The sequence below is a fragment of the Hippocampus bargibanti genome, linkage group LG02 (assembly GCF_051943395.1).
Source record: "Hippocampus bargibanti isolate YZ-2025 linkage group LG02, ASM5194339v1, whole genome shotgun sequence".
NCBI lineage: Eukaryota > Metazoa > Chordata > Actinopteri > Syngnathiformes > Syngnathidae > Hippocampus > Hippocampus bargibanti.
In genome coordinates this window covers 23,861,372-24,005,550 of record NC_142735.1, presented here as the reverse complement: position 1 = coordinate 24,005,550, position 144,179 = coordinate 23,861,372, and the positions used below count along the sequence as shown (strand labels likewise).

The window sequence follows — 144,179 nt, the reverse complement described above, 5'->3', positions numbered from 1 at the left end:
TATGACGGAGGCTGCGGGCCGGATAAAAATTGACCACGGATCGCATTTGGCCTGTGGGCCGGATTTTGGACACATCTATCCAACAGCTAAGTTCTGGTTCTTCATTCTGATTCTTGAGTTGCTCTCCCTCTCAATGTCAGTAGTCTAGTTTTGGTGGCATCGTCCCGGGTTTTCGTTAACCCTGCCGGCAAAATAAGATTTTTGGACGATATTTGTCACTCGGAGTAAAATCTGCGAAAATAAACCCAATCTGACGGCCATTCCGATCTTCCCACGCCGATGGCTTTTATTTTGCGCAATGGAGGAGAGAGCCCGTTGTCAATGAAAGATGAGGGCGATTGCGCTACATTAGTGTGAGGTTCCCTTCACGGCTTAAGCTGATTTGCGAGCCATGTTTTCCACCGCGCCGCCCCTTCGTAATGGATGCATTGGGGCCTTGAATTGTTGCGCGGCAGAAGCCGTTCAATTAATAGAGCGGCGCTATAAAATAACGCTTCGAGTGACAAATGGGGGGAATGAATAAGCGTTTGTCGGAGGGAGGGAAATTTACGCCGGCAAATTGTACGCTTTTAAGGAGTGCGTCACAGGTGGCGTCACAACAACGGCCTTCTATCTTGCATATCATTAACTAATTGACTTCCGTATTTTCTGTGCAGGGAGGGTGGGAGTGTGCGTAGGGGGACTCCGTCAATATGTGTCTTCAAAAGACACAGACGCAACTGCGGCGATAAATATGCATGAAGGATGAGATGGTGGTGAGCAAGAGTAAGAGCTGCTGTTTTAGAGCCCACTGTGCTCACTGCGTGCTGTTTAAACACTTGAGTGAATAAGTCGCATATTTTTTGCTTTTGTTTTAATTTACACGTGGCCACATCCAGCAGGTTGGTTCCCGAGTCTTCGCCGAGGCTGCAGTTTTCAAATTAGCCGCGGGTGAGACGCATTGCTTGACCGGGGGCCAAAGATCAGGCCAAAGATCTGGTCGGATTTTCCAGAGCGAGTAAATTCCCTCCAAACAAAGTTCCAACCTTGCAAGACAATGAGCTGTGTCCGGAGTGTAGTTCACCCCGGTTTCAATTATAAGGCACTAAATGAATTAAGAGTTTTTAAAGACATTGCGGTTCCAGTGGCGGTATTAACTCGCTACTTCTCATTAGCCACCCCCGGCTGATAAAGAGGTGGGGGAGGCAGTCTTGCAGACAGACTCCTCCCCCCCTCCCTCCCCCATTCATCAACGGGTGACAGAGTGGATGACACCGCCTCATGAATAGTAATGGGCGCCAACACGTCCCGTGTGAGGAGTGACGGATTCCTGTGTCAACAGGGCCCGTGGCTAGGGAAAAGGGACTGTGACAAGTGACGGAGACGTTCTGCAGGATGGAAGAAAGGAAAGGAGACAGAGGAAAGGGCGAAGGGTAGCGGAGGAGGAGAAGGGGGGGGATCCGGCCCTGACATGAAGACTGCATCATAAGATGGTTTGTCAGCACCGCCGTCTTTGCCTCCCAGAGAGTGAATAAATAAAACTTGTTTGCAGGGGGGGGAGGTGTATTTATTTTGTTCTGTTGTTTAAATCGGTGACCATTTTTTGATGTGCTGACCTAAACTATCAGGAAAGAGACGAGTGCTGTTTTATTTTACGATATATTTCGGTTCAGTACACCCACCTACTCTTGCCTTTATGTATTTTTTGGGTCCCCTAGCATTCCGCACACGTGACAGAAGCATCGTCCCTGTTCCTGCGGCTACCACTGGGTGACTTTTTGACATCTTGAGGGAGGGGAACTGACACATTTTTGTTCAGATTATTTGGTTTAGATTCATAGTTTTGCTTCCTCATGCGGTTTTGTTTCGCTCGCACATGCGCCATCCAAGTCCCTTGTGGCAAGCAATCGGTTCCCTCAGCCTTTTGTGTATTGTCCAAGTGTCTCATTTTGTCTTGTCAGTTTGTTTGTATTTCGGTCAATGGGTTTTGTCAGTCTTGATCGAATCACTGTTTTGTTCTTCCGTCATGGATTTTTGTTCGTTTGTTACTTTCTTAGCGGTTTATGGACTGTGTTTTACAATACAACACCTGTACATCCTAATTAATATAGTACTTTCACGACAGCTGCAGCTGTAACAAAGCACTTCACATCACATAATAGTCAACACAAAGCAAAATAATAAACACAACAGGACCATAAAAACATGGACAGTTGTGCAATCTTAACGACTTTCCCCATGGACTCTATGATGTTTGAGTAGAGGACAAACACTTATTACATGATGCAGTTCTAGATGAAAGAAGAGAAGATGAAGGCCTCCTTTTCACCAGTGGATCAGAGACGTCATGGTGGTTTCTGCACGCCTGCTTCAAGCTAAGTTTTCAAAGCAAACACGAAGCTGTAGCAACCACTGACAAAAAGAGATTTCATCACATCACCTCTTTCGGGTATTGCTTCGCCATTCTTCTCCCCGGAGGGATTTTGTTCAGTAAACCCTGATCCACTATCAATGCTCAGATGAGCCATATTATGAGTTCATGTTGGAGTAAAATTGTATATCATGCAGTCACATTATATTCATAAATTAGTTGCTCAGTATTATCCAAGTTACTTGCACACGCACATAGCTTTTTATCTTTATTTCTAGCCATACTGACTCTCAATAACAGAATGTGCAGACACAATAACAGAATGTCTCCTTGAACAGTCTCCTGCTTATCTCAAAATATGCTTGTGTTTTGCGCCAGTCTCAACCGGTGTGCTCCCCCTCCCTTTAGACGGTTGAGACCTTGTAACCAGGCACTCCCAAACTTTCAATAAAAGCAAGGGGACCAGAGATTGTTTTCAGAGTGGGTCGGATGAATGTTACGGAACAGTCTCTGAACACTCTCCTTGCAAGTCCATTTCTCACGTCTTTGTGTTTTTCTTTCACAATTGGTGAAAAGGTTTGGGTTTAACCCTAACATTATTATTTTTTTTTTTGACTAACGGTTTTGAATTTTCTTTTAACTCATTCACTGCCATTCGGGAATTTATTTGGGAATTGAATATATGACTAGCTTTTGTTAAAGCGCTATATAAATCTGGTAATATGTAGGTATTGTATTGTATTTAGTACAGCTGCCCCCATTTCAAGGTCAGATAACTCAATACCCATCTAACTTAGGAATTAACTCTTTTTTTCGATGAAAGAAGAGAGTCTAAGGTTTCTCACACTGAATTGAATGTTTACGTAGTCCTAAAACTTAATATTCTGTGAGTCCTGGAATTTGAGTGACAATGACAAAAACCCTGGCAATGGAGTGGACACGTTTGCACCTCGTCTGGCAGTGAATGAGTTAAGATTTGCCAAAGCAGGTGAGTTGGATGATCTTACAAAAAAAATAAAAATGAAATAACAATTAAACTTATCAACTGATCTCTCCCACTTGGCTCTGCTACTGCCAAATCGCATCTCAGCCAAAAAAGAGACCTCTGTACAAAGCGAACACTCTTCTAATGGAACTCACTCCCTCTAGATTTGTCTTAACACATGCACAAAATGTGCAGCCGGGCTGACACGTCGCATCGCTGTTTGTCAGCGAGTCCTCGGAATGGGGTTCCCCCGTACAACTGCCTCCGGAATACATGTGCTGATCAAATTGAAATGAACTCTACGCCCCCCCACCCTCCCAGCGGCTGTGTGTTGTCACAAACCTTGTGCCACCTATCAAAGTGTTAGCGGCGAGCGTAATTTTTTTCCCGACTTTAATTGAATAGTGAAACACGCTATAAAATAATGGATGAATGAAGGTTCATATTGGATAGATCAGAATACCTTTATTCGTCCCGCAATGGGGACATTTGCAGTCCACAGCAGCAATTGAAAAGGGATGGGGTTGGGGTAGGGGTGAAAGGATAGAAAACAAGATATTCTAAGCATAACAAAATAAAAATGTCAACTGTATACTGTGCAAATGTAGATGTGCAAAAACCGTAGATGTGCAAAAACCGTTCCATAAACAAAACTGTACATAGTGCAGAATCAAGAAATGCATTTGATATATTGCAACAACCCATATTTACAAGTGTCCAGTTTTTTTGTTTTTTTTTTCACATGTGATCATTGAGCTGAATGATGAAGCTTCATATATTTCTTGTAGCTGTCATTTTGAGAAGATGGTGGCGAAAGCATCCAACCACCACCTCGGGTGAGGAGCGCAAACGTGTAGGTGAGGCATTCTGGTCACATCCAACCACAAAAAAGCTTGGTGGCGTCCAGACATGGCCACTTCAAATGAAATGTGTTTTTCCAGACTGAGGAGTCATCAAATGCTAACGTCGTATTTACGATGCGGGTGCGACCAACTATTCGTTTTGTCCGCAAATAAAACATTTTGGTGGGCCTCTTAAAAAGGTAGAATATCGGCTCTGTGGTTGCCACGGTAACCGTGGATCACCAAGCCATAACAATTTACAACTGCGAGGCGAGCATGTTTTGGTGGCATGAAGAATGGAGGACAATCTCAACACCATTGATAACAGTGTTCCATTAAATCCCATTTAATCAATCATTCTTGCGATCACTGTTCATCTTGTTGTTTGTCACCCTTCGTTTTTTTACTTTATTCATTTTTGTCCATTGTCGGGGCGCGCTGACAGGCAGCAGTGGTATCATTTATTGTCTTGTTTACGGCAAACACGGGAGGTTAATGTTCTTTTTTTGGGGGGGGGCGGACGGCTTTCGCTTAAGGAATCAATTTGACTGGACAGCCTTACAAATTGCATAAAGAGACAAAGTTGTCCTTGGAGTGCGTCACCATTGATTGATGGCTGGACGGACTCCCGCTGTAAATCCTGTGAGGTGCCAGGGAGACAAATCAGCTACGCTATTTGCTTATACCGCCCTTATCTGCGCCGCTAAACGCCGTGCCGGTCCAATCCGTTCAAAAACAAAAAAGCAAACTCTTTCGCAGACAATTAGGATGATTGAACACTTTATATGTAAATTTGACGGGAGATTTGAATGGTGGTATTTTGTGGAATTAAAAAAACCTGCGCGTCAATCTTTTATTCGCTTTCTCTTCGCACTTCTGCTGACATTCTCCTTGTCAGGAGAAAGGGTGCTAGTGCTAAGAAAAAGGCCAGTATTCCCTGGGGGAGGCCACATCACTGTTTTGCTCCGGGAGAAGAAAAAGCACTCGCGGTGTATTTTTAATAACAAACGGCTACCAAACAACGCTTCACCATCATCATGGCTGAAAGGATAAGACAACTCCCTGCATGTTTGTATCCTCCATAAAGCCACGAGGCATGTCATCGCACATGCATGCATTCGGACATTTGCATCATTGTAATCAGTATCTGCGTGTTTGTTAGCTTTTCTGAAATATTCATAATTGACATTTTTCACTCATTCACTGCCAGACGATGTGCAGGACTCACAGAATATTGAGTTTTAGGACTATGCAAACATTTAATTCGATGTTAGAAACCATAGACTCTCTTCTTTCATCAGAAAAAAATAGTTAATTCCTAAATTGTAAGGGTCTGGAGTTATCTGTGCTTAAAATGGGGGCTGCTGTACGAAATACAATACTAATACTACATATTCATTTATATAGCGCTTTAACAACAGCTGAAACTGTAACAAAGCACTAACATAGAGTAAATGCTGCCCCCTCATGGAAGGGAAAAAAACATTGCCAGAGGTCTGACCAGTGCTTTATCGGCACCTCCCGCAAGAACAACAAAAACCCGAACAAATTCAGGAATGGCGCTCCACGGTATGCTTTTCAATTCCCGAATAAATCCGGCAATGGCAGTGAATGAGTTAATAGTTTCATCTTCATATTTATTCTCTGATACATTATATATAAATACTATAAACACATGAAGCTTAAGTCGTATTTGGACGGGTACTAGTCACCCATGAGGGTGCCAATGCCCATGGAGAGCATTTTTCGCCATTATTTACAATATGAAAGTCAATGAAAAAAAAATGGGATTATTTAAAAAAATATTGCGGGCATAACAGTGAGCGACTAGTCGGCACAGAGCTCCGGGGTTCGATTCTGGGCCTCTTTCTTCCTTGTATGGAGTTTTAATATTTTCCCCCGTGCCTGCGTGGGTTTTCTCCAGGTTTCTTTCTACATTCCCAAAATGTACTTGGCATGTTCATGAAAATTGTCCCAATGTGAGATTATGAGCACAAATGATTGTTTTTTTGTTTGTGTGTGCCCCACGATTGGTTGGCAAACGGTTGAGGCTGTCCCTCGCCGACTGCCTGAAAATGGATGAGCTCAGGTCCTGCACTCCCGGATGTATGGTTAAAAAAGATTATATCATGTATAGGGCTAATAAAAATATTCCCCAAAAAAGGTTTGAGAACAATTTGAAATTTGAAAAAAAATGTGACAGTCTTTGAAAGATAATTCAGAATGCTCGGTCATGTGAAGACATGTAACAACCAAAATAACGAAGGAAAAGCTCATGTCGTATGAATCGAAAAGCTCATTCAATCGACGGTAGGAATGATTTGTGAAGTATTTTCATCATTTAAAAACAGTTTTCTGTGGAAAATCATTCACAAAAGTGGTCATTTACCTGAACTGAAACCTTATTCCAATCGTGTCAACAAACAATGAGAACCGAAAGAAGGAAGTGAATCAAAGTCAGGCCGTCCTGGCTGACGATGCAACAGCGCCCGGCGCTAACAAGAAGCTTTTTTTTTGCCTCCGTCCCCCAACAATTAAATAGCAAAGAGAGGGAGGGCACTTATTGATTTCCAATGGCATTCTCTCAAGTGAGTCCTGGGGTAAGGTGACCATGTCTGGTGTGCCACGTGATAAAAACCTCGCCGGTCATCAGGTAGGGAGGACGGCGTGACCCCCCTCAACTCAAAGTGACTGGGGGAGGAAAATACCTTATTGATTACAATTGGCTGACTGTCAATCTCCGAAGCAACAGGTATGCTTCCGTTTTGTGCATTGGCCAATCGGTAGCCTGAACGACACATTGATCTGAATTTTGCCTTTACAGTCCAAACAGTCAAATTCCAATATTTGAAATGAATGATGGTCACTTCACAGATGCCATCCATTTATCTTACAAGTCACAGCTTATTTTTGTTCTAATGTCAACAAATTTGGCATGGTGGCCAACAGTACGTATTAACATTGGCAGTCACATGCAGAAAAAAAACTGAAGTACGTAATTAAAATAATTTCCTGTGTTGCAATCAATCAATCAATCAATCAATCAATCAATCAATCAATCAATCAATCAATCAATCAATACATAAATACACAAATACATAAATACATCCATACATACACAGAAATACATAAATACAGGTGGGTAGATAAGTAAACAAAAAATAAGCACATAAAAAGTACAGAACTAAGTAAACAAGTATACAAACAAAAAATAAATAATTAAACTAATAACTAAGTAAACAAGTAAAGGATACATAAATAATAGAAAGGTGATTAAATAAATAAACAGATTGTTAGGGTCATTACAATATAACTACATCAAGAGATAAATAAGTACACAAGTAGGTAAATAAATAAATAAATAAATAAATAAATAAATAAATAAATAAATAAAGTGGGTAAATACATTAAACAAACTGACAACTCAATAAATGAAGAAATAAAAACAAATAAATAAATAGACAGACAACTAAATAAACAAATAAGTACATAACTAAGTAAACAACTAAATCATAAATAAATAAATGTGTGAGTCCATATTTGGGCTCCATCACACAACACAGCAATCGCCTCCACTGAAATGGAAGAAGAGCAAATGCCAAATTGCACGCGTGTTAAGCAGCCACTCGCCCGTTTCAGGATGGGCGGGGGTTTCGTGCATCTTTTAATTATTCTCAGGCCAAGAGCGCGGGGCCTTTGGCTTGTTTACCAAAAACAGCTTATGATTGCTTTGTAATTATCATGCACAATATTTAGAATTTCCCAGCGACCCCCAGACCGCTTCTCTGCTCGTTCCTTTTTTGGTACTTTCAAAAAGCGTCACAGACACATCCCAGAGCGCCCGTGTATGGCTTCTATTTCGGCGAGGTGGATATAACGCGACGAGATGACGGGTTAATGACGCTCGCCCACATTTTGGCCTTGTTGTGGCACGGCGATTATCAGGCGAGCTTTTGGGAGTGTAACCTTCACCCAAAGAGCACAACGATTCCCCTCTGCGAGGCTTAATGAGACATTAGCCACACTAACAAATGGCGAACCAGGACGTGAAAGTGACTTTCCAGGTAAAGGCCCTTAGCCACTCCGTAATCTGTCCCCGAGTGCAGTTAAAAGACGGAAAACGGCGCACAGTCTCCATCTCAGCAGCTTGCCGGCGGCATTTACGGCGGGCCGCGCCGGGCCCATCCGGCGGCGTGTTACATCTTAATATGCCTCAAATAGAACACATAATCTGCTTTTGTTGTCAGCTAGTGGGCCGTGATGCACACAACGGAGCCCGTTTTAGCCGTTGCGTGGAGCGCCGCCATACTGACGCTGCGCCGCGCGGGCGTCACGCTTTGAATTTACACGAGGAAAGATGGAAAAATCGGGTTCCGGGGCCCCCCCTGCAGCCATCAAATAGAATTGAATGCTCAGCCAAATCGGGAAGGCGAAGCAACTTCATTAGTATCGCACACTTGATACTGAAGGCAAATATATCTGAAGACAAATACCTGTGTGTCACAAAAACAAGGCAACACCTCAAAACATTTCCAAACTGAACAGTTCAAGACAGTCGCAAAGCGGGACAAAAGTAGCATAGTAAAGAATTTTCATACACAAAACAAAACATTTTGTGAGAATGATATTTTCCAAATGCTTGGAGGAACCTTAAAGGTCAAAAAGTATGAGTGAGAAAGAAATGAACCTGGATGTTGTCCAGCGTAACAGAAAATGCTGCTTCACCATGTTTGCTTTGAAAACCTGGACACTTCTTGACGGGAAGACAATTGACAATAGAGCAAAATATGAAAAGATTCTATAATAAATAATATATATCTATATCTGTATATCGATATCTATGTGTATACATCAATATCTCTATCTAGATCTATATCTATAGGTAGATAGATAGCTATCTAGGTAGCTAGCTAGCTTTATAGCTAGATATAGATAGATAAGCAATATAGATATAGATAGATAAGCAATATATATATACAGTAAAGTCTCGTTATATCGATATATCAATAGTCCCGGTTATATCGATACTATTTCTATGCACGCAAGGAGAAAATTACATGCAAACATGGTCGGATATATCGATAATCCCGGTTATATCAATATTTCTTCGGACTCCCTTGAATATCGATATAACGAGACTTTTCTGTATATATATATATATATATATATATATATATATATATATATATATATATATATAAAATCGAGAGAGAGAGTCTTTCTAATTATTAATGTATGTTATATTATTATTTATTAACATTTATTGACATTATTGTTTTTATTTTGTATTTGAGGAGCTTATTCACCATTTTGATTGGCAACAGTTAACGTGTTTTGTTTAAAATGTCATATGAGCATTCTTATACAAACTGTAGCATAGAAAATTTTTTTTAAAAAAAACGTTATTATCATGTTAAGTTTACTTCTAAATGAAGTCCATGTGCCGCTCCTTCTGACGAAAGGCAGCAATAACTTCTTTGTAGAAGCCTTCCTTATCTTTCTTCAGTTTTAAAAGTCTCTCTGTTTCAATGGAGATCACTGCCAGCGAAGAAAGTCGTCCTTGATCAGTCCTTTTCTGACTGTATGTTTTCAGTCTTTTGTGCTGAGAATGACCTCTCCACTAATGCTGTAGTAGCTGGAAACGTGAGCACGAGCTGGAGCAACTTTGTCACTTAAGGAATAGTTTCAATGAGATCCTTCTTGGCCAAAAAGCTGAGAGGCTGTCCAGGAGCTTTACATCCATCCCTCACCGTTTGTGAGCTATACAGTCCGGTGTTGGTCTTCCTTTAAAGGACAACCGACGTCACCGGACAAGTTGTGTCCATAATTTGTAAAATGGCTTCAAATGACTTCTACTGAGCCTATTTTAATAAGATTCCACCGCATAATTTTACGTTTTAAGACTCACGCTGAACATTCAGGAAGTCTTGTTTTTGAGTTGCACCCAAAAGCCGCCAGAAGAGGGAGTCCAAGCTCCATGGGAGGAATTTATCAGCCAGTGGAAACGGGCTGATTCATTCCTCACAACAGCGGTGGCCATTTTTGGGTGCAACATTCCCCCAGCCCGTTTGCCTCAAAATGACAGGGAATAACTTCTTTAATCGATTGCAAACATGTATGCTTTCCTCTTCAGAACTATTTGAATCATATTCATAACTGGATGTGTAACAAGAAAGCTTATTCTCCGAATCTGAAGCCATTGTTTTTATTCTCCAGCAATGGAAGACGTCTTGGCTTGACGTCACAAACTGGGGGCGGGACTCTCTGAAAATGCCCAATTCGCAGCTCAATTTTTTGCAGATTTTGGACACTTTCAGTCATTTTTATTGGTGTTTTGCATTTGAATAAAAGTATCATACTGCGTGTTTTGGGTATTTTAGATGCTATAAAACGTTTTTCTGATGTCAGTTAAGAAACCAAAAAGTGACACCGGTTGTCCTTTAAGTATTATCTCCTGCTTTGATTGAAAGTCCAGTTTAGAAAATTCTTTCAATTTAGATATGTAATCCTCCATTATGAAAATAAGGCCAAGCAACACGAAAAAAATGACTGCATGGTTGCACTTAACTTGCTAAATGTTTACTGTAGCTTGCTGTCACCAATTCTATTATTCTGCAGCCGAGGAGTCGCAAGAAGAATCTCTGGAATCGCCAGCGCCCCCTGTCATGAGGCAGGAGAACTGTGTGCTTTACCTACGCACACAGTTTTGATCAAAATAAAATAAAATAAAATAAAATAAAATAAAATAAACACTGTAGTACAGTGTTTATAATGTACACTGACTGTACATTATATAAATCAGCTAAACCAGGCATGGGCAAACTACGGCCCGCGGGCCACATACTTTTCAATCCGGCCCGCCGATTTGCCCAAATTATAGTACAAACAGTGACTAAAACTCATGACAAAAAGCTAGCGAACAACAGGGCAGATAACTGAAAAGTTGCCTGCCGCATTTTTCCCAGCTTGAAGCAAAATGAGACCAATCCCAATAAGAAACATTGTCACAAAGTATAAAGTTTTTTTTTTAATCAAGAATGCACCAACTTCAAATGCTACCTTGCTTAATTTACATCAAATGCGCATGGCTGTAAATTTTGCTACAGTAGTCGATTGTCATTGTGGTGCACAATGCAACGTTTGCATTGATTCCTACGAGCCACTAAGCCCCTTTCATAAGTCTCACGTACACTTTACAGTCAGGGTTTAATGTAAATTTACGTTTTGTAGCGTCACATATGTTGTTAGCTTCTTTTGAATCTTTCTTCTAGTTTGAGGTTCTGTGCATCTATTTTGGAAAATGACATGCAATTGCACGACTTTGTAACGCTTGCGAAAGTCCGGAAGAAAGAAGCAGGCTTCTGATTGGCTGCCGAGCCGAGTATGCAAATTTCAACTGCAGGTAGTCTGTGTTTGTGTGCTCGGCGACGGTACACGTGTATTGTTTGCGCGTGAAGGCGAGAGCGTCAGTGAGGAGTTTGTTGAGCGCGCGGTCAGGACAAACCATCTATGATTTGGCGGAATTTAACACAAGTAGGTATTATTGAGCTTGAATATTTCGTTGTGTAATAATATGTTTTGAATGTTGAAAGTGATTCCATTTTTCAATAAATGTTGATTTCTTTGCCCCTTCGATGGAAACTTAAAAACAGACGCAATCTTGATAAATCACAGTGCATATGTTATTTTAATCTATTTCCATTTCCTCCTCCAAGTATCTGCGAAATAGTCTGTAAACGCCATATCTTGCATATTCCTTGAGACAAATTTATTAACTGATCAGGGATATTTTTCACATTTGAAAGACAGTTAATAAATTGGGTTGTAGTGTTCGTACTGTGCTTGTACACACTACATTTAAAGGACAACCGGCACCATTTTTTGTTTTTGTTTGCCCACCCCTGAGCTAAACTGTAGAAATGTAGTTCATATACTAAAAGCTTTTGAACACTTTAATAGCGCTATACAGAGGGACAGCAATGCGGTCTCACTGCAGAGCAAGTCAGCACTTAGCAGGGTAATTGCGCAATCCATGGTGAGGCTCAGCCGGCTGCTGCCTCACCGCTCGTCTCTACTTAGTATTTGAACGGTAAATGTGAAAATTTAGCGATTTGGAAAAATAATCCAAAAATGGTGAAGTTAAACGGAAAATAACTTTAAAGTACAAATCACGAAATAAACATAACTGTTTAATTTATTTTTTCATTTGATATGTCCATGATGACAGGTGAGGCATGGCCTCACCTGCCTCCCCTGACTGCACGTCAATGTATATAGACATATATAGACTTCATCCATCCATCCATGTATTTTGCGTACTGCTTATTCCTCATTAGGGTCGTGGGGGGTGCTGGGGCCTATCCCAGCTGTCTTCGGGCACGAAGCGGGGGACACCCTGAATTGGTTGCCAGCCAATCGCAGGGCACAACAGTCACTCTCACACTCATACTTAGGGGCAATTTGGAGTGGTCAATCTGCCTGTCATGCATGTTTTTGGAGTGTGGGAGGAAACCGGAGGATCTGGAAAAAACCAACGTGTGCCCGGGGACAACAGATTTATGATTCACGACCTACATCAGTGATTCGCAAAGTGTGATACTCAGGCTCCCTTTAGTGGTAGGCGAAAGAATCACTGAATTAAAATGTCCAGGTGTGCATTGTGCACTTTTTGGTGAAAACTTGGGCCCAACACAAAAAGCTATTTTCATGTTGCGAGGGAACATCGAGAGACACGTACATTTTGAGGACGTTTGGTTCCAAACAAAATCTGCTAAGTAGCTCACTGTGTATGTTAAATCTGGAACTCATAAAAAATGCTTCTTTGTTCTCTTGAAAAACAATTGAAGAGCAATAACACATCCAGACACAACAGTGGATAAAAAGAAAGGTCACGCCGAGTGAGCCAGGGTCTTCAGGAAAGCTCTCAGCGCAATTAGCTCAACTCTTTTCCATTGTTGCTTTATTTTTCTTTTCTTGTTTGTTTCTGGGGGCGAGAATCATCAGCAGCACACTGTCTGCACTCTTGGCGAGCCGGCGGATGAGTCAGTGCGCTCATCACATGCTGATTTGCACTTGACGTGGGTGGGCCGTCTGTAGGAGAGGAGCCCCGCGGCGCTCTTTGCGGAACCTGAACCAATTAAGCGGCCTAAACTTCACTTTGACTCGAGTTGGGTAAGAAACTCCACAAAGTTAAAGAAGATTTTAAAATGGATGGAAGTCAAGTTTGACACATTCAATGGCTTTTGTGTTTTGTTCGTGTGGCAAGGATCGCCGTTCCTACTTAGGGGGTAGTTGAGGAGGCTTCCATTTCCAGAAAAGGCTAACTTACTGTTCGGTTTCATGTCAGTGAGTTAATATAATGACGTTACATTGTATTTCTTTTAACCTTCTTTACTAATTAGTGGCAAGAAGTGAAATGGTTGAACATAAATGGACGCCAAGCGTCCATTTTGGCTCAGTCACCAAATATGGTTCCTTGCATTTGAGCTCCCTTTTACATATCGTTTCCCTGAGTACTTCAACAACCCAAATCCAAAATATATGCACTTTTCCGATCTTTCACAAGCCAGTCTTGAGCATTTGGAAGAACTCTTTGCCCCCCTCCCGGGAACATTGAAGCAAGCCGCTTCGGCTTCAGTTGATCGTCGAGAGCATTTGAGCCCAAATGGCGGCTGTTGGTGGACCGCTCGCAAAATGGAGAGCATAAATCATTGACACCCCCCCTTTTCCTCTGCCGCCTCACTGCAACCCCCTAGGACGCGCTTTCAGGATGTCCTGAAAGCAGAAAAAGGGGAATAGATGCACACGTGCGTCTCAAAGGCAAGCAGAAAAAAAAGAAACCTGGGCAAAATAAAGTGAAATTGCTTTACCAGCAACAACTCACGACCAAGATTGTTCTGCTACCGTGGCGATTTTTTTCATTTCATCAAATCTTTTTTCCGAATTGTTTGATTTTTTTCCAGCTAATATTTTGCGAAATTGTTTGTATTGTTGCGAGATATTTTTGGTTTACTTTAAGATTTTTTTTGTTGGTTGATGACATTTTTTCCAGAATATTTTTGTCTGATCTTTTCTTATGCGTATTTTTTTCTCCAATGATAATTTTTTTCTACCCTCAAACATAATTCCTTTGTTTTAATAGCATTAATCTCTTCAAATGTTTTCCAATTTAGGCACGGTATTAAATTTCCAGGAGAACTTGATCAACGCATTGGCAAAAATTGACAAGGAGATTTATCACAGCAAAGGAACTGAATAGCAACTGAGCATTCGCGACCAAACTGGAATTGATAAGATGAAGCTCCTTATCGGCCGCTCATCGTCCCCCCAAAAGCAAAGAGAACATCGCCGATGGTGCTAATCTTGATGACGGAGGCAAAAAAAGAAAGGAAGGTCAGGAATGGAGATTTGTTTTATTTTGGGTACGTGAGGGTGGGGGGGTAGCTGCAATAAAATGGAAGGCATCCATTTGGTGCAGCCAGCAGACATCAGGTGGACGGGGGAAGCAGGGGGGTTCAGAAAAGCAATTAATCTGCTACGGAGGTAATCAAAAGGAACACCTTGGCAGGGGGTGGGGGAGTCAAAGGCCCGGGTTCAGCGAATGTGATAGTTTCCGAGCCGCCATCAAAATAAAACGCCCGCCGCTGATAACGCTTCATTGTGCCAGTCAAAGTTTTTGCCGAAATACTTTCTACCTCCTGGTGAGAAAAGCGAGGATGCTTCACGCCGCCGCCGCCTTTCATCTCAAGATGCTGCCAGGGATCAACAGATTGTTGAGTGACGAGAAAGCAGGAGGCTTTTTTTGCTTCCTCACACATAATCACAGAAAAACGGGGAAGCGGATGCGGTAAAAAAGCCTCTGCATTATTTTCATCGGGCATCACAGCTTGAGCGACCTCTTCAGTCTTCTCAAGTGCCACCAAAAAAAAAAACACTTCGAAACTGATTTGACCTTTTTTCAGGATACTTCCATTCTATGTTATTAGCCCCTTAGCTTAATACTATAAAACAATGCAAAACGCCCCTTGCAGGTAAACAGCAGTATTTGAGCAATTTACATGAAAAATAACACATTTAGATATAACAATGCTCACAGACATATACAGTAAAGTCTCGTTATATCGATATCGGTTATATCGATAGTACCGCTTATTACGATACTATTTTCATTTCCCTTGCACATTTCTAGTCTTTTTATGAATAATTACTACCGTTTAGTACGATACCCGGTTATTACGATAATCCGGTTATTACGGTGCTCCTTTTCATCCCCCGCCGGCCATTTTTGTTGTTTATATCGATATATCCGTCGCGCCATTGGTCAACTTGGTCACGTGTCTTGTTACGTGAGCCGCCATCGGTCGCGCTATTGGTCGACTTGGCCGTGTGACTTTGTCACGTGACACGCCATCGGTCGCGCCATTGGTCAACTTGGTCACGTGTCTTGGTTACGTGTCACGCCATCAGTCGCGCCATTGGTCGACTTGGTCAGGTGACTTGGTTACGTGCCCAGCACCCGTGTAGCAGAGCCATTTTCATTTTCAGACGCTAGCTCGTGTGTAGCAGACGAGATTGAAGTGTTTGTGTTAAAAGGTAAAAATGGGAAGCAGAAGAAGATTGATGACTTTTTTAAATTGTATACATAATACAGTAAGATGTAAGCGTTGCAGTTTCCCTGTTGTGTTATGTACATGCCCACTGTACTGTATATGAATGCAATCGTTTTTTGCAACAATGTTTCTTGTTTTGTCTGCTGAAGCGCGATGATTTTGAAAATTAACATTCCATACTGTGTATTAAAGGACAGCCGATGTCACTTTTTATTCAAATGCAAATAAAAATGACTTCACGCCAAGACGTCTTGCATTGCTTGTGAATCCAAACAATGGCTTCAGATTCGGATAATATGCTTTCTTGTTACACATCCAGTTATGAATATGTTTCAAATACACTGTAGTTCTGAAGATTAAAGCATATATGTTTACAATCATTAAAGAATTATATGTGCCATTTTGAGGCAACATTGGGGGAACATCTCACCCAAAAAAAAGGGAGCTAATGGCCAGCTCCGTTTCTTATATGGCGCTTGGCTGCCCTCTTTTGGCGGCTTTTGTTTAATGCAGTTCGGCGCAGGATCGGATATATCGATAGTCCCGGTTATATCGATATTTTTTCGGACTCCCTTGAATATCGATATAACGAGACTTTACTGTATTGATACTGATTTGTCTAAAAGCTGCTATTCCACTGTTGACCAGCAGATGGCTGTGCTTTATTTTCTTTGACATTCATGACGTTGGTTTGTTGTCACTTCCGGTGCAGGTTTCACTTACTACCCCTCTTTTCTTTTGTTTTTTTGTTTTACTGAGAAGAAGGTGAGAATGGACATGCTCTGTTGCTGTAATGTTTAGAAATGAAAAGATAAAAAAGTCGAAGATCAAGCCTTACATTTTGGAGCGGCAAGCGGGCAAAGTGGTTTGTAGGAGTTTATTGTACATGTATAAGATTTATTTCACTGATTTAAGGTCCAAGTGTTTATGTGTAATTAATAGTTATATTTTCATGCTTGTTTGTAGTTCTACGGTGTGTTATTGGTGATTCATGATATAAGTGAAATCAAATTAAAGGATTAACCATCTGTATAAAGGACCGGAGTCCTTGCATGTTTCGAATGGAAGCACAATCACATTTATTTTGTAGTTACTGTAAAAAAATGGACAAAAAAGAAGAATACTTTTTCGGTTGTGGCTTTGTGACTGCATTACAATCCACCAAGTGGCCAAAGTTGGAACAGCAGGAGGAGTAGCCCACTCAATTGGATTGCAGCATGAAATCAATGCGCACAAATTGTTAAATTTTAATTCTACTGACTGATATACTGACACTTTTGTGTAATTGTAATAAAAGAAGTCCAAGATGGTGCCCAAGTTGGCAGTCTGCAAGTGCTCTCGCGAGCATTGCTTGTTTTGTTGTTTTTGTGTTTTCTTTTGTCACTTTGACGAGACTTAAATCATTTTGTGCATCATTTGTGCATTTTTGGCCACGACGTTCATCAAGGAGGAGACTGCTTAGCCAGTGCCAGCACTGTTTTTGATTTGGGAGTAATGTCTGTGCCATTTGACTCTCATCGCTGAACAGCTCCGGGGTGATTGTGCTTTTTTTTGCGCTTGTAATGGGCAGCATTTTCACAGCCCCGCTTTGTTCAGCGGAAAGGTAGGTGCTGTTGGACAGTCTGCGGCTGGGTGGATGCATGGCTTGAGGAGCCCGCGATGACAAGAAAGGACCGTCAATGCGTATGTGGAACTGTTGCGGCTTGGAAGTGAAACGGATTTACCTGGGACAGGTGATATGAGATAGTCTCTATTTGTCAATGGATGCTACAGCTTCGTGATTGCTTTCAATATTTAGCTTGTAGCAGACGTGCACATTAATGGGTTTATTTTGATCGTTCGTCCCTGATTCATTGCTTCTACGGGTGTTAATGGCAGAGGATGGTTAAATCATCAGGAAGCCAGATGTTGAACAGAAAGTTGGTTTAATCTTGAAGAGAGCGGAGACATCGCGGTGTCGGCTAAGGAAGAAGCATGGAGAGAGAGAGAGAGAAGAACTGGGAGAGCATTTATATGGCGACAGGGTGTAACGCGATAGGATGTGACGTAATGTAGATGCGACATCATGTAAGGGAATGCAAGGATATGACGTATCAGGAGGTCCAAAACGTAAACAAAGATTAGAAAGCGATGTTTAAACATGTTCGTATGGCGAATTACCCCAACACACATTTTACCATGATGTCATTGATCCACTGCTGAAAAGGATGCTTTGATCCTCTCCTCTTTCATCTAGAACTGCTTCATAAAACAAAGAGAGTGCAGAAATGGCTTACAATTGAATTACTGTCTTTTCTGTTGTGTCACATTATTTGTTATTTAGTTTTTTTTTTACTTTGGCGTCGCAAGAGAATCTGCCTTTACAGCAAGTCCTGTATTTTGTTTTTCGACTTCTTCCTTTCCTTTCCTCTTACGTTCATCAATTTGCTGCTGTGAAATGTAAATTTCTCCACTGTGAGACTAATAAAGGCTAATCCAATCCAGTATTTTTTTCCATATTTCAAAAACATAAATGTTTGTTTCCTGGTGGGAGGCTGGATTTTACATTATTCTTAGCAGGGTAAGTTATTTGTGATTCACATGTTGTCACTTTCAGAAATAAACTTGAATCACAAGGTTGTATTTTTGTTCTTGCTGGTGTTCAATTTTTCAGTCATTAAAGCTCTAACATATCTTTTTTTTCTTCCATTGATAGGGAGTAACATTGCTGCTGACATGTTACAAGCCAGAGAGCAAGCAGGTTAACAACGGCAAAGTATCAGGACTCCCTCAAAATCTCAATTACATAATTATCCACCTATACTTTCAGTATGTCCCTGGATGGTGTTTATTATAGTGTGGCGAAACTTTCCACTTGTTGATGAGCAAGGAAAAAAGTAAAGCAGAAAAAAAGCATTCTCCTCGGGGGCGAACGTGGACATGAACCAAAAGTTGCCGATGGCGCAGTAGATAATGCGGCTTCCCAAATGTCGTTCTTCTTATCTGTGCTGCCAGCCATCTTGAAGGTAGTCAACACTGGTGCACGTGCACACACACACGCTAACGCGCGCGCGCGCACACACACACACACACACACACACACACACACACACACACACACACACGCACACACAAATCGATGCCTGCTTCACTAAGTGCCAATGCAGGCCGACCTAATTAATACAAAAGATGCAGAGAGTGAGCCAAGCAAAAGTAACATCATCCTGCTAGGTACCATCCAGCTACAATTAGCGACAATTATTTGAGTTTTCCAGTACATTCCAATGGATAATTTAGCTCGTTGTATTTTTTTTTTACATCTTTTGGATGAAAAAAAAAATATTCTTATAATAATAATAACGCATTTCATTTCTAAGCGTCTTTCACATTTCTCAAGAACACTTTACAGTCTTGTATTTTTTTACATAGTTGTTTTTTCACGTTTTTTTTCTAACTTATGTCCCTCCTATGACCAAATTGTTGAGAGCCATATCGGGTAATAACGTGTCTATTTTTGTGACCACAATGGCAAATATAATCCAAATTTCATCTGTGGTCTTGCTCTATCTTGAGGGAATCTTATAGCGACAGTAAATGGTGTTGTCTAACCAAAACAAGCCAAAAAAGTATCCACTGAAACTTTCAGCACCATGGACAGCAGCCCTCAAGAAAGAAAGAGACTGATGCTAATTAGGTGCAGTCACGCTATGCCCATAAAGTGTAGGCATGTGCCCCAAAAAGTGTTCATCGTTCGTGTGTGTGTGGGTGTGTGAGTGTGTGCGTGCGCGTTTCTGTGTGCGTGTGTGTGTTTGTGACTGAATAATGCAACGGTTTTTTTAGTCTGCGCTCAAGCATGAGTGGCTAATGTGGCCACAAGGACGGCCTATGTCAACATTTGCCTTACTTCTGTGTTATTTATTTATTTACCCACCCAGCTGAATTTGGGGAAGGGTGCGCGTGGATGCGTTGAGGCGTGTATGGTGGGGTCTCTAACAACGATGTTGGACAGAATGGGATGACCAACTTTGACAAGAAGGCAGCTGGACAGAATACTTCAATGTCAACGCATTCATTCAAATACATGGAGATGTATGAATGATACATCTCCAAAATGAAAAAAAAAAATCCATATTTTTCCAAATTCTGCCTGTATCTATCGGTCAAGGATGACACCACGTACTGATGTCCAAAAATGTTTATTGTGGAACACGGTGAAAACTAAAAGACATTTAATGGACAACCGACGCCTCCGGACAAGTTGTGTCCATAATTTGTAAAATCACTTCAAATGACTTCTACTGAGCGTATTTTACAAAAAAGATTCGACGGCATATAGCTATATTTTACGTTTTACGACTCATGCTGAATATTCAGGAAGTCTTGTTTTCGAGGTGATGACGATGCCTGACGTGACGACACGTCTGGAACGCCCCTGACCGAGAAAGTGACACACAATGCATCTTGGGTACTTTGTTTGGTCTGAAGACTTCGTGTTGATGGCGAAATTAGAAGGAAAACACAAATAACGCGATGGTGAATCTGTGTTGTGTGTTGCACCAAGACTACAATATATTAATACTAGTTCACACAAATTCCCAGCAGACAAATCAGCCCTTTTCCAACGGAGCTTGGGCGCCATCTTGTGCATTTTCCGGGACACTACATTGGAGTCCAGACGCATCAAAATGATCCGGAAGGACTTCGTTAATCGATTGCAAATATTTATGCTTTCCTCTTCAGAACTATTTGAATCATATTCATATTCATGGTGAGTAACAAGAAAGCCTCTTCTCCGAATTTGAAGCCATTGTTTTTATTCTAGAGCAGGGCAAAGACATCTTGGTGTGACGTCACAAACAAGGGGGTGGGACCTTCTGAAACTCGCCATCCCGAGGTCATTTTGAAGTAGTTTTGGGACAACTCATTTTTATTGGTGTTTTGCATTTGACTAAAAATATCAGCCTGCGTGTTTTGGGTATATTAGATGCTATAAAACGTTCTTCTGATGTCAGTTCTGTCTGTCACGATTTCTCTCGCACATCGAAACACGTGACACGGAACAGAAATTGATCATGACACAATATCGGAAATAAAGTACTGAAGACGATTTTAATAAAAATAAAAATACAAAGATTCACATTCATAAACATTAAGCGACTTTACAAAACAACAAGCCCAAATAAATTATATTTTGTTGTCATGGCAACCAATGACTAAATATTGGCGCCTCAGACAATGACAATTATTTTGCGGTTTTGTAGCATTCTCAATTCGCGACTGAACATGAGTGCAGGATGGCATTGTGCAACAATGCAATGCATAAAAAAACCTGTGATGAGACAGGCCACAATTTCGAAAAGACATGTCAAGCTAGCCGTCATGCACTGTGCTGGGCAATTTCAAATTAAAAGAATGCTAATGTATCTATATCAGCGGTCCAGGAGTCGAGTGGTTAACACGCCGACTTCACAGTGCAGAGGTCATGAGTTCTAGTACCTGCCACCCACTCAATGAATGAATGAATGAATTATGCATGTAATGTATTCATTGATTTATGTTTGTTCAGCTTGTATTTGAAGTTAGCCTTTGTATTGGTGGTGTTACATTATGAAGATATTTTCTGCTTGATATGTGTCAATGAATGTGCACACAGAGAGTTGTGCGACAACGTGAAAGGCAAAAATAGAAAAAGACAGCTTATGTGAAGTCCCTGTATGACATAAAAAGTTTCAAAACACTGGAGCCTAACATTGAGAAGTGTATTAGCCCACCTACCTACATGTATATTTAAACAAACACGCACACATCCTCACACACACGTCTTAGTTTCTCTCCATGAGTCGTCACCTTACCATGGTGGAGGGGTTTGTGTGTCACAATGATCCTAGGAGCTAGGTTGTCTGGGGCTTTATGCCCCTGGCAATGTCACCCATGGCAAACAGGTCCTGGGTGAGGGACCAGACAAAGTATGACTCAGAAGACCCCATATGAAGAAAAACATAAATGGACTTGGTTTTCCATTGCGCGGACGCGGGTCACTGGAGCCCCTCTCTGGAGCCAGGCCTGGAGATGGGGCTCGTTGGCGAGCGCCTGGTGGCCGGGCCTACACCCATGGGGCCCGGTCGGGCTCAGCCCGAAGAGGAAACGTGGGTCCCCCTTCTCAAGGGCTCACCACCCATGGGAGGGGCCAGATGGGTCGGGTGTATTGTGAGCTGGGCGGCAGCCAAAGGCGGAGACCTTGGCGGTCCAACCCTCGACTGCAGAAGCTAGCTCTTGGGACGTGGAACGTCACCTCTCTTACAGGGAAGGAGCCGGAGTTGGTGCACGAGGTTGAAAAGTTCAGACTAGACATAGTTGGGCTTGCCTCCACACACAGCCTGGGTTCCGGTACCAGCCCTCTCGAGAGGGGTTGGACTCTTCCACTCTGGAGTTGCCCACGGTGAGCGGCGTAGAGCAGGTGTCGGCATACTTATTTCCCCCCGGCTCGCCGCCTGTACGTTGGGATTCACCCCCGTAGACGAAAGGGTTGCTTCCCTCCACCTTCGGGTGGGGGGACGGGTTCTGACTGTTGTATGTGCATATGCACCAAACAGCAGTTCAGTGTACCCATCCTTTTTGGAGACCTTAGGGGGTGTGCTGGAGAGCACTCCCCCTGGGGACTCCCTTGTTCTGCTGGGCGATTTCAATGCTCATGTGGGCAATGACAGTGAGACCTGGAGGGGCGTGATTGGGAGGAACGCCTCCCCCCGATCAGAACAGGAGTGGTGTTTTGTTATTGGACTTCTGTGCTCGACACGGTTTGTCTATAACAAACACTTTATTCAAACATAAGGGTATTCATATGTGTACGTGGCACCAGGTCGCAGTTCGGTGATTGACTTTATAGTTGTATCATTGTATCATGGATTTGCGGCTTCATGTTTTGGACACTCAAGTGAAAAGAGGGGCGGAGCTGTCAACTGATCACCACTTGGTGGTGAGTAGGCTCCATTGCTGCCAGTCTGACCTGGCAGACCCAAACGTGTTGTGAGGGTTTGTTGGGAACGTCTGGCAGAATCCCCTGTCAGAAGGAGTTTCAACTCCCACCTCCGGCAGAACTTTACACATGTCCTGGGGGAGGTGGGGGACATTGAGTCCGAATGGATCATGCTCCGTACCTCCCTTGCTGAGGCGGCAAATCGGAGTTGTATGGTGCTTGGTGCCTGTCGTGGCGGCAACCCCCAATAAGGGATGCCGTAAAGCCGAAGAAGGAGTCCCATCGGGCCTCTATAGACTGTGGGACCCTTGAGACAGCTGACAGGTATCGATTAGTCAAGCAGAATGCAGCCTTGGTGGTCGCGGAGGCAAAACACGGACATGGGAGGAGTTCGGTGAGGCCATGGAAGCCAAATTCCGGACCGCTTCAAGGAAATTCTGGTCCACCATCCGGCGTCTCAGAAGGGGAAAGCAGTGCACCACTAACACTGTGTACAGTGAGGATGGGGCACTGCTGACCTCGACTCGAGACGTCGTGAACCGGTGGGTAGTACTTCAAAGACCTCCTCAACTCCACCAACACGCCTTCCTTGGAGGAAGCAGTGTCTGGGGACTCCGAGGTTGGCTCTCCGATCTCTATAGCTGAAGTCACCGAGGTGGTTAAAAAATTCCTCGGTGGCAAGGCCTCGTGGGTGGATCAGATCAAGTGGAGCTCTCCAACTCTCTCTCGAGCGTTTCGCAGCCGAATGTGAAGTGGCTGGGATGATAATCGGCACCTCCAAATCTTAGACAATGGTTTTCAGTCGGAAAAGGGTGGAGTGCCCTCTCCGGCTCGGGGAGGAGATTTTGCCTCAAGTGGAGGAGTTTAAGTACCTGGGAGTCTACTTCACGAATGAGAGTGTGAGGAAGCGAGAGGTCGACAGGCAGATCGGTGCGGCGTCTGCTGTGATGCAGACTTTGTACCGATCTGTCATGGTGAAGAAGGAGCTGAGCCAAAAAGCAAAGACCTCAATCTACCGGTCGATCTACATCCCAACCCTCATCTATGGTCACGAGCTATGGGTTGTGTCCGAAAGAACGAGATCCCGAATGCAAGCGGCCGAAATGAGCTTTCTCAGTAGGGTGTCCCGGCTCTCCCTTAGAGATAAAGTGAGAAGCTCGGTCATCCGGGAGGAGCTCAAAGTCGAGCTGCTTCTCCTCCACATAGACAGGAGCCAGATGAGGTGGCTCGGGCATCTGATAAGGATCCCACCAGGACGCCTCCCTGGTAAGGTGTTCCGAGCATGCCCCACTGGCAGGAGACCCCGGGGAATGTTAAATTTAATATATACAGAGGATGCCGAGACACAGTAAACATGATGTTTGAAGTTGCTTTTTTGTAGACAATAGCAACTCAATTGCACTTCAATAATAAAAAAAACAGAATGGTTATCAACAAGTATTTCAATAATCAGACATTTACACGCTTTTGTTTACTAAATAGTTGCGACATTATACCAAGACACCCACAAAGTGCCTCTTTAATCCTCTTTCATGTTGTAATTACACAGTGAGAGCAACCTTCCCCTTTCAAACCACGTGAGATTTGCTCGACCAACAAACAACATTTAACGCTCCAAGATAATAACTCATTCACTGCCATTCCCGAATGTATTCGGGAATTGAAAATATGACATGGAGCGCCATCCTAAAAGTGTTTGGGTTTTGGTTTTTCTTGCAAGGGGCTGTGGATAAAGCGCTGGTCAGACCTCTAGCAATATTTTTCCCTCCCACGAGCTGGCAGCATTTGCAATTGTACAGCCGCCCCCATTTCAAGCTCAGATAACTCCCGACCCATTTAACTTAGGAATTACATCTTTTTTCTGATTAAAGAAGAAATTTCTAATGTTTCTTACACTAAATTGAATGTTTATGTAGTCCTAAAACTCAATATTCTGTGGGTCCTCGATTTGGAGTGAAAGTGACAAAAACCCTGGCACTGGAGTGGACACATTTTTGCACATCGTCTGTCAGTGAATGAGTTAAACAGACATTTTGTCGTACAATCATGACAAAAAAACAAACAGCATGACCCACTTTGTCCAAAAGAGATTTTGACAATCTAAGGAGGGTTAACATTGTAACCTGGCAACCAAGAAGTTACTCTCACACATGCTAACTGGGGAACCGGCACAAAGGTTCATGTTACTCAAACAAATTTCACATTTCTCTTTTCACCTCTGAACTGACCAGTACATATTGATTATATTTTTCAAACGTGTCAATAGTTATAAAGAGAACTAAAGATAAATGCTTATACTTAGGGGCAATGCTTATACTTAGGGGCAATTTGGAGTGGTCAATCTGCCTGTCATGCATGTTTTTGGAGTGTGGGAGGAAACCGGAGGATCTGGAAAAAACCAACGTGTGCCCGGGGACAACAGATTTATGATTCACGACCTACATCAGTGATTCGCAAAGTGTGATACTCAGGCTCCCTTTAGTGGTAGGCGAAAGAATCACTGAATTAAAATGTCCAGGTGTGCATTGTGCACTTTTTGGTGAAAACTTGGGCCCAACACAAAAAGCTATTTTCATGTTGCGAGGGAACATCGAGAGACACGTACATTTTGAGGACGTTTGGTTCCAAACAAAATCTGCTAAGTAGCTCACTGTGTATGTTAAATCTGGAACTCATAAAAAATGCTTCTTTGTTCTCTTGAAAAACAATTGAAGAGCAATAACACATCCAGACACAACAGTGGATAAAAAGAAAGGTCACGCCGAGTGAGCCAGGGTCTTCAGGAAAGCTCTCAGCGCAATTAGCTCAACTCTTTTCCATTGTTGCTTTATTTTTCTTTTCTTGTTTGTTTCTGGGGGCGAGAATCATCAGCAGCACACTGTCTGCACTCTTGGCGAGCCGGCGGATGAGTCAGTGCGCTCATCACATGCTGATTTGCACTTGACGTGGGTGGGCCGTCTGTAGGAGAGGAGCCCCGCGGCGCTCTTTGCGGAACCTGAACCAATTAAGCGGCCTAAACTTCACTTTGACTCGAGTTGGGTAAGAAACTCCACAAAGTTAAAGAAGATTTTAAAATGGATGGAAGTCAAGTTTGACACATTCAATGGCTTTTGTGTTTTGTTCGTGTGGCAAGGATCGCCGTTCCTACTTAGGGGGTAGTTGAGGAGGCTTCCATTTCCAGAAAAGGCTAACTTACTGTTCGGTTTCATGTCAGTGAGTTAATATAATGACGTTACATTGTATTTCTTTTAACCTTCTTTACTAATTAGTGGCAAGAAGTGAAATGGTTGAACATAAATGGACGCCAAGCGTCCATTTTGGCTCAGTCACCAAATATGGTTCCTTGCATTTGAGCTCCCTTTTACATATCGTTTCCCTGAGTACTTCAACAACCCAAATCCAAAATATATGCACTTTTCCGATCTTTCACAAGCCAGTCTTGAGCATTTGGAAGAACTCTTTGCCCCCCTCCCGGGAACATTGAAGCAAGCCGCTTCGGCTTCAGTTGATCGTCGAGAGCATTTGAGCCCAAATGGCGGCTGTTGGTGGACCGCTCGCAAAATGGAGAGCATAAATCATTGACACCCCCCCTTTTCCTCTGCCGCCTCACTGCAACCCCCTAGGACGCGCTTTCAGGATGTCCTGAAAGCAGAAAAAGGGGAATAGATGCACACGTGCGTCTCAAAGGCAAGCAGAAAAAAAAGAAACCTGGGCAAAATAAAGTGAAATTGCTTTACCAGCAACAACTCACGACCAAGATTGTTCTGCTACCGTGGCGATTTTTTTCATTTCATCAAATCTTTTTTCCGAATTGTTTGATTTTTTTCCAGCTAATATTTTGCGAAATTGTTTGTATTGTTGCGAGATATTTTTGGTTTACTTTAAGATTTTTTTTGTTGGTTGATGACATTTTTTCCAGAATATTTTTGTCTGATCTTTTCTTATGCGTATTTTTTTCTCCAATGATAATTTTTTTCTACCCTCAAACATAATTCCTTTGTTTTAATAGCATTAATCTCTTCAAATGTTTTCCAATTTAGGCACGGTATTAAATTTCCAGGAGAACTTGATCAACGCATTGGCAAAAATTGACAAGGAGATTTATCACAGCAAAGGAACTGAATAGCAACTGAGCATTCGCGACCAAACTGGAATTGATAAGATGAAGCTCCTTATCGGCCGCTCATCGTCCCCCCAAAAGCAAAGAGAACATCGCCGATGGTGCTAATCTTGATGACGGAGGCAAAAAAAGAAAGGAAGGTCAGGAATGGAGATTTGTTTTATTTTGGGTACGTGAGGGTGGGGGGGTAGCTGCAATAAAATGGAAGGCATCCATTTGGTGCAGCCAGCAGACATCAGGTGGACGGGGGAAGCAGGGGGGTTCAGAAAAGCAATTAATCTGCTACGGAGGTAATCAAAAGGAACACCTTGGCAGGGGGTGGGGGAGTCAAAGGCCCGGGTTCAGCGAATGTGATAGTTTCCGAGCCGCCATCAAAATAAAACGCCCGCCGCTGATAACGCTTCATTGTGCCAGTCAAAGTTTTTGCCGAAATACTTTCTACCTCCTGGTGAGAAAAGCGAGGATGCTTCACGCCGCCGCCGCCTTTCATCTCAAGATGCTGCCAGGGATCAACAGATTGTTGAGTGACGAGAAAGCAGGAGGCTTTTTTTGCTTCCTCACACATAATCACAGAAAAACGGGGAAGCGGATGCGGTAAAAAAGCCTCTGCATTATTTTCATCGGGCATCACAGCTTGAGCGACCTCTTCAGTCTTCTCAAGTGCCACCAAAAAAAAAAACACTTCGAAACTGATTTGACCTTTTTTCAGGATACTTCCATTCTATGTTATTAGCCCCTTAGCTTAATACTATAAAACAATGCAAAACGCCCCTTGCAGGTAAACAGCAGTATTTGAGCAATTTACATGAAAAATAACACATTTAGATATAACAATGCTCACAGACATATACAGTAAAGTCTCGTTATATCGATATCGGTTATATCGATAGTACCGCTTATTACGATACTATTTTCATTTCCCTTGCACATTTCTAGTCTTTTTATGAATAATTACTACCGTTTAGTACGATACCCGGTTATTACGATAATCCGGTTATTACGGTGCTCCTTTTCATCCCCCGCCGGCCATTTTTGTTGTTTATATCGATATATCCGTCGCGCCATTGGTCAACTTGGTCACGTGTCTTGTTACGTGAGCCGCCATCGGTCGCGCTATTGGTCGACTTGGCCGTGTGACTTTGTCACGTGACACGCCATCGGTCGCGCCATTGGTCAACTTGGTCACGTGTCTTGGTTACGTGTCACGCCATCAGTCGCGCCATTGGTCGACTTGGTCAGGTGACTTGGTTACGTGCCCAGCACCCGTGTAGCAGAGCCATTTTCATTTTCAGACGCTAGCTCGTGTGTAGCAGACGAGATTGAAGTGTTTGTGTTAAAAGGTAAAAATGGGAAGCAGAAGAAGATTGATGACTTTTTTAAATTGTATACATAATACAGTAAGATGTAAGCGTTGCAGTTTCCCTGTTGTGTTATGTACATGCCCACTGTACTGTATATGAATGCAATCGTTTTTTGCAACAATGTTTCTTGTTTTGTCTGCTGAAGCGCGATGATTTTGAAAATTAACATTCCATACTGTGTATTAAAGGACAGCCGATGTCACTTTTTATTCAAATGCAAATAAAAATGACTTCACGCCAAGACGTCTTGCATTGCTTGTGAATCCAAACAATGGCTTCAGATTCGGATAATATGCTTTCTTGTTACACATCCAGTTATGAATATGTTTCAAATACACTGTAGTTCTGAAGATTAAAGCATATATGTTTACAATCATTAAAGAATTATATGTGCCATTTTGAGGCAACATTGGGGGAACATCTCACCCAAAAAAAAGGGAGCTAATGGCCAGCTCCGTTTCTTATATGGCGCTTGGCTGCCCTCTTTTGGCGGCTTTTGTTTAATGCAGTTCGGCGCAGGATCGGATATATCGATAGTCCCGGTTATATCGATATTTTTTCGGACTCCCTTGAATATCGATATAACGAGACTTTACTGTATTGATACTGATTTGTCTAAAAGCTGCTATTCCACTGTTGACCAGCAGATGGCTGTGCTTTATTTTCTTTGACATTCATGACGTTGGTTTGTTGTCACTTCCGGTGCAGGTTTCACTTACTACCCCTCTTTTCTTTTGTTTTTTTGTTTTACTGAGAAGAAGGTGAGAATGGACATGCTCTGTTGCTGTAATGTTTAGAAATGAAAAGATAAAAAAGTCGAAGATCAAGCCTTACATTTTGGAGCGGCAAGCGGGCAAAGTGGTTTGTAGGAGTTTATTGTACATGTATAAGATTTATTTCACTGATTTAAGGTCCAAGTGTTTATGTGTAATTAATAGTTATATTTTCATGCTTGTTTGTAGTTCTACGGTGTGTTATTGGTGATTCATGATATAAGTGAAATCAAATTAAAGGATTAACCATCTGTATAAAGGACCGGAGTCCTTGCATGTTTCGAATGGAAGCACAATCACATTTATTTTGTAGTTACTGTAAAAAAATGGACAAAAAAGAAGAATACTTTTTCGGTTGTGGCTTTGTGACTGCATTACAATCCACCAAGTGGCCAAAGTTGGAACAGCAGGAGGAGTAGCCCACTCAATTGGATTGCAGCATGAAATCAATGCGCACAAATTGTTAAATTTTAATTCTACTGACTGATATACTGACACTTTTGTGTAATTGTAATAAAAGAAGTCCAAGATGGTGCCCAAGTTGGCAGTCTGCAAGTGCTCTCGCGAGCATTGCTTGTTTTGTTGTTTTTGTGTTTTCTTTTGTCACTTTGACGAGACTTAAATCATTTTGTGCATCATTTGTGCATTTTTGGCCACGACGTTCATCAAGGAGGAGACTGCTTAGCCAGTGCCAGCACTGTTTTTGATTTGGGAGTAATGTCTGTGCCATTTGACTCTCATCGCTGAACAGCTCCGGGGTGATTGTGCTTTTTTTTGCGCTTGTAATGGGCAGCATTTTCACAGCCCCGCTTTGTTCAGCGGAAAGGTAGGTGCTGTTGGACAGTCTGCGGCTGGGTGGATGCATGGCTTGAGGAGCCCGCGATGACAAGAAAGGACCGTCAATGCGTATGTGGAACTGTTGCGGCTTGGAAGTGAAACGGATTTACCTGGGACAGGTGATATGAGATAGTCTCTATTTGTCAATGGATGCTACAGCTTCGTGATTGCTTTCAATATTTAGCTTGTAGCAGACGTGCACATTAATGGGTTTATTTTGATCGTTCGTCCCTGATTCATTGCTTCTACGGGTGTTAATGGCAGAGGATGGTTAAATCATCAGGAAGCCAGATGTTGAACAGAAAGTTGGTTTAATCTTGAAGAGAGCGGAGACATCGCGGTGTCGGCTAAGGAAGAAGCATGGAGAGAGAGAGAGAGAAGAACTGGGAGAGCATTTATATGGCGACAGGGTGTAACGCGATAGGATGTGACGTAATGTAGATGCGACATCATGTAAGGGAATGCAAGGATATGACGTATCAGGAGGTCCAAAACGTAAACAAAGATTAGAAAGCGATGTTTAAACATGTTCGTATGGCGAATTACCCCAACACACATTTTACCATGATGTCATTGATCCACTGCTGAAAAGGATGCTTTGATCCTCTCCTCTTTCATCTAGAACTGCTTCATAAAACAAAGAGAGTGCAGAAATGGCTTACAATTGAATTACTGTCTTTTCTGTTGTGTCACATTATTTGTTATTTAGTTTTTTTTTTACTTTGGCGTCGCAAGAGAATCTGCCTTTACAGCAAGTCCTGTATTTTGTTTTTCGACTTCTTCCTTTCCTTTCCTCTTACGTTCATCAATTTGCTGCTGTGAAATGTAAATTTCTCCACTGTGAGACTAATAAAGGCTAATCCAATCCAGTATTTTTTTCCATATTTCAAAAACATAAATGTTTGTTTCCTGGTGGGAGGCTGGATTTTACATTATTCTTAGCAGGGTAAGTTATTTGTGATTCACATGTTGTCACTTTCAGAAATAAACTTGAATCACAAGGTTGTATTTTTGTTCTTGCTGGTGTTCAATTTTTCAGTCATTAAAGCTCTAACATATCTTTTTTTTCTTCCATTGATAGGGAGTAACATTGCTGCTGACATGTTACAAGCCAGAGAGCAAGCAGGTTAACAACGGCAAAGTATCAGGACTCCCTCAAAATCTCAATTACATAATTATCCACCTATACTTTCACTATGTCCCTGGATGGTGTTTATTATAGTGTGGCGAAACTTTCCACTTGTTGATGAGCAAGGAAAAAAGTAAAGCAGAAAAAAAGCATTCTCCTCGGGGGCGAACGTGGACATGAACCAAAAGTTGCCGATGGCGCAGTAGATAATGCGGCTTCCCAAATGTCGTTCTTCTTATCTGTGCTGCCAGCCATCTTGAAGGTAGTCAACACTGGTGCACGTGCACGCACACACGCTAACGCGCGCGCGCACACACACACACACACACACACACACACACACACGCACACACAAATCGATGCCTGCTTCACTAAGTGCCAATGCAGGCCGACCTAATTAATACAAAAGATGCAGAGAGTGAGCCAAGCAAAAGTAACATCATCCTGCTAGGTACCATCTAGCTACAATTAGCGACAATTATTTGAGTTTTCCAGTACATTCCAATGGATAATTTAGCTCGTTGTATTTTTTTTTTACATCTTTTGGATGAAAAAAAAAATATTCTTATAATAATAATAACGCATTTCATTTCTAAGCGTCTTTCACATTTCTCAAGAACACTTTACAGTCTTGTATTTTTTTACATAGTTGTTTTTTCACGTTTTTTTTCTAACTTATGTCCCTCCTATGACCAAATTGTTGAGAGCCATATCGGGTAATAACGTGTCTATTTTTGTGACCACAATGGCAAATATAATCCAAATTTCATCTGTGGTCTTGCTCTATCTTGAGGGAATCTTATAGCGACAGTAAATGGTGTTGTCTAACCAAAACAAGCCAAAAAAGTATCCACTGAAACTTTCAGCACCATGGACAGCAGCCCTCAAGAAAGAAAGAGACTGATGCTAATTAGGTGCAGTCACGCTATGCCCATAAAGTGTAGGCATGTGCCCCAAAAAGTGTTCATCGTTCGTGTGTGTGTGGGTGTGTGAGTGTGTGCGTGCGCGTTTCTGTGTGCGTGTGTGTGTTTGTGACTGAATAATGCAACGGTTTTTTTAGTCTGCGCTCAAGCATGAGTGGCTAATGTGGCCACAAGGACGGCCTATGTCAACATTTGCCTTACTTCTGTGTTATTTATTTATTTACCCACCCAGCTGAATTTGGGGAAGGGTGCGCGTGGATGCGTTGAGGCGTGTATGGTGGGGTCTCTAACAACGATGTTGGACAGAATGGGATGACCAACTTTGACAAGAAGGCAGCTGGACAGAATACTTCAATGTCAACGCATTCATTCAAATACATGGAGATGTATGAATGATACATCTCCAAAATGAAAAAAAAAAATCCATATTTTTCCAAATTCTGCCTGTATCTATCGGTCAAGGATGACACCACGTACTGATGTCCAAAAATGTTTATTGTGGAACACGGTGAAAACTAAAAGACATTTAATGGACAACCGACGCCTCCGGACAAGTTGTGTCCATAATTTGTAAAATCACTTCAAATGACTTCTACTGAGCGTATTTTACAAAAAAGATTCGACGGCATATAGCTATATTTTACGTTTTACGACTCATGCTGAATATTCAGGAAGTCTTGTTTTCGAGGTGATGACGATGCCTGACGTGACGACACGTCTGGAACGCCCCTGACCGAGAAAGTGACACACAATGCATCTTGGGTACTTTGTTTGGTCTGAAGACTTCGTGTTGATGGCGAAATTAGAAGGAAAACACAAATAACGCGATGGTGAATCTGTGTTGTGTGTTGCACCAAGACTACAATATATTAATACTAGTTCACACAAATTCCCAGCAGACAAATCAGCCCTTTTCCAACGGAGCTTGGGCGCCATCTTGTGCATTTTCCGGGACACTACATTGGAGTCCAGACGCATCAAAATGATCCGGAAGGACTTCGTTAATCGATTGCAAATATTTATGCTTTCCTCTTCAGAACTATTTGAATCATATTCATATTCATGGTGAGTAACAAGAAAGCCTCTTCTCCGAATTTGAAGCCATTGTTTTTATTCTAGAGCAGGGCAAAGACATCTTGGTGTGACGTCACAAACAAGGGGGTGGGACCTTCTGAAACTCGCCATCCCGAGGTCATTTTGAAGTAGTTTTGGGACAACTCATTTTTATTGGTGTTTTGCATTTGACTAAAAATATCAGCCTGCGTGTTTTGGGTATATTAGATGCTATAAAACGTTCTTCTGATGTCAGTTCTGTCTGTCACGATTTCTCTCGCACATCGAAACACGTGACACGGAACAGAAATTGATCATGACACAATATCGGAAATAAAGTACTGAAGACGATTTTAATAAAAATAAAAATACAAAGATTCACATTCATAAACATTAAGCGACTTTACAAAACAACAAGCCCAAATAAATTATATTTTGTTGTCATGGCAACCAATGACTAAATATTGGCGCCTCAGACAATGACAATTATTTTGCGGTTTTGTAGCATTCTCAATTCGCGACTGAACATGAGTGCAGGATGGCATTGTGCAACAATGCAATGCATAAAAAAACCTGTGATGAGACAGGCCACAATTTCGAAAAGACATGTCAAGCTAGCCGTCATGCACTGTGCTGGGCAATTTCAAATTAAAAGAATGCTAATGTATCTATATCAGCGGTCCAGGAGTCGAGTGGTTAACACGCCGACTTCACAGTGCAGAGGTCATGAGTTCTAGTACCTGCCACCCACTCAATGAATGAATGAATGAATTATGCATGTAATGTATTCATTGATTTATGTTTGTTCAGCTTGTATTTGAAGTTAGCCTTTGTATTGGTGGTGTTACATTATGAAGATATTTTCTGCTTGATATGTGTCAATGAATGTGCACACAGAGAGTTGTGCGACAACGTGAAAGGCAAAAATAGAAAAAGACAGCTTATGTGAAGTCCCTGTATGACATAAAAAGTTTCAAAACACTGGAGCCTAACATTGAGAAGTGTATTAGCCCACCTACCTACATGTATATTTAAACAAACACGCACACATCCTCACACACACGTCTTAGTTTCTCTCCATGAGTCGTCACCTTACCATGGTGGAGGGGTTTGTGTGTCACAATGATCCTAGGAGCTAGGTTGTCTGGGGCTTTATGCCCCTGGCAATGTCACCCATGGCAAACAGGTCCTGGGTGAGGGACCAGACAAAGTATGACTCAGAAGACCCCATATGAAGAAAAACATAAATGGACTTGGTTTTCCATTGCGCGGACGCGGGTCACTGGAGCCCCTCTCTGGAGCCAGGCCTGGAGATGGGGCTCGTTGGCGAGCGCCTGGTGGCCGGGCCTACACCCATGGGGCCCGGTCGGGCTCAGCCCGAAGAGGAAACGTGGGTCCCCCTTCTCAAGGGCTCACCACCCATGGGAGGGGCCAGATGGGTCGGGTGTATTGTGAGCTGGGCGGCAGCCAAAGGCGGAGACCTTGGCGGTCCAACCCTCGACTGCAGAAGCTAGCTCTTGGGACGTGGAACGTCACCTCTCTTACAGGGAAGGAGCCGGAGTTGGTGCACGAGGTTGAAAAGTTCAGACTAGACATAGTTGGGCTTGCCTCCACACACAGCCTGGGTTCCGGTACCAGCCCTCTCGAGAGGGGTTGGACTCTTCCACTCTGGAGTTGCCCACGGTGAGCGGCGTAGAGCAGGTGTCGGCATACTTATTTCCCCCCGGCTCGCCGCCTGTACGTTGGGATTCACCCCCGTAGACGAAAGGGTTGCTTCCCTCCACCTTCGGGTGGGGGGACGGGTTCTGACTGTTGTATGTGCATATGCACCAAACAGCAGTTCAGTGTACCCATCCTTTTTGGAGACCTTAGGGGGTGTGCTGGAGAGCACTCCCCCTGGGGACTCCCTTGTTCTGCTGGGCGATTTCAATGCTCATGTGGGCAATGACAGTGAGACCTGGAGGGGCGTGATTGGGAGGAACGCCTCCCCCCGATCAGAACAGGAGTGGTGTTTTGTTATTGGACTTCTGTGCTCGACACGGTTTGTCTATAACAAACACTTTATTCAAACATAAGGGTATTCATATGTGTACGTGGCACCAGGTCGCAGTTCGGTGATTGACTTTATAGTTGTATCATTGTATCATGGATTTGCGGCTTCATGTTTTGGACACTCAAGTGAAAAGAGGGGCGGAGCTGTCAACTGATCACCACTTGGTGGTGAGTAGGCTCCATTGCTGCCAGTCTGACCTGGCAGACCCAAACGTGTTGTGAGGGTTTGTTGGGAACGTCTGGCAGAATCCCCTGTCAGAAGGAGTTTCAACTCCCACCTCCGGCAGAACTTTACACATGTCCTGGGGGAGGTGGGGGACATTGAGTCCGAATGGATCATGCTCCGTACCTCCCTTGCTGAGGCGGCAAATCGGAGTTGTATGGTGCTTGGTGCCTGTCGTGGCGGCAACCCCCAATAAGGGATGCCGTAAAGCCGAAGAAGGAGTCCCATCGGGCCTCTATAGACTGTGGGACCCTTGAGACAGCTGACAGGTATCGATTAGTCAAGCAGAATGCAGCCTTGGTGGTCGCGGAGGCAAAACACGGACATGGGAGGAGTTCGGTGAGGCCATGGAAGCCAAATTCCGGACCGCTTCAAGGAAATTCTGGTCCACCATCCGGCGTCTCAGAAGGGGAAAGCAGTGCACCACTAACACTGTGTACAGTGAGGATGGGGCACTGCTGACCTCGACTCGAGACGTCGTGAACCGGTGGGTAGTACTTCAAAGACCTCCTCAACTCCACCAACACGCCTTCCTTGGAGGAAGCAGTGTCTGGGGACTCCGAGGTTGGCTCTCCGATCTCTATAGCTGAAGTCACCGAGGTGGTTAAAAAATTCCTCGGTGGCAAGGCCTCGTGGGTGGATCAGATCAAGTGGAGCTCTCCAACTCTCTCTCGAGCGTTTCGCAGCCGAATGTGAAGTGGCTGGGATGATAATCGGCACCTCCAAATCTTAGACAATGGTTTTCAGTCGGAAAAGGGTGGAGTGCCCTCTCCGGCTCGGGGAGGAGATTTTGCCTCAAGTGGAGGAGTTTAAGTACCTGGGAGTCTACTTCACGAATGAGAGTGTGAGGAAGCGAGAGGTCGACAGGCAGATCGGTGCGGCGTCTGCTGTGATGCAGACTTTGTACCGATCTGTCATGGTGAAGAAGGAGCTGAGCCAAAAAGCAAAGACCTCAATCTACCGGTCGATCTACATCCCAACCCTCATCTATGGTCACGAGCTATGGGTTGTGTCCGAAAGAACGAGATCCCGAATGCAAGCGGCCGAAATGAGCTTTCTCAGTAGGGTGTCCCGGCTCTCCCTTAGAGATAAAGTGAGAAGCTCGGTCATCCGGGAGGAGCTCAAAGTCGAGCTGCTTCTCCTCCACATAGACAGGAGCCAGATGAGGTGGCTCGGGCATCTGATAAGGATCCCACCAGGACGCCTCCCTGGTAAGGTGTTCCGAGCATGCCCCACTGGCAGGAGACCCCGGGGAATGTTAAATTTAATATATACAGAGGATGCCGAGACACAGTAAACATGATGTTTGAAGTTGCTTTTTTGTAGACAATAGCAACTCAATTGCACTTCAATAATAAAAAAAACAGAATGGTTATCAACAAGTATTTCAATAATCAGACATTTACACGCTTTTGTTTACTAAATAGTTGCGACATTATACCAAGACACCCACAAAGTGCCTCTTTAATCCTCTTTCATGTTGTAATTACACAGTGAGAGCAACCTTCCCCTTTCAAACCACGTGAGATTTGCTCGACCAACAAACAACATTTAACGCTCCAAGATAATAACTCATTCACTGCCATTCCCGAATGTATTCGGGAATTGAAAATATGACATGGAGCGCCATCCTAAAAGTGTTTGGGTTTTGGTTTTTCTTGCAAGGGGCTGTGGATAAAGCGCTGGTCAGACCTCTAGCAATATTTTTCCCTCCCACGAGCTGGCAGCATTTGCAATTGTACAGCCGCCCCCATTTCAAGCTCAGATAACTCCCGACCCATTTAACTTAGGAATTACATCTTTTTTCTGATTAAAGAAGAAATTTCTAATGTTTCTTACACTAAATTGAATGTTTATGTAGTCCTAAAACTCAATATTCTGTGGGTCCTCGATTTGGAGTGAAAGTGACAAAAACCCTGGCACTGGAGTGGACACATTTTTGCACATCGTCTGTCAGTGAATGAGTTAAACAGACATTTTGTCGTACAATCATGACAAAAAAACAAACAGCATGACCCACTTTGTCCAAAAGAGATTTTGACAATCTAAGGAGGGTTAACATTGTAACCTGGCAACCAAGAAGTTACTCTCACACATGCTAACTGGGGAACCGGCACAAAGGTTCATGTTACTCAAACAAATTTCACATTTCTCTTTTCACCTCTGAACTGACCAGTACATATTGATTATATTTTTCAAACGTGTCAATAGTTATAAAGAGAACTAAAGATAAATGCTTATAGATCGAGAAATTTAAAGGTAGCAGTTCAAGTGCCAATTGGAGCACAAGTTACATGTCCCTTTAAAACAGGTTATGTGCAGCTTTGCCTTTAAGAGCGTCAGTGACATCATCTCCTTCTTGCGCAACACAACGTGCGCTCCTCCATCTTCAAAGCTGCTTCTATTTTTCGTCATGGATCAAATATCACGTATGTATATGTTGTGACGATTTTATGAGCTATTCAGAAGAGGTTTACCTTGATACTGAAATGCATAAACTAACGCTAACTTGTTTATTTACCAAGAAATATTAAAAATAAGTAGTGTCTCGAATTTGGAACATTCGGCGTGCTAACGCTATTTTCATGATGATTTTGTTGATCCTGACTTGGTACCCGATGCGAATAATTGTAAGTGAATGGTGCGTTTTACACTAATAGCTGTACCTCATAGCTTTGCATTCTCAATATAATCATTGAAACGAAGGTCCATATGTTTTTTTACAAGTTTCTGTGAAAAAAATTATAGGAAAAGCTAAAAGTCTATATTTTATTTGGGGCAAATCAAAGACAGCAGAATTACTTCTGAAGCCCTTGAGGACATTAGATTGGCATGTCAACTAAAATCATCTGAGAGAAAGAATTTGTAATCAGAAAATGTAGAAATGATTGTTTTGAAGAACGTAATAGGTTGCATTTCCACATTGCCACCTAGTGGACAAAATAGTCATCACTACCGTATGTGCATTTCACATTCTCAAATACAGTACAGTGACTAGATGATAAAGCACCTGAAAGGACTGAAGTTCTATTTGTGATGTAATGTAAGGAAAGAGATGCCCATTTTACGGTAAGATAAGAGCATTGACATCAAATGGTCGGTATAGTTTTTGCTTTTTTTAATGTTGCTGTGCCCATATGTTTTTTTCTAAAATAGCCATGTACTGTATATCTTTCGAGATCCTGATGAGAATGAAATAGATGACCATGTTGATGAAGACATTTTGGCATCGGACACAGTTTCAAAGTTTCAAGAATTACCCAAATCACAGCGTTTGTCAATTGATGAACAAATTGTACTCTATGAAGTAAAGTAAACAGTAAACTCTCGTTATATCAATATTCTCGGGAGTTAGAAAAAATGTTGATATAATCGTACTGTCGATATATCCATCCTGCGCCGAACTGCATTAAGGGGGGGGGGGCGTAAACGGGGGACCTTTGATATGGCATGTCATTTTATCATTGGGTTCATGGATTGCGTAGCTAACATATAATAAAATAAGAAATAAACGTCTTTACACTTTTTTAATGACTATTTCCTTTCAAAAATGCCACCAATGCAAAATCCTCACGTTCTAGTCACACAAAACCACGAAAAAACAGTGATTGTTGCAAGCGATAAAGATATCTGAATGCTACACAATTAAATACAGTACATGCATGAAAAACCAAAACTGCAACGTTTACATTACTTACGTTGATGAAGTATGTTTGGTTGAGAACCGTGTCGCGCCCAAAAGCCGCCATTAGTGGGCATCCAAGCGCCATATAAGAAACGGAGGTGGCCTTTGTGCCTCTTTTTTTGGGTGAGAGATGTTCCCACAATGTTGCCTCAAAATGGCACATGTAATTCTTTAATCGATTGCAAACATGTATGCCATTGTTGTCGCCATTGTTGAAGACGGTAGAAAATGTCGTCTGCTACACAAGAGCTGGCGTCTGAAAATGAATATAGCGTCTGCTACCCGGGGGCTGTTCATGTAACAAACTCACGTGACCAAGTCACGTGACCAAGTCGACCAATGGCGCGACCGATACAGCTCCCGATACAGATTTCGATAATGGTGGTTCTGTGTAGAAACCCCTAAGAAAATATCGATTCACCTTAAATATCTTTTGTATGGATATAAACATAGCAAAATGGCCGGCTGGAGATGAAAAAGAGCACCGTAGTAACCGGATTATCGTAAAAACCACGAATCGTACTAAACGGAACTAATTATACATAAAAAGACTAGAAATGTGCACGGGAAATGAAAAGTGTCGTAATAAGCAGTATTATCAATATAAACGATATCGATATAACGAGACTTTACTATGTTATGTTTTTACATTTTCGAGCTTCCATTCAATCACAAGATATGTCCACGTGTGCGCAAGACGAGGTGGCAACATGACTGATTGTCCTACCTGCTCGCAGCTGCTCTCCCACGTGATACCGACTGGCTCGTCATTGCTCCGGCGGCCACAGGCGGCGTCCATTTGCTCCTCGTCCACACCGCAGCAACGTGTCGGGTTCCTGCAGCCGGCTTGCCTCGCTTCCAACGAGCGCGTGATTACCATGCAGAAGCAAGCGACGAGGTTCCCCTGCTTCCTCTGTCACATGGTGTGCACCCACCCTCCTCCTTCCCTCCAAAGCATTTATATCTTCGTATATAATATGAAATAAAATAACTAAAACGAAATAAAATATTAAAAGCATATAGAATGAATGAAAATGCTTCAAAAGGGTGATTATTTTTAAATATCTGTGTTTTTAGGCCGTTTCGATTTTTTTTTTTTTTTTTAATAACAAATGTAAAATTGAAACTAATCGAATGAAAGAGGACAGAGCGCTAAAAACAGAAGTCTTTAGGAAGGCAACGCACACTGACCAATACTTACTTTTCGATTTTAACCACCCTCTACAACACAAACTAAGAGTTATCAGAACCCTCCGGCATTGGGCTAAACTAATACCAACAAGCGTTGAAGGTAGAGAAAAGGAGTCAAAACATATCAGGAGAGCACTCACTAACTGTGGGTACCCTCCGTGGTCATTTAACAAATGTCAGAAAGAAAGAATAGGGAATGAAACCTAAAATTCTGAAGACACAAAAAGGAGAGGAGTAGCAGTACCTTACATTGCAGGAGTTTCTGAAAAACGTTTGGAGTCTTTTGGCAACACAAAATTCCTACTTATTTCAAACCGATAAACACTTTAAGGCAGAAATTAGTGCATCCAAAAGATAGGCTGCCAAATGAAAAGTCATGTAGTTTATTCAATACATTGTAAAAATGAAAATTGTAAAAAAAAAATACTTTATCAACATCGCAGGGATAATACTAGTGGGCCTCAACCACTCATTTGACGACAATGAGGTTAAAATCTTAGCGAAAGAACATAGATGGTTTGAAAGGGGAGTAAAAGAAGCAATTTTCATAAAACAACTAAATCCTTCATTAAACCGGTTTGGTGGGGTGAGGTTCAATTTAAATCGTTCATACAATAGCCTGCTTAGGCAACATAGTATTAGTAATATTGATGAGGTGATACCGGTTGAAGTGGGGCAATCAGGCCAGTTGTTAGTCAGAACGACAGGACATCAGTGGAGCAGCTGCAGGGAGTAGTCCTCCCCCCCCCTCAACCTGAGTGCAAGTATAAAAAAAAAATATATATATATATATATATATATATATCCATCCATCCATCCATCCATCTTCTGCCGCTTATCCGGGGTCGGGTCGCGGGGGCAGCAGCTTCAGTAGGGAAGCCCAGACTTCCAGATGCCCGAGCCACCTATATATATATATATATATATATATATATATATATATATATATATATATATATATATATATATATATATATATATATATATATATAGGGCCTAAACTACCAGTAAGACTAGTTTCTTGGATATGAAGCGAAACGTCCGTCAAAGAAGTCCAGATGACGGCTGAAGAAACCTTCTCATCGATGGACCACTCCTGTACGACTGAGAGCTTACACAAACGTAATCGAATAAAACTTTGACATAGTCAAAAACAAGTGAATTATTATTATTATTATTATTATTATTATTATTATTATTATTATTATTATTATTATTACCACTCTAGTCTCCCTATAGTAAATGCTACCGATTGACTAAAATGGTTGCTCTGTTCTGTATTTTCAAAACTTCATGCCAATGTTTTGGCCTGGAGATTTCATTCAATGTTATTTATTTATTTACTTATTTGTTTGTTTGTTGGTTTATTTATCTATTTATTTGTCTAATTAGTTATGTTTTTGTATTTTTGTTGCTTTACTTCTTTGTTTATTTGTTGATTTATGTGTTTGTTTATTTATTTATTTGTCAAATTATGTATTTGTTATTTATTTATTTATTTATTTTGCAGCACAAGCTCACAATGCTTTGTGATTCGCATCAAAATTTAAATTGTCAATAAAAATGAAATCAGGTAAGGTGAAGTGTGTGGAAAAAAAGGAGAGCTGAGGCATTTTTTGGTCTGTTTATTGAACACGGTGGTCAAAAACACACAAATGCAAAATGAACACAGCGAGCTGGCTGCAACCTGTAACTGCTGATGTCATTAAGTTGGCCACACCTTTTATATAACACCTACACTGGATATCCATGCGTGTGTGTGTGTGTGTGTGTGTGTGTGTGTGTGTGTGTGTGTGTGCGTGCATGTAATTGTGTGTATTGCCATAGATATATAAAACCTACTCATAACAATCGCGTAATCGTTGTACTAAATTCATCCTGTCTACTTGATAACTAATGTTAAGCAGATTCCTTACTTACAGACAGTGTATTGTCGGTGTTCAAATACCTGACATGTTTCGGCGACTACTTCCGCCTTCCAAAGAAGGCGGAAGTAGTCGCCGAAACATGTCTAGGTGAGTATGAGTATCTTTCTAGTATAGAATATTGGCTATACTATAAACTATATATGGTCTGCCTAGCTAGTCTTGCTGTGGCAGTGGAAGAAAAGTAAACATCTCCTTATCCGCCGTTATCTTTCCTGCGCCATAGAGATTAATTTAAAGATAGCAGAGTGGTGTCATGTCAAGGTGGCTGGCGTACGACACGGCTCAGCTCATTTGATCCATGCATCTTGTGTTTCCTCTCTCTCCGAGCCATCTCGTTTTCTGCCCGGCCACGCGTGAAAGCTTCTCTCTGAATCAAATCAGAAGCCCCAGACACTTTGGTTACAATACGCAGTGCATTGGTGAGGCTATGCTGCTCGTGTGATGCGGCAAAAGGGTGAAAGTTCATTGCGGGCTGCATGGGAATAAATAAGGGCGAATCACTCAGGCACCAAGCCAGGGCGTCATTCCTGAATGCCACCTCGCCGTCTATCGAGGCTAACCTGGGCTTCATGCCCGCCTATGTCATGTGGCAGGGGCTGAGATGCGGATGTTGTACATGCCGTGATGGAATTGTTCCTTCGCATCCTCACCGAAGGGGCCATTACTTCAAATTAGCATACAAATTCAAACCGGGACAGATGGATTTGTTACATTCCCGCCGCCATCTTCCCCAAAAGATTGGCTATGCTGCGCACGGCAAGATGGCAGATAAGACACCTGGCCTGGTCTACGATGCAGAAAAAAAACAAAAGAAAAGCACAAGTAGGCAGAGGAGCGATAGAGGGTGGGTGGATGGACTTCCCAGAACGCTGAGGTGTGCTGCAATAAAAATTTCCTGCCCGCAGTCATCAAATGATGATGAGGCACTGACTCCGGGGTGGTTGGAGAGCGGTGGGCGCTCATTCACGCTGTTCGGAAATACCACCTGCCCGCTTTGGGTTTGTGTATTGATGCTAATGCAGGCAAAGTCCAATGTTGGCTTGTGACACAAAGCAAAGTTAAAATACAGCAATTATGATTTTGTAACTTGACAAAAAATCCATTCTCACTGTAAGGTGGTGGTGGACCTAAAAAAAAAGCAGGCAATGAGGAGGAGCAGGCTGTATTTGACAAATTGTATTAAATAAAGTCGGTAGGAGCAAAACCTCAAACAACAAGTCAGCAAAACAAAAAGGTCCAAAGTAGCAAACAAAACCATGAGTAGCACATGCCAAGACAAAACAAACCTGACAGGGTTAGACAAACAATGGCCTGACACTGTATGGTCATGCCGGGAGTCCCTTTAACTACCACTGATTAAAACGATCAACACCTATGCAGCTGCAGGCGGGGCCCGACAGTGCTACCCGCTGGTCGCAAATCGAAATGTGACAAAAAGCATTAATAAGTAGATAAGTATGCAAAATGGATACATGATACATGAAGAATTATTGGTTGCTAGTTGGGTGTTATCAAATGGGGACATGTGTACCTAATGATGTGGCTGTTAAAGAACTTTAAACCACACACATCTCACATGCTTTCCATTACAAGGAGAGGAAATCGCTTTTGTGTGTTTGTGTGTGTGTGAGACTCAGTTCAAAACACAAGTTGGCTCCGTAACGATTTTCATTTATAATTATAGCAGCCAGAATCAATGGGAAGTATCGAGCCTGAAAAAGTGTTCTTACCCCAGGATCAATTCCATAGAATTTCCAGATCAGCGCCGACTAATGGCCTTTCTATTGGCTTCACTTGGGGAGGGATGACTCCAACCCTTTTTCACTTTGTTGATGGCAAATCAACACCCACTTTTTTCCGTGCAATGCAAAAACAAAAAAACCACATGCTAACCTCCTCGTTGAGCGTGTTCAAAAGGCTCTTTTTACATTCTTACACAGGTAGAGCCCCCCCCCCCCCCAGGCCACACACAATAGTATATTGTGTCATGCATTTTAGCGATCGACCAATTTTTGACTCAGAGTGCCACTAAGAACATGTGAAAAACAAAGGCTTGATTGTTCTTTAACTTATTCACTGCCAGACGCTGTGCATAAATGTGTCCACTCCAGTGCCAGGACCCACCAAATATTGTATTTTACAACTACATAAACATTCAATGCAGCGTAAGAAATATTAGACTATCTCCTTTCATTAGAAAAAAAGAGGTAATTCCTTATATGGTCTGTTGTATGGGTCTGAAATTATCTGAGCTTGAAATGGGGACGGCTGTAAAAAATACAATACAATACAATACATATTGATGTATATAGTGCTTTAACAACAGCTGAAGTTGTAACAAAGCGCTAACATGGCCAAAGGCAAATGCTGCCCCCTTGTGAAAGGGAAAAACATTGCCGGAGATCTGACCAGCGCTTTAATGGCACCTCCAGCAAGAAAAAACAAAATACCAAAGTCGGGAATGACGCTCCACGTCACACTTTTCAATTCTCGAATAAATTCAGAAAAATCAGTCAATGAGTAAAAAAATAAATAAATAAAATTGAAAAAAAGCTAAATGGTCGACATTTTTCCTTCAGTTTCAACATTAATCTGGCATCTAATTATAAAACAAAAATGCTTAATCATTTAATTTAAAAGCATTACACATGTAGATCAAACTGGATCTTAATTTGAACCATTGAATTTAAAAGTGAAAGACAACTGAAAGGTCTGAGTTATTCTCTCACGTACCACCAGAGGGAGCCAACATTGAAAAGATGAGGGTGGTCTTTTTGCTGTTTGCCTCACCGGCATGCATGTTTACCTTACATATATTTGAAAAGTACACATTAGACCAATATACCGACACTTGGGGTTTATTTTGTAGCCAAAAATTATGTTTATTACTTGTGAGAGGAATACATGTGATAACAATCCAGCTCCCTCAACAAAAAGAAGAATGTGTGAATGAAGAAAAAAATGAGAGGCAGACGCGTGATAGTCCGACCTGATGAGATGGGAACCGTTGTGGATAAAAGCCAATCTCGATGATCCCTTCCCTTGACTCGCAACAAATGGACTGCATTTCTTTTCTTCACAATTGCTTGAATGAGCGCTCGCCATTGATACGCTGCAACTCTCTCTTGGCTTCGCACGGCGGGAAGTTCCTCATCTCGTAGTAGCGCGGGGCGATTTCCAGCAACCTTGTAAAGAGCATCAGTGTTAGTCTTCAAACTTTTTGATATAAGCTACTTGGGCAGGTACCCGAAAACAGTATTTGGCAACAATTTCTGGAGCCAAAGAATATACTTTGTATACAATGTGAAGAAATGCTAATAAATGTCGCTGGCTGTGATGATTGTGACACAATCGACATTAATCCAAAATTTGTGTGTTTCTCACTAAATTACAGCAGTGAGAATTAATTGACAAGCCTTACTTAAATCAACGACACAATATGGAAATCGAACCTTGTACTTCTGTACAGTGAGGCTAACATGCTAACCAGTCGACCACAAAAATAATAGTTGTTAAATAATAAAATACATCTATCCATCCATTTTCCAGACCGTTTTATCCTCACTAGGGTCGCGGGGGACACCAATCGCAGGACACACTAGACTTAAAACATCATATCTTTGTCAGTCATGGCACTCAATAAAAATCCTTTGAAGGTGGAAATATAGTAACTTTTTTTGAGTTTGTCCCTTTTTCCTTTCAGCTTTTCCCTTCAGGGGACGCCACGGCGAATCAGTGTCCACCATCTTCAGAGGTTTGATGGAGAACGCTAGAGAACCGAAACATAACTAGTTTATGACTTTTTATCCGTTTTAAAAATACACAACACTTTAGGTACAAATGCCTTCTATCATCCTTTTCAATTTATGCCTGGATACGAATGAAAATATTTGGGCTTGTTGCGCATTTTGTTGTGTTTAGGGAGTGTTTTTTTAGCGTCAATAGCAAAAAACAGAGGTTGCAGCACAGAGTGGATTCCAAATTAATGCATTCACTGCCAGACGATATGGAAAATTGTCTACACTCCAGTGCCAGGGTGTTTTTGTTGTCATTTTCATTCAAATTGCAGAAACCGCAGAATATTGAGTTTTAGAAGAAATCACAATAAAAGAGTTAATTCCTTATATAGTATGTTATATGGGTCAATACATTTTGATTTATATTGCTCTTTAACAACAGCTGAAGTTGTAACAAAGCACTAACATTGACAAAAGGCAAATGCTGCCCCCTTGTGAAAGGGAAAAACATTGCCAGAGGTCTGACCAGCGCTTTATCGGCCCCTCCCCGTAAGAAAAAGCAAAACCCAAATTCACAAATGACACTCACACTTTTCAATTCCCAAATAAATTCGGGAAAATCATTGAATGAGTTAAAAAAAATTAAATAAAATTTAATAAAAGCTAAAAGGTCTACTTTTTTTCAGTTTCAACATTAACGTGCCCCCTTGTGGAAAGGAAAAACATTGCCAGGGGTCTGAACAGCACTTTATCGGAACCCCCCGCAAGAAAAAACAAAACCCGAACAAATTCAGGAATGGCGCTCCATGTCATCCTTTTCAATTCAGGAATGGCAATGAATGACTTAAGTATAATTGCTTGTGTTCACAGTTTCGCACCAGTAGTAGTAGTATTTATTAGTGTGCGTGCGTGGATAAATGCCTGTGTACATGACATCATGAGTTAAAGTGAAATGAACCCAGAGAGTGTGATACTTTTTACTGGGCAACTGTGCCGAGATGAATACATACATGAAAAAAAGGCATTATTTGGAGCGATAAAATCATCATTGCGACAATTGAATGAAAGTAGCTAATTTCCATACTGGTTGAGAATCACGTGCGAGTGGGCAAAACTCACCACTGCGGGTGGATGCGGGTGCACGTGCGGATGTAGTTCTTGGCCGTGAGCACATACTCGCCGTAGAGGAGCCACTGGGGCTCGCGGCCCAGCACGCTGGATGGGTGCAGTTGGACCACCTGCTCATCTTTCACTGTCAAATAATGTCCGGTGCGTTCAAGGTGAGCCACCTGATCAAATTGAGAATGTTATTGCCGTTTGGTTCTGCTTTATTTCGAGTTTCAAAAAATCCCTCATACAGTACATCACAATATATTTTCAACAATCCGAAAAAATACAATTCCAACGATAATGTCAAATAATCCCGACCTGCATGAAGAAACCAGTGAGCAGCATGCGGCGGATGTTGACATCGTCCCCGTCGCAGGTCCGCCGGGGGAAGCCTGATTGTTCCAAGAGGCGGCTTAGCTGCAGGCGCACGCTGTCCGCCGCCATCAGCGAGCGGTAACTGACAAAGTTGTCGTAGCACCATTGCGATGACCGGTGACCTGAGTGACAAATTGAAGAGGTGTCAAAATCAAGAAGAGGGGATGCCGCGCAGTGACTTACTTTGTTGGAAAGCGTGGTAGACGTTGAGAAGAGTCAGGTGGTCTCCGTCCGGGTGGGCTAGTCTCATTTTGGCCTCGTCGGCCGCCTTTCTGGCCTCAAGGGGTCGCATGAAGCACTGTGGGACTAAACAAGATTGGTATGGGCCCATAGGGAGATTTCAAGGGTGGGCAAAGTACGGTCTCCACTACCCATTTACATTATTTATTATTTGGACTACTGGGATGTTTGTGCTATTCGCGTTTATTTATTTTTTCTCATTTAACTCATTCACTGCCATTCCCAAATTCATTCGGGATTTGAAAAGCATGACGTGGAACGCCATTCCAGAATTTGTTCGGGTTTTGTTTTTTCTTGCAGAAGGGTGCCAATAAAGCGTTGGTCTGACCTCTGGAAATGTTTTTCCTACCCACGAGGGGGCAGCATTTGCCTTTTGTAAAGCCACCCTCATTTCTAGCTGAGATAACTCCAAACCCATATAACTTAGGAATTAAGTCTTTTTTTTTGATGAAAGAAAAGAGTCTGAAGTTTCTTACGCTGCATTGAACGTTTATGTCGTGCTATAACTTAATATGATGAGGGTCCTGCAATTTGAGTGAAAATGACAAATACCTTGGCACTAGAGTGGACACATTTTTGCACATTGTCTGGCAGTGAATTAGTTAATATTTGACGTCTTGTGATGTCATCAGAAGATTAGAGAGATACAGAGAGAACGTAGGGGTCACAAAGTACCAACCTGAAAGCATGGCGGTGATGGAGAGCGCCTCGTCGGAGCACCCCAACTCGCAGCTGGTGACGACCATCTTGGCCAGCTGCGGATCCAGTGGGAACTCGGCCATCACGGCGCCCAGACCCGTCAATTCGCCGTCGTCATCCAGGGCCTCCAGGTGGTTGAGCAGCTCTAAAGCCCGCATCAAGGTCTCGGGAGCTGCCAAGGAATGATGAGCCAGATTTTGGCGAGAAAAAAAAAAACGGAAATAAAGGTGGGGAACTCAATGTGTTGTATGCAGGCTTTCTCTAGTGGTACGCGAAAGATCAGCTGCCTAACTATGGTTCCGTTGCACTGCTGTCAACTTTTAACGACAGTAAATTTGCATTTCATCTTTCAGGAGGTGTTATTGTTAAAATTATGCTTGAGGAAAAAAAATATATTTCTTTTTTTTATGTGCGATGCATTAGTGTGAAAAAATATTGTTGGTACAGTATTGAATTAGGGTTTGACTTGATGTAAAAGGTGTGGGAAACACAGCTTTGATTGGAAACGAACAACTGCCAGCTCAGTTTGGACTATTTTTTGTCATCTGTGATTTGCACCATTTGTTTCATCCAGATGGAATTACTGATCCCAATGACCAGCGGCATAAAAATGAACGTCCTCTCGATTTCCTCCTTGGACCACGCGGTAGTTTGTTCAAAATCAGAGAAGAAAAACAGGGTCACAACCACCCTCTGAGTGACCCCCTTTAGCGTTTAAGTTGCTCAGGTCTAGGGCTAAATGACAGACATGTCCATTCCATTAACCCCCCCACCCATGTCCCCCCATCCACCATGCCAAGCGCCATTTTGCAAATGAAATTGGTTACATCAATTGCGGCGCTATCGCCCGGGCTGCCTCCTCATTTATATTCCACCGGTGACTGACCTCCACCAGCATACCCTCCAAAGTGCGGCCCAGGGGCCAAATCAGAATCAGAATCAGAATCAGAATCATCTTTATTGCCAAGTATGTAGGACACACAAGGAATTTGTTTCCGGTAGAACACGCTGCACTAGTATCGTTGTCAAAAAAACTGCTAAGTGGCACTATACAGTTCCATTTTGGCTACTGTTGAAAGAGTTCAAAGAGTTAATGGCTTGGGGGAAGAAGCTGTTTAAATGTCTGCTGGATTTGGTGCGCATGGATCGGTAGCGCCTGCCTGAGGGGAGTAGCTGTAAAAGGTGGTGGGCAGGGTGCGGAGGGTCCAGTAGGATTTTCCGCGCCCTAGTTTGGATTCTTGCAGTGTGCAAGTCCTCGAGAGTGGGTAGGGCGGTGCCAATGATTTTTTCCGCCGTCCTAACTGTCCGTTGAAGTCGGATTTTGTCCATTTTTGTGGCGGCCCCGAACCAAACGGTGATGGAAGAACACAGGATGGATTCGATGACAGCCGTGTAGAAATGTTGCAGCACCTCCTGTGGCAGGCCATGCTTCTTTAGCAGCCTCAGGAAGTACATTCTCTGTTGGGCCTTTTTCAGGATAGAGTTGGTGTTGACCTCCCACTTCATGTCCTGGGAGACTGTGATTCCCAGGAACTTGAAGGTCTCAACGGTTGACACCAGGCAGTTGGATAGTGTGAGGGGTAGCTGTGGTGATGGATGTTTCCTGAAGTCCACCATCATCAAATGCGGCCAGTGGTCAATTTTCATGTGGCCCGCAGCCTCCGTCATAAAATCAATAAAGTCTAGCCCGTATATAGATTTAGATATATACATCTATATAGCGTATATAGCGCTATATACATGTTTTCCTCTTCAGAATTATTTGAATCATGTTCATACCTGGATGAGTAACAAGAAAGCATCTTTTCCGAATGTGAAGCCATTGTTTTGATTCTCGAGCAATGCAAGACGTCTTGGTGTGACGTCACGAACTGGGGGCGGGACTTTCTGAAAATGCCCAATTCACAGCTAATTTTTTTTTGCAGATTTTGTACACTGTAAGTCATTTTTGTTGGTGTTTTGCATTTGACTAAAACATCAGCTTTGGGTATTTTAGATGCTATAAAATGTTTTTCTGATGTCAGTCAACAAAAAAGTGATGTCGGTTGTCTTTTAATGCATTGGGCAGTAACGCCGTTACTTGCATGGGGTAAGTGTTGCCATCGAGATGCTCAATTAAGAACAAGAAATTAGTATACAAGTATCGTATTTTTCGGTGTATAAGCCGCACCAGAGTATAAGGTGCATCCCCAATGAATGAAAAAGGTTTTCCATATGATATACATATATATTTGTTCGGTTCTAATTCCTGTTTCTCATTTGGTTCGGAGTTCAACGAAGTTTTGTGATGAAATACCAGCGGGGACGATAGATGGTGAGCAGAAAAAAAACTACTTTATTCTCGTAAAACAAAAGGAGAACATCTCTCGTCTGAAGCGGGAAGCCAAGAAGCACACAGCCCGCCGCCTCAAACTAGTTTAAAAGTTCAGAGCAGCGATCTGTTGTCCAATCAGCTACGGACAAGTATTGGAAGTCACACAGCAGCGATCTGTTGTCCAATCAGCTACGGACAAGTATTTGAAAGAACATTAGACTGAGAGTTGGTGCTTGTTACATTCTGCTTTTGCAACTATTCAACTAATAAGCTTCTATAAATCCATGTAGTCTAAATTAAACATGCAATAACATAATATGTACTGATCTAAACATGAAATAACATAAAATGTACTAAGCTAAACATGAAATAAGATAATGTTTACGAATGTGCATAAAAACACTCTATCAATATTTATAAAAGATTTCCAAATACAGTGGTACCTCGGTTCTCGACCATAATTCGTTCCAGGACCCTGTTCGAAAAGCGATTTTTTTCGAACACCAAAACCATCTCTTTGCTCCTGTCACTTGCGAGTTAACAGCGCGTGTGTGGGGGGGGGGGGGGTTGCCTCTCCTGGCCGTTCTCCACCTGCTGTCAATTCTCTAATCACGGACACGGGGCATTTATGCGGTTCGCGATCACCTCGTCAATGCCGGATGATTGACTCACCTCGCCACCGTACCTGGACTCGATGGACTTCGATGCGCGAGTGTATCCGGTCCGAGGTATTTTCCCTGCGTCCCGTAAATTTATGTCATCTTCCGGGATTGCGTAATTTTGCACCCTCATGTGCCATTTGCTTTTTGGCGTAGTAAGCGGGTCGGATCACCCCGTGCCTTCTTACTCGCTGTGTTTTCTTTGATTTGTGAATAAACATCCTGCTTGGGTAGTACGTCTCTGCCGCCTGCTTTGCGATCCCAAACATTCCACTACGTTCCGACGAGTCATCTGCCGTCACTCTCGCTCGGAACATGACAGCTACGGATGACTCGGCTACAGGATGTTCTTTTCTCTTCAAATATCTATCCAATGACACTTGCTCTCACTCCCACGGTCACATCACTAGATTTCACAGCCTCCTTATTCTTTAATATCATACTGATCGTAGATTTCGCCATGCTGTATTCCCTCACCAGATCAGACACTCGCATACCTCCTTCATATTCATATTTTGCGATTATTTCTTTCTTAAATGCAATAGTTGTACGCACTACTTTTTTTGTCACTTTAAGCAGCACTTACTTTCTTTGGAGGCATGATTAGGGGCTAAAGCTCTTCGTACACCTATATTAAACGCTAGAGCAAAACGCAGCACATCCGCTAGCGACAACAGTTAGTCACGGAGAGAGCGATACACCCATGCGCCGCTAACCTCCCCACCCTCGCGTACGCACTCACGCGTTGTATTGGCGTTCGAACACCGATTGATGTTCGAACGCCGAAGCAAAAATATCTCGAATATTTTGTTCCAACACCGATTTGTTCGAACTGTGAGGCGTTTGAGAACCGAGGTACCACTGTACAGTATAAGGCAAACCATATTATAAGGCGCTACAGTAGAGGTTGGGGTTACGCATGACTTCTTTTACAAGGGGAAATGGAGTTTGTGGCTGCTGACTGTAGTTGCAAGTATCTAAGTATGGCGCCGCGTGAGTGACTGCCTTTGTAAGCAGCTCCTGTATTTTGTTTTTGCTGCTGTGAAATGTCCATTTATCCATTGTATGACTAATAAAGGCTCATCTAATCTAATTTAAGACCCGTTGAGGCTTAATACTACTTCACATAGAAGGCATACCTGCATGTAAGGCGCAGGGTCATATTTTGAAGAAAATTAAGGCTTTTGGTCGCACCCTATACACCGGAAAATACGGTAATTGACTGAAAGATCCCCCCCAATGTTCTAAAATTGCAACAATCAACAAAAGGAGGAAAGTTGACTGTGAGGGCCGACGGTTCAAGGATGGGTGGAAATTGGATGATTTCTTGACTGAAATACGTAACAACAAAATGACTAGCTGAAATGTATCGAAATTAATTGCAGTTTTAAGTAAAGAACGTACGCCAAGATTTCCCCCACCTCCTATATTTTAACACACCAAATCTGGCCCCCTTTGCAAAACGTTTGTGTATCATAGAAGTTTTTCCTGAATGTTTAACTTGCCGCGCAACAATAGTAAAAAACTAAAGTAGCTTTAGGGAGTGCGTGAGCTGGCAGGTACAGGGAAGAAATATTAAACCTTTGTGCGGCTCAAAGGAACTTCTTTTGAAAATGTCACGAGGCAAATGAAACCTTCGTCCAGTAAGCCATGGCGTTTGGGGCTGATTAGCTAGATAGCAACTCAGAAGGAAAAAAACTACCAAACAAACACGCACAGACCACACACAGTGGCAGGAACAGACAAACTAAACACGTTGTTAAGTCTTTATATCACAGCACTCCTCCTCTGGAGACACATCCCAGGCTGGCCCATTCACTCGGAGGCGGGCGCATAAAAATCGATCGGAAGCGATGAGAAATTATAAAGAGTCTGTCCAGGACTCAAAGTGTGTGGCGGCGTCCAGGAACTGGTTTGCAGGCGTCAATGCCACCGGTGCATCAAAGGAATAAAAAATCTTCCTTCCTCCCCACTTCAGGCGTCCCCGCTTGGCCAACAGGCGAGGCCGATCCGATATGTTGACGCTTCCATTTTGTGAGGAATGCGGGGGTGGCGGTCGAGGTCAGTCATCGGAGGAATATAAAGGAGGAGGCAATAGCCCGGCTGATAGCAGCACTATTGATGTAACCAATTTCGTTCGCAAAATGGCGCTCGGCATGGTGAATGGGGGGGGATAGGTGGAGGGGGGTTTAATCTCAGAGGTGAGATGAAAACTATATTATGGTGAGGAGGAAAGGGAGCGGCGGGGGTTTGGGCGGTCTCTTCGGGAAGATGTAGTAACGCACGCTCTGGGGGGGAATCTGGTTGGCCTAATTCCAGCGTGATTCACAACAACCGCCATCGCCGCCACGCTTTCAAGTAAAAGTGCTCATCAAAACTGCAAGCGCTCCGAAAAGCTCCAAATATGCACTGTTTGATATGTGCCGGGATCATTTGATCTCGTCGTCTTTCGTCAACTCCCGAGTGGCGTGGCGGACCCCGATTTGATACCGCGCATCAAACGGACGCAAGGTTCCAAAGCGCCTTGTAACCGCGTTTGTATCGATGAAGACGACATTGATCCCAATCAAGACGCCGGCGTCGTCTGATATGAAATCAAATATGAGAGGACAAGGATCCCCCCGCCATTTTGGGCTTCATGTTTCGCAGAGTCGATATTATAACAGATCATTTTGAAATGGGGCTTTTACAGTTGAGTCTTCAGGAAAATGCGAATTTAGAGTTGTCCATTTTTAGCATGGTACTACATTGGGTTGTATTATATTGGGCAGCACCAAATTGGGATTGATGGAAAGGCAGCAGGTCTCCAATGACATTATGTGCGTGCCGCGGCATCGTACAGAAGAAAGGAAGGAAGGAAGGGAGGTGGGAGATATAACCAAATATTTGGTCTACAACGAATGAAAGAATCTGTTTTGTCGTTTGGTTTGTGCTGTTGACAATGTGTTGTCTGGCTTTAAAATAGAAGTGCAGTATCGACTGGAGGAGGTCCCCAAATGTAATATACTTTATCCAAATTGAGTTTTGGAAAAGCAACATTGAGATTTCTATGCAAATAAAGAGCTCGAAAGAAGCACGGGCGTGGGAACTCTTAAATATTTTATAAAGTACTCCTCATAGTGTTACTAATACCACAGAATCCTTTAAAATGTGTTTTAATGTATTTAAAGTGTGTTGAATGGATCATAAAACAGATCATGTTTATTTTCATGGTCTCAGGCGTCAGTTTCCAAGTTTGTAAAACAAAGGTGAACTCATTGGAATGCGCGCGCATCGGTAGTGAGTGGCAAGGCTTGAAAAGGCCGACGCGAGCGGACTAACTGTAAATCTACTTAAAAAAAGCCCACACAATCAAATGGAAAGCAACCTTCTGATTCTGATGTGATTATTGGCATGGTACATTTAACCCCCCCCCCCCCCGCTCCTGATGTCCAATGGTCATATATTCATCGGGCTAATGTAGAAGATAAACATCGCAAACAATAATGCGAACAAATTAAGAGCAGGAGTTACTTGGCATGACAGTGCATGGAGGCTCATCGCTAAATGCGTTAGCTAACAGCTACTAGCAGAAGCAGCTTTCACACCTTACTTTTTATTCTACAATTCCTAAACACTTGCTCAATATTTCAACACATACACTATAAATTAAAGCAAGTGGCTAATTTTCTAAGTTATAACACCACCACCACCAAAAAAAAACAAAAAACAAAACCTAAAAAGAAAACAGATCTTGCTAGCCAAGCCACATTGATGTCCGCCATTGTTTTCCAACTACCGTATTTTAGGTGTAGATGCTGCACCCAAAAGCCTTCATTTACTTCAAAAGATGACACTGCGCCTTATAAAGCAGATGTGCCTTATATGTGAAGTAATATCGAGCCACAACAGGTCTCGCAACTACTGTCAGCAGCCACTGACTCCATTTCCCCCTGTCGAAGAAGTCGTGCGTAAACCCAGCCTCTACTGTAGCACCTTATAATGTGATTTGCCATTATATTTGGAAAACTCTTATATCTTTAGATAATATTTTTTTCATTAATTGAAGGTGCGTTGTATACTCCGGTGTGCCTTATACAGTAAAGTCTCGTTATATCGATATTCTCGGGAGTCGGAAAAACTATCGATATAACCGGACTATCAATATATCCGATCCTGCGGGCATGTAATTTTCTCCTTGAGTTCATAGAAATAGTATCGTAATAAGCAGTACTATTGATATAACCGATATTGATATAACGAGACTTTACTGTATATGGAAAACATTTGAAAATACACCATTCATTGAGGGTGCGCCTTATACACCGGAAAATATGATATTTAATTATGTAAAATGGGAACGAAGGGGTCGGGACTTTTACACTTACCCGGCGGATCCATGAAGTCAAAATGTACCAGGTCGTCAATTCCCAATTTCTTCAGCTGCAGCACCGTAGAGCCCAGATTGGACACGAGGATCTCTGGATAAGTGTTGTCCTGTACAACAAGAATAAGTAAGTGAGGCTCAGGGTGTTTTTGTTTTTTTAGCATTAACCGCTTCCAACCTGCATCTCTCTCCTGTAGGTCTTTTCCGTGTACAGTCGGAAGCACTTCCCAGGGCGCGTGCGTCCGGCTCGCCCCATTCTTTGTTGTGCCGATGATTTGCTGATGGCGGATACCAGAAGGGACTCTACTCGGATGCGAGGGTTGTACACCTGTTCGGGCAGGAAATCGGCACTACTACTGCATACAAACCGCACCAATGCTGAGCTACATAAAATATTGAAGAAATATAATGCCTAAAGAGTTCCTCCAACCTTTTGCTTGGCAAATCCAGGATCAACCACAAAAACAATGCCATCGATAGTGAGGGATGTCTCAGCGATGTTGGTTGACACGACAATCTGTGTGAAAAAGTAGGTCAGTAGGTTGAGAGCTAGGACATCCGGCACAGTCATGGGGTGAAGTATTAATGGGCGTTTGTCTTGACCAGTGGCGAGCCGTGCTTTTTACACCTAGCCTTTCAGTAGTGCGACATATGAATTAACCCTTAATAACTCTATCATGATGATACAACCTTTACTGCAGCTCCAGCTGTGAATGTGACTCATATAAAAAGTGTATGGTACCATTAGCCAGGAAATAAGGCCTGCCAACTAGAAAGCTGATTGGTTAGACCAACGGTTTTATCTACACTTATTTTATGTGACAGGGCCCGCACAAATGATTGTGAAGGTGTCCAGGTAGATTTCTGACCCTGGTAATAAATAATGACTAAAATGTGATTGGTTAAATACTTAAATACGAAAACACACACCTGGAAGCAGCACAACAGGGGAAAAGCAATGAAAGGAAGCTGAAAGACAGTCTGGAATTATTTAATAATAATTGATGGACAAAGTACAATTAACCTCAGTCTGTGATTCAAATATTTTAGGCCAGCAGAGAAGGCTCTGATGGTCCACCAAATGTCTTGACCAAAACTCAAATTTATCATAATCTAGTCATTTACTAGCAAATGCCCCCATTTAGCAAATGGATGAAATATCAATGAAAAAAAAAACACCAAAAAATGTCAAATCTATTTATAACCATGTGTATTCCTTTTAGATTTACTAACCAAATTGCATCTTTCTTTGTCAACTCTTGCACACACCAATAATGATTAACTTGTAACCTGATTGGATTTGCCTTTATTAGTCTTGCAGTGGAGAAATCTACATTTCACAGCAGCAAAGTTATGGAAGGAATGAAAGTAGAAAAACAAAATACAGGAGCTGCTGGAAAGGCAGCCACTCTCGCGGCGTCGTCTTGAAGTCAAAAGAACAAAACAAACTAAATAACAAATAACATGACAATACAAAGACACAGATAACATTATAGGCTGTCCATTGTCGTAACCATTGCCCCTTAAAGTGTTAAACTGGCTTTGGTGGCTGAATTTGAAAAACAATCTGTCAATTTTAGGGAGTCACTTTAAGTTTTTGAGGATTATTGATGGTTTACTCTCATAAACCTGAGGCACCAGTATGTACCTCAGAAAAACCTTACTGGGGCAATGAAAAGTAATATTTGCAAATAGAAAGGGAGACAGAACCTCCAGCATGTTCTGGTCCCAGATCAGTTTTGATTACAATTATCCCGACAGCAAGACTGCCGATGAGAAATGACAGTCAAATGAGTCATCGCACCCGATGGGTCCGAGGCTGTCAGCATATACACAAACAGCACATCACGCAAACCGCCCGCCGCTGGGGCGAGATCTCCTTATATAACGATGGCCCTTTTAGATTCATCACAGCACTCAGGACTGTGACGGCTGACTAATGGCTCACTCCAACTGGCAACTGCCTCTCTAGTGTCATCACTTAATATGCGGGTTGGCGTCGATGATAAAATAAGGGCTTCTTTCCGTGTACATCGGCAACTCATGTTTACTTACCTCAGTCAAGATGAGGCAACTGTGATTAGCATCATGAATGTGGAAAACCTTCCAGAATTATTATGCTCTGTATTATATGTACGTTTATACTCGTCACATTGCTCAGTGAAACTCTGTTTTGCATTGTAGACCTGAATTCATTTGAGTTGAGAATTTTACGGCGAGTAAATTTGCCTCTGTGTTTTATTTGAAAAACATAAATGTTTTAAAACTACATAACACATCTGTCTCGTGAACTTGGTTCGAATTTGAATGGCAATCGCAAAAGTGTGAGTTCTTGAGACTTTTTTTTCTTGTTCATCTGCTCCCACTAAATTTCATGTTGCTAAGTAACATTTTCACATTTAACATTTAATAGCCAGTCAACAAACCTTAAAGGACAACCGACATCATTTTTTTGTTTCCTAACTCACAGCAGAAAAACATTTTATAGCATCTAAAATACCCAAAACAAGCAGTATGATATTTTTAGTCAAATGCAAAACACCAATAAAAATGACTTAAAGTGTCCAAAAACTAATTCAAATTGAACCCGGAAGTGGCCAGTTTCAGAAGGTCCCGCCCCGTTGTTCGTTGTGTAACGCCAAGACGTCTTGCCTTGCGCGAGAATCAAAACAATGGCTTCAGATTCGGAAAAGATGTTTTCTTGTTACTCATCTAGTTTTGAATATGATTCAAATAGTTCTGAAGAGGAAAGCATACATGTTTGCAATCGATTAAAGAATGTATTATGGTCATTTTGATGCATCTGGAGAGAAATGTAGTGACAAACTCTTTAGTACTCACAGTATCCAAAAAAAGGCAGAATAGGGCGACAAAGCTCCGTGGAAATTGTTTCCTGGGACATTTTGTAAGCGAACATCAAATACACTGTAAAGGTCATGGCGCAACACAAAACGATTCACCATCGCGTTATTTATGTGTTTTCCTTCTAATTTCGGCATCATCACGGATCAACATGAAGTTTTCAGACCAAAGAAAGTACCGCAAAATGCATTGAGGTGATGCAAGGTATGTCCTTTCTTGGTGAGGGGCAACACGAGGTTTTCAGACCAAACAAGCATTGACGTGATGGAAGGACTGCTACAATGTGTCCTTTTTTTCGGTCAGGAGCGTTCCTTCAGTGACGTCACATACGAACTCGTCACCAACTCAAAAACAAGACTTCCAGAATATTCAGTGTGAGTCTTAAAACGTAAAATATAGCTATATGCGGTGGAATCTTTGTAAAATACGCTCAGTAGAAGTCATTTGAAGTGATTTTACAAATTATGGACAGAACTTGTCAGAAGACGTCGGTTGTCCTTTAAATGGCCATAAAACAGAAGCTTCTAAACAAAATGGCATCCTCACTATACTTTTTTTGGGCATGAGTTCTTTAGACTTCTTTTCTGTATCTACTCATGATAGACACGTACAGCAATTTCTTTTTGTAACTGTGTGAAATTTTCAAACCAAATATACAGATTTTTTTTTACTTTTAATGGCCAATTAGCAAACCTGATGTCAGCATAAAATGGTCGCTACAAACTTTAACGGGAGACCTTTTGGGCATGGTTTCATAACACTTTTTTTGTTTACCTACTCATTATAAACATGTCCACCAAATTTCACGTTCCGAAGTGACATAGTCAACCCCATTTTATCTGATTGTTAACGGTTAGTGGTCAGTCAGCAAACTTTAGATGAGCATACTATAGTGGCTTCAAACCTAAATGGCAGGCTTGCTGGTCTTTTTTGACATGGCTTCTTGAGACTTTTTTGCGTCTCTAGTCATGATAGACATATCCACCAAATTTGATGTTCCTCAGACATTTTCAGACCAAATGTCTGATCTTTTTTAAATTTCATGGCTCGTTAGCAAACCTGAAATGAGCATTAAAATGGCTGACTTCCTGTGTCTTTTTTCGTGTGGATTTTGGAGACTTTTTTTGTTTATATATTTATGATGGACATATTTTCAAACTTTCAGGTGGCTAAATTTTATTGTTTTAAGAGAGTCTTGAAGAACTGAATTTCTGATCTTTTGTGAACAAAATGGCCAATGGGAAAGGCTGTCTGTGGGACAGAAGCAGCTGCTGCACATGACACCCTCTCCCATTTCCCCATCATATCGTCGGCGTCATTGACTGCATTGATTGTGAAGGATTATCTCGGCCGGGGCCATTACACCCCATGCCTGCTGGCTCTTTCCAGTCTGTTGGCACGCTAGATAATCCGGGCCTTGATTCATCAGTAATATCATTAAAGCTTCGTTTCTGCGTGTTATTTCCGGGTTATTACCTGCAGAGGGAGCGAGCGCAACGGCTAACGCGGGCCATCGCTCACAGTTTAACGCTCGCGACCCCAGCGAGTTTTGTTGACAAATAAAGCTTGGGTTTAAACTGAAAACAGTCAAACCGACGTTTCTGCATTCAAAAGGGTCGAGAGATTTGACGTAACAATCCAGATAAACTCATCGTAACGCATTTGTCCAAGAGAGATTACAGTCTGGGGGAAAAAAAGGCAAGACAATCAACGGCTCTCCCGGACAAATGGCGAATAAATGACGAGCCGGTGCTTTATGTTAATTGAGGGCTGCCTAATGCAGTCGTTAGCATGCGCAGCGGCGGGCGTGACAAGCCTTAATTCTTTTTCACGACTTCCTCTCAGGGAGGCTCCGATGACATCTCGGCATTTTTCACTCGACGTGAGGCCACCCAGGAGGAGTGCGTATTGCCTCCTCCTTCCATTTGTGATCAGGATTGGTGGCTCATGGTGTTGCACTTTCCTTGACTTTCTGTTTTCCGTCAACAATTCAAGAATGGCGGGTCCAAAAGTAGGAGCAATGTTCAATTCCATACCAGGTTTAGTTTAGTTTTGTCACAAAGCGTGTGCAGAGATAGAACATATAAATGCATAGAAACTCATTGCAGGAGTTGAAAGTTTTTGTGCAAATATAAAACCAGCAAACCAATTAAGGAACTGTAAGGGAGGACAGAGATGTCAATGCACTTTCTGCCACTTAATTAATGTCACGATCTGGTTGGCGACCAACGGGTGGCGCTGTCGGCTCCGCCTGCACCTGCACAGGTGTTGGTCGTTCAGATCAGTGGCAGACTGTCACGTTCTGGTTGGCGACCAACGGGTAGTGCTGTCCCCGCCTTCAGTTGCACAGATGTTGGACGTCTTCATCAGTGGCAGTTAAAAGGACTCCCGGCATGACCATTCGGTGTCGGGTCATTGTACTGTGTATGTGTTTGCTGCATCCTGTCAAGTTTGTTTCATCTTGGCAGACTTTTACTCTTGGTTTTCTTTGATACTTTGTACTTTTCTGTTCATATGACTTTGATGTTTTAGATTTTGTTTCTGCAGACTTTATTTTAATACAATTTGTCAAATACAACCCGCTGCGGGCGGCCCGGTAGTTGAGTGGTTAGTACAACGGCTTCACAGTGCAGAGGTCGCCGGGTCACGTCCCGGTCCAGCCTCCCTGTGTGGAGTTTGCATGTTCTCCCCGGACCCGCGTGGGTTTTCTCCGGGTCCTCCGGTTTCCTCCCACACTCCAAAAACATGCATGGCAGGCAGATTGACCCAGAGGTGTGACAGACAGACCCTAGGTGTGAGTGTGAGAGTGACTGTTGTTCGTCTTTGTGTGCCCTGCGATTGGCTGGCAACCAATTCAGGGTGTCCCCCGCCTCGTGCCCGAAAACAGATGAGATAGGACCCCGCGACCCTAATGAGGAATAAGCGGTACGGAAAATGGATGGATGGACAACCCGCTGCTCCCTCATGCCTGCTTTTGGTATCCACCACCTTGCAAACCGTGACATTTAACATCACAACACACAAATGCAAAATGAAAACACTCACAAGGAGTGACGTCACTCACTGGGCCACACCCCTTAAAGGCCCATTTCATACAGGTTCATCATCCTCAGTGTGACTGGCCTTGATCAACGATTTTTAACTGATTATACAGTACGTCCTAATTCTGTTAATACCGAATTGTGCATAGTGCAAATGAACACTTTGAATTTTTGTTTACCTTCCTTCCGATGGCGCCGTTTGGTTTATTGGGCGGAGGCGACTCGAAGATCCTCTGCTGCTGCTGTGGCGGCAGCGTGGAGTACAGCGGGATGATTTTCACTTCACCGGCGTCAGGTCCCAAGTCGTTGACCTCCGCCTTGATGCGTTTGCAGGCTTCCTCGATTTCCTGTAAAAAATAAACCGAGTATGAATCAAATAAACTGCAGCCTGCGATGCAGGGAGACACAAACTGGCTTCATGACTTTACAGTGCAACGTTGTAAAGCAGAATATGCCTCGCCGCCGGAAAATCAGTTTAGTCTGGCTCTAGTTTCTGGAGCCATACTAATGGAAGGCCTGAGTGGCGGCATGAGTTAGACTACATGACAAGGCCAGCGTGAGGCAAACGGTGCACTTGGAATCGACAGGCTGGGTATTTTAATTTATTACACCCACATAAACATCGTAACATTTTAAAACTGCACGTAAATGTTTCGTTTTTATTTTTCGTCTTTTAATCTTTCAACTGTAAACATCTCAGCATGGCTACAAGTGATTACAAGGCTGAGCTGTAGCACCACCTGCAGGCTAGTGAAGGTATTGCATGAGCAGCCAGCCAGAAAGCATAAAAAATGCAACAAAAAAATGGAGAGCAACGAATGATCAGCAATGTGAAAAATAAATACCGAGATAAAAGATGACAATCTCCCAATCACCCCCCCCCCACACACACACACATACAAAGACAGGTAAAAAAGACTGATACAGACAAAGAGAAAATGACATATAGCCTAACAGACAGATAGACAGATGTACGTATGTATTTATGGACCGCAATCTTTTTAGAGCCACACAGGAGACACAAAAACAACTCTTGACACAGGTCACAACTTTATTGGGTAGTGAAAAGTGGATTTCTACACTCCTTCCCCCTATAGTGACTGCCAGGAACAAATTGGCTTCTTCGAATTTCGAGTTAGAATTTATTTGCATCGAAAATATCATCAAGATTTGTGTTTATAATTAATACGATTTTTTTTCCTTCCGTCTGTGTCAAGGCTTGTGAATATATCACACGAATAATTGATGTGAGTGGACTGTGTCTACGTTTTTTTTTTCTCCACAGTGAATGAGAGAGTTCACCGGTTGTCCCTTTGTACATCACACAGAGTCAAAGCCTTCCGATGGCCGCATGTCTCCTAATCAACGCTCTGACAAGTGGGGAAATGGTAAATCGGAATAGATCGGTCGAATTAGCCAGCGTATTAAGAGCCAATCAAGCCTTGGGATGCTGCAGCTGCTGTGGAGGGCGGTAGGTGGGGTGGGGGTAGTGTGGCGGGGTCTTTGACAAAGCGCTGCAAGCAAGCTGAGCTGGTGTTCCCAGAGGAATACGTGTTGGGTCGTGTCCAGCAGCCAATACCCACACGCTTTCCTCCACAAGGTTACCCTCTCTGGATTTGCCCCACTCACTGCACTGCTGTGCGGTGTTTTGACGCACGCAGCTGGGGAGTCTTTAACATGAGGATTTATTTTTGTTTGAAAGTTGGGATGGGTTTGGTGTTGGAAGCGGAGTGCACCAACCCCAGAAAAAAAAACATGGGCCCGGATTGCCTCCCCATCATCATTAGTCCACTTCAAAGTTGCTGCCAGGCCGTCGAGGTGAAGAAGACTAGAAGGAGGCTGCAACGGCACCCTTTGAACATTACATTCCTTTGAATTACGATTTTCAATCATGAACACACCACCCAAAAAAATAAACTTGGAGAGTACGAGCCAAAAAACATCACAGATGATGTGCGAGACAGGAGGCCCTGATTTGAAATTAAAACAAGGTTTGCAAATACTTTTTTTCAATACAGTTAAACATTGGTTTTCAAATGTCTCGGTTCTCGACCAATTCGTTTTTAAACTCAGTGTTGTGTTTTTATGCCTCGCTTTACAACCGAAATTCAGTTCTCTGAGCATACCTGAATGCACCACTCAACTCCCTTATGCTTATTTAAACATCACTTCCTTGTGTTGTTGCGTTTCAATGTGACCGACACATTATTCTCATGTAGCGTTCCACTGTTAGCCGGCAGTTTGCATTGTTCAATCAAAATTAAAAAAAGCAGATATTGATTAATTTGATTATATTGGGAAACATTTCGGTTTTCGACCAAATCGGTTTTCGAGCAGGTTTCTGAAATGGATTATGATTAAAAACTGAGGTTTGAATGTAATATGCAGTGGTACATTGACATAAATTCCCTGCCTTGGGATTTTCCCCAATTTGTTTTTCATTTTTGTCAGATTCAAGCAAAACTTAACTCATTCGCTGCCATTCCCAAATTTATTCGGGAATTGAAAAGTGTGACGTGGAGCACCATTCGGGTTTTGGTTTTTCTTGCTGGGGGTGCTGATAAAGCGCTGGTCAGACCTCTGGCCATGTTTTTCTTTTCCACGAGGGGGTAGCATTTGCCTTTAGTCCATGTTAGCGCGTTGTTCCAGCTTCAGCTGTTGTTAAATTGCAATATAAATTAATATGTAGGTATTGTATTGTATTTTGTACATCTGCCCCCATTTCAAGCTCAGATAACTCCAGACCCATATAACTTGGGAATTAATGCTCTTTTTCTAATGGAAGAAGATAGCCTAAGGTTTCTTAGGCTGAATTGAATATTTATGTCGTCCTAAAACTCAATATTCTGTGGGTCCTGCAATTTGAGTGAAAATTACAAAAACCGTGGCAACTGGAGTGGACACATTTTTGAACATTGTCTGGCAGTGAACGAGTTAACAAATTAGCGTGAGTGAGACAGTGGCAGCACATCTGAGAACACCCTGGCAACATCACTTCACATTGGTTTCTATGCACTGGAAGTACTTGATCAGTTCGTCATATTTTCTGCGTCCATAATTTAGATTTTGTCGGGTAAATTCAGCGCAAACGAAAGAATAAAAACTGTTGTGTGTGTGCTTTGCCGTCATACAAAAGAAACCCTTTGTCCACATATCTTTATTTCTTGCAATGGTTATTGCAAGTAAACAAAAAAATTAACAAACACCCAATGCTTGTTTATCAGGTTTGGGCTGGAAATCTAGAGACTTGTGGAGCTTTTTCTGCGTGTGTGTGTTCACCCAGCTGTAACCAAATTCATCATTCCGAAAGTGAACTCTGCCCTCTATTACACATCAATGGGCAAGCGTACGCAAGGGGAAAGAAATGACTTAATTTCAGGAGATGCTGCACAGGAAGGAACGACAGGTTGGTCACTCATTCTCCTTCTCACTGAGGTATGCTATTTGCATGAGCATTTGGCCTTAAAATCTTTGAAACTTAAATAATAATAATAATAATAATAATAATAATAATAATAATAATAATAATAATAATAATAATAATAATAATAATAATACATTTCATTTATAAGCGCCTTTCAAAACTCTGAATGGCAGTCAAACAACGCAAAAGGTGACCCCAAAATTTCAAGTCACAGTCGGAAATAAACAGGAAGTCAGAATCGTTGACTGTGTGGTGGACAATAGATAGGCAAGCATTGTACCGGTTTTACGGATTGCAAAACACTAGTTTGACACATTTGCTGTGCTGCTGATAGCAGATTATAAAGTTCGCTTGTCAGAGGCTGAGCTGGAGTGTGTTTGTTCAACGCATAAGAGTTTGGGTCGAGAAATGTTTTGGCAAACTCACGTTTAACATCGATCTGGAAAAGGGATACATAAATAAAATAAACAAATAAATAAATGAATAACGAAATAAACCAAAGCCACCAGTATTGCCAGCAGATGGGAGCATTTGAACTCCCATGGTTGGCTTCGCAATAATGTCTAACATCCTAAAAGATGGCGAACCCACGGAAATGCAACCGTAACAAACAGCCCGGGATTGATCAAAGCATTTGTCACGTTAAATCTATTCGCAAACTGTTACAAGAGAGAAAAAAAGACAACACAGATTCTTAAATTTAGAGGCAGAAGCGTTGATGTAATGTACACAGGCGACTACTACCGGTGCAAAACTGTGAACACAAGCAATTATAATTAACTCATTCAATGCCATTCCCGAATTTATTCGGGAATTGAAAAGCATGACGAGGAGCGCCATTCCCGAATTTGATAGGGTTTTGTTTTTTCTTGCGGCGGTGTGCCGATAAAGCGCTGGTCGGACCTCTGGCAATGTTTTTCTATTCCATGATGGGGCAGTGTTCGCCTTTTGTGCAGCTGTCCTCATTTCAAGCTCAGATAACTCCAGACCTATATAACTTGGGAATTAACTATTTTTTCTGATGAAAGAAGGGAGTCTAAGGTTGCTTACGCTGCATTGAATGTTTATGTAGTCCTAAAACTCAATATTCGGTGGTTCCTGGAATTTCTGTGAAAATGACAAAAAAACCTGGTACTGGAGTGGACACATTTTTGCACATCTCCCGGTAGTGAATGAGTTCATCATCATTGGCTCATAATTTGTCACTCAGACCCTAAGCACTGAATCAGATTAATGCAGTCATACCTCTTGCCCAGTGAGGAACAGCAAAATATCCCCTTGGTCCTCCTCGCACATATGGATCTGGACAACGGTGCGGATGGCCGCCACCATGTAGTCATGCTCAGGTTTGGGCGTGTAGAAGACCTCCACCGGGTGCATGCGTCCAGGGATGGACATCAGCGGGCAGTTGTCAAAGAATGCTTGGAACTTGCCTGCGTCCAACGTAGCGCTCATGATGATTACCTGCAACACAGGAAAGCAATCAACGATAGAGCGGACACTCGAGCAGAGAATGAGTTCACAATACATGATGATGATGATGATGACACAAGTTGGTAAGTTTTTGGATGGTCCCGCAAGATGACCTACACGAGGACACCGCAGTCCTTGTAGACCCATGTTGGGGACATCAGACGAAGCGCATTAGGATTCTGAGGAAAAGCGTGTCACTCCCTTTTCAATCTCCGCTATTTTCCGGGGCCGGCGTCTTGGCGTTTTTCGCTTTACGCACGGCGGAGCATTATAATTGCTCTTAATCAAGGCAAATTAAACGTCCCGGATTCACCAGCCGATGGAGATGGAGGAGGTGAGAAGGGCGTGCGTGAGGGAGGAGGATCGTTCGCAATAACCTCGGATTCCACAATGACAAACAACCATGGCGTTATCTATCTGCTTGATGAGCACTGCGGTTAACAGCAAAGTCAGGTTCAGTGGTAATGGATGAACTATCACCTGTGAAAAAAGAAACATGTTTTGAAGTAAATAAAGAATGTTTTTCAGACGACCGGGGACTTCTTACCCTCAAAACTGCTCAGTGTAAGAACGTATGACACACTTATATGTTCAATGTGGGCTTGTCATTAACTCATTCCCTGCCAAAAAAGTTAAGTGAATATTCAACTTCAATGTTCAATGTCAATTCAATTTTGATGTTTCAAATGAACCACATGCTTAAGATAGCTCAAAATAAACACATTCACTCCCACACGATGTGCAAAAATGTGTCCATTGCAGTGGCAGGGTTTTTGTCATTGTCACTTGAATTCCAGGACCACAGAATCCCACAGAATATTGAGTTTTAGGACTAAATAAACATTCAATACAGCGTTAGAAATCTTCTTTCATGAGAAAAAAATACTTATTTCCTAAATTACATGGGTCAAGAGTTATATGAGCTTGAAATGAGGGTGGCTCTCCAAAATACAATCCAACACACACATTGATTTATGTAGCGCTTTCACAACAGCTGAAGCTGGAACAATGGCTAACATGGAAAAAAGGGAAATGCTGCCCCCTTGTGGAAAAAAAAACAAACATTTCCAGAGGCCATGGCCAGCGCTTTATCGGCACCCAAGCATGTAAAACCAAAACCCAAACTAATTCAAGAATGGCGCTTTACGTCATATTTTCAATTCCCGAATAAATGTGTGAATGGCAGTGAATGAGTTGAACATTCGGCATTGAGTCATGTAAACAGTTTGGGGGACGGAATAAAATAGCTTCCATCAGTGCTTAGTCCATCAATGGCCGACCCACAGACCCACCGATAGACTGACTGTTGACAACAAAACGTTGCTGCCCACCCCTGGAGTCAATTTCCTATCAAATGCATCACATTTACCTTGAGGTCCGATCTTTGGCGGAGCACCCGTTTGAGGACACCGATAAGAATATCTGTGGAGAGAGTGCGTTCGTGAGATTCATCCAGAACAATGACGGCATAGTGCTCCAGCCACGGGTCATTCATGGCCTCCCGGAGTAGCATCCCGTCTGTCAAGTACCTATGGAAATAAATAGTGGTTTTAGTAATATATCTGTTCATGTTAGGATATTGTGAAGTTGTAATGGAAATTAATATGTTTGTAGTGTCACTGCAATGACATCTTAGTTAGGCCTTGGTAGAGCTGTGCTTTTCGATGTGTGTCCTTACTTGAGCACGGTCTTGCTGGAACTGCAATCTTCAAATCGGATAGAGTAACCCACTTCTTGGCCCAGCGTGACTTCCATCTCATCGGCCACCCTCTGAGCGACACTCATGGCCGCCACCCGCCTTGGTTGGGTACAGGCTACCGCCCGCTTGTCTCCATCCCTAGATTGAACCATTTCCATACACCACTGGGGGATCTGATGGACAAATAGAGTGGAGAGGAATAAGAAGATGAAATGTTTAATTGGTCACTCCAGAATTTAAAGGACAGTTTAATGTGGAACGATTTTTAATTTATGAATTTATTTATTTAATCCAGATGCTTCTCCTACTTGTGTGGTCTTTCCAGAACCGGTCTCTCCTACAACAAGAAAACACTGGTGCTGCTTCAGGAGGTGTGTGAATTTCTCTCTGTAGTCCCACACGGGGAGCTCCTGCCGTTTCTTTAGAAGATGGTAGTATCGAGCCGTGTAGGACAGCTGAGTGAACGGGTTGATGTGCTCCTGCATGGGGGTTTTCCTTCGGTCATTCTCCATTTTTCCACGCTGAACACAGGAGCCAGCTGTTGGCCGCTCATCACGACTTTGGCATATATCCTTGTGACGCCTGGAGGGGACGAGATAGAAAGATGAAACGGCTATCATTATTTTGCAGGGGTTCGATATTGCAAACAAGCTTCACGTTGGTGCAACGAGCTGAATTGGATGCACAAACTATGTAGATGGACGCGTTAGGTCTGGTTTCCCCAACCCCCGGGCCGCGGACTGGTACCAGTCCGTGGGTCATTTGGTACCGGGCCGTGCAGAAAGAATGAATAATTTACATAATTTCCGTTTCATTTATTATCTGAGTCCGAACTATGTTTTCTTTTGAAAAATGAAAAGTCACCGCTTGCAGCGCATTTCCGTGAAGAGAAATGGGTCGCAAAGCTCGCTTACTTGTGCGACATATTCAACCTGCTCAATGAACTCAATCTGTCACTTCAAGGGAAAATGACAACTGTCTTCAAGTTGGCTGATAAAGTAGCTGCATTTAAAGCCAAACTGGATTTGTGGGGTCAGCGCATGAATAGCAGTGTATTTGACATGTTTCAAACATTGGCGGGGTTTTTGGAAAAGACTGAGCCTGAGCCAAGGAATGGATCCACAACCCATTTGTCAACAAACCAGGTGAATCCAGCATGTCTGTGCAAGAGAAAGAACAACTGCTGGAGTTAGCAAATGATGGCGGACTTAAAAGTATGTTTGAGACAACAACTCTGCCGGTGTTTTGGATTAAAATGAGGGCAGAATACCCCGAGATCGTCACAACACGCACGACTGCTCACCATCATCACCCAGCTCCAACCTCTTCATAAAGTTTGCGGATGACACGACTGTGGTGGGCCTCATCAACAACGACGAGGAGACAGCCTACAGGGACGAGGTCAGCCGCCTGGCCACGTGGTGCAAGGACAACAATCTCCGTCTGAATGTGGAGAAGACGAAGGAGATTGTTGTGGACTTCAGGAGAGTGCGCCCCCAGCATGCTCCACTAACCATCGACGGTGCTGCAGTGGAGAGAGTGAGCAGCACCAAGTTCCTGGGAGTGCACATATCCGATGACCTGTCCTGGAGCCACAACACGGCATCAATGGCCAAGAGAGCCCACCAGCGCCTGTACTTCCTCCGCAAGCTCAAAAGAGTTGGAGCCCCGACCCCCATCACGACCTCCTTCTACCGCGGTACCATAGAGAGCATCCTGACCAGCTGCATCACTGTGTGGTACGGCGCCTGCACCGTGTCCTGCCGTAAGACTCTGCAGCGCATCGTGAGGACAGCTGAGAAGATCATCGGTGTCTCTCTCCCCCCCTTCAGGACATCTACAACACCCGCCTCACCCGCAGAGCCATCCGGATCGCTGGCGATCCCACCCACCCCTCCCACAGCCTCTTCAGCCTGCTGCCATCGGGTCGGAGACTGCGGAGTCTCCGAGCCAAGACCAGCAGGCTCAAGGACAGTTTCTGCCACCAGGCAGTCCAGAGACTCAACAACCTCCCAGCCCTGCCCAGCCTGCCCCTTCCCACTGCCACACTCACCGAACTCTGAGTACACGCTACATGCTGTACGATCATCCTGAACTCTATTTTTTTTGTTATTTCTCATTAGACAAGACCTCACTTCAACCCTTTCTAGTTGTTTGTTTTGCAATTACGACATTACGTCACTTTATGTACGTCACTTCCTCACTTTACATATGTCACTACCTCACTTTACATACGTCACTACCTCACTTTCCATACGACACTACCTCACTTTACATACAGAAATTACATGTATTGTCTGTTGTCAATTGTATGTCTTTTTTAGCCACGTTATAAGTGCCTTGCATGTCTTGCACGCTGGGTCCGAGAGGACATTAATTTCATCTGTGCTGTATGTCATGCATATTAGCATATTTGACAATAAAGCTGACTATGACTTTGACTTTTGACTTTGACAACAGCACTGAAAACCCTGTTGCAGTTTCCGACATCTGTGTGAAGCGGGGTTTTCTGCAGTGACAGCAACCAAAACAAAGCTACGGAGTAGACTGGACATAAGCAGCTACTTGATCAACCAGCAGCCCAAAGCTCATCAGGCAGCGCACCGGCATGATTTTTGTTTTTTGGGGTGAGATAAAGCATCTTAAAGGATCTTAAAGATCCATCTTAAAGATCAGAGCATTGTCATCAAATGGTGAGTATAGTTTAGCTTTTTTGAACGTTGCTGTGCCGACGACCATTTTGTGTTTAGGAGTCTTTTACTGAGCGAGTTGCTTGTTCTGTAGCCACAAAGGGACAAAAGTCTTCTTGTGCCGGTCCCAAGCCCGGATAAATACAGAGGGTTGTGTCAGGAAGGGCATCCGACGTAAAAGCTTGGCCAAAACAAACCTCTGAGGAAGGAGGACACTGATTTGCTGTGGCGACCCCTTGAAGGGAAAAGCCGAAAGGAAAAAAAACAACAGACTGGACATAAGCAAGACACTTTGGGTGTCATTGTCTCCCATTATGCCTAGATGGGACGGTCTCGTTGCAGAGAAACAGGCTCAGTGGACCGACTGAATCAGTCTTAGTGAGTTGTATTTTTGATGCGCTTTGTACTTGTTTTTGTGGTGTATCTTATTTTGAAGGTACGTTTAAACATTACCATGGTGAGCATCAAACGTTAATTAAGGGTCGGAGACGATGTTACATATGTTGTTGTTGTTGGCGCGATGTTACCAGGACTCTGCTAATAAAGTTGTATAAAAATACACAATGGATTCACGTTTAATATTATATTTAAAAGAAAGAAAAAAACAGTTTCCATGCCTGTCATATCATTTTATTTTGTTGTATTTATCCGCCGGTCCGTGAAAATATTGTCTGACAATAAACCGGTCCGTGGCGCAAAAAGGTTGGGGACCCCTGCTTTAGGTAGTTCTATGCATTTCTGTGCATGAGTTTTCCGGACAGAGCTGCCACATCAAATATGGCGCACACGCTGGCATATTGAAGAAACGGGCCACTTCGTTCAAAAAGTCCTATACGTGTATTTTTCTACAGATAGCAAGCATTCAGTAGTTATATTGGAAAACCCATGTTGCATTAAATTGTTGAGAGGCTGGAAGGCTTTGGAAGATTTTATTACAATAAATAAAACCAGGGCTAAATTGTTGGTCTGTAGAACTTCCGGAGTGGGAGTCACGTGATGTCTACCAACCAATTGTAACAATGCTAATTCAATGAGAGTCGATCGATGTGAAACTGTCGCACGTCGTACTCTTTAAATTGACCGTTTTTTGAAACATAAATACGACATGTTATAACATCAGACGATTCGTCGAGAGCTGCTGACGTCATGAAAAAAATATGTAAACGCCCAATTATGAACAAACCCGATGCCTGCTACTGGGCTAGCATCACGAGCTGTCCTCTGTTAAAATAACAATGCATACATTATGGAAACTGAAAAATAACAGCTATGTTTGTCCTCACCTCATCATGTTTATCCTCACTAGGGTGTCAAAATGTCGACAAGTGACATGCTAGCAGGGAATCAGGTCTTTCAAGCTTGATGGGACGGACGAGAGAGCTACTGATGCTCAGAGACTCCGCCCCTTTGGCTGCAAACGCTGCTGCAACTGCAGCACCGAAATGATCCTTCACAATTCGTTTTAGAAAAAGGAAAAAGTGATAGAGTGTGCTCATCGGATTAAAAACAAACTATGGTTCAATTCAGAACATGAGAACATTTCTTTTTATTGAAATGAAAAAGACAGTTATTCAAATATTTTATTAGATTCATTATGAAGTATTGAATGATTTGATTGATTGTGAAAATAATCATGATTGCTGTAATTATTGTTGTGCTTTATCCTCAACATAAATGAAACCCAGTTACTGAAAAAATAGTTTTCACTATCTCGATGAAGAGGAATAAAGTGAGCAAGATGACTCAGCAGCAAGATCATGTATTTTATGCATGGATAGAAATTTGAGCGATTTTTTATGGTCATACGTATTTTTTTCTAATCAGTTGAATCAACTCAATCAGAATTAAATCGTAATAAATCAACAAATATTTATCGAAACATCCCTCACACACTGCAATTTGTCTTGCGTTTTTCTTTTCATTCATGCTACGGATGGAGCCGGAGGCTGAGCAAGCTTTTGTTCACCTTCACTTGTGATTCCATCTCAAAAGAGGAGTGATAACCTCTGCCTGTTTCCCTCTGCTGCACTGCTGCCCCTTTCTGACAGCTAATAACAAGGCCTGTCAGCAGCACAGCAGAAAGTTACACTTGTCAAGTCATGTGCCCCCAAAAGCTGCCGGCATCCAAGCCGTCTCCCAAGATACGAGAACAGCTTGGGCCACCGCAAAGATGAAAAAGAATCAGACGCTTACGAGTGTCATTAACCCCAGTTTGGAAAGTGCGGCCTCCGAAAAGCCCATCTTCGTCCTTCAACCTTCTGTGAGGTGATGATGATGATGACGGTCACACTTATTGGAGCCCATGTGCATGGTGGTGACCCCGCCAGCTGTGTCGTGAAATTGTTGGAAAAGGTAACAGAAAAACTGCCAAGTTTACAATAAAAATGAGATGAAGGTACAACACGACTTTTGCTGAGATACTGTATTTGTGTTACTGGTGGTGTGCTGTTTCCTTCTGTAAAATTCATAAAGTAAAAAAATAAAACATGAGTTGCATCATTAGTTAGGGTGCAGGTGTCTTAAGGCTCATTGCCAAAATTTGGCCCAGCACATTTTATCTGGAAAACAAAAGCAAATTAACTCATTCACTGCCATTCCCAAATGTATTTCGGAATTGAAAAGCATGATGTAGAGCGCCATTCCCAAATTTGTTCGAGTTGAGTTTTTTTCTTGCGGGTGTGTGCCCATGTGTGCCCTGAATGTTTATGCAGTCCTAAAACTCGATATTCAGTGGGTCCTGGACTTTTAGTGAAAATGGCAAAAACCCTGGCACTGGAGTGGACACATTTCTGCACATCGTATGGCAGTGAATGAGTTAAGCAGATCGACTTTGTTGATACTTGCCAAAATATGTATCGACATTCAAATTGCCATATTAAATGATGTTTGTCAGATGGAGGACACTGACTCGCAGTGGCGACCCATGAATGGTAAAGCCGAAAGGAAAAGAAGAAGATATGAAATGATATTTAACAATAATGACATTTTATTAGTCTTTTCAGTTGATCCCAAAAGTTATAAGGACTTGAATAATAGTCAAATATCTGGTAAAACTGGTAATACAGTAAAGTCTCGTTATATCGATATTCAAGGGAGTCCGAAAAAATATCGATATAACCGGCACCATCGATATATCCGACCCTGTTTGCATGTAATTTTCTCCGTGCGTGCATAGAAATAGTATCGATATAACCGGGACTATCGATATATCCGATATCGATATAACGAGACTTTACTGTATTTTTGAAACGAATAAAAGATCACATACAATTATTGACCACACCTTCAATGCCGTTTTCCCTCCTTAACTCATTCACTGCCAGACAATGTGCAAAAATGTGCCATTCCAGTGACAGGGTTTTTGTCATGTTGACTCAAATTTCAGGACTCACAGAATATTGACTTTTAGGACTACATAAACTTTGAATGCAGCATAAGAAAGCTTACTCTTTTCTTTCATAACAAAAAAAAGTTTTCGTCAATCTTATTTTGCTCTAGAGTTATCTGCAATGGAAGTGGGGGCTACTGTACAAAAGGCAAATGCTCCCCCCGCGTTGGAGGAAAACCATTGCCAGAGGTCTGACCAAAGCTTAATCTGCAAGCAAGAAAAACCAAAACCCGAACAAATTTGGGAATTACGCTCCACGTCATGCTTTTCAATTACCAAATAAATTCGGGAATGGCAGTGAATGAGTTAAATGATTGAAAATGATGAAATCAGCGACTGATAGTATTGGGCCATTTTACAAATGGGTTTGGCCCTGTGTCGACTGATCAGTCATGAAACGTGCTTACTGCCCCCTTTGTGTCAATCAGGGAACTGAATAAAACATATGTGCAGTACAATTTTAAAAATGCAATAAAGTCTTGTTATATCGATATCGGTTATATCGATAGTGCTGCTTATTACGATACTATTTTCATTTGACTGCAAATTTCTAGTCTTTTATGTATAATTAGTTCCGGTGAGTACGATACCTGGTTATTACGATAATCCGGTTACTACGGTGCCCTTTTCATCTCCCGCCAGCCAATTTGGTCTGCTTATATCGATACAAAAGCAGCTTAAGATTAATCGATATTTCCTTAAGGACTTCAATACAGTACCACCATTAGCGAACTCTGTATCTGTTCACATGTCTTGCACTGTCATCTTTGAGCACTACAAAAACGGTGTAGCAGAGCTCACATCTTTCATTACTGCTGCAATAGCATCTGAAACATACTGTAGTCTTCTCATATACAGTACAGTTGTTCAACACCAATTTCAACCATGGGGAAACGTAAGAATTGTGACATCGGAACGAAGTACAAGGCAATAGTGGCTGTGTAGGAGAATCCAACAAGCAAATCCTCCATTGCGAAAGAGTTCGACGTGCCGCAGAATACTTTATCAACATAAGTAAACCTTGCAGTTTTTGTTTTCCATACATGTATTCCATTGTGTTGTATTCAGATAGCTTTATCGCATGCAATAATCACTATTTTTCATCCGGTATGTACATGCTGGCGTTCATGGTTTCTCTCATGTATTGAACAATGTAGAGTGCTACTCAGAGTCACTATTGCAAGAGTGCGTTATGAAAATATTAAATGACATTTTTATTGAATGCATAAATTTATTTTTTACTTCTGCACTACTAGAGTACAAAAGCATGCTAGATACGCAATCCATGAACTCAAGGAGAAAATTACATGCCATATCAAAGATTCCTCATTTATTGCTCTTTTAATGCAGTTCGGCGCAGGACCGGATATATCGATAGTCCGGTTATATCGATATTTTTTCCGACTCCAGAGAATATCGATATAACGAGACTTTACTGTATCTATTCATTGCGAACTATATTTGTCTACAATCGTTTCATGATATTTGCAGTCGTAGCTGATTGTTGTTGGGATTTATGTTGAGGGAATGAATGTATGTCACACATGCCCAGAAGAGCTCCAAAATCTTCTTGGCAAAATATTGTTTTCTCCCCAAACAATTTTGCAAATCTCTTCGGTGTTTGGAAGGCGTGCAAAGATTCCTGATGAGGAATCCAAAATGGAGCTGCTATCGTCTTACGACTTCATGAGTTCACACTTGAGAAAGTTCGGCTCCTGGCTCAGGAAGGAAAAGGGGGGCTCTTTGCGGCGTGCCAAATCAGCTGGCTGGCAACGGGTTCACGCTGCCTTCCAATTTATTTAGTAGCGTGGAGATTAAAAATAGCAAATTGCGCGCGGTTAGCGCTTCCTGGTTTGTGGCATTTTACATGGAGAGGCCAGCTGTTACCTGTGGGGAGAGGGAGGTTCACCCTCTCAACAGTCAGTATTTAATTTCTTGCCACTGATTCTAGGCGGGATGATCAACTTCCAAAAAAGACTTTTACAACAACAACAAAAAACGTCCCTTTTATCTTGAAAGTCACAATGATCAACACCTATGCCAATTTTCTGACCTATTTTACAGATCAAAATGGTAAAATGGTCGATTGTGCTGTCTCAAATTGATTTGTTTTGAATGAAGCAAGGAGATGCAAAAGCAACGGCAAGCGATGACATATCACGGCACACAGCTCGACGTCCTCTTCCGGAGTTGCGTTTATATATGATAGATAAGAGCCAATTGGCTGGGTGAGGTGTCCAACGCCAGCGGCGCTTCCTCTCCCTCCTCCACTGTTGCCACCACATCGTCTGGTTCTGAGGCTTCCCGCTCCGCTTCCTCCAAGGGATTCCGTCCGTCTTCTTCCGTCGGGGTCGCTGGGTCATCTCGTCTGCCGTCAATCTCGTTCGTCTGCGCCGCTGCCACCACCAGCTGTGGCATGCCATCTGCGCCAAGGTCGCCAGCGGCCGTGTGGCAGTCTCGACACAATGATTCATGGAAACTTGGGTCGTGTACGGCGTTGCCTTGAAGAAATAAGTGATTTACTTTACAAATTACTTGCTTTTAACGGTAACTTGTTGACTTTTAAAGGTAATTTAGTTACATTTCCGTTTGTTTTATAGTTGCATTCAACAGCTATTGACAACCCTACTTATCATAAATAAAAAAAATAAAATGACACTCGCTTTTGCCTCTCAATTGGAAGTGTAATTTTACCAGTGATTTTTTTTAATAATAGTTCATTAAAAATTGCATTACCACACTTATTTTTAGACTCCTAAATTTCCCTTAACTCATTCACTGACAGACGATGTGTAAAAATGTGTCCACTCCAGTGACAGGGTTTTTGTCATTTTCATTCAAATTGCAGGACCCACAGAATGGCGAGTTTTTGGACTATACTAAGATTCAATACAGCGTAAGAAACCTTAGAGCAGACATGGGCAAACTACGGCCCGCGGGCCACATACGGCCCGTTAGGCTTTTTAATCCGGCCCGCCGAACTTGCCCAAATTATAGTACAAAGAGTGTCTAAAACTCATGACAAAAAGTGAGAGAACAACAGGGCAGATAACTGAAAAGTTGCCTGGCCCATTCTTCACAACTTGAAGCACAATGAGACAACTAATCCCAATTAAAAACATTGTCACAAGGTATAAAGTTCTTTTTTAAATCAAGAATGTACCTACTATAAGTGCTACCTTGCTTAATTTACAGTAAATGTGCATGGCTGGAGATTTTGCTGCAGTAGTCGATTGTCATTGCGGTGCACAATGCGACGTTTCCATTGCTTCCTACGAGCCACTAAGCCCCTTTCATAAGTCTCACGTACACTTTACAGTTTAATGTAAATTTACGTTTTGTAGCGTCACATATGTTGTTAGCTTCTTTTGAATCTTTCTTCTGGGCTGAAGTTCTGTGCATCTATTTTGGAAAACGACATGCAATTGCACGACTTTATAACGCTTGCGAAAGTCCGGAAGAAAGAAGCAGGCTTCTGATTGGCTGCCGTGCCGAGTATGCAAATTTCAACTGCAGGTAGCGTATGTCTGTGTGCTCGGCGACGGTACACGTGTATTGTTTGTGCGTGAGGGCGAGGGAGTCAGTGGAGAGTTTGTTGAGCGCGCCGTCAGGACAAACCATCTATGATTTGGCGGAATTTAACACAAGTAGGTATTATTGAGCCTGAATATTTCGTTGTGTAATAATATGTTTTGAATGTTGAAAGTGATTCCATTTTTCAATAAATGTTGATTTCTTTGCCCCTTCGATGGAAACTTAAAAACAGACGCAATCTTGATAAATCACAGTGCATATGTTATTTTAATCTATTTCCCTTTCCTCCTCCAAGTATCTGCGAAATAGTATGTAAACGCCATATTCCTTGAGCCAAATTTATTAATTGATCAGGGATATTTTTCACATTTGAAAGACAGATAATAAATTGGGTTGTAGTGTTCTTACTGTGCTATGAGGTTTGTACATACTACATTTAAAGGACAACCGGCACCATTTTTTGTTTTTGTTTCCTACTGACATCAGAAAAACGTTTTATAGCATCTAAGATACCCAAATAAGGCAGGCTGATATTTTTACTTAAATGAAAAACACCAATAAAAATGACTTCAAAATGAATCCGGAAATAGTCAGTTTCAGAAGGTCCCGCCCCCTTGTTTGTGACGTCACGCCAACACATCTTGCCTTTGATCGAGAATCAAAACAATGGCTTCAGATTCGGAGAAGATGTTTTCTTGTTACTCATCCAGTTATGAATATGATTCAAATAGTTCTGAAGAGGAAAGCATAAATGTTTGCAATTGATTCAAGGAGTCCTCCCATATCAATTCGAGCCGCCAATGACAGCAATGTAGCACCCAGAAAATGCAGAAGATTGCGCCCAAGCTCCGTTGTAAATGGGCTGATTTGTCAGCTGGGAATTTGTGTCAGCGAATATCAAATAGTTGTCTTGGTGCAACACACAACGATTCACCATCGCGTTATTTATGTGTTTTCCTTCTAATTTTGCCATCAACACGAAGTTTTCAGACCAAACAAAGTACCCAAAATGCATTGTATGTCGCTTTCTCGGTCAGGGGCGGTCCAAACGTGACGTCACATGGAGATCATCATCAACTCGAAAACAAGACTTCATGAATATTCAGCGCAAGTCTTAAAACGTAAACTATAGCTATATGCTGTGGATTTATCAGCCTGTGGAAACGGGCTGATTAATTCCTCACAACAGCGGTGGCCATTTTTGGGTGCGACATTCACCCCCGCCTGTTTGCCTCAAAAACACGGAATCTTTGTAAAATACGCTCAGTCGAAGTCATTTGAAGTGATTTTATAAATTATGGACATAACTTGCTCCCGGCCCGGCCCCTCTGTCAAATTTTAGAACCCAATGCGGCCCGCGAGTCAAAAAGTTTCCCCACCCCTGCCTTAGAGTCGCTTCTTTCATGAGAAAAAAGAATTAATTCCTAAGTTTTATGGGTCTGGAGTTATCCGAGCTTGAAATGGGGGCGGCTGTACAAAAGGCAAATGCTGGCCCCCTGTTGGCGGGAAAAACTTTGCTACAGGTCTGACCGAAGCTTGATTCCCCCCCCCCACAAGAAAAACCAAAACCCAAACAAATTTAAGAATGGCGCTCCACGCTTTTTACTTACCGAATAATTTCGAGAATGGAAGTGAATGAATTAATAAAAGGAGACTACTTTTCTTTAAATGTTTAAATAAATGTTTGATCGTTCAAGACTTCACTGAACAAAATTACTTTTTAAAATAAAATATAAAATAACGGTGGAAGTCACGGTGGTCAAACGGTTCGCACATTCGCCCTTAGAGTGCCGAGGTACAGCGTTCGATTGGGTATCCGGCCTTCCTGTGTGGTGTCTCGCATGTTCTCCCCGTGACTGCGTGGGTTTTCTCGGGGTACTCTGTATCCCTCCCACATTCCAATAACATGCATGCATGGCAGGTGAAAGTACCCCTCAAAATCACCGGTGTCAATCTCTTTAACTCATTCACTGCCATTCCCACATTTATACAGCTTTTATTTTTTCCTGAGGGGGGATGCGTTTCAAGCTACGGTCAGACCTCTGGAAATACCACAAAGGGGTAGCATTTACCTTTTGTACAGTCGCCCCCATTTCAAGCTCACATAACTCCAGACCCATATAACTTAGCAACTAACTCATTTTCTGATGAAAGAAGAGAGTCTAAGGTTTCTTACGCTGCATTGAATCTTTATGTAGTCCTAAAACTTAATTTTCTGTGAGTCCTGGAATTTGAGTGAAAATTACAAAAACCCTGGCACTGGAGTGGACACATTGACTGGTAGTGAATGATTTAAAAATAATGTGACAACATGATGTTGAATTCAATGGAAGAAGTCCAGTAATATTTTGTGAAAGTACAAGAGCAACTTTCATATAATTACCTGACTCGAAAAAGGATTATGTTAATCGTTCCCGGAAAATGTATTTTTTTTGTTTTCTGACATCAGTTCTCATTTATATAAAAATCACAGGTTGCGAGGAACTTTCGACTTTTATTCGTCATTATCGTGAATAAGTGCGCGTAATCTGCAACAACATTGCGACTTCACTGAGAGTAGCACTAGCGGCGCCATCTGATGGCTTTCACAGGCCATTACCCTTACTAGCCGTCAATGCTAAGTGGATATTCTATGTTTGGTCAACACAGACGATGTTATTTCAATTGTGGCTGGAGTACTTCCATAGCAACAGTCTAAATATAGCCACAGCGACAGTGACGAGGGGACATGTGACAGCAACAGCTTAGTTCTGCTTCTTCACCAAAATGTGGCCGCACTTTGGGGGATTACTGACCCATATTTGTGGACACGCATGGAAAAGGAAAAAGAAAGGTTAAAGACTCTCAAAGGGCCCGCAGACGAACATGGGAGGAGAACGATGTTACTTTAGTCCGGCATCCATATTTAACCCCACCCCGCCTTCCTCCTTTACGAATACATTTCACACATGGTCGTCTTTCAAGAGAAGTTTGTGAATGTCAGCGGGCGAGAATTTGCCTCCCATTCTCCAAATGCCACGGCATTTGGGCAACACGCGTCATTGCGGAGACGAGGGGGCCGAGGTGACGGGCGCGTGAGCTAACGGGGATTTTCGTGCCATCTTGCCAGTGGGCCGACTGCACACACCTTACCTGAAGGCGGACAGTGAGGATGAGAGGCCGCCTGCGTTGGACGGAGACCCGGCGGGAGGTTCTCATTGGATGGCACCTCGCCCTGCGTTCCTACCAGAACAAAAGTTTTGTTTAGTCAACAGCCAAAGCACTTTACAAAACTGCTAACATAAAGTCAAATAATAAACACAAAGCACAGCATAAATAGAACATAAAACTGAAAAAAGGGAAACAATTTAAAATTAGAACCGTGAACCAAAATGGGATGAGGTCATCTATGCCCTATTATGTGAGACGGGAGGGAGGGGGGTGACTACACATCAAGTCACGTTTTCACGTTTTTGATGTCTCACATGTGCATGATAATAAAGGAAAATAACAGTTAAAGATGAAAATGTTTGTTGTACTGGAGGCAAAGTGTCCAGTAGCTTCATCAAAAAAAAAAGTTGTGGAAAAAACAGTCTTTATTTATATTTTAATTTATTTATGTTTATTTATTCATTTTTTTATTTTGTTATTTATTCATTTATGTATTCATTTATTTATGTATGTATTTGTCAATTTATTTATTTATGATCAAAACTGAATACTTAAACATCACATTATAAAATGCACTTACAATAAAGTTCTGGCAAAAAAAATAACAAATAAAAAATGAATAAAACAAATAAAAATAATAACATTATTAGGCATGTTGTCGGCATGCATCTGAAGTAACTAATAAATTAACATGTTATCTAACTTTTAAAATCAAGTAATCAATAAAGTTATCTACATTTGTCTTTCGAGATAACTGTGTCAACATTGCTTTTGTCTTGACTGCTTCCAGTATTTGAATATGGATCAAATATTTTAGTTATTTATCCAATCTAATTTAAGGGACAACCGACATCACTTTTTTGTTTCCTAACTGACATCAGAAAAACATTTTATAGCATCCAAAATACCCAAAACACGCAGTATGATACTTTTAGTCAAATGCAAAACACCAATAAAAATGACTTAAAGGGTCCAAAATCTGCAAAAAAAATGAACCCGGAAGTGGCCAGTTTCAGAAGGTCCCGCCCCCTTGTTCGTGGTGTCTCCCCAAGACGTCTTGCCTTGTTGGAGAATCAAAACAATGGCTTCAGATTCGGAGAATATGCTTTCTTGTTACTCATCCAGTTATGAATATGATTCAACTAGTTCTGAAGAGGAAAGCATACATGTTTGCAATCGATTAAAGAAGTCATTCCATGTCATTTTGAGGAATCTGGACTGCAATGTAGCGTCCAAGAAAAGAGGCAGAAAATGGCGACAGAGCTCCGTGTAAAGAATTAATCAGCACGTTTCCACAGGCTGATTAATTCCTTACACGGAGCTTTGTCGCCCTCTTCTGCCTCTTTTTGGTGCAACACAAAGTTTTCAGACCAAACAAGTAAAGCAAAATGCATTGACGTGATGGAAGGACTGCTACAATGTGTCCTTTTTTCGGTCAGGGGCTTTCCTTCAGTGACATAACGTAAGGACTCGTCACCAACTCAGAAACAAGACTTCCGGAATATTCAGCGCAATTCTTAAAACGTAAAATATAGCTATATGCGATGGAATCTTTGTAAAATACGCTCAGTAGAAGTCATTTTACAAATTATGGACACAACTTGTCCGGAGACGTCGGTTGTCCTTTAAGCCACTGCGTGTTGTCACCTGAATCAAATCTGCCAAAGGTCCAATAAGTCGTGCGGGTCCAAAAAACTAAAAACTACATGAAGAATGAAGCAAATTGATGTTTGATGACAACATTGTTCATCTTTCCCCTGATTGGTCGGTTAGAACAAAACTTGCTGGAGCCAGATTCGATTCCCAGTGGTGATTGACGTATATTGATACATTCAATGACTAGCAATGAAGCCATATCGAACAATTTTCTGCGGCAAATGTGCTGCTTTCCGACGACACGGTAGTTGGGAGTCACTTATTCGGAGTGCAGCACACACAAGGCGATACTTCGTCCCACGCATGGCCCGCTCACGTTTGAAAAATCGTTTTTAAGATCAGTTAGCATTACCGTCACGTCCATAAAAGTACGGCTGTGCCTCCCCCGCATCAAAAGTGGCCTCAACTTTGCCGTCATCTGTTTTCATTAGTGATGGCTGCGCACCTCTTGCTCTGACACCATACGTTGCCGATGGCGTCGCAAACACACACAAACCTGCCAAATGTGCTCATCAACCTTTTCACGACTAACCATTCAAGTGTGAGGCAAAAACAATCCCCCCACCCCAAAATGGATGCGCACAAATGCTTTTGTTTCGGGCCCATTGGGCGCCGAGGGGGGTTGTCAATCATGTGTATTTCACTCAAAAACAAATAGTTGGCCCGTTTCATTCCGTCCTGCTTGGTACACATCAAGCTCACACCTCTCTTTCAGGCGCCTACAAATCCCCTAATAACGCCACATTCGCCCCCTAAATGTGTTTGTAATGTGGGCAATCATTTTCCATAATGGACGCTTGTCAGTTTTATGGCGTAGAATGATGGTGGTGACAGGTCGGAAGCACGTCACCCCTTCCTTCCCCCTCCGCCTCCCACCCGGTCTCCATTGATGCTTTAAATGTGGCACGACACTGAACCCCAGTGGGACAAAAGGGAACTGCACTATGGATGGTGGATGGAGTTGACTCATGGCAAACAAAAGGTGACACAAGAAGAATAGTGTACATACTCCCAATTCCCACGGACACGCGGTAGGTGAGGCCTGAGAAGCAGCCGCCGCAAAGAAGGGGATAAAGACACACCCACAAAGCATGAGAGGAAGGAAATATGTGCGCTTGTTGAGCTTTTTGGAATCCAGAAAAGACGTACCTGGGAGACTCCAAAAGCCGGCAACCTCCAACGTCTTCAACTTCCTTTCCAAGTCGGCGACTCGGTTCCCGAGAATCCTGAAATGTGAGGGTAGGCAATTCATTTGAGGGGGTTTGCGAACACCATGCGGCGAATGCTCTTGAGATTCGTAGACTGGAACCTAATGTGTCTAGTATTTGCAGAAGAGAGCAACTAAAAATTGGTTTGTATTGCATTACATTGCCATAATATTTTTTTTTTGCATTTTAATAAATGTGATAATAATAACTGAGACTATGAGGAAATTCACTGGAGTTGGGCTGGCCTTTTTTTTAACCAGGCAAAATAAATAAATAAATAAGTGCACACGTCAATAAATACACACATACACACACAAATAAATAAACAAATAAATAAATACACAAACAAACAAAGAAAAAATGCAAAAATACATAAACAGACAATTAAATAAATGAACACATAAAAACAAATAAATACATATCGAACACACATGTAAATAAGTACACATACACACATAAATAAATAAACAAACAGATTAATAAACATATTAATACATACATACACAAATAAATAAAGAAACATTATCATAAATACATAAATAAACAAATAAATAAATAAATAAACACATACATAATAAATTCACATGTAAATAAGTACACATAAATTAATAAACAAACAGATAAACATATGAATCAATACATAAATAAATGAAGAAAAATTGTCCTAAATAAATAAATAATACATGCACATGTGAAAATACAATCACAAACAAACCAACAAAAATAAATAAATACGTAAATTAAATGAAGAAAGCATATAATAAATACATAAACAAACAAACACATAAATAAATAAATAAATAAATAAATAAATAAATAAATGCACATGTAAATAAGTACACACATAAATAGATAAACAAACAGATAAATAAACATGAATAAATACATCAATAAATGAAGAAAGATTGCGTAAATATGTAAATAAACACAATAAATAAATAAATAAATAAATAAATAAATAAATAAATAAATAAATAGAAACTTCCTGAAATACATAAATAAACAAACAATTAAATTAAGAAGTAAGTAAACACATTGAGATGAACTCATCGAAAGCAGCTTGATTCCTCAAGCTCCTATTTTTGCACATTGTCTTGGACAAAAAGGAAACAGCAGTCAACAAAATAGAGCCGACCAGGCCGCCGATCGATCAATCGCTCACCTGTTAGTGTGCTGTTGGTGCTGGATGACAAGATTCTTCTCGTGGACGGTCTCCAGCAGGGCTGTGGCAAGGGATTTAAGCTCGCAAATGGACTGAGGAGTGGCTGGGAGACTGCAGCCGTGCTCCTCCAGGAGCATTTCCTCCACTGCAAAGGAGAGAAATGAATGTCACCTCAATTGCATAAGTCAAAAACATATAACAGCTTTTCATGGGCCAAAGGTGAAGTTGAAGACGAATAAGGATGGGTATCGTCATGGCACTAGCGACCCAGGTTGGAGCGTAACAAAAAATACAGACTTCGAGGGCCATCCTCAGGATGCCCTTTCAATTTGTCATCAATCCAATAAACCATGAAAAACGTTTTATGCGGTTCCTCATTGGTTACCTCGCTCGGCCGAGAGGATCCCCGTGATTGGACAGCTGTGTGACTTCTCGTAACTGCCTGAGTTTTTCCTCCTTGTTAGAGCTGCCTGCAATGATGCCACCATTAAAGTGAATAAATAAATAATAAACACATAACTAAATAAATAAACACACAGACGAGTACACTGATAGAATAAATAAATAAATAAATAAATAAATAAATAAATAAATAAATAAATAACACAATGAATACAAATACAAATACGTACATAAAAATAAAAAAACACACAGATTAAGAAATGCACTGATAAATAAATGCATTAATAACTAAATGAATAAAAATAAAAATAAATAAACAACTAACTAAAAACACGCAGATGAACAAATACACTGATAAATAAATAAAGAAATAAACACACAGATGAATAAATGCACAAATAAATAAAAATGAATAAATAACTACATAAATAAAAATAAATAAATAGGTAAACAACAAAATAAATAAACACATAGAAATAAATACACTGATAAATAAATGAATAAATAACTAAATAAATATAAATAAAAATAACAACATACAAATAAATAAATAAACAAACAGACAAATAAATAAATAAACAAACAGACAAATAAATAAATAAACAATTAAATAAATAAAAATAAAAATAGATAAATAAACACACCAATGTATAAATAAATGAATGAATAAATAAACAAAAATAAATGCATTAAAAATAATTAATAAATAAAAACGTAAATAAATAAATAAATAGATAGATAAATAAATAGGCTTATCTAGAAAATGATCGCCTGAACAATCGTCTCTACCTTGTACTTCATGATGTTGGATTTCAGCAGGTTCACTTCCTCCTGTAGTTGTTTGAAGCGCTCGTGCAAATACCTTTGCAGTGGAACATGTCTTCAAAACCCGAACATGAAGAGAGAAACGGAATGCATGCACATTACCGGTTTTCCATGCAGAGTGCGTCCACGTCAACGATGCGCGAATCCCGGTTACCCAGAACGTGGTTGAGCTCCACATTGAGTCGCTCGGCTTTATCACGATACACCGAGCGCTCCGCCTTCATGTCGTGGAGCTCGTCCGTCACGGCTTTCACGTTGTGCGCCATCTCTTCCAACTAGCGGAAAATGTGCAAAATTACGGGGTGGAAAATGAGTACATCCCATTTGCGAACAGATGAGGCTTTCCGACCTGATGGCCTGCTCTCTCTAGTCGTAAAACCAGATCTTCACGTTCGTGCGCGGGGAAATGACGCGCGCCCACCTCGTCATCGCCGAGCCGCTGACGTGTAATGGTCATTCGCAAGAGCTGACGCCGTTAGGAATGACAATGTTGGCAGGTTTTAGCAACGTCTCCCGGTTGAGGATGGAACCATGCGCCATTCTTCACTCACCTTGTTATCCCCCTGAGCCTCCAATAGACGCTGAGTCAGCTCATTGGCCTCTTCGGTTAGTTGCTTCACACGCTCCTTGGAGTCTCGCAGCAGCTGGATGATGTTCACCTACAGGAAGCATAGCAGACATTCAGAGGCCCTGCAACAGGGGAGGTAAACAGCTGGCCCCATGAAAGCTGGCCCCATGAGATGGCGGATTTGGCCCACATCAAAAAGTTTTAGAACCGTTGACAAACTTATAACAGACCGCCGCGAAAAATAAATACAGTGCTTAGTTCTCCATTTCGAAGCACTGTGACCAAATTGTAATGACAGTAGTGTAGTAGGCATACGTGTTCATTAAAAGCAAGAGTTTTTGCTCTTTACGCATTTGCTGCCATTCCCGAATGTATTCAGGAATTGAAAAGCGTGACGTGGAGCGCCATTGCCGAATTTGTTCTGGTTTTGTTTTTTCTCACGGGAGGTCGCGATAAAGTGCTGGTCAGACCTCTAGCAATGTTTTTCCCTTCCACGAGGGGGCACCATTTGCCTTTTGTCCATGTTAGCGCTTTCGATGAAAAGGTTTCTTCAGCCGTCACCTGTACTTTTTGAAGGTGTTGGACGTTTCGCTTCTTCAGCGACCTAAAGTCTTACTGGTAGTATCGGCCCTATATATACAGTAAAGTCTCGTTATATTGATATTCAAGGGAGTCCGAAAAAATATCGATATAACCGGGACTATCGATATATCCGACCCTGTTTGCATGTAATTTTCTCCGTGCGTGCATAGAAATAGTATCGATATAACCGGGACTATCGATATAACGAGATTTACTGTATATCCCTAATGTCCAGACATGGCGGCGTCGGACACTGCTATGATAGGTCCCTACTCTCAGGTTGGGGACAGATGACGGCTGAAGAAACCTTTTCATCGATGGACCACTCCTGTACGACTGAGAGCTTACACAGACGGATGTTAGCGCTTTGTTAGAGCTTCAGCTGTTAAAGCACTAAATAAATCAATATGTACGTATTGTATTGTATTTTGTACAGCCCTCCCCATTTACTCCTCAGATAACTCCAGACCCATATAATTTAGGAATTAACTCTTTTTTCTGATGAAAGAACAGTCTAAGGTTTCTAATGCCGCATTGAATGTTTATGTAGTGGTAGTCCTAAAACTCAATATTCTGTGGGTCCTGCAATCTGAGTGAAAATGAATGAATGAAAAACCCTGGCATTGGAGTGGATGCCTTTTTGTACATCGTCTGGCAGTGAATGAGCTAAAAAGTGCATGTAATGTGTTTTTTAATGAGCTACTGTAATGGGCGGTCTGGTGGTCCAGTGATTAGCGCGTCAACTTCATAGATCAGCTTAATCTACGAGCAGGATTGTTGTCAAAATCACAACAAAACAAGCTAATTTATCACTCAGACTATGCAACGGAATACAAACAGAAAATGTGACAGTTAGTTATAGAAGATCTCCCGACAACATTCTTACAAACTTACCTGATTGCGTTTCTCTGGTGGTAAAGACGGGTCGCCTTCCTAAATCACAAACAAATCGGGGCAATCAGCGTCAAAAATACATAAATAAACAACAACAAGGCAAGAAGCCTGCTGACGCACATCAATAACATACACTCACAATGAGCTCCGTGTACTTGTTCTTCAGTCCTTGGTGGCGCTCTCTGAGTTGGTTTGCCATCAACTTGTACTGGTCTCGCTCTTGCTGACATGTGTCCAGTTCCTTGGATAGAATGAGGAGGGCCTCCTTTTTGCTCTCCAATTTGCGCTTACACACCAGGAACTAGCACAAACATACAGAGATCTTTACCTGAAGTGAGAAATAACATGCTCAGGTATGTGTATTTTACTCGAGTTTGGATGTATCCGGGCAGTTTTTAACTTGAGCTTCTGACATTTGAAAACACATTATTGTGTCATTTCATGATCGCTTACATTACAAAGTTGATGAAAAAAAATATTCTGGCAGGATTTGATTTTGATATGTTGTTTTATAAATGTATGTCATTCATTTTGGTAGCGGGGCGGTCCGGTAATCGAGTGGTTAGCACACCGGCTTCACAGTGCGGAGGTTGCCGGTTCGCGTCCCGGTCCGGCCTCCCTGTGTGGATTTTGCATGTTCTCCCCGGGCCCGTGTGGGTTTTCTCCGGGTCCTCCAGCTTCATCCCACACTCCAAAAACATGCAGGGCAGGCAGATTGACCACTCCAAATTGTCCCTCGGTGTGAGAGTGACTGTTGTACGTCTGTGTGCCCTGCGATTGGCTGGCAACCAATTCAGAGTGTCCCCTGCCTCGTGCCCGAAGACAGCTGAGATAGGCTCCAGCACCCCCCGCGACCCTAATGAGGATGGATGGATTTTGGTGGCGGTGGTGGGCAACAGATCCAAACCTATTTTAAAAGATGTGGCAACGAAGATGGCCTGTTCTATTAGAGCCAGATCTCTTCAAAGACGGTTATTCCGTGCACATCTGGAGAAGGCTGACTGCGACCACTCTGAGTTGTTGCTACATACTGATGTGAGATGGCTTAGTCGTGGGAAATTCTTCCAAAGATTTCGAGAACTCTGTCCGGAGATCAAAGAGTCTTTCCGTGTATCTGGACATGCAGAATAAAAGCAACTAAATGATGGTCAATGGCTGTTGGACTTGGCATTTTTAACTGATCTGACAAACTTGATGAATGACCTCAATCTTGAGCTGCAAGGAAAAGACAAAACAGTGACCAATATGATTAGCTCCGTTAACGCTTTCAAACGAAAGTTGCATTTAACCTAAAAGCTGCAGCGCCATGAAGTCAGAGCTGGAGACACAAGTGAAGGCCCGTGAGCAACTTGACAGTGCACGCTACATGGAGCAGATCAAGGATTGTCTGCCAGAGTTTGACAAACGCTTTCAAGACCTTTCTTTGCTCGAGCCAGTGGCTATATTCATGTGCTATCCTTTTCAGGAAGATGCTGAGGTTGATTCACTCGCATCAAATATTGCAGCACTGTTTCACTTCAGCTCTTCTGGAGTGGAAGATGAGATTTTGACTCTACAAACCAACATTGAGCTGAAGTCCAGGGCTCATGGACAGTTCTGGAACTTACTCACAGAGGACAAGTACCCCAACATGAGGAAATGTGCTACCTCCTTGACTGCATTATTCCACTCCACTTATTTATGTGAGTCAGCCTTTTCCTACATGAAAATCATTAAGTCCAAATACCGTTCCACCATGACTGATGAACATTTGAAAATGTGCTTGACGTTGGCTGTCAGCAGCTACTGTCCGGACTATGCGTCCCTGGCTGATTCAATTCAGTGCAAGTCATCAAAGTAAACTCAGGTAATTACAAAAAATGTTAATAGTTATTTATTATGTTATGTATATGTAGTTATTATGTGTGTTGTGCAATATTGGCTTATTCAGTTATGCAAGGTACATCAATGTAGCCACAAGGGGGCACAAGCCAGTGTCTTATTGTGCCGGTCCCAAGCCCGGATAAATACAGACGGTTGTGTCAGGAAGGGCATCCAACGTAAAAAAAAATTGCCAATACAAATATGCGAATCAAACCTCTGAATCCCATACCGGATCGGTCGAGGCCCGGGTTAACAACGGCCGCCATTGGTACTGTTGACCTTCTGGGTGCCAGTGGAAAATGGACTACTGTTGGTCGAAGAAGGAGAGGAGGGAGGTGTGCCCGGAGGAAAATAGAGAAATGGAACGCCAAGAGTATAGAACTAAGAGTAGGAACTTTGAATGGAGGAACAATGACAGGTAAAGGTCGAGAGCTGGTTGACATGATGCAGAGAAGGAAGGTAGACATACTGTGTGTCCAGGAGACCAGGTGGAAAGGGAGCAAGGCTAGAAGCTTTGGGTCAGGGTTTAAGTTGTTCTATCATGGTGAAGACAAAAAGAGAAATGGAGTTGGGGTTATCTTAAAAGAGGAGTTTGTTAGGAATGCCTTAGAAGTACAGCAGTACAAGGAGATGCAGCGCACGGTTAAAGTAAAGGTGGCAAAGGCCAAACAAGAGGCCTATGATGACTTTTATGCTCGGCTGAACAGCAAGGAAGGCGAGACTGATCTTTACAGGCTGGTGAGACAGAGAGACAAAGATGGTAAGGACCTGCAGCAGGTTCGGGTGATTAAGGATAGAGATGGCAATTTATTAACAGGTGCCAATTGTGTGATGGCAAGATGGAAAGAGTACTTTGAATAATTGATGAATGAGGAAAATTAGAAGGAACAAAGAGTAGAACACGTGACTGTTGTGGACCAAGACGTAGCAAACATTAGCAAGGATGAAGTGAGGAGGGCGCCGAAGAGGATGAAGGGGGGAAAGGCACTCGGGCCTGATGATTTACCAATCGAGGTATGGAAGTGTCTTGGAGAGGTGGCGGTGGTGTTCCTGACTATTCAACAAGATCTTAGATGGTGAACAGATGCCTGAAGAATGGAGATGAAGTGTACTCGTGCCCATTTTTTAAGAACAAAGCAGATGTGCAGAGTTATACTAACTACAGAGGAATAAAGTTGATGAGCCATACAATGAAACTCTGGGAAAGAGTAGTTGAAGCTAGACTAAGAGCAGAAGTGAACATTTGTGAGCAGCAGTATGGCTCCATGCCAAAAAAGAGTAAGACAGACGCAGTGTTTGCTTTAAGAATGCTGATAGAGAAGTACAGAGTAGGTCAGAATGAATTGCATTGTGTCTTTGTTGATCCGGAGAAAGCGTACGACAGAGTGCCCAGAGGTGAGCTGTGGTATTGCATGAGGAAGTCTGGAGTGACAGAAAGTATGTCAGACATGTATCATGACTGTAAGACAGTTGTGAGGTGTGCTGTCGGTGTGACGGAGGAATTCAAGGTGAAGGTGGGACTCCACCAGGGATCAGCTCTGAGCCCCTTCTTATTTGCGATGGTGATGGACAGGCTGACAGACGATGTTAGACAAGCATCTCCTTAGACCATGATGTTTGCAGATGACATTATGATCTGTAGCGAAAACGGGGAGCAGGGGGCGGAGAAACTTGAGATGTGGAGATATGCCCTGGAAAGGAGAGGAATGAAGATCAGTCGCAGCAAGACGGACTATATGTGTGTGAATGAGAGAGATCCAAGTGCAAGAGTGATTCTACAGGGAGAAGAGATAAAGAAGGTGGAGGATTTTAAGTACTTGGGGTCAACTATCCAGAGCAATGGAGAGTGTGAAAAAGAGGTGAAGAAGCGTGTCCAGGCAGGCTGGAGCGGCTGGAGAAAAATATCAGGTGTGATGTGTGATAGGAGGGTTTCCGCTAGGATGAAAGGAAAAGTGTATAAAACAGTGGTGAGACAAGCCATGATGTTTGGACTGGAGACAGTGCCACTGAAAAAAAGACAGGAAGCAGAGCTGGAGGTAGCAGAGCTGAAGATGTTGAGGTTTTCTTTGGGAGTGACCAGGTTGGATAGGATCAGGAATGAGTACATTAGAGGAACAACTCATATTAGAGGCTTTGGAGAGAAAGTCAAAGAGGCCAGACTGAGATGGTTTGGACATGTCCAGAGGAGAGAGACCGACTATATCGGGAGAAGGATGCTGAGCCTTGAACTGCCAGGCAGGAGACCGAGAGGAAGACTGAAGAGGAGGTTTATGTGGTCAAGGAGGACATGAAGGTAGCTGGTGTGAGAGAAGAGGATGCACAAAACCGGGATAGATGGAGGACATTGATTCGCTGTGGCGACCCCTGAAGGGAAAAGCCGAAAGGAAAAGAAGAAGAGGTTATGCAAGGTACATCAACATACATTGTTTGACTTGGTTGTTTTTATAAGTAGCTCGTATGCTGAAAAAGTGTGAGTACACCTGCTTTAGTCTAATGCATGACTACTTCACCCACCTTTGATTATTTCAGATATACACTGCCGGTATTTGTTAAAGCGGTTGTGCAAATGTCAACAATGGTTACCTGCCCAATAAGTGGAAAGGCAAACATTAGAAAGTCAGAGTTGTAACGTGACGATAAGAAACATTAAATGGCGCTCGTCTCCACGGAATTATAGCTGAGGCGCATTTCATCGAGTAAATTAGTTGATAAACCAGTTGTTGGGAACCACATGTGTTGAAATTGCGTACAAAAAAAGTTGAGCATCACTCCCACCTGCTGGCTCCATATGCTCCTCCCGATCACCTAAAGCCCGTGTGTGCATTCGTGAAGGGTGCAATTACCTCGCTTACCAGGCCTTGCCAGTCACTCTCCTTTCGAATAGACTGCATTTTTTCTCCGAATGTCTTCAAGAAAAGGTCTGAAATGGGAAGGACTTAGCAGGACTCGCCATCTATTTACCGGCAACGTCACACAAACGAGCGCTCGCGTAATCAAGTATAATCCTGTGAGAAAGAAAACAGTATCCGGTTAATTTGTAAAAAAAGTTAATGTCTCACTCTTAGTTGTCAACGATTTGATGTTAACGGCTTATATTGATTTATTTGTTTGCTTGTTTTTTATTTTTTTATTTTTTTTTTGTTTGACACTACTTTAGATGTAATGGTCTCATATGTGGTGGGAGACGAACGATTGCGGAAAACCAAGACTGGATAAATTGTCTTTACATCCAGGTTGTTGATCTTTGGAAAAAAAACATTTCGTAATTTATCATTTATTTAATTGGTCCAAAACAGAAACAATTCTGATTATTAAAAACACTGTCCTTCCAAAAATATTTTTTGTAGTTCAAAAAAACGAGACCCGCGTTAGTTTTATTTTGAAATATGGAAACGGAAGATGCAAGCTAACTCAACTACAGTGAGGCTAAAAAGACTTCCAATGGACAAGAACTCGCCTGGAATTCTTTACGAGTCGGGAAAGGAACTCAAGAGACTATTCCCCTTCTCAATAGGTTCCCATCATATTTGACGTTTTGAGCTTTTGAGCTGTGGCAACGTTTAGGCTGCTGTTGCCTTTGGCGCTCGTAGTTTTTCTGACCGATTTCCTGTTGGGGGAAAAACAGGAGAAAGGGGACTTCTGTTGCTTCGGGTTTGGATCGTACCACTACTAGATACCTTTTTGTTTGCGTGGATATTTTGGAATTGACCGCAGTCGCCTTCCGTGGAAAAGCAAACACTCCCGCGATGGGCACCAAACGCAGCGCTGTTTGGGGAGGTGGTTTTAAATGAAGAAAGAAACAAAGAACCTTCCGTTTCGCTGAAGGCAAAAAAATAATGGACGATGGAGCAGTGCTACAACCGATTAAGCTACAAGCTACAGTAACATGTCTGTGGTTAAAGTAAAAAGAAACCCAACTTTTGTGCGATTCATGAGATTTATCAGTTTTTACTCTGGTTACTTTATGGCCCCGTGGGGAAAATGAACGCCCATTCGCTGTGGTTCTTGACTTTGCTGCTGTGCATCGGCGGCGCATTAGCAGCGGCGGACGCGTCTGCTTGCAAATACGACGAGCACTCGAAAAGCACCGGGAAAAGCCTGTCGTCTGACAGGAAGGTTGTCTGCAGTAACCTGGAGCTCCGTCAGATGTTGCCGCCGGATTCGTTCCCAAATCGGACAGTCACGCTGTGAGTATAAACTGGACATTCCTGTTTACGTCGCCACTTGAATGCCCCACATACTCCTGTTTGGTCTCGGTGGTCTGCGACTGATTGTGCATATTTCGTGAATATCTAAATATCGGTAATAAAACTATTCATAACTACAAATAGAATCAGTTTAGACACATAACAGAGAAGTCCTTACTAACAAAACAGTGGCTTTAGTTTTCACATTCAAACTTTTCTTTTTTGTTGTGCATTTGTATAAATTCCACAGTGCAGCTGAGCCTTTTTTCTGTGTGAGTTTTTGTGTTGGTGTTGAGCGATTGCAGCGACATGAGAACACTGGGGCAAGGAAAGGAAATATTAGATGCCCGAGGCCTAGAAATGAAAAGGGGAGGATTTAACTCAAGCCCGGGTGTCTATTGTTGGCCAAGCGTGTGGATTTGTTGACAGGAATTTTGTTCCCAGAGGCTGGGGTTGTTTGTTTTATTTCATGACGTGACATGTGTAGACGGACAGGTTAAAATTGCCATACAAGGGGAGTTGAGGTGATATCTCTGTGGTCTTTCTTGGATTAGTCCAACGCGATGATGGCAACATTGTAAAACTAAAAGGTCATACTCATGCATGTCCCTGATGATGTTCAGCTGACATCTTGGTGAGACAAAAAAGAGCATTCAGGTTCCAACGGCAGAGGAATCCCCCTGTGTGGATAATTTTACGAAAAATACTCCAGAACAGGCCAGCCCGTTGACCGAGTGGTTAGCACGTTGACTTCACCGTGCAGTTACTGGGTTCGATTCCAGCTCTGAGCTTCTTTTATGCAGTTTGCATGTAGTCCTCTGGCCTGTGGTGGTTTTCTCCGGGTACTCTGTTTTCTTCCCGCATTCCAAAAACATGCATGGCAAGCTAATTGAACACTTAAAAGTCTTCGGAGATGTGAATATGAGCGCAAATGGTTGTTCGTCTATGTGTACCCCGCAATTGTTCAGGGTGTCCCCGGCCTCCTGCCTAAAGACAGCAAGAATCGGCTGCAGCCCGACCCTTGTGAGGATAAAGCGAATCCAAAAATTGACAGATTCACAACTTTTTTTGTTGTTTACGAGGGTCACATACTCAGACTACGAAATAACTATCTTTTGTGTCTTGGACCGTCACAAAATTGACTATTTACAAATTAGAACTCAACAAGTGCACAAAAAAGAAAATTGTGCTTATTTGTGAATATGAAAAAAATATGGATGTATGTATCTTTGTGCATAATTTTGACACAAATCTCTCTCGGTTTTGGTCATTTGGACTCCCCTTGTAGTTTGTTCATGCCTTGAACTCTAGTGGGATTTATCTCGGCATCAAGATAAGGGAGACAAAGCTCTTCCAGGAACTCCAGACCCTTCCCTCTGGAGTCCCCACCCAGATAGAGGGCAAAGAAGTGTTCTGTCTATAAAGCCTTAACAGGGGAGGATTTTGAGTAGTTGTATTCTGCATGGAAATTTGCATCAGATTAAAAAAAGAAATTAACATTACAAATATGTTGTTTTAATTTGTGGGGGTGGATGTTAGAACCCATTAACAGCATTTCCATTCACTTCAATTGGAAAAGATTTGAGGTATTTTTGGGAGCATGGCCGTGAGGGGACGATTGCCTTTTGCAAAAAGCATTCACTTATATTTGCCCACTGTAGGGATGAGTACTCTAGAACAGGATTCCCATTGTATCAAATTGGGCACCCCTTTTCCAGAAACATATCTGTTTTTCGGCCTGGGTGTTAGAAGGACAATGCTCAATGTATCTTCTTGTCGGTTTGCATTCATGTTGCTATTTTTCTGCCCCTTTCACAGAATTCTGAACAACAATAAAATTCAAGAACTGAAGAATGGCTCATTTCTCGGATTGGCAATGTTGGAAAAATTGTAAGTAGTACACCGTCAATGATGTCTAATGTTCCAAAAGCAGTTCAGCTCATTTGGGTACTGCCCCCAATCTTTGGTGATTTTTCTTTCTGGTCAGAATAAACCTTGGAGGGTTTCGATAATCCAACCTAGCTTTAGTTGATTGGGTCAGGGTTCTCTTTTTCATCAGTTCTCCACTCATTCATGCTATACCCCTGTGATTTTGTAATGTCATCTCCCTTGTTTCCGAACGAGGGATTCTTTGGAGAAATAATGCTCTGGGGCCCGCGTAGATGGGCCTCGCATGATTTATCACTGGGGAATGGCTTCCTCTCAGATTGAATAACAGAGCCGTTAATGGTCGTGCTTTTACCCGAGGCTAACGCAGCACATGACTGCATCAGTTGGGAATTAGAGGTATGTTTCTGATAACGTTGTCTAAAACGACTCAGGATCTTTAGAGAACCACTTTAAGGTCTAGACACCCGCGGTGATATATGTAATCCTATGCACTCGTTGGAAAATGAGCCTTGAAGGCGTTGTGGTATGGGATAGTGATGTTTTTTTTTAATTGGTTCAATTTTAGGAGTTAAATCACTGGAGTGACTCCCTTAGTGTGAAGTTACACAACTGTGTCAAACTTGGGTGAGCTGCCTGTTTCCCACCCCCAAAAGTGCCTTTGGGTTGGCTTTTTCGATTGCTGCAGTATTTTTAAAGCACACCTAAATTGTGGGTAAAAAAAGGACTTATTCAAGACATCCATCCGAATGTTGTGTTGATGACTCAGTTCATTTTTACCACTCAGTGGCAATTAGAAGGATGTTTACTTAATTGGTGTCCCAGCAAACTTTGACCCCCCCCCACCCCCACCCAAAAAAAAAAAAAAACCTGGAAGGCTTTTATGCGCTAGCGGCTAGACGATTGGGTCGTAAAAAGCTTGCTCAGGCCGTCGTCATTCGAATGCTGCGGTCCAAAAGTAGGTCTTCTTTGTGCCTGGAAGGTCAGCAAAGCTGGACAACTCGCCTGCTTTGTCATTGTAATGATGCTAAGCAAAAGTTGGAGGTGCCAGCAACACAACCCCTGAGGCCTCTTCTCCCAACATTCATCAAATCCACCCTTGTGAAAATAAAATAAAAGAACCTACCCCTCCATTCCACCCACACGACCACTTTCCACAGCCTCCGGTACCTTTCTGTTTTCCCACTCCTCTTTTGTCCGCCAAGAAACTGTCCATCCAGCCGTGAACATTGAAACGGCATCCAGCGAGGGTAGAGAATCAGTTATGCCGATTGGGCTACGTGTGTGAATTTTCTCGAGTCACAGTGGAGATATTGGTGGGATGTCTCCGCATCGCACGGTAGCCATGATTACGTCACCCACAGAAATGGAAGCTAGACTAGCGTCACATGCTAATTCTTGAGTAAATCTTCTGCTTTTTGGAAACCAGGTTTAAATCATCCAGGTCGTTGTGATTTGAATTGAGTCAAATTACCTTATTGTTGTTTCTAGATCAGGGGTGTCAAAGTCATTTTTTGCCGCGGGCCACATTGTAGTTATTGTTTCCTCTCGAGGGCCGTTATGAATTTGAGGAACCCATTAGAATGTTTAAATCCCTTCAAATATTATATATAGAGCACACAGCAAATTAATGAATAACTCATTTTCAAATCTGAAGTCAAGAATAATGACTTTTATTGTGGTTGACATCCAAAAATATGAAATTTTGGCTGAGATTTTAGCAATCATCATGGAATTTAACAAGTTTGATTTGCTTTCGCGGGCCGAAAAAAATGATGTGGCGGGCCGGATTTTGCCCGCGGGCCTTGACTTTGACACCTGTGCATTAGAATGTTTAAATCCCTTCAAATATTACATATAGAGCACACAGCAAATTAATGAATAACGCGTTTTCAAATCTGAAGTCAAGAATAATGACTTTTATTGTGGTTGACATCCAAAAATATGATATTTTGGCTCAGATTTTAGCAATCATCATGGAATTTAACAAATTTGATTTGCTTTCCCGGGCCGAAAAAAAAAATGATGTGGCGGGCCGGATTTGGCCCGCGGGCCTTGACTTTGACACCTGTGTTCTAGATGCTTCATGTTTAATCCTAAGGGTCTTTGAATTGAAAATGTTTAGGTGTTGTGTCTCCATAGATTCTCAGTTTCTGTGATTTAATTAAAAACAAAACACTGTAAAATATTGAAATATTGTTTCATTGATATGAGTCTACTTTCAAATCAATAAAGAAAAGTCAAGGCAAAATTAATTTCCGCCTTGACTTTTATCATTTGTTGTAGACTCGACACCAGAAGTGGTCATTGCTCAGCGTGACAGGCTCTGTGCTAAATTAATGAATAAGTAAAGAAATCGATGAAGAAACTAATAAGTAAATAAACAGATAAATAAATGAACAGGGAGGTCGGGTAAAAGAGAGTGCTAGCTAGTTCGCGAGCTAAATATAATAATAATAATGCATGCTAGAAAGAGAGAGATAGAGAGCGCTAGCTAGTTAGTGATCTAAATATCATGTTAGAAAGTAAAAGAGAGTGTGCTACCTACTTAGCAGGCTAAGTATCATGCTAGAGAGAGAGAGAGAGGATGATAGCTAGTTAGCGGGCTAACCATCATGCTAGAAAGAGATAGAGGGAGAGAGTGCTAGCAAGTTAGCAGACTATAAATGCTAGAAAGCGGGACAGTGCTAGCTAGTTAGCGGGCGAAATATCATGCTAGAAAGAGAGAGGGTGCAAGCTAGTTAGCGGCCTAAATATGCTAGAAAGCTAGAGAGACAATGCTAGCTAGTTAGCGGGCTGAATATCATGTTAGAAAGAGAAAGAGAGAGAAAAAAGCAGGCGAAAGAACTCTTTTTAATTCTGTGATTTCCAGGGACTTGCGGAATAACCAGATCAGCCGAATAGAACCGGGTGCCTTCCTCGGATTACCAGCTCTCAAAAGACTGTAAGTACTATCATGAGTGTCCTCACTTTTTTCTCCCTTCCATACTGACAACCTTTGGAGACTTCGCAGCACGTCCAGAGCAGCTGTCGCACCTATCTATGTTTGCAGTGCGCCGCATGTTTGTGTTCGGCAGCTCTGCTATGCGTCCATAAGGGTCAAGTGCTGTTTTATTTCCACTGCTCTGTTTAGTCTGGCTCCAAGCCCGAGACAGCTTGGGTCCATGGACACATTCACACGCCCCCACCAGTGCATGTATGGGCGAGGAGCGCTTTTCAAACGAGGCGTCTGTGCGTTTAGGAGACTGGGAATTCAGTATGTCTCCTGAATGCGGCATGATTTGGAATCAGATGCAGCTGAGCCAAAGTTGAGTCTGTCCACGCCTGCTGAGCATCGAGAGACAGACAGGAACGCTTTCAGCTTGCATGGGCTGCATGCAGTATTTAAGGCTTGTTCTCTTAACACAGGGAGTGCTGCTGCCCCCCACGGCCTTCCCCATTTCACCATTTCACTCCAGATGTGGTGGACACGCCCATGCCAACAAACAAAATGTAAAAAAATATATATATAAATAAACTAACAATTGGAAAAAAAAACATACATTTTGAGGCGGCCATTTTGGGTCATATTCCAGGGCACACAAGTCTCGAAGAGATGAATTATTCTGATTAAAAACAGTGTTGTAAAATCTAAGGTTTATTGCCATAACTTCCTGCATGCTTTCACTAAGTGCAGTTGTGTGCAATATAAATTGAATCCTTGACTAAAACAAAACATACCATTCTTGTTTAACATTGACCTACATCAAAGCACCCCACTAACAGCTGAAAGGTCCCAACTGTGGCCTCATCACATCAAGCTATTTTTAACATTCCCTTCCGGCTCTCTACGTGCTGTTAATCTCGCCTGCAGTTTCTCGCAGCACCTCAGTTTAGATGCAGCATGCCCACTCTACGCCCTTTGGCAATGCAGAGGAAATGAAAGGTGGACCGCCGTCTCGTCTCATCTCAATGTATTGGAGTCCCTTGATGTGGCGCCTGTAAAGTCGCATGAAAGGCACTCACTTTCCTTGATGTGCATGTGCACAAAGCTCCGCTTCCACTTTAAACACAGTTATCAACCTCCTGTTACAGTGGTTGCAGCGATAATTTTCTTTTGATGTCCAAAAACTTTCAAATCGGCCAATTCGACTCATAATATAGCGCAAAGGTTTTAAATACATATGCGATGATAAAGATGTGATTGACATGGATCATACGGTGCAATTCTTTCTGACTGGAGTGTTTACATCGTCAACTGAGTCACCGACACTCGATCACCATGAATGACCTCAATCTGCTTTTTTTGAAATGGAGAGACCCACCTGCAGGCACAAAAACATGCTCAGGAAACGGAAAAAAATCTTGAAGTTGTTCTGTCTCAACATGCCGCTCAAACAGTATTCTTTTTTTTAACTCATTCACTGACAGACGATGTGTAAAAATGTGTCCACTCCAGTGCCAGGGTTTTTGTCATTTTCATTCAAATTGCAGGACCCACAGAATATTGGGTTTTTCGACTACACTAAGATTCAATACAGCGTGAAAAAACTTAGTCTCTTCTTTCATCAGTAAAAAAAAAGTTAATTCCCAAGTTATATGGGTCTGGAGTTCTCTGAGCTTGAAGTGGGTGCAGGTGTCCAAAAGGCAAATGCTGCCCCCTCGGAAGAGGGAACACATTGTCAGAGGTCTGACCGGAGCTTGAACCTCCTCCCACCCCCCAAAAGAAAAACCAAAACCCGAACAAATTCGGTAATGGCTCTCTACGTCATGCTTTTCAATTCACAAATAAATTCGGGAATGGCAGTGAACAAGTTCATAAAATAAAGAACTATGTAAAATTAATATAGCAGCCGTGGATATGAATCAAAATAAACTCAGCAGAAGTTTCTTAAAAATCTTCAGATAAAAAAAAAATGGTTCAGTTGCAGCCATCATATAACAAGAAGGGGGGAAGGTGAGGGGTGCGGGGATTTAAAATAATTCTAAATCCTGTAAATTACATTGTGATTTTTATAGAATAATTTACAGAGTTATTGTACATATAAAACACAGTGTTTTTTGCCCCTTTTTAGTCGTCACAATATAACAAAACAGAAGGGGATGGCGGGGGGAGGGGTGAATTGAAATTTAAATTATTCTTTTGTTCGGCAGGGAATTGTCCAACAACAGCATCGGATGCCTCAATGCGGATATCTTCCGGGGCCTCACGAGTCTCATCCGGCTGTATGTTTTTGTTTTTTTGTGATGGAATTCTAGTGGAATGATGCCCCCAGGCCCCTCTAACTCTTTTACATTTGCAGAAATCTTTCGGGGAATTTGTTCTCTTCGTTGGCTCAAGGGACCTTTGACAGCCTGGTCTCATTGAAGTCACTGTGAGTATGAAGCTGCAAAAAAAAAATAAACTATTTGACGAGATGTCACTCACCCGTGGCACTTTGCTGGCAATCCGTCAGGGACTTTCAGACGCCGTACCTGCTATGTGATTGCAACCTGCTGTGGCTGCTGCGCTGGCTTCGCGACAGGAACGTGGCGGCCAAGGGCACCAGGTGCTCGTACCCGCAGTCGCTGCAGGGTCAGCTCGTCACAGCCGTCAAGCCGGAGCTCCTCACGTGTGGTAGGCGAGCGCCAGTTCGGCTGTCTCTTTAAACTTGTTTTGTTTTTTGGGAGGTGGGTTAGGTAATATACGAGAATTGGCACCGGTGTTTTATCAGTTCACAACAGATTATATCATCGCAAGCATCAAAAATGAATGAATGAACAAATGAAAAGGTGGATGGATGGTTAGATGAATAGACAGATGGATAGATAGCTAAAAATAGAAAGTGCGTTGATGACTAGTGAACCCCAAATATGTGGAAGATCGGTTATTCATGATTTTGTAACTCCTAATTAATTCATTACCTTGGTTAAAGCTAAAACTGGCACGGCATAGAGAAAAAGGCAACATCATCATCATCATAACGCCCCAAACATCCTTTAAAAAATATAAATAAGCATTCAATGGTACGCTGGGAGAATCAGAATACTACCGATATACAGTGAAACTTCAGTTTACGAACTTAATTGGTTCCCAGAAAATGTGTGTAAGGTAAAAAGTTCGTCTGACAAACATTTTTTTCCCATAAGAAACCATTAAAAATGAGAATAGTCCGTTCCCAGGTCCCCATAAAACATAATTTTCTTCTACATAAGCCTTAAAACTACACAAAATATACATTATTTTATGTATAATAAATGTGGTATTGTATTTTAATGAAAGAAATCAACTGTACTGTATAATAAAGTTGTTTTATTTACCTTTGTGATGGTCGTTGATGTAGTTGCCCCTTGATGGTATCCGAGTGAAGTTGCCATGCATTCTCGGCGATAATACCCTTATTCACACGGTCCCCTCCTAGCTGCTTTTCGTTAATCCAAATCAATTGAAGTTTTTCAACCTCTTCTATTGCCTGAGATCGTTGCTTCGACAACACAGAAAGACCCTTAGCCACACGTAGCAATGGTCGACTTATCATACTGGTACTGCGACGCTAAGTCACACAAACGCACACCTCGTTCGTGTTTTTCGATCATCTTCTGCTCGACCGTAATTTTCTTTTGCGTCCTCTTTGGCTTAATAATAGCCTGCGATGGGGTCTTTTTCAGTCCCATCATAGCAAAAGTACTCCACTCGATAACAAACCGCGTCTGCACACAAAGAAAATGAGTCACGGAAACTAGTCTGCCAGCTACTGTGGTGCTGTTCGACCGTGTGGTTTGGTTCGTCCGCCGAAAACTAGTTCGTATGCCAAGATTATATTCTCGCGAATTTACTGTTCGTAAGGCAAAAACTTCATGAGCTAAAGCGGTCGTAAGCCGAGTCATCACTGCACTGCGCTGGGCTGGAATTAAAAGTTGTAATATCACAAGTGACTACTAGATGGCAACCATGTATCAGTTGCACTTATTCAATGTTATGCTGCTTATGTGACGTGAGTAGGCATACTTTTATTTATTTATTTATTTATTTATTTATTTATTTATAATGATGAAGGACAAACATCTCAATAATACAGTCCTAATGTTTTGGGTTAGTTTTATTTATTATTGTGAACAATGTTCAAAATTCATTGTTGCTCCCAATAGTGTTTTTTTTTTTTTTTTGCAGTTTTGTGATGTCGTTTTTTTAAGCGCATACAGTATTGTATGCGCTTCATTTTTTGTTTGCATTATAATTGCAAATATTTTTTACATGCAATGTCAAAAAATGTACTTCATATACTGTACTTACATTTTGCTTTTTTGTGTCATTTTCTAACTTCATTTGGGCAGGAAGTCTGCAGTCCTTTGTCCAATGCTATGTAGAGTCACGTGTTGATGAGATTTCCCCCCGACGACTTAGTTTCTCAATTTGATGCATTCTCAATTACAGACGCCCCACTCGAGCTGCCCTCCTTCCAGCTGACTCCATCCCAGCGCCAGGTGGTCTTCCAGGGGGACAGCCTGCCATTCCAGTGTCAAGCGTCCTTCGTGGCCGAAGACATGCAGGTCCTGTGGTACCAGAACGGGCGCATGGTGACTGCCGACGCCGCTCAGGGCATCTATATCGAGAAACATATTGTGCAGAACTGCTCTCTGATTGCCAGGTGATGAGATAATCCCAAATAAAAAGCTTTGGCGCCGCTACTTTTTGATATAATTTGTGATATGTCTTCTGGCAGCGCGTTGACCATCTCAAATATCCAACCGGGCTTTACCGGGAACTGGGAGTGTCGCGTCAGGACGAGCCGAGGAAACACCACCCGGACGGTTCATATTGTTGTGTTGGAGAGTTCCGCAAAATACTGCGCCCCTGAACGCATCTCCAACAACAAGGGAGACTTTCGGTTGGTTTTCATCAATTATACCGAGTCACCTTTTGTCTGGCATGCTAGCCACTGCTCGGGGGATTTCCTTTTATTGGTGAATGCCTGACTACAAATTTGTGGAAAATAAATAGCCGTTACGACAACGTTCCAGGTGGCCGCGCACCCTGGCGGGAATCCGAGCCTTCCTCCCCTGCAACAGATTAACATCGAGCACCGGAAGCTACTCGGGTGGCTCCGGCGATGAGCAACGTGCTTGGCGGCACTGTAATCGCAACGGGTTGTGGGCAGAGGATGATTATTCCCGCTGCCAGTTCCAAAAATACGTTACACGATTCCTCTATGTCATCAACCAGGTGAGTATCGTGATTTTTTTCTCCTGTATACGCTTTGTTACAGCGTCAGCTGTTATTAAAGCGCTATATAAATCCATATGTATTGTCATGTATTTAGCGACCTGTCGCCGTGTGTCTCTTTTTATCAGATGCCACTGAACGAAAGCAACGTGGTGCCCCGGGCACGCCGCCTCCTGGTCTGCACGATCGACGCCGCCAACTTCTCAGATAAGATGGACATCATCTTTGTGGCGGAGATGATCGAGAAGTTCGCCAAGTTTGTGGACAAGTTCAAAGACGTGAGTGGCAAGGGTTTATGCTTGTCTTGGTTTAATTGTGTTAAGTCAAATGAAATCTATATACAGATTTACTGTAAATGAAATATTATTATAGCTCAATTTGACTCACAGGAGCAGAGGCCTTTTTTCACTGAATGAACGCAAAACGCTCAGCAGAATCATTACCCCGACACAAAGTACAACTATTGGCTTTTTAAAAAGTCCAAGAAACGGTGGATGGATTCACCCGCTTGATGTCAATCTCCCTTCCCACCCGACATCTTCTTGTTTTCCAGCTGGGTGAGGTGATGGTGAGCATGGCCAGTAATCTGATGCTGGCCGACGAGCGGGTGTTGTGGATGGCGCAGCGTGAGGCTACTGCCTGTTCCCGCATCATCGCCTGCCTCCAGAAGATTGCCGCCCACCGCTTGGCCTCGGCTCAGGCCTTCTCGCTGGTCAGTGCACCAACAAAAAAGATCTGTATTATATTGGAAAATGCACCAAATGGGCAATCTTGCCTGTGTTGTTTATTTATTTATTTATGTATTTATTTATTTGTGCGCGGGTGTGTGTTTATTCGTTTATTTATTTATTCATGCATTTATTCATTCATCTATCTGTTTTTTTATCTATTCAGCTGTCTATTTATTTTGTATCTGTTTATTTATCTGATTATTCGTTTGACTATTTATTTATTTCTCTATTTATTTATGTGTTTATTTACAGATTTTTTAAATTGGTTTTTATTTATCACTTCATTGTTTTGAATTGCATGATATCAAATAACTTTCAAAACTATCAAAGCTCAATGTTTTTTTCTTTTTTTCTTTTGCGTTGGCAGACCTCCCCTAATATTGCGCTGGAGGCCCACTCGGTCAAGGCCAACGAGTGGAATGGCATGACCTGCATGTTGTTCCAGAGGCCCAGCCCGGAACGGACCAACGGGCAGGACCGTCAGCTCACCTTTAAATGCAACACCACCGGCTCCTTCTCCAGCGTTCTGCTCAAGGTCAGGCCAAGAAAGTGTCCTTGAGAGTTTTGAAAGGCACTTATAAATGAAATGTGTATTATTATGGTTATGGTTATGATGATGATGATTATTATTATTATTGTAAGAACTGCCACGGATAATGACGACAACAACAATTTTAAAAAATATGTATTTATTTAATTGTTATTATATGTATTTACTGAATTGTTATTATATTTATTGACTTTATTTTTATTATATTTACTTACTTTTTATGGTATTTATTTACTTACTTTTTATTATATTTATTTACTTAATTTGTATTATTATTGTTTTATTTATTTTTTTGTCATGACAAACTTCCAGAAAATGTATTTTTTTTACGAGTCAACACAACTGAAAATCGAACACCATACTTTGGGAATTACTGCCACCTAGCGGTCCTCCAAGTACACCGTACTTAGCATGACTGCACCCCTCGTCCTTTCTTCCCTTTTCATTTTCTCAACGTTTTATGTTGGGGTGGGTAAAGGATTGTTGTGTGACTGATTACTGCATGCGTTTCGTTATGCAGTCATGGTGGCAGTATCTTCTCGGTGACACATTAGCGATGGAGAGCTGTGATAAACTCAGTGTCAATCAGTAACCAATTCCATCCAACGGAATTCGTATATCGTGTGCATGAAAAAGGTATTTGATACATGTACAAGCTGTAAAAGTTGGATATTAATTCCCTATAAAGTGCTAGGAGTTCTTTTTACAACTGTGGCGACGGGAGATTTAACGCATGTCGTTTTGAAACTGCGTAGAATGCCGCTAGCAGAATCAACCAGCTACCCTTAGAGCCAGATGTGGATTTACCAATTAGGATTACACGTGTTTATTTTTTTAATATGATGAAAAAAAAACATGCCAGAAGGTAAAGAAAGCTGCTGCGCACATTCCTGGCCTCCTCGTGATCACCATTGTCACAGTCATTTAATCATATATAACAGCACAATCAAGTCAATCTGCATGATCGACTGATTCAGGAATCGAGTCGCCGGTTACAAAGTCAGCGCCACAAATGAATATTTTGGATAGATTTTCTCATGATGTTGCCTTAATTCTGCAGAGCACCACGGTGGAGGCATCTCTGCAGCTTCCCCAATCACTCTTCAGCCAGGCGGCACTTCTGCCCGGGCATACGGAGGACACCGTATACAAGCTCCATCTTCTGGGCTTTCGTAACGGCAAGTTCTTCCCATCTACCAGCAACTCCAGCCAGCTGGCCGACGGCGGGAAGCGGAGGAATGTGGCCACTCCGGTCATCATGGCAAAGATAGGTAAGTGGGATTTATTTTTTGTTAATTTTGCTACAAATGTATGTTTACAATTTAGTGAAAAAAGCAGGTCCCGAGGAGTGATTCATTCAAAGTACGTTTTCTATCCTCTCGGATCCAGATGGCATTTCCGTGCATATGCTGCGGACCCCCGTCAACATCACCCTGCGGCGTTTCGCCCGCGGCTCAGACGCCGTGTCCGCCTGCTGGAATTTCAGCCTAGTGGGTGGTCAAGGCGGCTGGCAGAGCGACGGCTGCCGCATCCTGGGTCACCATGATAACTTCACCACCATATCCTGCAACTCGCTCGGCAACTACGGATTGCTCATGGTAGACTGCGGTCAAGTACTCCTCTCTGACATGTTTTCGAACTCTTGAGTAAGATAAATTAATACAGAGTTATAATATTTCGTCAGGCTTAGATGTCCTACGATAACATTTGTTGACAACATATTTTTTTCAGAAATCAACACCGTTATTCAGTTTTATGATTTGATTTTGAAAAAATTATGAACCAGGACATTCCGGTAATCAAGTGGTTAGGATGGCGACTTCACAGTTGAGAGATTGTGTGTTCAATCCCTGTTCCGGCCTCCCTGTGTGAATTTTGAATGTTCTCCCCGGGCCTGCGTGGGTTTTCTCCGGGTATTCCAGTTTCCTCCAAAAACATGCATGGCAGGCTGATTGAACACTCCAAATTGACCCTCGGTGTGAGTGTGAGCACAAATGCTTGCTCGTCTCTGTGTGCCTTGCGACTGGCCGGCAGGGTGTCCCTCGCCTACTGGCCAAAGACTGCTGGGATCGGCTCCAGCACCTCCTGCGACCCTTGTGAGGATGGAGCCATCCAAAAGATCTATGAATGAATGAATGAATGAATGAATGAAAAATTATGAACTAGTCAAGAGGGTAAAAAATAGCTTGGATGTTTACAAAACTACGTAGAAGAACTCAGTCAGTCAGTTTTTTTAAACTTCCTGTAAAGTTATGATACAATTCTTCTATTTTCATTTACCAGACCCCGCCAAAAATAGACACAAAAAGGCAAAAATAATTGCACAATGAAAAAAAAACATATCAAAATGCAAATGATTTCAAAAACCTTTACCGCAAGATATTCACGTAAACTGATGGAATTCCAAGTTTTTCTCCCGACCAAAATAAGTTTTCCATCTTGTCCGCTGCAGGACCTCAGCACGATGGACTATTTCACGCCCACCATCGAGCCGTTGCATCCTGTTATCTACGCCACCGGCATTGTGCTCCTCTTCTGCTTGCTGACCATCATCGTCAGTTACATTTCCCACCACAAGTGAGCCGCTTCGCCTGCCCAATCTCCTCCCTCCCCGGCTGTCCCATCCGAATTTTCCGCTGACCCCCTCCCGCACCACCCATGTTGCTCCCGCTTCCAGGTCAGTACGCGTCAGCCGCAAGTCTTGGCACATGCTGGTCAACCTCTGCTTTCACATTTCGCTCACGTGCGCCGTTTTCGTGGGCGGCATCAATCAGACGCGCTACGCTAGCGTCTGCCAAGCGGTAAGATCCTACTGTTTCGGTTTCAAAATGCTCTTGTTCATATTGGTAATGACATCAAACCGCCCGTGCGGTCCCCCAGGTGGGCATTTTACTCCATTACTCCACATTGGCGACCGCCCTCTGGGTCGGAGTGACGGCACGGAATATTTACAAGCAGGTGACGCGTAAAGCAAAGCGCTACGAGGAACCGGATGAGCCGCCCCCACCGCCTCGCCCGATGCTGAGGTACGTGCGGCAGAACGTGCATTTTTTTATTTCTGCTCGGAGGTTGAAACCTTCTGTTAATGTTTCCCAAAGGTTCTACTTAATCTCCGGCGGAATCCCAACGATTGTTTGTGGCATTACGGCGGCGGCGAACATCAAGAATTACGGCAGCCAAGTCAATGCTCCATAGTAAGTAGAAGGTGTGATTTGGTGCCTTGGTCGACACATTTGAAGTTTAACTCATTCACTGCCAGACGATGTGCAAAAATGTGTCCACAGGACCCACAGACTATTGAGTTTTAGGACTACACCAAACAAGACTACACCAATCAGAATCAGAATCAGAATCAGAATCATCTTTATTGCCAAGTATGTAGGACACACAAGGAATTTGTTTCCGGTAGAACACGCTGCACTAGTATCGTTGTCAAAAAAACTGCGAAGTGGCACTATACAGTTCCATTTTGGCTACTGTTGAAAATCAGAGAGTTAATTAATTCACTGCCAGACGAGCTGCAAAAATGTGTCCATTCCAGTGCCACGGTTTTTGTCATTTTCACTCAAATTGCAGGACCCACAGAATATTGAGTTTTAGGACTACATACACATTCAATTCAGCGGAAGAAACCTTAGACACATTTCTTTCATTCCTACGTTCTTTGGGTGTGGAGTTATCTGAGCTTGAAATGGGGGTGGCTGTACAAAATAAAATTCAATACATACATATTGATTTATATAGAGCTTTCACAACAGCTGAAGCTGTAACAAAACGCTAACATAGACAAAAGGCAAATGCTGCTCCCTTGTGGGAAGGAAAAACATTGCCATATGTCTGACCAGCTCGTTATCGACACCCAAACAAGAAAAAAACAAAACTCGGAACAAATTCTGGAATGGCGCTCCACATCATATTTTCAATTCCCAAATAAATTCCGGAATGGCAGTAAATGAGTTAATTGAGACGTGACCGTATATTAAATAATTTGAAATGATTTTTAAAAAATGACACTTCAAATTCCAGCATGAAAGCAGAATCGAGGCAAATAAAATGAGAATCAAGGCAACGATTTCAATAACTTACGTCCAATTTCCCATCTTCCATTCATCGCCAAAATCTTTGAAAAAACGGTTGCCTCCCAGCTTCACTCTCACCTCACTCACAATAACCTTTACGAACAATTCCAGTCTGGTTTCCGCCCCCAGCACATTACTGAATCGGCTCTCATGAAAATCACGAATGATCTTTTCATGGCAGCCGATGCCGGTTCACTCTCCATCCTCATCCTTCTCGAACTAACCATGGCTTTTGACACCATTTCCCACCCCATGCTGCTCGACAGACTTTCCACCCTAGGCATCACGCACACCCCACTTCACTGGTTTCACTCCTATCTCTCTGATCGCTCACAATTTATCCAAATCAACTCGTTTACCTGACGGTCCTCTCCTTTGTTCTCTAGTGTGCCCCAAGTGTCTGTCCTTGGGCCCCTTCTCTTTATTACCTCCCTTCTTCCTCTTGGCAATATTTTCCGCAAGTTTGGCATTCACTTTCACTGCTTCGCGGATTACACCCAACTCTACCTCTCCAGCAAACCCGACGCCTCTCTTCTACCTTCATCCCTTTCACTTTGCCACTCAGAAATTAAATCTTGGCTTTCCCATAACTTTCTCTAGCTTAACGGTGAAAAAACTGAACTTCTCCTTGTCGGTACCAAATCCACCCTACACAAAACAAACAGTTTCTCTCTTACCTGTTCAACCGTGTCCCCCTCCCTTCAGGTCAAGAGCCTGGGTGTCATCCTCGATAGCTCACTATCTTTTCACTCACATATAAATAACATAACTCGGTCTGCGTATTTCCACCTCCGGAATATCAATCGTCTCCGAAGCCTCGCTCACCCCTCACTCCGCTCCTATCCTTAACCACAGTCTCGTCACCTCCCGCATCTATTATTGTAACTCACTTCTCTTCGGTGTCAGAAATTTCTCCATAAACTCCAACTAGTCAAAAATTCTTCAGCCTGGATCATCACTAGAAGCCCCTCCTTTAACCACATCACCATGCAGCTCCACTGGCTCCCTGTTAATCATCGGATCAAATTCAAAATACTTCTGTCTACATTCAAAGCCATCCATAACCTTGCCCCTCCCTATCTGTCTGACCTGCTTCAAATCTCCGTTCCCTCTCAGTCCTTCAGATCCTCATCCTCCCTTCACCTCTATGTGCCCTCTGCCCGTCTCACCACGGTGGGATGCAGAGATTTCAGCCACTCTGCTCCCAAACCCTGGAATTCATTTCCACCCAACATCCGTAATATTGACTCCCTCCCTATTTTCAAGTCCCACCTCAAAACCCATCTGTTTAAAATTGCTTTCAATGTCTACTTCAATCTGCTATTTTATTATTTAGCATTTTACTTATTGTTTTATTGTTGTGTGCTTTGTTTCTATTGTTTTTATTGTAATGTGTCCTTAAGTGTTTTGAAAGGCGCTTGAAATTAAATGTATTATGTGGAAATTTTGTTTATTTTCCAGTTGCTGGATGGCGTGGGAGCCGAGCATCGGCGCTTTTTACGGCCCGGCGGGTTTCATCGTCTTTGTGGACTGCATGTACTTCCTCAGCATCCTGCTCCAGCTGCGGCGCCACCCCGAGCGCCGCTATGAGTTCAAAGAGCTGTCCGACGACCGGCAACACCTGGCCGATGAGGCCTCGGCGGACGGCCCTCGCCGCCCCCTCACGCCCGGTTCCGTTCCACGGGACGCTCCCGTGGCGGTGCTGGAGAACGAGCACACCTTCGGCGCTCAGCTTACGGGGGCGGCAGTATCGCTGGGGTTGTATGGCGGCCTGTGGGTGTTTGGCGCCACGGCCGTGTCGCAGGACCACCCTTTCGATTTGGCGTTCACTTGCCTGTTCGGCGTGGTGGCGTTGGCCCTCGCCGCGTTCATGGTGACGCATCACTGCGTCAACAGGCAGGACATGAGGCGCTTCTGGTCGCGGGCGTGTTGCCCCGCCAGACGCAACTACTCCACGCAGGAGGACGCTCTGCTGCCGCAACCCGGCGTCGCCGCGCCGTCCGCGGCCGGCTCGGCCAGGACGAACGCTGAATCCAATAAGGGCGCCCGCAGCAGCAGCGCTGACTCCTCCTGCACGAACAAGAGCGCACCCAGCATACGCAACTCTGCTCACGGCAGCAAGCTGACCAACTTGCATGCGGAGGCCGCCCAGTGCAAACCCGCCGCTGCCGTCCCCGTGATGACCGTTTTGGACAACAGCCTGACAGAGCATTCGGTGGACAACGAAATCAAAATGCACATGGCGCCGGTGGACGTGCAGTTTCGACCCCTGGATAACAATGCGGCCGGCAACAGGCCCCATAAGAACCGATCTCGTGCTCACCGGGCCAGCCGTCTCACTGTGCTACGGGAGTACGCCTACGACGTTCCCACGAGCGTGGACGGTAGCGTCCAGAGTGCCCCCAGCAGGCGGCACCACTACTACGATATGGCGGCACGAAACAGCCGCCGTGCTGCCTACATGGCTTACCGGGAACGCCACCGAAGCCAGCTGCAGCATGATAGCAGCGACAGCGCTAGCTTACCGCGACGCGCTCGTAAGGTCGGCGAGGAGGCCGAGGCAGAGGTAGTGCCCGCCGCTTCCAGAGACTGCGCCACCGAGCCCTTCGCCAGCAGCGAATTGGAAACCAAATCGTACGGCCTCAACCTGATCACCCAAAATGGAGATGCGCACAAAGAAAATGGACAAGTGGTTCCACTAATAAGCACAGGTGAGAGCGGCCATTGTATCAAAACTGGCTTGTGGAAACATGAAACTACCGTGTAGCGGCACGTTCCATCCCGAAAGACATTTTTCACTCTGAAAGGCTATTTTCTTATTTTTTTTTGTATTGTATTGTATTGTTTGCAATTTATGGTATGTTTGAAAGAAGTGGCCGTGTTAGTAACGCTCATCTGCTTTTTATAAATGTTCTATTTTTATAAGAGACATGATGTCGCCTTTGTGTTCATAACAGCAACATCAGCAGCAGTAATAAAAGGTACCAAATATAAAACTCTTCCATTGTGACACTTTCATACGTTTCAGTATTTATTTGTATTGTTTTTTATAGAAGATGTGACATCATCACAAAAAATAATTATTGCCTGTTGTTAATTTATGGAAAAGGCTTTTTTTCTGCTCTGCGGCTGGAGCCTTGGGTTCAAAGGTGGCGCTGGAGACAAGAATTTCTCTTGTTGACATGGATGTAGCAAGCTGCTATTGTAATTGGATTCTCATGGTGACCTTCAGAATCCCCCCCTCCCCCCAGCGCCCTTGCCTCGTGGTCATACGAGGTGTTTTAATTGCATCCCCGTTCAAGAAACAAGAATAATGCTCATGTATAAACTGTTTACAATTTGCTTTGTTTATTATGTTTTTATTTAGTACACCAAGTTTCATTTGAGGTTTATTTAACCTTTCTTTCAACTCAATCATTATTTCATTCACTGCCATTCACAGATTTATTCGCCAATTGAAAAGCATGACGTGGAGCGCCATTCCCAAATTTGTTTGGATTTTTTTTGGGGGGGGTGTGGATCAAGTTCCGGTCAGACCTCTGGCGGTGTTTTTCCCCTCCCACATGTTGGTAGCATTTGCCTTTTGCACAGCCGCCCCCATTTCAATCTCATAACTCCAGACCCATATAACTTGGGAATTAACTATTTTTTTTCTGATGAAAGAAGAGAGTCTAAGGTTTCTTACGCTGCATTGAGTGTTGATGTAGTCCTAAAACTCAATATTTCCTGCAATTTGAGTGAAAATGACAAAAAAAATGGCACTGGAGTGGACACATATTTGCAAATCGTCTGGCGATGAATGGGTTAAGGCAGGGGTGTCAAAGTCATTTTTTGCCGCGGGGCACATTGTAGTTATGGTTTCCTCTCGAGGGCCGTTATGAATTTGGGGAACCCATTAGAATGTTGTCTTCAAATATTACATATAGAGCACACAGCAAATTAATGAATAACTCGTTTTCAAATCTGAAGTCAAGAATAATTACTTTTATTGTGGTTGACATCCAAAAATATGAAATTTTGGCTCAGATTTTAGCAATCATCATGGAATTTAACAAGTTTGATTTGCTTTCGCGGGCCGAAAAAAATGATGTGGCGGGCCAGATTTGGCCCACGGGCCTTGACTTTGACACCTGTGGGTTAAGGGAAGATGTTTTTGGATGGGTGGGGGTCACTTTGAAAATTTACTATTAATGAAACATATTTCACCGAGATTCATTGCCCAGCAATATTGGTTATCACAAATTTTAATCAGTGTTTTAAATTATGCAGAGGACAATTAATTGATAGATTGAATTCAGAAACACGTTGGGTATGAACTAAAAAAACTGATTGCTTTAGTGAAGATGATTAATTAAAATCAACATAATAATGATACATATTGTTTTATATAGCGCTTTAATAACAACAGCTGAAGCTGTAACAGCGCTTAACATGCATGGACAACTATCATATGTAGGAATTCAGACAGTACAAGCATCAGTTGGTGGTATATTTAGGAGAAAAGTCAGCTTTGTTGTTAAAAATGTGCTCTCTTAGAAACAACATCAAACACTGTTTTATTTTTAGGGATCTATATTTAGCTTCGGTTTAAAGGACAACCGACGTTACTCTTTTGTTTCCTAACTGACATCAGAAAAACGTTTCATAGCATCTAAAATACCCAAAACACGCAGTATGATATTTTTAGTCAGATGCAAAACACCAATAAAAATGACTTAAAGTGTCCAAAATCTGCAAAAAATTGAGCTGTGAATTGGGCATTTTCAGAAAGTCCCGCCCCCAGTTCGTGACGTCACGCCAAGACGTCTTGCATTGCTGCAGAATCAAAACAATGGCTTCAGATTCGGAAAAGATGCTTTCTTGTTACTCATCCAGTTATGAACATGATTCAAATAATTCTCAAGAGGAAAACATCTATATAGCGCTATATACGCTATATAGATGTATATATCTAAATCTATATACGGGCTAGACTGTATTGATTTTATGACGGAGGCTGCGGGCCACATGAAAATTGACCAATGGCCGCATTTGGCCCCTGGGCCGCACTTTGGAGGGTATGCTGGTGGAGGTCAGTCACCGGTGGAATATAAATGAGGAGGCAGCCTGGGCGATAGCGCCGCAATTGATGCAACCAATTTCATTTGCAAAATGGCGCTTGGCATGGTGAATGGGGGGACATGGGTGGGGGGTGGTTAATGGAATGGACATGTCTGTCATTTAGCCCTAGACCTGAGCAACTTAAACGCTAAAGGGGGTCACTCAGAGGGTGGTTGTGACCCTGTTTTTGTTTATGTTACATATGTTTTCTTGTTACACGTCCAATTATGAATATGATTCAAATAGTTCTGAAGAGGAAAGAATACATGTTTGCAATTGATTAAAGAATTTATTCTGTGCCATTTTGAGGCAACATTGGGGGTAAGTGTTTCACCAAAAAAGAGGCAGAAGAAAATGGCGACCTCTTGTAGACATGACAGTGTATTGCGTTTCCACAGACTGATAAATTCCGTATATGGAGCTTGGACGCCCTCTTCTGGCGCAACATTAGGTTTTTAGACCAGGGGTGTCAAAGTCATTTTTTGCCGCGGGCCACATTGTAGTTATGGTTTCCTCTCGAGGGCCGTTATGAATTTGGGGAACCCATTAGAATGTTTAAATCCCTTCAAATACAGTAAAGTCTCGTTATATCGATATCCAAGGGAGGCCGAAAAAATATCGATATAACCGGGACTATCGATATATCCGACCCTGTTTGCATGTAATTTTCTCTGTGCGTGCAGAGAAATAGTATCGATATAACCGGGACTATCGATATATCCGATATCGATATAATGAGATTTTACTGTATTACATATAGAGCACACAGCAAATTAATGAATAATTCGTTTTCAAATCTGGAGTCAAGAATAATGACTTATTGTGGTTGACATCCAAAAATATGAAATTTTGGCTCAGATTTTAGCAATCATAATGGAATTTAACAAGTTTGATTCGCTTTCGCGGGCCGGATTTGGCCCGCGGGCCTTGACTTTGACACCTGTGTTTTAGACCAAACAAGCATTGACGTGATGGAAGGACTGCTATAATGTGTCCTTTTTTCGGTCAGGGGCGTTCCTTCAGTGACGTCACATAAGAACTCGTCACCAACTCAAAAACAAGACTTCCAGAATATTCAGCAGGAGTCTTAAAACGTAAAATATAGCTATATGCGGTGGAATCTTTGTAAAATACGCTCATTAGAAGTCATTTGAAGCCACTTTACAAATTATGGACACAACTTGTCCGGAGACGTCGGTTGTCCTTTAAGTTGAGTTCAATAATATTATTATTATTAAAATAGCACCGCTTACTATGCTATCATTCAACAACAACAAACGGCAACGCTAGATGGCGGTCATTAAAACAAACGTTCTGATTGAGTAAAATTACGTTATTCCAAATTGTCCCCACATATGTCTTTAATTGTGATGTAAGTCTTGAGCGGACTCTGTGGCTCGCTCTCGTTGTGCACGCGCTCGCCCAGGTGCGAGCACGCGCACCAAGCCATCCGAAGATTGGACCAAAAGCAACTGGTTCGTGCCCGGTTCTTCGTTTAAATTCGCCGTGGAGTGTTTGGTTTATTTCTCCTCAACATGGACACAAGACGAAGAGTGTTATCCATTTCCGCCCGCGTGGATGCTGCCGTCTCGTCAATTGGTAGGATTTGTCCGATTATTTATTTGTGAGAGTTGCATGTTCTCGTGGATTACTTGCTTCAGTTTGAGAAAATAAAACACAACTTGCACAATAAGTTTATCTGTGTTGTCAATGGCGAGCAAAAAATATCCACTTGAATTCACGTTTCCTGTCGACCTCCCAAGATTTCGGCATTTACCTGTACAAATTATTGTACTTACAGTACTTGCAAAGTATCGCGTGATTTTGTGAGATGTTTTGTACGCTTCATTTATAAATGCACTCATTGTTTACATATTACTGTACATGGCAAAATAAGTTATTTTGAATTGGCCTTTGTTGTTGGTGTGTTTGAATAGCTTGACAGCTGCTGCAACGTTTGCTCTCTTTTTTTTTTAAAAAAAATCTTAAAAATGTAGTGTTATAATGTTGAAAAGACCGTCTTTTTTAAGTTGGGGTTTAAGTTGGGGCCCCTCTCATCAATTAGTAAAAATAATCGATTCGGCTCTAAAAGGTTGCTAACAATATTTTGTTAAACATTAAACGTACAAAAATACACAAAAAAAAAACATTTATTTTAAACTTGGAAACCAAAATGTGATATTCAGTGAATTATAGAAGCCAGAAGTCCTGATTTGTATTCTATGTCCATAATTATACGAAACCTATTGATAATGTGAAGACAAATAGGAAACTATGCAGACAAAAAAAATGAATTACAGAATTAAATATTGTCTTTTTTTAACAGCCCAATTCCCTATGACGTTTCCCATCTATCTCTATCTCTATTCTCTCTATCCCTCCTAACAATTTAGAAAAAAAGGACAACTTTCAAGCTCCATCATGTTTTCTGTTTGTCGATGTTTGTATGATGAAAAAAACCACCATCAGTTTACTTGATGATCAAATTAACTAATGTTGTTTTCTTTGTTATTGTGTTGGACTCAGGCAGGACCAAACTGACTTGATGGACTTGTAAGCTTTTTTTCCCTCTCTGTTGGTCAGCTTTTTGTTTGTTTGCTGCCTTTGGTGGGCGGGTGTGGCATGGCGGGGGACTTGCTTAGACCATCTGCCTTGGGACTTAGGCCAGGAGAAGATGGTGGGTTGGGGAGGAAGTTTGTTGATGTACACAATGAAGGGATAGATGCTATAGGATCACGGAAGCTGGGGTTGGATGCTGCCATGGCAACAGCAGGACTTAATTCGGTAAAAAGAGCAAATATTTAGGATTTTAAGTAAACCAGTGCAGTATGTCAGAATCAGAAAGCCTTTAATAGTCCCACAATGTGGAAATTTGCAATCTACAGCAGCAAAATTGAAATGGGTTGGTGGAGGACAAAGGTTTTCTGAGTGCTGACGTCACCCAATGAAAGCACGATATCTCACAGTTTACAGCCACGTAGATTGCCTGAGCATCTTCTAGGCCCCATCACGTGGAGCCTAGAAGTGGGTCCCATCACGTGGGTTATTTTTATATAACTCTACTTCGTGGAATTGTGTCTATCGTGGTTGGTCCTGGTCTCCATTAACCGCGAAAAACCAGGGATTACTGTAAATTGATTCTCAATGTAAATTTCTCCACTGCGAGACTAATAAAGGCAAATCCAATCCAAAGTGTGGTACGCAGCCTCTTTCTATTGGCCATTAATAGACTCACTGACTAAATCCTGTTCACGTCTCTGTAAGCTCTCAGTCGTACAGGAGTGGTCCATCGATGGAAAGCTTTCTTCAGCCAGCATGTGTACTTCTTTGAAGGTGTCAGACGTTTCGCTTCTTATCCAAGAAACTTCGTCAGCAAACTAAAGCCTTACTGGTAGTTTAGGCCCTATATATATATACTGTCCAGACATGGCGGTGCCGGACTCTGCGATGATAGGTCCCTGTTCTCAGGTTGGGGGGAGCAGAGGTCTACTCCCTGCAGCTGCACTGATAGTTCCTGTTGTTCTGACTAACGACTGGCCTGATTACCCCACTTCGACCGGTATCACCTCATCAGTATGACTAATCCTATGTTGCCTAAGCAGGCTATTGTATGAACGATCCAAGTTTGATCGTTCATACAATAGCCTGGAAGAAACCTTTTCATCGATAAATCCTGTTCAGTTATTTTTTTTCAGGTGGTACTTGGTGTCAATAGGTTTGAAACCACGGCTATAAGATATACCGCACACAAATAACATTAAATATACGAAACTAACACATGCATTACAGACTTTTTTTTTTTTTTAATCAATGGCGGTACCGTTCATCCGACTTATTCTTCTCCATTGCTGCATTGCGGCGGCTTTACTCCACAGGATCATTTCCCTGGTGCCTTGGCTAATTTTGGCCAGCGAGTTGGAGGACAAGGTCACTGTGCGTGTGCGTGTTCACGAGCCCCTCTACCCTCATGCCATCTTTGCAAGTGATCTGCCAACACTGATTTGTGAGAAGCTAAAAAAAATAAAAATATCCATACCAAGTACGGCCAAATCTCCTCTTCATCTCACCGGCAGCAATTATACATACCATCTTTCTATCAGCTTGCCATCTCTTACTGCACTCTAATTAAATGAGAAGGCGATGATACATTCATAGTCAACAACTGCCGGTGTGTGCGTGGTCCTCATTACATTAAAAGCAAGTGCTTCTTCTTTGTACGGTAATAGACGGCAACTTGTATGGGGGTGTTAATAGCCCCCTCATGGCATTTTACTCAACGCTGCTTTCGTTTGGAGCAATTTCTCTCTCTCTTTCTCTCTCCTTCATCTCAATCTCTCTCTCTCTCTCTTTCTGTTAGCCTTCTCTCTTACCTTCCTCATCTTCCCTCAGAATCCCCTTCTATATTCTGCTTCTTGGCTCAGAAAAGGGAAAGTGCCAGTGTGGATCATTTTGCCAGGTAGGCTGTGTGATTTGTCGGTTTGCCACGTTAACGGCAGCTGTATTCTTATGTTTTCGTTTTCCTGACGTCTCGGCAGGATTTCTTGAATAGGAGTGTACATCGGCTTTTACTTCTCACACTGTTGAGTTCTGTGTCATGCGCACGGCGTCCGCAGAACCCCACGATGCTTTGCCGGCCTCCCGCAAAGGCTTCTCCAAGAAAGTCGTGTTCAACTGCTGCCTGGTGCGACGCATCCTCACCTGGGCCTCCCCGAAACCACAAGGTAGCTCACGTATGTAGAAACAGGGGGTGACCTAATGTGGAATGTGAACTGGCGGGATTCTTTTTACCCATTTGGCATCCTTACGTTTGGCACTGTAGCATCTGTGACATTAAATGCACGTTTGCCTTTTGGCCTGTTCAGTGATGTGATAGTGAACAAACGAGCATGTAGGGTTGGTTTGCTGTGTACTGGAACAGTGTACTGGAACAGCTTCAGTTGAAATGAGCAGGTTGTATAGGAAGTGGTTTGCTTTTATTGTATTTAGGTCCTGCTTGATCCATAAAGTGTTGAAAAGACCCCTAAGGGCTGTCTCGATGCTCTGTTGTAATCTGCGCTCCAAATTCATTTGAAGTAGCGGTAGTAGTCTTTGTTTGATGAGTTCCATATTATTTATATATTTCATGGTTGTTGTGCATTTATGTAACTTGAGCCAGTTGTACTTTGCAGTCAGGACCTTCCACTTGATTGGCCTTTCATTAAAAGCCATCTTGTCCTGGTTTGCCTAGAAATGTGTGTGGGAAAATAATTACCATACAATCCCGATATATGGCATTTTATTTGTATTTGTTTTTGGTGACATATATTCAAAATATAATTTAAATGAATGAACTATAATTAACCCACAAAAGTGTCTGGCGATATTGCAATGGAAGACTGCGCCCCCCTCCCCTTTTATTTTCCTCAGACAACACAAGCCATACATTTTAAGCACCTGAGTGTCTATCAATCAAACCTTTCTCTTTTGTCAGAGTCCGACAGACCCGATTTAAATCAGCTGCCCGAGTGGGGTGAGCGGGGTGGCTCGGGTGGGGGGTTGGCGGGAAGGTTATTCACTGGTGGTGGAGAATGTCAAGTTCCGTTGCTTATGTATCGATCACTCGTCTCGTTCAGTGAGCCTCATCCACATGAACAATCAAGTGTTTGTGCATGGATCTGTCTGTCTGTCTGTCTGTCTGTCTGTCTGTCTACTTATGTAATTGATGAATTTTGAGTACATTCTCGCATATTTCCCATCATATGACCTCCTGACCTGTCCTTTGAGCTAAATAGCATACCAGCTTTCTGTCTCTTAGTACTTGCGTTGGGCTTTCTGGAATGCTGTCATGTACCTGCAGGCTAATAATGACGACGACAACAACTACAACAGATGTTCTCGTCACGCATTAAACAGGGCGGGGAATGTGAAAATGTGTTCTTGTCTGCATGTTAAAAATAGAACTCATGTTGTAGTGATTTTTCAAGGGCCCGTTGGGGGCAACGTTTAGAGATGTAGTCATTTGACAGTATTTGCCACTCTTTGAGAAATGCTGAGAGCGATTGGATTGGCCACTTCAACCTTTGGAGCTTGACAGTTCTGAAAATGTCGACTAAAAATCACCTTGTTGTGATTAGGAAGGAGTGAATCTTCTTTTCCTTTCGGCTTTTCCTTTCGGGGGTCGCCACAGCGAAATCAGTGTCCTCCATCTTCAGAGGTTTGATTTGCATGTTTGTGTTGGCCAGTGACGTGCAGTCAGGGGAGGCAGGTGAGGTCGTGCCTCACCTGTCATCATGTAAATATCAAATGAAAGAAATAAATTAACCAGTTATATTTCTTGAGTGATGTGTACTTTAAAGTTTTTCTCCATTTAACTTCACCATTTTTGGATTTTTGTTTTCAAAATCACTGATTTTTCACATTTACCGTTCAAATACTAAGTAGAGACGGATCGCGCAATGACTATGATAACTGTGCTGACTTGCTCTGCAGTGAGACCACATTGCTGTCCCTCTGCATGTCACTATTAAAGTGTTTAAAAACTTTTAGTACATGAACTAAATTTCTGCAGTTTAGCTAGTGTGTATAATGTACAGTCACTGTGCATTATAAACACTGTACTACAGTGTTTATTTTATTTTTATCAAAACTGTGTGCATAGTTGAGGCACACAGTTCTCCTGCCTCATGACAGGGGGCGCTGGTGATTACAGATCCTTTTTGTGACTCCTCGGCTGCAGAATAGAATTAGTGACAGCAAGCTACAGTCAACCGTTAGCAAGTAAAGTGCAACCCTCCAGTCATTTTTTTCGTGTTCCTTGGCCTTTTTTTTCAGAATGGAGGATTAAATATCTAAATTGAAAGAATTTTCTAAACTGGACTTCCAATCGAAGCAGGAGAAAATAATTAAAGGAAGACCAACACCGGACTGTATAGCTCACAAACGGTGAGGGATGAATGTAAATCTCCTGGACAGCTTCTCAGCTTTTTGGCCAAGAAGGATCTCATTGAAACTGTTCCTGAGGCGACAAAGTTGCTCCAGCTTGTGCTCACTATTCCAGCTACTACAGTATCAGTGGAACGGTCATTCTCAGCATTGAAAAGACTGAAACATACAGTCGCAACAGGACTGATCAAGGACGACTTTCTTCACTGGCAGTGATCTCCATTGAGACAGAGAGACTTTTAAAAGACAAGGAAGGCTTCTACAAAGAAGTTAGACGCCTTTCTTCAGAAGGAGCGGCGCATCGACTTTATTTATAAGTAAAGGTAACACGATAATGTTTTATTCTTTTTTTCTATGCTACAGTTTGTATATATAAAGAATGCTGACATGACATTTTAAACAAAACACGTTAACTGTTGCCAATCAAATGTCAATAAGCTACTTTGTAGCTTTGTAAATCTGACTGTGACGACGTCAGTACCTCACCAGCCATGAACCTCACTGCACGTCACTGGTGTTGGCCCAGCTTTTACGTCCGTGTATGATGCCCTTCCTGACACAACCCTCTGTAGTATTTATCCGGGACCAGCACAATAAAACATTGGCTTGTGCCCCCTTGTCGCTACAGAACAAGCAACTATATGAACTTAATAAAGATGAAGAAAAAAAGGCAAGGGTAATAAAATAGGTCGATAGTATTGGAAATTGTGGAAGATTGTCGAATTCCTATATATAAAAAATCCTCGTCTCACCCCTCATGGGTGGTGTCTGTCCCCCATTTTAGCTCGGGTCCCCAGGAAGCTTGAAGGTTCTGCACAGTATCCGTGCAGTTCCCAGCACTGCGCTTTTCTGGACCGAGATATCCAATGTTGTTCCCGGGATCTGTTGCAACCACTCGTCGAGTTTGGGGGTCACTGCCCCGAGTGCTCCGACCACACACACACACACACACACACACACACACACACACACACACACACACACACACACACACACACACACACACACACACACATATATATATATATATATATATATATATATATATTATATATATATATATATATATATATATATATATATATAAAGTCTCGTTATATCGATATCGGATATATCGATAGTCCCGGTTATATCGATATTTTTTCGGACTCCCTTGAATATCGATATAACGAGACTTTACTGTATATACACACTTGAACAAATATCCCTCGTAATACCATAATTTATGACACGAACATCATTTACAAAAGCACACGCACGCAGTACTGGGTGTGGCATCACCTTAATCGTCTACAACATAGGCTATTTTCCGGAGCAATTACACATCAATAAATCTGCATCAGCAATTAGAACTTTTCACTATACGTGATACTGCAAACACTTAAAAATAAAAGGAAATTTAAAATCATTTGTCCACAAAGTTTTATGAAGTCCACCAAGAATATGCAATCTTTAACAAGATTTTACGCTAAATTACAAAATGTCAGTTTAATATAAGAAAAACAACAAGACGTTCACAAAACGAACTATTTGTTGAAAATAAAAGTAAACAAATCTTTTTCATTTGTTCTTGAGAATAGGCTTACCTACATGCGACAGCGAGATGTCTTCTCCTTCAGACATTGTGGGTTAAAAAAAGCGAGTAGATATACTTGGTATATATATATATATATATATATATATATATATATATATATATATATATATATATATATATATATATATATATATATATATATATATATATATATATATATATATATATATATATATATATATATATATATATATATATATAGATATACTTTCTGCTAAAGTTTCCAGGTCTGATCTGTTGTCAGCTTCGTTGATTTGCATAGCGCTGCCTCCGCTGAGGGCTGAGGTAAAGTGAGTATCCAATCACAGGACGCGTACGTCATCTTCAACGCGAGGCCCTCTAGCTGGCCTTACTGTGCCAACTCGTGATCTGATTGGCTATCACAACTGTTTATCAACTACATGTACCCGTTCAAGTACAGCGCACAGACGCCCTCACTATTGATTCTGAAGGCGTCAGTCAGATTTCATACAGCCTGGCGACACAAACTAGCTGAATTCTGATTGGATTAAAAACTCTGACCTAAAACTACAACACTGAAAGGAGCATAACCAAATGGATATAATATAACATCAAGAAAACAGTATGTAGAATAATTATATATATTTAGAAAAAATACTTTTTGAATGAAATTGACTTTTATTATAATTATGATAATTACGTCTGATTATGTTAGGCCAGCAGAGAAGGCCTTGCTGGCCCTGACGGCCCACCACTGTATATATATATATATATATATATATATATATATATATATATATATATATATATATATATATATATATATATATATATATATATATATATATATATATATATATACAGTGAGACCTCGACTTACGAACTTAATTGGTTCCCAGACAGAGTGTGTAAGGCGAAGAGTGTGTATCTCGAAAAAAAAATCCCCATAGGAAACCATTAAAATGGGAATAATCCGTTCCCGGGTTTCCATAAAATATACTTTTCAACTAAATAAGCCTTAAAACTACACACAACATACCTTATTCTATGTATAATAAATGTACTATTTTATTGTAATGAAAGAAATACACTGAATTGTAACATAAAGTCACTTTATTTACATTTGTGATGGTCATTTATGACTTGATGGAATGGCATTGGAGGTCGAAGGTCAAAGGGAATTGCTGTTTGGAAAGAGAGGCGCATTACATGAGGACTGTAATTAAAGAAATAAACTGTGCTGTAAAATAAAGTTTTATTTACCTTTTTGATGGTCGTTGAAGTAAACAAATAAGTGAATAGTGTTGGATTGGACGTGAAGATGTACTGGCTGTACTTTCTGTTTTCAGCCAACAGAGGGCAGCAAAGGAGTGGTGGGAAAAGTTCCTCTTTTCACATTTGTAATGGACAAAATATTTCAACGGTGATTGAAATGTTAGCTAATAATCGTAGTTTTTTTGTTTCTTCCATTTTTGCACAGTTAACACACACATAGACACAGAAGCAGTCGTGTGAAGCAGCCATTTTTGACCTTTTTAGAAGTCGCCACAAATGCAGCGCTGTGCAGAACTGAGCGACATATGAGGCAATAATTGATGAGCGGCTTCCCCAGAGAAGAAAGTGGTGTGAGATAGGTTGGCGGTGTTGCGCATTTGTCATTTATGTGATTCATGTGTTGTGGAAGCAGTCGGTGAGGAATGACGGGAAAATGATGGTCCCGCTCCTCGTGCATTAATCTTGTCTCTGAGACTAAAAATGTCGGTAATGTTGATGATGATGCATTGTTATTATCCATAAATCAATTTCTTTGGCATTTTATTGTGATTATTTTTTTATGTTTAGTCGTGCAACCCTCATGTCAATAATACAGAAATTAACAATGTGCAAACTGCAAACGGCCTTTTTTTAGATGTTTCCACTACTTTGACAAACCCGATTTAAATCACGTGGATTCTTATCAGGTTGCTTCAGAGCTTGGTGATGAGTTGATCTTTTTAATCGGATGTGTTGAAGGAGGCTCAAAATTGCCAACTTTTGCCAACGCAAGCTCTCTCCCGCAGTACATGATAATCCCTACAGTTCACTTATACATTACAAGTGTTTTAATGTGATATTGAGGATTTTCTTCATTTAATTAGTTCATTTATATGGATAGATTTTTTTTTTTCACATTATGTAATTGAATAATGGAGCATAGTTGTTAAGCTTTTCAAATTTAAACATATCCAAACTGTACATGATGTTGAAGTAGCCCATCGCATCCTTGTAACAAGAAGCAAAAAGCTACCGTGTTTGCATTTAGTTCAATGGATTTTTTTTCATTTGGTCCCTGTTGTGAAAATTCCATTTTATTTCTTTCCCCTTCCGCCTCCCAGTAATGAAATTCAAGATGATCACTTTCTCACCTTCTCTCAAGACCTTTCTTTGTTGTGGCTAAACAAGGAAGGGATTAGTCCCCCACTACCGTTCGCAAAGTAGCTTGATGAAAGACAATCGTCGAGCCTTTGCCCCGTAACGGAAGCAGGCGTCTGTTCAATGGAGCCCCCACCCCACCCCACATGATTAAATATGCATTTCTCAACATGTGCATTCCTTGATGGACACGTTATATCAACACATTTGACCCTCCCATCAATCATTTCTGTAATACATAAAGTCTGATTCAGAAACAAGTAAAAGCATCATGGCAGAAATGCGGCAGTCTGCGCTTCGTGGTTGCGGTTATTGCTGATTTATTGGTTGGGATGGAGGCAGATGTACAGTGGCGAGCGGCGTCAGAAACATATTCGGGTAATGAAAGAACAGATGTCCGAAGCTCGGACTGGCTTATGCTCCATCACTTGTGATCAAGCGTTAGTCGACTGGATGTGCAACAGAAAAAAATGCTTTGAAACATTCCGGGGGCTGGTTTTGTGCTAAGCACATAAATACCTGCAAATTCTGAGGCATATCAGACTGAATGGTATAGTAGAAATATATATACACTATAAGGCACAACCTAAAGCCTTCATTTACTTCAAAAGATGACTCTGCGCCTTAAATGCCGGTGCGCCACATATGTGAAGTAATATTAAGCCAAAACAGGTCTCGCAACTACTGTCAACAGCCCTCGACTCAATTCTCCCCCATAGAAGTAGTGTGCGGTGCATGCTGGGGTATATAATATGCCGTTTCATTTCGGGAATCTCTTAAAATTACTTCTCTAGATGGAATTTTTTTCTTGATTTTGCCATCATTTTCCATTTTTTTTGGCTTGTTTTTATATTTGGTGTCTCAAAATTAAACAACAAAACAATCATTTATTTATGAACATTTTTACAGCCAAAATATTCCATGAAAACCCCTAAAGAACATAAAAAAAGATTTTTTTACTGTGATAAATCTTAATAAAACCCTGGAATAGTTTTGCTTTTTACAATATGAATGAGGTGAGTCCAGATTTTCATTCAACATCTGACCGTTTTGTTGACATTCCCTTTAGCGCAGCACCCTTTCGTGGGTGCATAACATAACACCAGCCTCTACTGTAGTGCCTTATGTGGTGTACCTTATACATGAATAAGGTTTGAACATATACCATTCATTGAAGGTACGTCTGTGGTAAAGAGAACCATCAAGCTCTTTATTGGCGAGCTAGCCAGGAGCATTTTTTTCCATCCTCCTCAGCCCAATCAACTCTCCAAATGGAAAGAACCAGATTTCCCAGCTGCCCGTGATCCCGGCATCTTCACAGCAAGACCCCTCGAGCCGAGCTCCCGATGCGCCGCCACCACCCGTGGGCGCCCCGACCCCATCGTGAAACCTGTCGCACCCTGATGGCCACCATCGTCCAATTCGCCTGGCGACTCTGCAACTAGCTGCATCGTATATGTCCACGATCGTACATCGTCGGACATCGCTTATGTCCACGATCGGACATCGTATATGTCCACGATCGGACATCGTCGGACATCGCTTATGTCCACGATCGGACTTCGGGAAGACGCTTCATGGCCAACTCGGCGGTGACCATCATCTTGCCTGGCCTCACCATGTCGCAGAATGACTTTTGTTTTTATTTCTTTTTCCTTCATCGCTTTCACCGACTTCGGATCCAGGAGGGGAGCCCTGTGGCGTCACACATGTGCATGATTTTGAAGTGCGCCTTTCAACCCTTTCATGTCTTTCAATTCCTTGATCTCCTTGATGTGCGTCTCACCCTGACGCATAGCACACGCTTGAAAATGGTATAAAAGAAGCTGTCGCGGGACAGTGAGATTGGGGCGAACCACGGGGCAGAATCATCTCGGACTGACAGACTCAAAGAGACTTGCAAAGACCCGCTCAGGCGCCCGGCTAACGCCGGGCGTCTGACGGACATCACGGCACGACTTGCTCGACTCCACGCCGCGATCAAGCTCTGCGCGTCACCTGCCTGGGAGATCTGACAACGAACCTACTTACAAATAAAGAGAAACATCTAACTCTTTACGTCTTATAATCCTTATAGTGCAGAATGTATGGTAATATTGAAAAAAAAAGAATCAGTTGAATAGTCTGTTTCATTCTTAACGAAATATCGAAATCTGGGTGCATTAAGCTTTGTGTGCCACGTAAAGTTTAAAAACATCAAAACACATTCACATTATTTTGTTGACATTTTTTTAATAGTTAACAGTGGTGAAATAGTTTTCGAATAGATACATAGGCTATTTATGTTGACCTTTGGGGCTAACCAGTGTCATTGCACCCTCTTTGAGTTGACTTTGTGTCTGTCGCAGGAATTGCGTCAACAAGGCACTCCAGGAGTAAAGAAATGAGGTCACGACAAAGAGCGTGTCATATACACGCTGTTATGACCGTTGAGGAGGCGAGATGTCTGGTCCTGAAGTGACGATTGTAAACAAAGCCCACTCGTTCTCTCTTTCAAAGAGACCACTCGACTGGATCTGGAGGTTTGCGGGAAATGGCACCCACGTGATGCAACTTCATCATCTTTGGTGGAGTGTTTACTGGCAGTCCAGTTGTGATGAGTTGCCCGGTAATTACGATGTTTGATTTCATTTTTTTTTCATTCATTCGATTGAATGACTTGGGCCCTTGGGTGATGAAATGATCACCTTTATCAAGAACAAGTACAAGTTCAGTAAGATCTGCTGTGATTGGGGAAATGGTGATTAAATACAAAGAGCGAGGGAGAGAGGGGTAGGGGGAGAGAAGGACAGGGGGGGAGAGAGGGCCGAAGGAGATATGGGGGGACAGAGAGGAAGCTAGCTAGTAAGTTAGCGTGAGAGAAAATTATATCGATATAATGCAAAATCATCTTTTCATTTGTCTGCTAAAAATATTCTTTGCTTGCCTTTCGATCATGTAAACACAGGCTGGTATCCCTGACTGCCGCTGATGAAACCGAGATCCAAATTCTGTGTTTTGGCTTCGACATAAACGAAGCCGTAGCGCAGTGATATTTCCCACAAGCGTCATCAAGGAGTGCAATATTGACATCTCTGAGCAACAGCATTGTTGGCCGGAGCTTCGGGAAGCGCTTCATCGGCATGGTCAAGATCAGTGTCTGAGAAAATCTTTTTTTCATCAATTCCCGCCAGGTAAAAATACATGTTGAATAAAAGATATTCCTCGCAGAAAGGCTGTCCAACTTTTTTTCAGGGACAGATCGTCGTGATAAAAGCCCCTCAGGGGCACATGGTTATAACGGTGGAAGCACCGGTAGAATCACTTGAGGTGTAGTGATACAGCACGGTAAAAATCATCTTTCACTTTGTACCCTGTAGGTTTCATTCAGATTGGGTCAAGTTAGGAAACAAACAGGGAACAATTTTATTTTTGTAAACCAACGGCGCAATAACACTTTTAAATTATTTGAATTATTACCTTGGAAAACACAAAAATGTTTTTTCTTCATTTGAAGATCAGGTGAAAACCACGTATGCTATTTAAGTAATTTCACCAGTGACTCTTCAGAAGCTGAGCCACAGTGTGTTTGTTTACGGAAAAAGTATGTGGATCCATCAAGAGGACTCATCTTATCTATTTTGTGTGGGAATGCACATTTTCCATACGATAAGGCTTAGCTAAAAGCATTGAAATTACTCAAAAGCTGACAGTGAGCCTTATAATGGATGGATGTATGGCTTGAGGAGCCCGCGATGAGAAGAAAGAGGCATCAGCACAGAGCGCCGATGTGTATGTGGAACTGTCGCGGCTTGGAATTCAAGCGGATTTACGTGGGACAGGAGATGTGATGCTTTCATCAATGGATTACAGCTTCGTGTTTGCTTTCAACATTTAGCTTGTAGCAGACGTTCACATTTCACCATAACGTCCCTGATCCACTGGTGAAAAGGATGCTTTGATAATCTACTCTTTCATCTAGAACTGCTTCATTCAACAAATGAAATACAGCAGGTCCTGTATTTTGTTTTTCAAATTTCTCCTTTCCCTTCCGCTTCCTTTCGTCACTTTGCAGTTGTGAAATGTAAATTTCTCCACTGCGAGACTAATAAAGGCTAATCCACTCCGATGTGTGTTATATAGTCATTAACTTTCTGAATTCTCGTACGTAATATTTTAAAGGACAACTGACGACTCCGGACAAGTTGTGTCGATAATTTGTAAAATGGCTTCAAATGACTTCTACTGAGCGTATTTTAATAAGATTCCACCGCTTATAGCTATATTTTACATTTTAAGACTCGCGCTGAATATTCAGGAAGTCTTGTTTTTGAGTTGGTGACGAGTCCGTACGTGACGTCACTAAAGGAACGCCCCTTACCGAAAAAAAAAGACGCATTGTAACGGTCCTTCCATCACGTCAATGTATTTTGCTGTAATGTTTGGTCTGGGGACCTCATGTTGCACCCAAAAGCCGCCAGAAGAGGGCTTCCAAGGTCCATATAAGGAATTTATCAGCCTGTGGAAACAGAGGTGGCCATTTTGTGCCTCTTTTTCGGTGAGAAATTTCCCCTCAATGTTGCCTCAAAATGACAGGGAATAACTTCTTTAATCAATTGCAAACATGTATGCTTTCCTCTTCAGAACTATTTGAATCATATTCATAAGGGGATGTGTAACAAGAAAGCATATTCTCCGAATCTGAAGCCATTGTTTTGATTCTCGAGTGATGCAACACGTCTTGCAATGACGTCACGAACTGGGGGCGGGACTTTCTGAAAATGGGCAATTCGCAGCTCGATTTTTTTGCAGATTTTGGACACTTTAAGTCATTTTATTGGTGTTTTGCATTTGAATAAAAATATCATCCTGCGTGTTTTGGGTATTTTAGATGCTATAAAACGTTTTTCTGATGTCAGTTAGGAAACAAAACAGTGACATTGGTTGTCCTTTAAAGTAAATACGGCAGCGCTGACACTATCCAGGCCGTTTGGGCTCATGCTCAAAATGAGCGATGAGGCGGCGGATAGTGTTGGCGGCTGCCGTCTTTAGGTGTCAGTTGCCAGCTCTTTCGTTTTGTTTCCACGCAGCAATAAATCGAGTGCAGAAAGGGTGCGCGAAAGGTTCAAAGCTATTCGACTGAGTCAGCACGTGCACTTTTACTTTTTCATTCACTTTTCACCATCAGCAAATTTGTCAAGATAAGAATGACACACCCATTGAAGCGTGACCTTTTCCTAAGCGTCTCTCTGCTTCCGCCATACGTCAAGAAAAGTGGGGTGCACGGGCAGGTTAGCCCGAGGAGAACAATAGATATTCATACAAGGAGCTGTCTGGTATGCTTTTCAGCCCAGTCTCCAGGGAACGTGTGCGTTAACATCCGTAGCGCTTCGTGTCCTCAGCGATTCATTACTCTCGTCGGTTAACGAGCTGCAGGCTCTTATCTGCGGAGGCGCCTCGCATCTGCGCAGCCTCCCCTTTTGCCATCTTCATGAAAAGCCTTTATCAATTTTGCGCAAGACCTAGCTCGCTGCGTTGCTGACGTGTACTTTGTGGCAAGTTGGGATTCTGTAGTTTCACCGATATGGGTTATTCTGCAATGGATCCGCGTTGATCAACAATTATATCCTGTCTCATTTTTTCCACATTACATGGTCAGTCTAAGTAAATATGCCCCCCCACGCCCCGCGTGCTCAGTTTGCCTTCATCATGCAAGGGCAAAAGAACCATCCGTCGTCAGGCATCACCAGGCACTTGTAGCTCCAAAGCTAGATCGTTTGATTCCATTTTGCTTCATTTGCCGTACTCTTGTTTTGACTCCGCCATCCCGGGCCCAAAGCCCAGACTTAAGTGGGATTTTTCCTCGCTTTAGATGCTAAAGAAACGTTATCAAAAGTCCTAGTTTTTTTTTTATGACCTCTGCGGAATGTCTCGTTTGTTTGTTTGTTTGTTTGTTTGTTTGTTTGTTTGTTTGTTTGTTCGTTCGTTCGTTTATTTGTTTCTTCATTTTTATGTTCATGTATTTTATATTTTTATTTATTTAAGTATACTTGTTTTTATTTATGTGTATCTGTATTTTTATTTATTTTTATTTTCATGTATTTACATTTGTATTTATTTATTTTTATTTATTGAAGTATACTTGTTGATACTTATTCATTTAGGGGTTTATGTATTTATTTGTATTTTCATGTATTTTAATTTTTATTTATTTATTAATTGTATTTATTTATTTATTTATTTATTTATTTATTTATTTGTGTGTTAGTTTCTGTTTTTTATTTATTTATATTTTTTAATGTATTTCTTTTGTTTGTTAATGTATTTATTTATTTATTTTTTGTTTTACTGTGTGCACAAACAGTCAGGCTCCACGCAATAAAAGTGCTAATATTTGCAGCATGCATCACAGCTTTTTAATCAGTGCTTGATTGACACGCCGGAGTCTTCAGCCTGGGTGGTGTTAAATGCCTGATATGAACGCCACCTTGTATAAGCTCAATGAAGGCCTGGCGCTTCATTTTAATGGCTTATTACGCCCAAAATATGGTGTTAAACAGCCGAACAGAACCATTTTCAATCAAGAATAAATAAATAAAAAATCTTTAAACTCACCTGAGTGAATACATTTTGAGCTTATTTCCAATCCACATTTTGTCCTTATTGCATATTTGAACTTGTCAATATGTAGTGGCATTGAACACCGCCACCGTGCACACACAAACGCGGTTTCATCAAGCTTTCAGATCACTTTGAGTAAACACATCTTTCCTCTGACGCTGTAAGGACTTGGAATGCGGTGATTTGCTCCGTAGGTCACGCCGACATCCAAATGTTGCCTTGGATGTCGTTTTTAGAGATAAAACGGTCTGAAAGTAAAATACCAGGTGAGCAAAGATCAACAGAGAAGGAATCAAGTTGAAATGTCATGACTCCAAAATGCACACACACACACACAAAACATGTGAGAAGAAGAATGTCAAGACGGAAAACTGTCAGCGGCATGGACTCGCCACACAAACCCAAACTGAAAAATATGTGACACTCAGACAATTTTTGTTTTGAGTTAAGAAAAAAGCAGGTCTCACTTTAAAGGTATTTTAGGCGGCTTCAGAGTGCTAAACTGAAGACGTGCTCAGTCTACTGTATAATCTGCCCACATCTATGACATTATATTATCTGTCGATGCTATCGCTAATAGCATGCCACATTACACAATACAACAAACAGCCATCGATTTGATGATTAGTTTCAGTGAACGCTTGATATGTGTTAAATGATCATTCCATTGAGATGAGCACCACCCTTAATATTCATTGTCAAAAACTATATGCCACAAACTATGGTCTCAAAAGAGTTGAATATCATTGTATAGATATCATGTATCTGTCGTGGCCCTCAAAATGCACACAAGACTTTACTCACCATCCACTCATATATATATATATATATATATATATATATATATATATATATATATATATATATATATATATATATATATATATATATATATATATATATATATATATATATATATATATATATATATATATATATACACAGTGTGTGTGCGTGTGTGTATTTCGGTTTACGAAGATTGAATGCACGAGAATTTAATCTTGGCATACAAGCTATTTTTCGGGGTACACACGGGGCGCCACAATGAGTGAGTGATGTGTCGTCCGCGAACGAGCCCATTCTCCTAACAAGGAAATGGCAGCTGACTTTTTTTGTCCTCTATTCCCCGCCCCCAGTCTTCGGTTAAAGCCGCACGTGATTGTTCAAGAAAGCAGCAGTGAGGGGGTGGGGGGGTCAGAAACACAGAGCTGCAAATAAAAATATACAGGCAGACGACAGAGAGTGAGAAAAAGGATAGAAAACACAGTGAAATTTTGACTCGTTTCAACTTTATTGATAGTTCAAAGGCAGAATGTAGACTGCAAGGTTAAAATATCCCATCAATCAGGCTCCACAAATAACCCGCACAAGCCATCTGTACATTTGATGCAAATAGCTATCAACCCAGCTAAACAGAACACAATTGATGAGGGACTAGGTAGAATTATCATAGATAAAGCACGGCAACTTCACTCGGATATCGTCAAGAGGCAACCTTGAAGTTTGTCATCCATTGATGATTTCAAGGCTAGCCAAAGATGGTTCGAGAACTTTAAGTGTTGTACAGGGATTCAGAGTGTCATTCGTCATGGTCATGGTGAAGATAGATAAAACGGCTTTATTATACCGTACAGTTTATTTCTTTAATTACAATGCCATAGCTCCTTTATTATACATAAAATAAGGTCTATTTTGTGCAGTTTTAAGGTTTAGTAAATTAGAAAGTAGGAAATTATGTTTAATGGGGAACTGGGAACAGATTATTCTATTTTAATGGTTTCCTATGGGAAATTAATGTTTGGGAGCCAAACACACTCTGTCTGTATATATATATCGAGACTGTCATCTTAAAGAAAACCATTAGAGGACAACCGACGCCACCGGCCAAGTTGTGTCCATAATTCTTGAAATCACTTCAAATAACTTCTACTGAGCGTATTTTACAAAGATTCCACCACATATATCTATATTCTACGTTTTAAGACTCGCGCTGAATATTCAGGAAGTCTTGTTTTTGAGTTGGTGACGATTCCTGACATCACGTCACGGAAGGAACTCCCCTGACCAGGAAAGGACACACAATGCATTTTGGGTACTTTGTTTGGTCTGAAAACTTCGTGTTAATCCGTGTTGATGGCGAAATTAGAAGGAAAACACATAAATAACGCAATGGTGAATCGTTATGTGGTGCACCAAGACAACTATTTGATATTCGCTGACACAAATTCCCAGCTGACAAATCAGCCCATTTCAAACGGCGGTTGGGCGCCATCTTCTGCATTTTCTGGGTGCTACATTGCTCTCATTGACGGCTCGAATTGATATGGGAGGACTCCTTTAATCAATTGCAAACATTTATGCTTTCCTCTTCAGAACTATTTGCATCTTATTCATAACTGGATGAGTAACAAGAAAGCATCTTCTCCGAAGCCATTGTTTTGATTCTCGAGCAAGGAAAGACGTAGTGTCGTGACGTCACTAACAAGGGGGTGGGACCTTCTGAAACTGGCCACTTCCGGGTTCTATTTGAAGTAGGTTTTGGACACTTTAAGTCATTTTAATTGGTGTTTTTCATTTGACTAAAAATATCAGCCTCCGTGTTTTGTGTAGTTTAGATGCTATAAAATGTTTTTCTGGTGTCAGTTAGGAAACAAAAACATGGTGTGGGTTGTCCTTTAAGGGGTGATTTTTGCGTTTATTTTTTTTAACGCTGCGTTGTGTGATATGAGGCGACGTGAAACGAAATGAAACGCGCCCACATATGTGGGTGGAGCTTGTCAATGATTCACCTTCCTGCTTTCGAACCGGGAGTCAGTCTACCTTGTTAAGTGACATGTGGCGGCCTTGTTTCACTGACGCATCTGCAATATTGTAGAGGAAATAAACATCAAACCGAATGCTTCCCCCACTTGGAACATTTTCACTCTGACCAAATGTGTCAAAGTACTTCAAGAGAAATCCTGATAAGTTCCATTTTAAAATTTACTCCTTATACTTCCCAGCACTCACTTAGACCCTTCCGTCTCTCTCTCTCTCTCTCTCTCTCTCTCTCTCTCTCTCTCTCTCTCTCTCTCTCTCTCTCTCTCTCTCTCTCTCTCTCTCTCTCTCTCTCTCTCTCTCTCTCTCTCTCTCTCTCTCTCTCTCTCTCTCTCTCTCTCTCTCTCTCTCTCTCTCTCTCTCTCTCTCTCTCTATCTCTCTCTCTCTCTCTCCTCCTGGCCCCACCTCCGTAGCAGCCGTCAGCGAAGGTAAAACATCCACTGATGGTGCCCAGTTGACCGAGAGGGGGTGGGGGGGCACGCTCCACGACGAGATCCAGTGCGGCAGCGCGCACTTCCAAAAAAAGTCTGTCGCAGAGACCGTTTGAACCTTTACGCTGGAGTCGCACACGGATGAACGCCGCGCCGGCAAACATGCGCCGCTGACGAAACCCGATCAGCAACCCGGACCTTGTTTGAAGGAGAAAAGATTCTCGGCGGTGGCCAAGATGAGCTGCAAGAAAAGGTGCAAGCGGCAGGTTTTCAAGTTCGCTCAGTACCTGTTTAGACTTCTGACTGGATCGCTGAACACTGGTAAGAATTGTTGGTGAGATGCCGTTGGGTCGTTCATTTGTCACTTGTTACCCAGATTATATATATATATATATATATATATATATATATATATATATATATATATATATATATATATATATATATATATATATATATATATATAGAGAGAGAGAGAGAGAGAGAGAGAGAGAGAGAGAGAGAGAGAGAGAGAGAGAGAGAGAGAGAGAGAGAGAGAGAGAGAGAGAGAGAGAGAGAGAGCTTTGCTGTGCTCCTGTTGACTATGGCAGAATGAATCCAAGAACCAATAAATGCAGATTAGCCTGGAGGTGTCCAGATTGAAGAAATCCATCAATTTACCCAATGGAGTTACTCATTAGTTTCCATAGCGACCAATGGCCATTTATCGGTGTTTATTAATCCAACGCTTATTTTGAAACCGAGACGCAACATGATGCAGGGTTGTGATTGGATATCTGATTAAAATGATAAATGTTAACAAATAAATGGACTGAAAACGAATGGGTTTAAAATCTAACCCCTAACTATTCCACCCCAACGGAAAAAGCCGTTAACATGCTCATCCAGGTCTGACTTGTACATTTTTTGTTGGTAGGAATCGAATCTCAGACGCAGAGGCTTCTATTTACTAACTGCAGTGTCAGCAGTTAAGTGCACGCCATTCAGCATCTTTTATCTCCTCCATCGTATTCGCGCGAGGCGCATTTCAGTGACATTTCAATTATCTTGGCCATATAGGTGATAAAACCCTTTTTTCCTATCGTGACTTTACAGCAGCTCCTGGAAATGTGTTGCGTGGCGCACGTGGTCGTCTGTCATCGCAATCCTGCGTCTGAATTTTGTACCGCATTGGATAGGAGAGGACTTACCACTGACATACCTCAATCGCCCCCCTACCTTCTTTGTTTGGCTCTCTTTGGTTTCCTCACAGGTCATGTTCCACTTGCCCTGTGCCGACTGAATATTTGATACCCCCCCCCCCCCTTACGTTCTTAAATTCGAGTCCTGTCCCAGCTTTTGGGATTAACTCAATGATCCGGACTTGAGTTCTGTCCCGGCAAGGACGAAGACGGTTGAGAGAGACAGGTGTTTCATTAATCATCACGTTTGAGAGGAATAATTAGAATATTATGAGCTTGTCAGAAAGATGTCACCCTCAAAGTTGAATTGATGAAAGGCTCAAACGATGTTGCCCTAGATGATATGATGCTGCACGGTACTTAGTTGCACCGTGACGTATTTTGTATCTCTTCTTTGAAAATTCCTTTTAAGGCCCACTTCTACCACCTTTGGCCAAAGTGAAAATCGAGAGACGGAGACTCCTTTCCCCGGATGGTTAGCCAACAATTAATGAGCAGGTTTTCCAAGAACAAAAAAGGAATCAATACTCCCTTTGGGGATCAGAACGGATCCTTTCCGGAGCTCTGACACCTTAGATTACGCAAATGAATCCCAGACATTGCAGGTTCCTGAACTGAGCGGTTATATTTTTCAAATTCAGCGTTGAACATTTGTCCATTTTGGCGTAAAGTGACAGCTCGCAATGTGGTTTTCATTTCCCCTTAACTCATTCTCTGCCATTCCTGAATCTATTCTGGAATTGAAAATATGACGTAGGGCACCAATCCTGAATATCTTCCGGTTTTGTTTTTTCTTGCTTGTGTGCCGATAATGTTTTTTCCTTCCACAAGTGGGCGTCATTTCCCCTTTTTCCCAAAATTAGCGCATTGTTCCAGCTTTGGCTGTTGTCGAAGCGCTATATAAACCATCCATCCATTTTCCGTACCGCTATTCCTCATTAGGGTCGGGATGGGGGGGGGGGTGCTGGAGCCTATATCAGCTGTCTTCGGGCACAAGGCGGGGGACACCCTGAATTGGTTGCCAGCCAATCGCAGGGCACATAAAGACGTACAACAGTCACTCTCACACCTAGGGACAATTTGGAGTGGTCAATCTGCCTGCCATGCATGTTTTTGGAGTGTGGGAGGAAACCAGAGGACCCGGAGAAAACCCATGCGGGCCTGGGGAGAACATGCAAACTCCACACAGTAAGGCCGGACCGAGACGCGAACCGGCAACCTCTGCACTGTGAAGCCGGTATGCTAACCACTCGACTACCAGGCCGCGCTATATAAACCAATATGTATGAATTGCATTGTATTTTGGACAGCCGCCCTCATTTCAAGCTCATATAGCTCCAGACCCATACAATTTTAGAAATACACTTTTTTTTCTGATGAAATAAGAGTCTAAGGCAGGGGTGGGCACTCCTGGTCCTGGGGAGCCACCCTCCTGCATGTTTTCCAAGTCTCCTTGTTGTAACACACCTGATTCAAATGTGCAGGTTCAATGTAAGGCTTCCGCAGAGCTTGGTGACTATCTGATTATTTGAATCAGGTATATTGTAACAGGGAGACTTGGAACACATGCAGGAGGGTGGCCCTCCAGGACGAGGAGTGCCCACCCCTGGTCTAAGGTTTCTTATGCTGCACCGAATGTTTATGTAGTCCTAAAACTCAATATTCTGTAGGTCCTGGAATTTGAGTGACAATGACAATGACCCGCCCAGCCTGTGAATCACCAACATTTGCATATCATTGACTGCTGGTTAAACCCTAAAAATTCTTCCCAAAATGCTGCTTAACATTCACTACAGGGAACATGCCGGTGTTACAAATCAGCACAGTGGTACCTCTACTGACAAAATTGGTAAGTGGAGACATATTTTCCATGTAAATGCCCTAATTAGTTCCAACAAATAAACAATTTCACAAATATACAGTATGTGACAATTGGATTATTGCACACTAAATGAGAGTTGTGCATAGTGTACAAAAACAAAGAATATAGAATAAAAATGATGGTTATTTAACCTTTAAAATGCATCCTCAACATTGTTTTGCCCTCTTTCGGACATGCTCTCTCTGAAATGTTTTTTACCCAGTGTCTTGTAAACAACTGATCCAAGGACGTTTGCTTTTGTCGGCTTTTAACAATCCTTAAACGGATGAAAACGTTTTCTCTGAGTGATTCACATTTATGTAAAACATCTGAGGAAGACACTTCATAGACTCATATCTATCTATTGATATATACAGTAAAGTCTCCTTTATATCGATATTCTCGAGAGTCAGAAAAAATGTCGATATAACCGTACTATCGATATGTCCGTTCTGCGCCGAACTGCATTAAAAAAAAGGGGGGGGGGGCAATATGTAAATTGGGGATCTTTGATATGGCATGTAATTTTATCATTGGGTTCATGGATTGCGTATCGAGCATGCTTTTTGTACAGTAGTGAAGTGAAATATAAACTTATGCATAAAATAAAAAACGTCTTTACACTTTTTTAATGACTATTTCCCTTCAAAAATGCAACCAATGCAAAATCCTCACGTTGTTCTATTCACACGAATGATTGTTGCAAGCGATAACGATATCTGAATGCAACACAATAAAATACATGGATGGAAAACAAAAACTACAACGTTTACATGACTTGCGTTGATGAAGTATTCTGCTGCACGTCAAACTCTTTCGCGATGAAGGATTTGCTTGTTGGATTGTCCTCCACAGCCACAATTGCCTTGTACGTTGTTCCGATATCACAATTTTTACGTTCCCCCATGGTTTAAATTGGTGTCAAACAACAGTACTGTATATAAGCTCTGCTACGCCTTTTTTTATTGTGCTTGGTAAGTCAGGTCAAAACGCGGACGCTGGTCACGTGACTGGGGCTTGGGAGGACCTGACAACGGGGTTCGAGAGACTGCCTGAATAGAATGACTGAGCTGTGGCGTAACAACAGCTCCTGTTTGTATCTGTATGTGATAACTGCTACATTTTGTTAAAAAGACCGACCCGCTATAGCAGTGACTGTGCGCAACATTTGCCATGCTGAGGGGCATTACAGTATGTTTCAGATGCTATTGCAGCAGTAATGAAAGACGTCAGCTCTGCTCCGATTTTTTTTATTGTGACAGAAACACAGAAGCCGGTTACGTGACTGGGGGATCTTTAATACAGTATGGCATGTACAGTAATTTTCAAAATCATCACGATTCAGCAAACAAAACAATACACATTGTTGCAAAAAATGTTTGCATTCATATACAGTACAGTACAGTGTACATGTACATAACACTGCAACAGGGAAACTGCAACGCTTACATCTTATTATGCAGTTTAAAAAAAATCTTCAATCTTCTTCTGCTTCCCATTTTCACCTTTTAACACAAACGATTCAATCTTGTTTAACATTTCTAAAAAACCTCATGCATTTTCTCTGGTTTCAAAGTAAGATTGTACGTCTGTAATACCTTGCAACGCTTGTGTCTTTGTTGGTTCTTCATCCTCGTCATTATGGGAATCTTCTGGGGCATACTTGGCTTTGATTTCGTGTTGGATTCTCCTGAACAGTCACGATTGCCTTGTATTTCCTTCCGAGGTCACAATTCTTTCGTTTTGCTATGGTTGAGGACGGTAGCACAATGGCGTCTGCTACACTGCAAAACACGTACCAAGTCACGTGGCCAAGTCAACCAACAGTATCGCGACCGATACAGATTTCGATAATGGTGGTACTGTATAGAAACCCCTAAGCAAATATCGAATCACCTTAAACTGCTTTTATCTCTTATAAACATAGCAAAATGGCCGGCAGGATATGAAAAAGAGCACCGTAGTAACCGGATTATTGTAAATACCATGAATCGTACTAAACGGAACTAATTATACATAAAAAGACTAGAAATGTGCACGGGAAATGAAAATAGTATCGTAATAAGCAGTATTATCAATATAAACGATATCGATATAACGAGACTTTACTGTATTATAGAAGTCTGTTTTAGCCAATGGGATGCCAGGATGATGCTCGCCAATATCCCACAGCAGAGCAACTATAAGTATGCTGCTTTCAGTAAACCCGGACCAGCGAGTAGAACCCTATTCTGTATTTTTACCTTTCGTACCTTTGAATTGTCTTTCGTAACAAGAGGCAATATTTTCCGGCTGAGGTCTTTCGTAACTTTGTCTGAAGAGACGTTCGTAAGTAGAGGTACAGTACCACTATAATATAGAAAAGCTGCAGTAAGTATAAAACTGCCCATTTTTTTTGTGCCAGCTTGCTTATCTGTATAAATGTCAAATCCTCCAGTTAATATTTCACCTTGTGAGGTTTTCTCCCAGCTGAAATGATGCACGATGTCGTCATGCATGATGTCATTAAGCACGAATGCAGAAAAGAAGAGAAAAACATTGATCATATGTCAAAAGGCACCTTTGCATGGTCCTGAATTAGTTTTACAGTGTCATCCTCCAGAGGTCCAGTGTAGAAAATAGAATCCCTTTGCTTTCTTTCTGTGATAAAATGTCTCAGCTGCTCAAGGACACAGCGCCCCCATCACGCCCGGCCCCCCTTTTCTCCATATAGATACGTCCCACCCCTGCCTTCAAACTGTTGCCCCCGTTAATTGTGCCGCACATCCGTTGCAAACGAGCGCTTTCGCTCACTCTACGCTAGGCCGTTTGTCATGGCCGACCGTGCAGAAAATCACTCAGGTCATGTTACATATTCTTTAAATCTGTAAGCGACGGCAGACAAACGAGAGCGGGAAAGTTACTCACCAAATCCTTCATGCTGAAATCCATGTTGTGCCTCGGAATTGCCAGTAAGAAGTTGATTGGACCATTATCATGAAAGTAAAGCATTCATTTCACCAATGTTTCTTTAAGAAATAGAACAGTTGGTACAGACCACTAGAGGTTCAGCTAAATAAGTAAATGAATGTTAAAATTATTCTTGTTATCATTCTTCTTTGGATTTCGCAGTGCCCTTCACTGGAAAACTATTTTTATAACAGTACTGAGGTTTTATGTTGTCCTTGGGGTTTACTCACAGTGTCAAGGTCCGGGGGCCAAATCTGGCCCGCTATATCATTTTATTCGGCCCGCGAAAGCAAATCAAACACGTAAAATTCCATGATGCTTGCTGAAGTCCGAACCAAAATTTCGAATTAATAATAATAATAATACATTTTATTTCAAGCGCCTTTCAAAACACCCAAGGACACTTTACAATAAAAACAATAAAACAAAGCACATAACAATAAAACCATAAGTAAAATGATACATAATAAAATAGCAGATAGAACTATACATTGAAAGCAATTTTAAACAAGTGGGTTTTGAGGTGAGCCTTGAAAATAGGGAGGGAGTCAATATTGCGGATGTTGGGTGGAAGAGAATTCCAGAGTTTGGGAGCAGAGCGGCTGAAAGCTCTGCATCCCACCGTGGTGAGACGGGCAGAGGGCACATAGAGGTGAAGGGAGGATGAGGATCTGAAGGACTGAGAGGGAACGGAGATTTGAAGCAGGTCAGAAAGATAGGGAGGGGCAAGGTTATGGATGGCTTTGAATGTAAATACGATGTTTAACAGGTAGCCAGTGGAGTTGCTGGAGGACAGGGGTGATGTGGTGAAAGGAGGGGGTTCTAGTGATGATCCGGGCTGAAGAATTTTGGACGAGTTGGAGTTTATGGAGAAATTTCTGGTTGATACCGAAGAGAAGTGCGTTGCAATAATCGATGCGGGAGGTGACGAGACTGTGGATAAGGATAGCAGCGGAGTTAGGGGTGAGCGAGGGACGGAAACGGTTAATATTACGGAGGTGGAAATAAGCAGACCGAGTTATGTTATTTATATGGGACTGAAAAGATAGTGAGCTATCGAGGATGACACTCAGGCTCTTGACCTGAGGGGAGGGGGACACGGTTGAACAGGTAAGAGAGAAACTGTTTGTTTTGTGTAGGGTGGATTTGGTACCGACAAGGAGAAGTTCGGTTTTGTCACTGTTAAGCTTGAGAAAGTTATGGGAAAGCCAGGATTTAATTTCTGAGAGGCAAAGTGAGAGGGATGAAGGTGGAAGAGAGGCTGGAGAGGTAGAGTTGGGTGTCATCCGCAAAGCAGTGAAAGTGAATGCCAAACTTACGGAAAATATTGCCAAGAGGAAGTATGTAAATAATAAAGAGAAGTGGCCCCAGGACAGACCCTTGAGGCACACTCAGGAGAGGACCGTGAGGTGAACGAGTTGATTTGGATGAATTGTCCCGTGTAAGCCACAATAACAGTCATTATTCTTTACTTTCAATTTGAAAACCAGTTACCATATTTTCCGGTGTATAAGGCACACCCAAAAGCTTTGAATTTCTTTAAAAGATGACCCTGCGCCTGATACGCAGGTGCGGCTTATATGTGAAGTCATATTGAGCCACAACAGGTCTCTCAACTCCTGTCAACAGCCATTTCCCCCTGTACTACTGTGGCGCCTTATAATATGGTGTGCCTTATATTTGGAAAACTTTTATCTACTGTATTTATATATGATATTTTGAAAACTTTTTGTGCCTTATACTCTGGTGCACCTTATCTATAGAAAATGTTTGAAAATACACCATTCATTGGGGATGCGCCTTATACTCTGGTGCGCCCGCCTTATACACTGGAAAATATGGTAAGAAAATAAATGTTAAACAAATTCTTCTGCCATCATTCTTTTTTGGTCACAGTGCCCTTCAGTACAAAACTATTTTTAGAATAGTACTGAGGTTTTATGTTGTCCTTGGGGCTAACTCACTCTTGATTTTGACACAATCAAGGCCCAAGGGCCAAATTTGGCCTGCCACGTCATTTTATTTGGCCCACGAGTGCAAATCAAGCACGTCACGTGCCATGACGCTTGCTAAAGTCCGAACCAACATTTCATGTTTGTAGTGTTGCTTTCCTTGTCCTGCTCTCTCTCCTTCGTCCCCGTGCGTAACTGCTCACCCCTTCGGTCTCTGCTCGCTGAGGAGGGGAAAAAGTGTTGTCTATTCACTTTCAAGAGGCGACTTATTTAGTCACGCTCCAAGCAGCCAATCAGAAAGCGGTCTTCATGGAAGGCCTCTCAAAAGTGAGAAGAAGAGCTCATTTACCGATGACATTGCCTTTTTGGGCAGTAGCAAAGAAAGTCTGTAATACTGCAAAAGCAATTAAAAGTAACCCAGCATTGCGCCAAGCCATAAAAGAATTCATGAGGTTGCCCAAAATTGGGTGGAGGTGGCTCTCTACAAATTTCCCAGACAGATTCTACGCTTGTGTGAGTTTGGCAATTGCGAGGAGGAGTTGATATATGATTTCGAATCGTTTCGTCTGTTTCCCAGCATTGTCTGCGCCCGCTGAGCACACCGAGATTTCAATTTAAATGCAAAGTGATATGAGACGTGACGGTTATTTGCCCCACGTGGGGCCGTGCTAGAACCCGACCCGGTGGCTGAGGTGGAGACGTTGTCCCACTGGACGCGCCATTGCCTCCGAATCATTTAGATTGCACCTATAAGGATGGATAACCATTTTCAGAGTGGCCGCTTTTGGGGTCATTTACCCTCATTTTTTTCCATCCCCCTTTGACGGAGGGTTTAAGTACAAG

The 144,179-nt window shown here is 42.2% G+C and overlaps 4 protein-coding genes across 18 annotated transcripts in view; 2 read left to right on the top strand and 2 right to left on the bottom strand.

The window, feature by feature from the left end:
* Positions 1 to 42,947: 42,947 nt before the first annotated feature.
* On the bottom strand, positions 42,948 to 72,103 carry dhx15 (DEAH-box helicase 15). Of its 3 annotated transcripts, XM_088990368.1 has the most exons (15): positions 71,989 to 72,091; positions 69,319 to 69,458; positions 68,324 to 68,597; positions 67,995 to 68,188; positions 67,686 to 67,845; positions 66,089 to 66,307; positions 61,599 to 61,766; positions 55,947 to 56,033; positions 55,695 to 55,844; positions 55,518 to 55,626; positions 48,158 to 48,349; positions 47,422 to 47,544; positions 47,182 to 47,360; positions 46,873 to 47,042; positions 42,948 to 45,201 (listed from the first exon to the last, which is right to left on the bottom strand). In XM_088990368.1, the coding sequence occupies exons 3-15, from the start codon at positions 68,525 to 68,527 to the stop codon at positions 45,093 to 45,095; spliced, it is 2,064 nt and encodes a 687-aa protein (XP_088846494.1). In that variant the 5' UTR covers positions 68,528 to 68,597; positions 69,319 to 69,458; positions 71,989 to 72,091; the 3' UTR covers positions 42,948 to 45,092. The 3 variants fall into 3 exon arrangements, with proteins under 3 accessions (XP_088846494.1, XP_088846493.1, XP_088846495.1); XM_088990367.1 differs by lacking the exon at positions 69,319 to 69,458 and having other exon boundaries at positions 71,989 to 72,103; XM_088990369.1 differs by lacking the exons at positions 66,089 to 66,307; positions 69,319 to 69,458 and having other exon boundaries at positions 71,989 to 72,103.
* Positions 72,104 to 73,712: 1,609 nt separating this feature from the next.
* Positions 73,713 to 92,901, bottom strand: LOC148902081 (coiled-coil domain-containing protein 149-like). Of its 10 annotated transcripts, XM_088990363.1 has the most exons (14): positions 92,781 to 92,870; positions 92,452 to 92,520; positions 88,214 to 92,301; positions 88,075 to 88,113; positions 86,582 to 86,689; positions 86,380 to 86,496; positions 86,133 to 86,305; positions 85,995 to 86,067; positions 85,189 to 85,273; positions 84,804 to 84,948; positions 83,583 to 83,659; positions 83,443 to 83,475; positions 80,760 to 80,849; positions 73,713 to 76,594 (listed from the first exon to the last, which is right to left on the bottom strand). In XM_088990363.1, exons 3-14 carry the CDS (start codon positions 88,271 to 88,273, stop codon positions 76,290 to 76,292), a joined length of 1,305 nt encoding a protein of 434 aa, XP_088846489.1. In that variant the 5' UTR covers positions 88,274 to 92,301; positions 92,452 to 92,520; positions 92,781 to 92,870; the 3' UTR covers positions 73,713 to 76,289. The 10 variants fall into 10 exon arrangements, with proteins under 10 accessions (XP_088846489.1, XP_088846482.1, XP_088846490.1 ...); XM_088990356.1 differs by lacking the exon at positions 92,452 to 92,520 and having other exon boundaries at positions 88,214 to 88,375; positions 92,781 to 92,901; XM_088990364.1 differs by lacking the exon at positions 92,452 to 92,520 and having other exon boundaries at positions 92,781 to 92,893.
* Positions 92,902 to 93,358: 457 nt separating this feature from the next.
* adgra3 (adhesion G protein-coupled receptor A3) lies at positions 93,359 to 112,405 on the top strand. Of its 2 annotated transcripts, XM_088990355.1 has the most exons (20): positions 93,359 to 93,825; positions 93,905 to 94,124; positions 95,943 to 96,014; positions 98,884 to 98,955; positions 101,145 to 101,216; positions 101,294 to 101,365; positions 101,447 to 101,607; positions 103,405 to 103,618; positions 103,694 to 103,858; positions 103,992 to 104,193; positions 104,322 to 104,471; positions 104,747 to 104,905; positions 105,292 to 105,459; positions 106,535 to 106,745; positions 106,864 to 107,072; positions 107,927 to 108,051; positions 108,152 to 108,275; positions 108,355 to 108,500; positions 108,573 to 108,668; positions 111,015 to 112,405. In XM_088990355.1, the coding sequence occupies exons 1-20, from the start codon at positions 93,774 to 93,776 to the stop codon at positions 112,318 to 112,320; spliced, it is 3,996 nt and encodes a 1,331-aa protein (XP_088846481.1). In that variant the 5' UTR covers positions 93,359 to 93,773; the 3' UTR covers positions 112,321 to 112,405. The 2 variants fall into 2 exon arrangements, with proteins under 2 accessions (XP_088846481.1, XP_088846480.1); XM_088990354.1 differs by having other exon boundaries at positions 93,360 to 94,124.
* Positions 112,406 to 115,868: 3,463 nt separating this feature from the next.
* Positions 115,869 to 144,179, top strand: part of kcnip4a (potassium voltage-gated channel interacting protein 4a) — a 66,572-nt gene continuing 38,261 nt past the window's right edge. Inside the window, exon 1 of one of the 3 annotated variants that reach the window (XM_088990353.1) lies at positions 115,869 to 116,252. In XM_088990353.1, coding sequence (XP_088846479.1) covers positions 116,189 to 116,252 — 64 coding nt within the window. In that variant the 5' untranslated portion in view covers positions 115,869 to 116,188. Of the gene's footprint in view, positions 116,253 to 135,420; positions 135,715 to 144,179 lie in introns of those variants that run through there. The other 2 variants (XM_088990350.1, XM_088990349.1) reach the window with 2 other exon arrangements.

Bases quoted from the DNA above. Each gene is read 5' to 3' on its own strand.
- dhx15 (XM_088990367.1), bottom strand. The intron at 55,627-55,694 runs GTTGGAAGCGGT...CTTGTTGTACAG, and splicing joins CCTACAGGAGAGAGATGCAG to GACAACACTTATCCAGAGAT. The intron at 47,361-47,421 runs GTAAGTCACTGC...TTTGTCACTCAG, and splicing joins CTACCACGCTTTCCAACAAA to GTCACCGGTCATCGCAATGG.
- LOC148902081 (XM_088990356.1), bottom strand. From the start codon at position 92,828: ATGCAGTCTATTCGAAAGGAGAGTGACTGGCAAGGCCTGGTAAGCGAG. The intron at 86,306-86,379 runs GTCGGAAAGCCT...ATTTTCCGCTAG, and splicing joins TAGAGAGAGCAGGCCATCAG to TTGGAAGAGATGGCGCACAA. The intron at 76,595-80,759 runs GTAAGGTGTGTG...TATTTCTTCAAG, and splicing joins TCCTCACTGTCCGCCTTCAG to GCAACGCCGTACACGACCCA.
- adgra3 (XM_088990355.1), top strand. From the start codon at position 93,774: ATGGACGATGGAGCAGTGCTACAACCGATTAAGCTACAAGCTACAGTA. The intron at 101,366-101,446 runs GTGAGTATGAAG...GCAATCCGTCAG, and splicing joins CTGGTCTCATTGAAGTCACT to GGACTTTCAGACGCCGTACC. The intron at 104,472-104,746 runs GTGAGTGGCAAG...CTTGTTTTCCAG, and splicing joins TTGTGGACAAGTTCAAAGAC to CTGGGTGAGGTGATGGTGAG.